This window comes from Ambystoma mexicanum, chromosome 6p, assembly GCF_040938575.1.
Source record: "Ambystoma mexicanum isolate Mex_15411 chromosome 6p, UKY_AmexF1_1, whole genome shotgun sequence".
Taxonomy (NCBI): domain Eukaryota; kingdom Metazoa; phylum Chordata; class Amphibia; order Caudata; family Ambystomatidae; genus Ambystoma; species Ambystoma mexicanum.
In genome coordinates, this window is record NC_090935.1 from 584,120,484 (window position 1) to 584,264,662 (window position 144,179).

Consider the following 144,179-nt stretch of genomic DNA (forward strand, 5'->3'; position numbering starts at 1 on the left):
ATCTTTTTGCTAAGCTTGAAAAATGCGTTTTCAACGTAACTGAAGTCGAGTTCCTGGGATTCATATTGTCACCTAACGGAGTCCATATGGATTCAAAGAAAGTCGATGCAATCATCAAGTGGCCATCACCAACCTCTGTATAAGGAGTTCAAAGCATGTTAGGCTTCACTAACTTTTACCGCAGATTTATTCCTGAATTTTCTCAGATAGTCCAGCCCATCAACGCTCTGTTAAAAAAGAACAAACGTTTTGAGTGGTCTTCTGAAGCAGAACAAGCTTTTCAGGACTTAAAAGCTAAATTCATTTCTGCACCTGTTCTAAAACATCCTCGCCCAGAACTCCCCTACATCATGGAAACGGATGCTTCTAGTCTTGCTATGGGGGCAGTTTTATCACAAAGAGATCCGGTCACACACCAGTTACACCCTGTAGCCTTTTGATCCCGCAAGTTTTCGGCTCCCGAGATCAACTATTCAATTACAGACAAGGAACTTTTAGCTATCAGATCGGCCTTTAAAGCATGGCGGCATTATCTTTTAGGAGCCAGACACACAGTCACCGTAATGACTGATCACCGCAATTTACAATATCTAAAGACGGCCAAAGCTCAGTCTTCCAGACAGCTTCGCTGGGCTCTGTTTCTGGCTGAATTTGACTTTATAATTACTTATCGACCAGGCAGTAAGAACGGAAAAGCAGATGCCCTCTCCCGGATGGGAGTAGATGAACATTTGACCACTCCAGAACCAATACCCATAATCCCAGAACAAAGGATTTTGGGTTTGGTCAGCACTCAATCTTTTGAAGACATCAAGACCACGGTTAAATCACTCCTAACTCCGGCCGATTTGCAGGACTGGCAATTAAAGGGAAAAGAATTCTCAGTGGATCAAGACCTACCATATTTCCGAGGACGATTGCACTTGCCCTGTGAGAAAATACAAAAACAAGTAATCTCCTGTTATCACGACTCTCTAATGGAGGGTCACCCTGGCATTACCAAAACCATGGAAAAGATTAAAAGACATTTCTGGTGGCCATCATGGAAAAAGGATATTAGAGACTTTGTAATCTCCTGCGGTGTGTGTGCCCAGAATAAAAGTCAGAAGCAGAAACCAGCCAGCCTATTACAGCCACTAGACATCCCTCCCTGTCCATGGCATACCTTGTCCATGGATTTTATCACGGACTTACCTCCATGCTCGGGGTATACTACCATCTTAGTAGTCGTGGATCTATTCTCCAAGTTGGCTCACTTCATTCCCCTGAAGGGTCTACCTTCAGCCTCAGTATTGGCCCGAGAATTCTTGGAAAACATCGTTCGCTTACACGGTTTTCCCTCGGTTTTAGTCTCCGATAGGGGAAGTCAATTCATCTCCCACTTCTGGCGCAGTTGCTGTCGTCTAGCCCAAATTGATGTAAGACTTTCGACCAGTCACCATCCCCAAACTGACGGACAAACCGAAAGGACAAATCAGACACTAGAACAATATCTACGTTGCATGCTCCAACAAACTGAAAACCCCTGGAAGGATATTCTTTGGATCGCTGAATACGCTTACAACAATTCGACTCATTCTGGAACCGGGAAGACTCCTTTTTTCCTATTATACGGACACCATCCTAGAACCTCCAACCTGGATCCTCCCCAAGAATTTGAAGCACCTGCTGTGGATCACTTGCACTCGCAGATCACCCGTGCTTTTAAGGAAGCCACTGCCCATCTGCAAAGAGCTAAAGCTCAATTCAAAAAAGGAGCAGATCGACACCGTAAAGAGGCCCCTCACTACGCTGTAGGAGATCAGGTCTGGTTATCCACTAAGCACCTGCCTCTAAAAGGACCCCGCACCTTCATCCCGAGATACCTTGGACCCTATCTCATATCTGCCATAATTAATCCGGTGGCTGTCAAATTGGAATTACCTACGCATATGAAAATACATCCAGTATTCCATGTCTCCTTATTAAAACCAGTACAACCAGAAACCCGATTAACTGAACTTCCAGAACCGGTTTTAGTAGATGGAGAACTTGAATTCGAAGTGAAGAACATCCTAGACTCCAAAATCTCCAAATCTAAGTTACATTATCTGGTTGATTGGAAAGGATACGGCCCCCAGGAGAGGTCTTGGGAACCCTCAGAATATGTCCACGCACCTCGTCTGATCAAGAAATTCCATCTGAATCACCCCAACAAGCCAAAACCCCCGGAGAAGACACATTTAGGAGGGGCCTTGAGGGGGGGTGCTGTCATGATCACTGTTTCCAAGGAGCCAGGACCAGCCCAACGTCCTTGGAAGCAGGCCCCTAACCCTAATCCTAGGCACCAGCCGGTCCCTACTGGGACCTTTTGGACCCTGTCCTGGCGCGGGTGGCACCAGGCTCATCAAAACCATCGGTCCACGGCTCATAATTGGTGTGAAAGTGCTTGGGTGGACTTACCTGCGGCAGACCATGCTGCTTACTTACCAGCCACTTAGAAGCCCTCTGTGAACAGGAACTACTTTCTTACCTGGGTGGGGCAGCTCCACTCCCTGGATACAGCACTGGAACTCTTCTGGAAACTGGAACTCTTTTCTTACCTAGGCGGGGCCGTGGAAGAAGACGCCTCATCACTCCAAGGCTATTTAAACCACACCCGATAGATGAAACGTGCTTCGCGTTATTCTGCATCTGCAGCAGAACGCTCACCGAGTCTGTTCCAGCCTTTCCTCTTTCGATCCTGAACCTGCAAGAATTATACTTACCATTCCTGTATCCAGTCAACATCAGCACCTGCAAAAGACAAGAAACAACAGGTTAGCAAGACAAACTTTACACACAGTGCTTTCTCACCTGATCCATCAGCAGCGGCCGTGTCTTCACGCTGCACCTTCGCCTGCAAAGACAAAAGCATTGTTATACTTACCGGCACGCCGTGAATTCCGGATTTCTTCATTCTGCATCGCCGCCTGTGAAGACAAAGTTTAGTTAAAACTTACTAGCATTCCGCTGACTCCGGCGCTGCAAACCAACATCTGAAAGACAAAAGAAAAAGACATTAAGCAGGTATTTACTCACGCCCATCGCGCTCGTCGCAATAAAACGCCTGCGAATACTGCGGCGTCTCTTTAACTCGAACTAAGCTGCAAGGAAAGAGACAGTTAGAGCCCTTGCCATACTTACAAATTTCCAGGCGCTTCACTCCATCTTCCATCCCAAGAGTCCTGCAATACATAAGGGAAAAGCATTATACAGAGTCTTCAATATTAACGTGCCACGCATTTAAAGACTATAAAGACAAAAGGTGTCCAGAAACCCACCGCTCGTGCAGATAACGACGGTAACCATCCTCTGAATTCAAGAGGCCAATGTTTCACCAGTGAAGGAACTGGCAACGGCACCCTGCACCAGACGCAGATGGAGAGCCCAGCATTCACCTATCTAAGGTGAGCACGTTGACCTGGGGGGGCTCTACAGAAAAGCTGGGAAGAGAGAGAGAGAGAGAGAGAGAGAGAGGGACATACAACAACCCAGGCCATTAACCCCCATATTCTTTCACCTGCAGAAACCTCACTCTTCGAGTTCGACACACAGTGCGAAGAGGTTCGACCCGAGAAGCCAATCGAGTCCTGCACATCACTTTTCGAGTCACAGACACCCTCCTGCCAAGACCCGCGCCTCCGTGGGAATCAGGTGAGCGTTACAGGAAGCGATCGAATTGGTTGGACAATTCTGGGATTTGTGAGGCTTTGGGATAGTGTTGGAAAGTGTTATGAAAAACATGAATGCCAGATACATCTAGAATCAAAGATGGATTTGTTCAAATGCACTAAAAAAGTGCTTTGTCAGCCTGGAGATACTACCAAACAAGGTATTTATAATTTAAACCATATGTCATGTTCTGACATGATGTGTGAATTGGTAAATAAAAGTGTACACTTAAATTACCATATGGTGATTGGCGGAACACTGGAGACTCAGAGTTGCCTGGGGGAATAAAATGGGGAGAAAAAATATGCAATTCTCAAGACATGGTTTGTATGTTCAGACGGGAGGCAGAAATTCTTCATTCAATCCATTGATATGAGTGGACAATCTATGGATCCATCTAGCCTCCTTTTGAAGTAGACTCCTTAAGACATTAGTTGAGTTCTTTACCACATCTACAATCCACCATTGGATATCGTCAGCGGTATGGTGTGCATCTAAAAAGTGGTTGACTAAAGGTGCAGATAGTGTTTTACACCTGATTCTGGAGCGGTGCTCTGAAATTCTGATATGCACTGGGCGGGCAGTTTGCCCAACATAGCGTAGGCTGCAAGGGCATTCAATACAATAAATGACCTGCTTGCTTTTGCAGTTCATAAGTGTGGAGAAGGTCCACATTTTGGTACCAATTACAAAGTCTTTAATTTTTTTGGTAAAGCAGCAAACCGAACAGGAGCCACATGGGAAGTGGCCAACTGTGGTTCTCAAATCCCAGAGGCCCATTCTGGGTGCTGTTTTTTTTAAATTAGAGTGAACGAATTTATCTTGAATGTTTTTGGCTCTTTTAAAAGCAAACCTTGGCAATTGGGTATCCGGGAGACTGAGTTTTGCGATTGTCCAATACTTAGAAATACGTTTTTTGATTTGAAATGTCTGCGGTCCATGCGTGATAACGCAGGTAATTCTGTCTTTTTCGATGGTTGCTGTGTAGCATTGGAGGATAACAAGATATTTCGGTTTGTGAAGAATGCTCTTTTCTTTGCTTGGTTGATTAGTCTTTTGGGATATCTTCTGTCTACAAGACTGGAACATAATTTTTCAGATTGATCATACAAGTCACATAAGTCAGTGCAATTCCTTCTTATGCGCAGAAATTGACCGTAGGGTAAATTATCCCGAAGGTGGGGCGGATGATTACTGGAATAGTGTAGCAGTGTGTTTCTTGCAGTGGTTTTACGATGAAGGCTACATTGAAGTTTGCCTGCTTTATGTAGTCAGATCCAAGAATGTAATGGCTTTGTCACTGAATTCCATGGTGAACTGGATGTTCCTGTCGATGTTGTTTAGCCAGAGAAGGAACATCTCTAGTTCTGACTCAAGCCCTAGCCATATGAAAATAATATTGTGGATGTACCATTTCCAGCTTGTTATGTGTGTTCTGTAGGGATTTTTTTCAGACAGAATGTTAACTGTTTCAAAATTGGACATAAAGAGAATGGCTAAACTAGGGGCAAATGATGCCCCCGTTGCCGTTCCTTTCGTCTGCAAGTAAAATTGGTGGTTAAACTCAAAGAGTTTTTTCACAAGGCTAAAGTCATGAGTTCCAAGATGAAATTATGTTGAACGCGTTCTTGTGAGTCAAATTGAGTCAGTGTCTCGCGCATGCAGTTAAGTGCCTGATCTTGAGGCATGCTCGTATATAGGGATTTAATATCCATAGTGACTAGTCTTTGAGTAGAGGGATCAAATGTGTAGTTCTCAAAAATTTGGATGCTATGAGTGGTATCTCGTAAGTATGTTTCTGTTTGTGCAGTTAGTGATTTTAAGAAGGTGTCAATGAATTTGCACAAAGGTTCAAGTATAGAACCGCAGCCTGATATTATAGGTTTCTCTGAATTTTTGTGTATTTTGGGTAGGGTGTACATGGTTGGTGTATGTCCTTGACTTGTAGTGAGGTATTTGGATTCATGGTCAGTAATCCAGTTGCTATCATGAGCAAATTGGACCGCACTTTCTATCTCTAGTTTGATTTCGTTGAAAGGGTCTTTTTTGAGCTTCTTATAACTTTCTTGATCTTGAAGTAATTCATTCATCATTGATAGATATTGGGCATTACTCATGATGACAATACCTCCACGTTTGTCGGCTGGTTTGATGACAATGGTGGTGTTTTTAGATAGTTCGGTTAGGGCTTTTTGTTCCTCACGAGATAGATTGTGTTTGAAAGGGCTCGCTTTGGTTTTTAGTATTTCAAGGTCTCTTAAAATACATTTCTCAAGAGTTAAGATTTCTTTAGGGACTTCATTGTCTTGTGGTCTGAAAGTGGACAGTATACGTAGGCCTGTGTCTAAATGAGGTTCCTGATCAGGGAAATCTTGAAAAAACGCTTTGAGGAGTACGGTTCTGAGAAACCTCTGGATCTCCATTTCCGTTTGAAACTAGTCTGTGTTTTGTGTGGGTACAAAAGATAGTCCTTTTGAGAGAACTGAAATTTGTGACAGTGTCATATCAAGATTGGCCAAATTAAAAACGGGCCTTTTATTTTGACAGCTAATTAGAGGGTCCGGCGTCTCCTGCCCCGCGTTTGTTGTCGTGGTGGGCCGTAGGGTGGAAACCATGGTTGCCCCCAATATGGGCCTTCTTGCACTCCTCTGCCTAAAAAAAGGGGTCGAAGGGGGTAGTTTCCAAAGGCTTGTTGCTGGTGATACTTTGATTGATCGTCTAAGCTATTACTGCTAGAGTTAGAAAAAGACACCCAACGGCGTCTCCCTCCGTGTTTTTGTTGTTGTGAGGTGGCCTGTTTTTTAGCAGCTTCTATATAGTCATCTGTGGTGTAAGGGAATATTTTCTCTAATTAGAAATCTTGTATATATTTGTGTCATTTTTTTGTCTTTTTGGTGACTGTTGCCGTTTTGAATTCATTAAATATTTTGTTAATTACTTTAAGATGATCACGAGCGTTGGTGATAGCTGTGTTTTCTAGGAAGTTGTTTTCTTCTAAGTCTAATTCTTTCTGAATATCAATACTTAGTCGTTGAGCAGTTGTAATGGTTAGGACTATAAGGTCCCTGCTGCACTTTATTGCTAGGTGGCTGAATGTTGTCGTGCACTCCTTGTCTGTTAAAAAAAGACAAGGTTCATTGCGCACAATCAAACCAGCCGGAATGGTGTCTGCCTTTAAATACTCGCGTTGAAAATGCCCATGGAGCTCTGTGCGAAAAATGTTCTTTTTTAATTTGAGCAAGTCTTCACAACATGATGTATGGGCTGCACCGAAATTAGATCCAGTAGGATCAAAAATCGATGGGACATGTACTCTTGTTCCGAAGGGAATTGCCATAGCGTTTCGGTGCTGGACTGCCCATGTGGGCGGGACAAAGACTGATATGCAAATGCATATTTCCCATCTGTGAAAGGTACAGTGAGCAAAAAGCGATGGCTGGGAACTCTCAAAGTAGAAAAAAAACACAGAACAGGTTATCATGCCATGTTCTTTCTGGAGAGGGGCAGCCTGCTACTTTTTTAGAAAATCTATTGCTGCATTGCATTTCTTTTGTAAGGATTTTGACATGGTTGTCTCAAAACAACTTAACAAATACGTTTCCGGGAAATACCATTCTGACACAGCGTAGTTCTGGTTTCAGATATGTCTGCGTTGCTGGAATGACTACATTGTATGTCCAGCATCATGCAGTGGCAGAGGCAGCTTGTGCGGGGGCGAGTGACTCATGAGTGTCAGCTAGAGAATTGTTTTGTTGGAGTGGTGCAAGCCTTGCCCACAAATTTGTGGCGGTGATCGAGCGAAGAGAGGAAGTCCATACCAACTTAGGAGGATTTTGGGGGGGAGGGTTTCCTGTCCAACTGATGAACCTTCTAATATTAACTAATTGGTTAAAATGGTGCCTTTTGCTGCACACGTTTTGTGAAAAGTGGGTAAAAAGCAATACAATTTACCATCGTCTTCGAGCGTAAAACTAAAAACAATCCCGTATATGCCAGGTTACCAGCAGCATGTAGGAGCATTTTCCGTCAGACATTCGTGATGCCTTTGCACACAATATATGCTAGTATTTTACTAGTGAAAAACGACATCATGCTGGTCGTGCCATATGTGCCAGTATCCCCATGTGACAACACTCACTTTTGGCTTTGACCATGATGCCAATAATAATAATGACATGCCACTTTAAGAAAATATGGTAATGCTTTCTGTGCCCATGCCAGTTGCCCCATGTTAAGCACTCACTTTAGCTTTGCCCAAAATGCCCTGCCACATCAGGCAAACATGTCCATTCTGTGATGCATATGCCAGTATCGCCACATAAGAACCTTCACTTTGGCTTCGCTCTAAATGCCCACACTCATACACATTCATTCTTACTATCGCTCCTAGACCTCGCCCGCACATGACATACACTTTTTAAAAAATGTACCTCTTCTGACCTGTGGGCATGACAATGAATTTCCTAGTGTCATTTGGGGCCACATAGGCTTCCCTACGTAGACAGCGCTGCCTACATTTTGTTGGGAGGGTAGACGCATACCTGGCTACATTTGAAAATCAAAATTCCTGAGATGTATGCCCCGCCCACCGTCACACAAAACTCTGCCCATTTTCACATGGCTCTGCCCACATGTCAAACAGGTAAACTCTGTTGTAAAGTGATGTGACATCAGAAATTTGCAGTTCAATGTGAAATATGCATATTTCATTAAATTGCCTTTTGACAACCACCCAAATTGCATTGGACAAAAGGCATTAATTCGCCTTCCATAAAATCAACACGTTAAAATGTGCACATGTAAACTCCAAGAACCAACACAAAGGTTTTCCCTGAATTTTACAGTACCGAAATTGGACATTTCACCTTAGTTGTATTTCATCAGGTTATGTAGTGCAGTGGTGAGTTGTCCAGCCTGCAAACCTGATGGCTGTGGTTCAATGGGGCTGAGTCCACCCTCACCTGGGCAAAAAGAGCGAAAGCAAAAGAAACGCGCGTTCGCATTGAAAGTCGGCAAAAAAGAATGAAAGAATAAACCTGCGTTATTTTGCTTCCCCTGCATTCTTTATGCCAATGTGCTGGAAGCGTTACAGTCATTGCTGCAGAGATAAAGCCACACTCGGGCAGGGAGTCCGTGGCGTCCAAGTCTTGCAAGCATTAAAAAAAAAAAACAATCAGTGAAAGCTTTCCCCCATAAAAATTCCTGAGATTCCAGGTTCTTTCCCACCGGAGAAATGGCTAAATTTCCTGAGTCTCCGGGAAAAATCCGGAGGTTAGGCGGGTATGGGTAGACGGGCCTTGCATAGTAACCTCTTTAAAGAGGTTGGCAAACATCACTCTTGGCTCACTCTAGCACACAGCTGGCTCCAGAGTAGTCATCACAATGCAGGCAACACCCATGAGCAGGCAGCAGGGGTGGTGCTCCAGGATGAGGGGCTCAAGGTGGACGACCTGCCCTCTTGACCCCCACAGGTCCAGCACTGCGATGATGTCTACCATATGCTGGATGATGGGAGCACCTGTCTTCTTGTCTTGCTTGATCTCTGTATGACATTTGAGATGATTGACTATGGAGTAGATCTTCAAATCCCGCAACACAGTATCATACTTGCCAACATTATGTGGGCAAAAAGATGTAGGATTGTTCAAGTTTCAAAAATAATAATTCGCATAACAATGACATCACAGGAAAATAAAAAAAACATGCATTGTTGGCGCTATTGAAGCATTCTAAAATACACAGCCCATCAAACAGCACAACATGGAAATATGTTCAAATGTTAAAAATGTATCATTCTGAATGGTAAATTAACACCAGATTCAATTACCTAACTTCACAGAAAGTGATCACACAGAGCTGGTAGGCAACGTTTGCAGCAGCCTAGGCGATACATATGTATTCCTGCAGTGCAAGTTGAACACTGAATGACAGACTGATAGGCAGATGCTTTGTGATGGTGGTGCGCTCTGCCACTTGCCTTCACTGGTGGTACCAGCAAGAGTTCAGGACAGAGTCATGTAGCTGTCAGGTCAGTGGATTGGTCTCAGCCCAATCAAAGTAATCACCTACTAGCTCACTGCATAGACAGACTTATTAATGTGTTGCATGCTTTCTCCTCCAGCCTGCCTTAGAGTCACAAATGACCTGCCACTGTAAAAAGCAGTAGGATCTGTCATCCAAATCAGTAGGCGGTAGGACTGCTTAAAAAGCAGTAGCCCACTGCCTAAATCGGTAGGTTTGGCAAGTATGCAATATGGGACTGAGAAGTCTGGTATCAAAATGGCTTTCCTCTTCTTTATCTGGCCGCTCAAACCGCATATTGGAATCAGTGACTCTGCCCCAGTCACCATAGCTTTTGGTGACTTAACAATCAAATAAATCAGACATGTTGTTCAATCTTTACATTGGGCTGCTGAGAGATTTACTTGTAAAGGTGGGTTTCCCCATGCACCCTTAGGCAAAGGACAACTGGTTGTACCTGTGTCTTTCCTCTCTAAATTTTAACCATTTGCTGAAGTGCTGCCATCAGATTACGTGTTGGATGGCTTTTCATGTTCTTATACGCAAGACTCTTATGTTATGTTACTTCGATTTATACTGTGCACCGTTGCCATTTTCCTGGTCTTCAGGCGCTCTTATTATTTTCTTATCTCCCACCCTCCACACTAGTCCTCGTTAAATAAATTATCATCTCGAGTTACTGCTTTTTCATAAAACTTCTACTGCTAAATCTGTGGGTTTTACTACGCGGTTTACTGCATCCTGTGCTTTCCTTTTTGTATTTGCATTTTATTTATTTGTATAGCGCACCAGGCCCGAGGGCAACCGGGCGCATATCTTATGGCATGTACATACATGAATGGTAAAGTACAGTTACAATCAGACAATCCGTTATTAGGAAACAGCATTCATAACAAAGGGATAGAGTACATGGCTGGACACAGTCAGGTGGTGAAGGACGGCTGTGGGTCGGATGTAGCAGATAGCCAAAGCTTGGCTTTCAGTTTGAATGAGGTGGGGGAAGGTGTGGTTCTCATGGTGAGTGACAGTTGGTTCCAGAGTTTGGCTGCAAGGACTGGGAAGCTGACACCTCTGGCTGTCTGAAGTTTGTATCTGGGGATTGTGAGGCATTGTGCTTGGGCAGATCTGAGAGACCGTGCGGGTATGTGCTGTGTAAAACGAGAGGATAGGTAAATAGGGGCCTGATTGTTTACACATTTGTGCATGAGGGTCAAGGATTTGAGTGATATCCTTTGGGCAACTAAGAGCTAATGAAGACTCGTCCTGGTTTCGGTGGATGTGCAGATCTGGGGATGTTGAGGGCTGCTCTAATAGCGTTATTTTGAGTGATCTGGAGTTTGTTGAGGTTTCATTGGTTGGTGCCTTGATAGAGTGCTTTGCAGTAATCGATTTTGACATGACCAGGGTCCTGGCGAGGGTGATGCAATTCTGAGTGGAGAGGAAGGGGCGGCAAGTGGTGATCAGCTTGCATGTGTAAGCTGAAGCCGCGACAACTGCGTTAGTTTGTCTGTTAAGGGAAGAGGGTGGAATCAAGGTAGATTCCTAAGGTTTTGGTGTCGTTGGCAACTTTGATGGAGTTGCTGTCAATGTTGAAGGTGCTGAATGAGGAATGTAGCTTGTTGAGTCTTTGTTGGGTGCCCAGGATGAGGAGCTCCGTCTTGTCGTCATTGAGACAGAGCTTTTGTTGGGCCATCCAGGCTTGGATAATTTGATAGATGTCATTCAATGTTTTGGAGTCTGCAATGTAGTCACCAGTGATAGGGATGAGTATCTGGGTGTCATCGGCATAGTTGGTATAGGTGAAACCCAGATAGTCAAGCATGTCAAACAGAGGTTTGGTAAATACATTGTAGAGTGTGGGAGATACACATGACCCCTGTGGAACTCCGCAGGGGACCGGGGATGGATCGGCCGAGGAGGTGGGTGAAAATACTCTCATGTGCCTGTTATCCAGGAAGGAGCTAATCCAGTTGGTAGCTTTTTCTGAGAAGTGAGCAGCTGATTTCAAGTGTTGGCAGAGAATTTGGTGATTAACCAAATCGAAAGCTGCAGAGAGGTCCAGGAGTAGTAGGAGGGCTGGTTTGCCCTTGTCTTTTAAATCCTCAATTTGTGTTTTGAGGTCTAAAAGGGCTGTTTCTGTCCTGTGCTTGGGTCTGAAGCCAGATTGTCTTGTGCCGAGAAGGTTGTTATTCTCCAGATACTTCTGTATCTGCAGGTAGGCTGCTCTATCTAAGATCTTTAGAAGGAACAGGACCGTGGTTATGGGTCTGAAATTTGTGGGTATGGATGGGTCCAAGGTGGGTTTTTTCAGTAGCAGTGTGACCCATGCGTCCTTCAGATTGTTAGGGACAATTCCGGATTGAAATGAGGAGTTGATGAAGGCGGTAATGAAGGGAGCAAGGTCGTGAGCCGATTCCTTGATGATGGAAGCAGGGCAGGCATCACCTTGGCAATTGGTGGGTTTAAGGTTACCTATGATTTTTTCAACCTCTGGGATGGTGAGGGGTGTAAAGCAGAAAGGAGGCTGTGTGAAGGTGGTGGTCTTTTTTGGTGCAGTGAATTTAGTAGGGGAGGGGGTGGTGAGGGAGTTTTGTTTGGCATTGATTTTAGCTTGTAGGGTAGTTGTTTTGGAGAAAAGAGCGTTTTGGATATTATTGCACCAAGAGCTGTCTTTGCTGTGGGTGTCTGGGATGGGTGATGGAGATTCTAATTCTTTAAGGATTTTGAATAGCTCCTTGTTAAGACGGATTTCTGAACTCTGTCCTGCAGGGGCAGAGGTTCAGAAGGCCAGCCTAGTTTCTTGGAACAGGGTAACCTCTGGACAAGCCAGACCAATCAGGGTAGCGATCGCAGTGGTCAAGACTAGGTCTCAAGAGGGGTGAGGGTGACTGAAAGCCCGCAATGAGCACACAAAGCAAGGACACTTACAAATTACTCCAAGCAGGTGTTATATTAAAAATATATACACATTTATGACAAGGCCTTTGTAACATTGACCGTAGCGAGAAATCACAATAAAACTCAAGTAAACCAACACATACCAAACCAATACAATATATATACAAATACAAACGAGTCTAACGAGTTAGACGCACAAAATGTGTACACCACCTAGATGGGGAGGAAAACAGGCAGTGCGAATAATAATTAGACCCAGTCCGCCTTCAGAGGCACCTAACTAAAAGGAAGTCCAAGCCCTACGAAGAGTGGAGCCCTTGTGCTCAAAGGTACCTGCACACGCTGGTGCCAACGGGCAAAAAGGGGAGTCTCTTCGAGGAAATCAGGCAGTTTAGTTCGGTGAACAAATGAAGATGAACAGAGCTCCGCGACTCAAGCGCAGCCTCCACTGTGGGCAGAAGCAGAGTGCGAGTACGGAAAGGCGTGCTGTTAGACACAGCGGGGAAAAGCTATGGGCTCCTGCAGGAGGGCGACCAGTTCCTAGCGATGCTACTCACCGGTCCCCGATGCAAGCAGACCCAGGCTTCTCCGCATCAGTTTCAGTGCTGGCAGGTTCAGATAGGAGCAGGGGACGTCTCGTCGTCGTGTAGATTCCGCAGCAGCAGAAGTTGAGTTGAGGACTTCCCAAACGTAGTGAACCCGCACAGTTTGTTACCACAGCAGCGCAACGGAGCGGCCGTGTGTATTTCAGCCAAATGTACACTACTCACTTCAGACCTGGGAATGCCAAGTGTACGAATCGTGTGAGAGTGACAAGGACTCGTAATACAACACAACCTGACGGCGGTTACAGAGCAAGACTCCTGGGTAGGCTGGTCAGTCTGCTGGATGGCCCAGAGACACTTCCGAAGGCTTACGTGCAGGAGATGGTGAAGATGCCGAGAATAGTTGTTCCCACTATTCCAAGGGTTCGAAGTACCAGTACAAGCCTTCTCGTTCGATCAGAGGTAGAAAGGGTTTCACAAAGCGACAGCAGTGCAGAGGTGCAGTCCTTCAGCGGGTCACCAGCGATTCCTCGATTCAGCCTCGTGGTTGCAGGATACTTGGCTCCTGTATTCCTTTGTTTGTGAGAACTCAGGAGATCGAGATGATAGTGGTGTTTCCAGCCCCCTCTTATCCACGGTTCCCTTCGCGCCAAAACGGAGGGGACCCAATGAGAGATCTGCTCACAAAACACTCACACCATACGTGGACCTATCACGGACCACGGAGGTCCCAGGCATTCACACCACCCTAGACTCTCTGGCACCCAGGATGTGTATTGGGACCAGACATCCCAGCCCACATCCTGGAGGCACACACAAGGCCTGTAGAAGCCCGCAAAAGCATCTGTGTTTCGCGGGAAAGTACATGCCCAAATAAGGAAGGCCCCGGGTCGGCTCGACCTGGGGAAGGTGAAGGGGGCAAGACGGTCAGCGGACAGGACAACGAGCCTCATGGTCTGGCCATTTTGGGAGCCAGGCCACCATTTTGGGCTAAGCGCGAGAAACGTGCTTAAACGCCAAAAGGAGGTCAAAAACACAAAGAAACGATCGCTGCTACCAGTCCCGTCCGTGATTCACTTGCACCGTTCGATAACAATCCCAAGAGAGTATCTAGGGCCTGTAGTAGACTAGAGACCCAAAGAGAGCAGTAACTTAGCTTACAGTGCCCTCTTGTGCCATGTTGCGTGAAAACTGCAACATGATAAAAGAACTATGGAAAACAACGTTTCCCGGTACTGACTGTCTTAAGGGCATGTCAGTTTCCCCATAAGAATGGAGCGAAAGCCCAGAGGAGTGCGGCAGAAGGCGGCACTTCTCTGGCAAAGTCTAGATCCTGGTGAAAAAAACAGCAAAAAGTTTAGGCGTTGCCACATGGAAGGAAAATTACCCACAATTAAGAAATCTTTCCTAACACTCCTTTGTATTGGATTTAGCTTGCGAGATGCGCTGGTTATAGGTCTCTTTCTTTGCTTGTATGATCGCTTCCTTGTAGTTAAGGGATGCGATGAAGAGGTTGTCTTTGTTGGATGCACAGGGGAGGCTTTTCCAAAGTGATTCTGCCTTGCGTTTTCCTTTGCGCAGGGCTCTGAGTTGCGGAGTAAACCAGGAGTTCAAATGGGCTTGTTGTTTAGCTTTCCGTAGTTTAAGTGGAGCTATGGTGTCAATAGCTTTGAGCAAAGTTTGGTTGAAGGTGTCCACTAGTTTGGTAGGGTCGTTATGCGATGTGGCACTGGTGTTTAGGATGGGTAGGATGAGTGGGAGTAGCTTGTCCCTAGTGATATCCTTCTTGTTCCTGGTGGGAATAGAGGGTGCTATAGTGGGTATGGAACAGGGATTGGTGGCTGGGAGGTGGAAGATAATGATGTGGTGGTCTGTCCAGGTGCAAGCAGCATTGGAGCTTATTGATGTGTTGCAATTTAGATTGGCGATCCAATCGAGCATTCTTCCTTTATTGTGGGTAGGTTCAAGGATGCGTTGCTGGAAGCCTAGATTGGATATGGTATTGGCAACTTCGGTGGCCATAGTGTCCTGGGGGTCAGAAAGGCCAAAATTGATGTCTCCTAGTAGCAGCACTTGTGAGTTGGGCTTGGTGTTATCGGTTAGGATGGTCGTAATGTCCTCTGAGAAGGAGGTGAGGGGTCCTGGTGGTCTATATATGAGTTGTAATGATGCTGTGTTGGTTGGTGATAAGGTGAGTTTCACTGATAGAGATTCGGCAGAACTGAATTGGGTGTTGGGGATGGGTCTCATGTTGATATTGTCCCTGTATATGAATGCGACGCCACCCCCTTTCGAGAGGTTCTATTGATTCTATTGATTATTGACACATTGATTCTATTGCTGAGTCTTGCAAGTCTAGATTATTTCCTCTAAGATAAATCGTCTTGTTGTATTCCTTTTTCTGCGTATCGACTTCTAGTTCAATCTTCAATTCTTTCTTGTCTTGATTTTGCTAAGAGGGTTGGGCACAGTCATTCTTTCCCCTCTGTCAGATATTTTTAATGATGAAGTCAGAGTGGCTTCACGTGGCAAGACATTTGAATATATTTCTCCTGTTTTTAGACAATCTCTGTGACTATTGTCGTCTCCGAATTATTTTTCAAAATCTCCTGTCCAACCCACTGGGCAAATCTGTTTGATTCTCTGGATTAATTTACATCCAACATATGGATCTTGAGTGGTTCTCCTAGTTGGAGTAGATGAGATCCACTGTTTCGGAGTTCCGAAACTCCACAGATCTTGGCCTTTGAGATTCCCATTTTCTGGGGATGTTGTCTCTCATTGGAACAAGCTCCCTAAACATCTTTCTCAGATTCTTATCCTTTTACAAGTCATGAATTATTTTAAAAAATGTGGCTTCTGGGTCAGATGTATGGTTATCCGTTTCTTTACTGCATACATGAGGGGTCGTAACACATGAGATGAATTTACATTTTTCAAACATTGGGATTTAATCAACTTGATTGATACGCCGGAGGCTCTGGACTGTGCTGCAGACACTTTTATTAAATGACTTATAAACATACTATAAAAATACAAAACACAGGAGATAATTGAACAAAAACAATCCGTTAACAAACACTGACCATAACTATTCTATAATCCATGCGCAGATGTGCTTCCTTGTCTGTGCGCCACACTCGTGGCTGAGCATACCTATAGCACTCGTGCACATTTATAAATTCTCTTAAGGCATATTTTCACATGAAATGAAAACCTATGTGGTTTACACACAAACTGATATATATTGCTATTTGGGAGAGGTGGCACATGGAATGCACACTGCGTTTCTGGAATTGCCAATCCTTGGGGTCACAAAAGCATATGGTGGAAGATGACACATAAAACCCATACTTCATTCATGGAGTGATCAACCTGATCTCTATAACAAATTGTCAATTGTGACACATCAAAAAAAGAGAAAAGTCATTCATGGACTCGCCAACCCAACTAGTATGGTACGTCGCAAGAAGCCTCAGATCTCAACTCTCCAATTCTGTACTAGTTTTGAGGATGTCCAAATGACCCATATTCCACTCTTCGTCAGGGGTAAACAAAACTGGAAAAACACATCCCAAAACAACCAATAATGTAAACCCCACAGCCTTCAGCCTCCTGGTTCACCCCCTGATCATGGTGCAGCCAATTGGTAATTATTTCTTCACACCGGGCGGTGGTTCCATGGCAGCACATGCACCGCAAGTTTCATCTAGGTGTATGTGCACATGTCAACTTCAAAACATCAGCGTGCACCGTTATTCTGTCTCCTGAGCACAGTCGTAGTTGCCCTTGCTATCTTAAAACCAATCACTGCACGTGCCATAGACTTCTGTGTTCAGGGGCGCCGAGTATGGGGGGTCTGCGGGGCCCGGGCAACCCCGGCAGAATGAAGTCGGGCTGAGCCCCCCCCCCGGCCCTCCCCCCCAGGCCGGAGAGAAGAGACGCAGTATGGATGGCCCTTTGTTCCATCCATACTGTGTCTCTCTCTGGCAGCCCGGGTAAAAGCCAGGGAAAAACGATGTTTCGAAATTGTGGGACAGATGCAAAGCACCGGGGTGCACAGATGTAGAGGTACACCCAACCCAAAACGATTTTTAGAAATGGAGGCACAGATGCAAAACAAGTCTGTCCCTCAATTTCTGAAAATCGTTTTGGGTTGGGTGCATTTGTACATCTGTGCACCCCTCTTGGCAAGAGGGGTGAACAGATGTAGAGGTACACCCAACCCAGAATGTGATGGTTTCTAATGTGCATTTCGCCTTCCGACCTATTTCCAACATGGTCGCCACTTCTGCACTAGGAAATCGTCTACTCCACAGTCTAGTTGAGACTGATTCCAAGATGGCCGCCACAGCGGTTACCATCGCTAGCGTACAATGCAGGCTAGTTGTTAATTCCCAGGAAGCCTTGCAACCTTCCACCATCACTTCCTGTTCACTCCCTTATAATCCAGCAACAACAGAAGGAAGATGCGTTGCTACTCTCTCAGGAGATGGCACACGCTTCGTAAATTCGCCTCACTAGGATTACGAAGACCTTTCCTCTCAACCATTTTTTGTCTACTTTACTCACCTTCTTGTTCTCCATTCCTCCCTTTTATTTCAGAAGGCTTTACGGAACCTTTCATTTTCATTTCCGGCATTTCCGGGATCGATTCTACTTCTAAGCACGCTTAGACCCGGAATCTCCTCCATACCTCCCTCCAGGGAGTCTCTAGGTACTAATCTACTTTTCATCTTACTTCTTCAATCACTCCCGGCTATCGGACTTCTGTTTCTAACTCCTCACCCTTCCTTTATAGCAATACCTTGTTGGGAACCTCCAGATTTTCCTCATCCACTCAGGCTGGCTCAAAAGGACTTGGAAGTAAAAGGGTAGGCTTTCTCCTAGTTCATCCTACTCGTATAGAACTAGATACATCCACCCTAAATCTTACGGGTCTTTTCTTTCCCTCATCATAGTGCCCTCTTACTTTTGCAACACGACGGAGATTCCTTATCTCTCTGCTCTCTTCATGTTTAGCACATGGTAAGCTCTCAGAACCCTCTATAGGAACTTCTCCTTTCCTTACTTTCAGGAATAACTGTGTTCATTTTTACCCACTATATTTAGCTCAGTTTCAAAGGCCTCTCGTCTAAAACAGCCAGAAAGAATACCCAGACCAGCTCTCACCGGGTCTCCACAGGAAGACAACGCCCACCAGCAGCTCTTCCAGGGTTTTATCCCCCACGAGGGTTTCCCTCAGAGTTTCACGAAGGACAAGCTTTTGCAGGTCCTTTGAGGAGTTCTCAGGGGGATTTCTCCTATTCTTCGAAGATCCACCAGGGTTTCTTCAGACATCTGTTCACCATATAAATCCCCAGGTAGGTGGTTTTTTGTTTCCTCCCAGTGTATTTCGGAACAATTTTGTTGTCTTTACAAAACAGTTAACAGTTAGCAACACCTGTGTTATCTTTTGTTCCTAGTACTCTGGGTAGAAACATAGGAATCACAAGTCATGGATCAGCAACAGCAGCAACAAATTCAACAGCTGATTGCTGCTGTTCAATCCCTAACTACTGAAGTACAGCAATTAAAGCATGAGAATGCCTCCTTAAAACAGCTCCAACAGCAAACGGCCCAACAGGCTGCAGCCCCTCGTATCCCACACTGCTCAGACGTTCCTCCAGGACCCTTACCAGGAGGACAGTTTGATGGTAACCCGCATAAGGTTAAGGAGTTCTTGGACTCCTGCTCTGTGCAATTTGCCTTTAAAGCAGCTTATTTTCATACTGATAGAGATCGTGTGGGATATATGGTCTCACAAATGACTGGACCAGCATTGGCTTGGGAAACACCTTTAGTCACAAACAATAACCCTATTTTAGACTCTCATACAGCATTTTGCAATAGCTTCCGTACCATGTATGGCCGCCAAGAGATTCGTGTAGCGTCACAAGAACACCTCCTTGACCTAAAACAAGGAAGTTTAGATATTTTGGCTTACATAACCAAATTCAAACAGATGGCAATCGAAACCACTTGGTCAGATGACGCTCAGGTCACACTCTTCTGAAGAGGTTTATCTGAAGACCTCAAAGACGAGGTGTCTCGGGTCCCTCGCCCCTCTACACTAACTGAATTCATCGCATTGGTAATGCAAATAGATTACCGTATGAAGGAAAGAGTAATGGAGAGAAAAAAGGGAAGGAATACACGAACTACGTTCTCTCCTTCTTCTTCTCGTCCTCAGTCCAATGATGAACCGATGCAATTGGGTTCAACAGCTCGAGGCCCCTTGACTCCCGAAGAGAGAAACCGGAGGAGGACCTTGGGTCTTTGTATGTACTGTGGTTCAAATAACCACACGGTACAAGATTGCCCAATTACACCACCTCGGCGTTCGGGAAACGCCAGCTCCCGGCCGTAAGGGGAACCACGGTACGGGAACCAACACCTAAACAGGGTTCCTCACAAACCTCTTACTCCTCCTTCTGTACTAGTCAGACCGATTCTCATATGGTGGTACTCTTGGTCTCTTTCTCCTTCGGTGATGGTCTGCTACAGAAGATACCGGCATTAGTGGACAGTGGAGCGGCCGGAAATTTCATTGATGATCAATGGGCCATCTCACACAGAATTCCCAGGTCCACTAAGGTAGAACCTATTCCAGTGGAAAGTGTGGATGGTAGCCCTTTGGTTTCCGGACCCATCAAGGATCAAACTAATCCAATCTTGATGAACATCTCTGGTCATCAAGAGATTCTCACGTTGGATATCATTCGGGCAGCCCATCATCCAGTAATTCTAGGATTACCGTGGTTAAGGAAACACAACCCGTTCATTAACTGGACAGCTGGATCTTTCTTTCTGGGGTCTGAATACTGCACAACCCATTGTGTCAAAAATCAGCAAAAGGTGATGGTTGACTCTGCTCCAGTTCCCTTGAATCACCAGTGGGTAACCTCCCTTAACCATGTATCTGGGCTTCCAGAACGCTATCATAAATTCCAGGAAGTTTTTTCTGTCTCAGAATACACTCAACTTCCCCCTCACCGTAGGGATGACTGCTCTATAGAGCTGGTTCCTGACCAGCCATTACCATTTGGGCGAATGTATATCTTATCTGAAAACGAAAAGGAGGTCCTACGTGAGTATCTTCGAACCCATCTTAAGAATGGACTGATCACCGAATCCACTTCACCTGCGGCTGCCTCTTTGTTTTTTGTTTCCAAAAGAAACTCTACGGAACTCCGCCCGTGCATAGATTTCCGTGGGCTGAATAAAATCACAGTTCCTGACAAATACCCTATGCCATTAATACCCGACATTCTTGAAGCAGTCAAAGGGGCCAACATTTACACCAAATTGGATCTCAAGGGAGCGTATCATCTTATTCGAATAAAACCGGGTGACGAATGGAAGACAGCATTTAGAACTCCGTTTGGACATTTTCAATACAGAGTGATGCCTTTTGGATTGTCCAACGCCCCGGCTATTTTCCAAAAGTTTATGGATCACATCTTTGCAGATCTGCTACTTCATAATATGGTCGTCTATTTAGATGATATTTTGATATTCTCTTTCAATATCCATGAACATCAGAAACATGTTGAAGAGGTGTTACGGCAGCTCCAACAAAACCATTTGTATTGTAAGATAGAGAAATGCTCCTTCAATCAAACTCAGGTTACCTACCTAGGATATGTTCTTTCGGCCAAGGAATAGCAATGGACCCTGAAAAGGTGTCTGCTGTCCAGAACTGGCCCACTCCCTCTTCCGGCAAGGACATTCAACGCTTTGTTGGATTCGCTAATTTCTATCGAAGGTTTATTCCCGAATTCTCAAGACTTACTCAACCTTTGACGAATCTACTAAAAAAGGGAAAAAAGTTTTTATGGTCTCCGATCACAGACCAAGCATTAAATAAACTTAAGGAATTGTTTACCTCTGCTCCTATCCTGTTAACACCTGATCAATCCCGCAGGTTTATTGTTGAAACCGATGCCTCACAGTACGCTCTAGGAGCAGTTCTACTTCAACTAGACGATTCTAATCAAGAACGCCCTATAGCATATCTATCCAAGACACTTGCTCCTGCCGAACTAAACTATACTGTTCTAGAAAAAGAACTCTTAGCCATCAAGCGAGCCTTTGAGGAGTGGCGTCATTTACTCTTAGGAGCCAGACATCCTGTTGAAGTCAGGACAGATCATCACATCCTCCGGATTCTGCAGTACGCACAAACCTGTAATAGCCGCCAGGCTCGCTGGGCTAATTTCTTCTCTCCATACAGGATCACTTTCTCATTTATTCCCGGAAGGGATAATTCGAAGGCGGATGCTCTTTCACGGAAGGAACACCTTCCCAACGAACCTTTCAAGACAGAACCCATCTTTCCCCTGATGGCTTCAGGTTTACAAACCACATCAGATTTTTTGTCACGACTTAAGGTCCAATCTAGGCACATTACCAAGGACCAACTGTCACTTACCGATAAAACGGCTTTGATCAAGGAAGACAATTGTTATTTTCATGGAAATAAGGCATTCATTCCCACTCAACCACTCCAGAAAGAATCTTGGACATGTGTCACTCTTCACAGATAGCTGGACACCGTGGAGTCCTGTCAACTCTGGAATTGATCTCACGTTTTTTCTGGTGGCTTACGTTCCGGAAGGATGTCAAGGAATACGTTAGGTCCTGCCCCGTCTGTCTACAAACCAATGTTCCTCGAAAAGCACCTCTTGGGGAATTCGTAAAGATGCCATTACCCTCTCGCCCTTGGCAGATAATATCAACGGATTTTATTGTTGATCTTCCACCTTCAGGGGGTTGTTCCACTATAATGGTAACCATCGATACCCTTACCAAAATGGCTCACTTCACCCCTCTGATAGGAGTACCATCGGCAGCACGAATGGCCCGCATCTTTATCAGTAACATCTTCACCTTACATGGTTTACCCGAGACTATCATCTCTGACAGGGGTTCACAGTATACCTCACGATATTGGAAGCTTGTCTGTTCACACCTCGGTATTTCTCGGGCTCTCAGTTCAGGCTATCACCCTCAATCGAATGGCCAGACTGAGAGACTCAATCAAACATTGGAAGGATATCTCCGGAGCTATGTTTCTGCAGCCCAAGATAACTGGAAGGAACTCCTGCCCATGGCCGAATTCACATACAATAACTCATACCATTCTGCCATTAACACAACTCCTTTTCATTGTACATATGGATTCAATCCCACTTCTTTCCCGATAATGAAAAGATCCGAAACCAGATTTCCAGATGTGGACTCTCTAATGCTCCAGATACGTCACGGACATAGCTCCGCCTTGACCGCATTACAAAATTCACAAGTCAAAAGGAAACATTTTGCAGATCGCCACAGAACCCCAGCACCAGTGATCAAGAAAGAGGACTGGGTTTGGCTATCCTCTAGATTTCTCCCTCGCCATTTAGTACCATCTAAGCTTTCTCCTCGATTTTTTGGACCTTTTCAGGTTATTTCAACGATTGGTACCGCAGCTTTTAAACTCCGACTCCCGACTTCCTGGTCCCGGATTCATCCTGTTTTTCACATATCACAATTGAAACCAGACAATCGAAGTATTTTTCACCCTGTGGTCTCGGTTCGTCCTCCCCCAGAGATGTGTGAAACCGGACCAGAATACGAAGTCAAAGAAATTTGCGACTCTCGGTACCATCGGGGTCGGTTACAGTATCTTGTGGACTGGAAGGGGTATTCTCCTGCCGACCGCACATGGGAACCTGAGACTGAGATTCATGCTCCCCGCCTTATTAAGAAATTTCACCTCAAACACCCGTCTAAACCGGGAGGAAGCAGGTCTAAAAAGGGGCATAATATGATGGTTTCTAATGTGCATTTCGCCTTCCGACCTATTTCCAACATGGCCGCCACTTCTGCACTGGGAAATCGTCTACTCCACACTCTAGTTGAGACTGATTCCAAGATGGCCGCCACAGCGGTTACCATCGCTAGCGTACAATGCAGGCTAGTTGTTAATTCCCAGGAAGCCTTGCAACCTTCCACCATCACTTCCTGTTCACTCCCTTATAATCCAGCAACAACAGAAGGAAGATGCGTTGCTACTCTCTCAGGAGCCGGCACACGCTTCGTAAGTTCGCCTCACTAGGATTACGAAGACCTTTCCTCTCAACCATTTTTTGTCTACTTTACTCACCTTCTTGTTCTCCATTCCTCCCTTTTATTTCAGAAGGCTTTACGGAACCTTTCATTTTCATTTCCGGCATTTCCGGGATCGATTCTACTTCTAAGCACGCTTAGACCCGGAATCTCCTCCATACCTCCCTCCAGGGAGTCTCTAGGTACTAATCTACTTTTCATCTTACTTCTTCAATCACTCCCGGCTATCGGATTTCTGTTTCTAACTCCTCACCCTTCCTTTATAGCAATACCTTGTTGGGAACCTCCAGATTTTCCTCATCCACTCAGGCTGGCTCAAAAGGACTTGGAAGTAAAAGGGTAGGCTTTCTCCTAGTTCATCCTACTCTTATAGAACTAGATACATCCACCCTAAATCTTACGGGTCTTTTCTTTCCCTCATCATAGTGCCCTCTTACTTTTGCAACACGACGGAGATTCCTTATCTCTCCGCTCTCTTCATGTTTAGCACATGGTAAGCTCTCAGAACCCTCTATAGGAACTTCTCCTTTCCTTACTTTCAGGAATAACTGTGTTCATTTTTACCCACTATATTTAGCTCAGTTTCAAAGGCCTCTCGTCTAAAACAGCCAGAAAGAATACCCAGACCAGCTCTCACCGGGTCTCCACAGGAAGACAATGCCCACCAGCAGCTCTTCCAGGGTTTTATCCCCCACGAGGGTTTCCCTCAGAGTTTCACGAAGGACAAGCTTTTGCAGGTCCTTTGAGGAGTTCTCAGGGGGATTTCTCCTATTCTTCGAAGATCCACCAGGGTTTCTTCAGACATCTGTTCACCATATAAATCCCCAGGTAGGTGGTTTTTTGTTTCTTCCCAGTGTATTTCGGAACAATTTTGTTGTCTTTACAAAACAGTTAACACAGAAGGATTTTTAGAAATGGAGGAACAGATGCAAAACAAGTCTGTCCCTCAATTTCTAAAAATCGTTTTGGGTTTGGTGTATTTGTACATCTGTGCACCCCTCTTGGCAAGATGGGTGAACAGATGTAGAGGTACACCCAACCCAGAAGGATTTTTAGAAATGGAGGTACAGATGCAAAGCGAGGGAGGGGGCAGGGAGCAGGGGCAGGGAGAGGGCAAATGAGACTGTTTGCATGTCTCTGAGTGTGTACGTGGTGAGTGTGAATGCTATGGGTGGGGAGAGGAGGCATATGAGCCAGCACTTTCTAGTAGAGCTGCCATATTTGAAATGGGGCAATGCTGGTACTCCACAGTTAGCTGGCTATACTATTGATGGGATAGTACTGCTGTGACAAGGCTTCTATAATTGTTGAATCTTCTCAGCGGTAATACTATGCTTTTGTTGAGGCAATGCTAGTTCATCTTAGTGGGGCTGCTATACTTTTTATGGGACAACATCAGCACCTCTCAGTTGAGCTGCTACACTCTTATTGACAAGGCCCCAGCACTTCTCAACAGATGTATTTCTTTTTATTTTAATTGGTTATTTATAATGCGTGTACTACCCAGAGGTTTCTAAGCGCGGACTGAGGAAGCAAACCTGTGTTGCGCGGACCGAGGGTGCGAATCTGTGTTGTGCGGACCGAGGGAGTGAACCTGTGTTGCGCGGACCGAGGGATCGTACCTGTGTTGCTCTGGGTCGTCTTGCTTCCAAGGCGCGCACGTAGCCCCTGAGCTATCCTTCCGATACTCTAAAGATCTGAAGTACATTTAATGATACAGAACCAGAACTATTGAACAAGTCTGTCATCATCAGAATAACTCATCACTGTCGTGGTTATACAAGAGCTCATATATTTAAAGGGATGGAATTACTCAGAATGTAGCAGCACTATTCAATAACCCAAAGTTCTTAAGCATAGTTAATGTGAAAATACTACACTTCTCACCGTTGGGTCAGTACTGCCACTTCTCACAGAGGCTTCTACAGCTTTTATGGAGCAGCACTGATCCAGCCTACTGCTCACATGCTCAGAATTGTCATTTCACAGCAGGACTTCAACACTATACCATTGTGTTCTATATGTTGAGTGCTTCTTCACCACCAATGTAGATTCATGGCTCTCTCCCAGTGTCTAAATAGTAGATCTGTCTACATTCAATTGGCAACAGGCATGTCCGGAGCTGCCTGCTGTCCATAAGCTGCCGCTCAGGATTTTGGGAGCCGTGATGGGGCAAGGGATAGAAGGCTCGAGCCTGTCGGATAGCAGAATCATCAGGGTCTTAAAACCTGCTCACTCCTTCTGGAGGGGCCATGGGGCAAAATGAGCCTGATCCCACATACAGGGGGTTGTTACCCCTTTATCTCTCCTGAATGAAAGAATGAGCTCTCTCAGACACAAGTTATCACTCCTGCACACACATTGAATGAATATGGTATGGATCTATAGATCGAGAAAACTGGAGTGACAATTCAGAGTGTTTTAACAGAAATATAATTGTCTTCCCAGATGGGAGACTGACTCCATTAATATACATGGGGTCACTGAGATGACCAAGAGTGAAACTGTACATTTAGTTGTGAGATTACCAGCAACGGTTGATACTATGCTCCAAGGAGTGATGTGCCCACTCAATATATCACACTGTTTATAGGTGTGAGACCCATCCTGAATGCTTGCCCAAAGAGCCTTGGCCAGAGTTTCACAATGAAGAAGTGAACATGTGATCCGGAGTCTGCAGCCCACACACACATAGGGGATTCCCATGCTCCCACTTGCGAGATTTGTACCAAATTAGTGAGATTGTGCTCCAAGGTAGGAGGCACCCGCACAGTCTTTGCTCTGACGTTTGACACACTCACAGAATGGGACTGCATTTCGTTCTCCCATCATAGTTGTGTTGCTCTGCCTTTTGAGGGCTACTACAACCTGGATGATTATAGAGGGGTGGAGTAGGGGCAATGATGGCCTACTGGAATGCAACTCGAAGGCTTAAATCTCCTTTTTACTTGACTTTAGTATATGCAGTACATGCTAGCCAATGTTTCCACTGTTTTGCGCTGCGCGCGCCTCCACCCCCCGCGCCGTTGCACCAATTTGGCGACTACATGCAAATTTGTAGTCCGATAACTGCCAGTGATGTCACTACCTGTATTTGGGCCCCACCCCCGGGAAATTCATAAGTCGGCTACCCTGTCCATGTGCATTACAGTTACATTGCTTTTGTGCACCATGGTCCGTCCAAAACTATGACCTCACAACAAGCAACAGCAGAAGCCGGACGTTAATTCATACACCAGTGTCTTTGCACCATGGTTATCATTTTGCATTTGCAATTAAACACTGTAGTGTGTTTAGGTTTAGTAGACAGGGTTATGACAGTATACCCACGCACAGTGCCCTGGTGCATTAAAACGCATTGCTTGTGCTCAAGAAAATCTAAACTAAATACATCCAATAAAGTAGCTTAAAAACGACCTGCCTAGTTCTTAATGCGGCTCCTCACTTGGCTTTGAATGCTCTTCCCCTGGCTTCTGATGGCTCGCAGTACTTCTCACTCCACCTCTCATGCCCAACCCTAATTCCCTAGCAGTGTTTTCACCAGAATCAGTGCAGGGTTCTTTGGAAGGGATCAGCACCCTTCCAGTAAAGCTCATGGGATCGATGCAAGACATCGATCCCAAACTCAATTACCTTCTGCGGCTCGCCCGGCACATTTCCCTATGTGTTGATTGGCATGAAGAAGGTCTCCATGTTGGGAAGAAAGGTGTTCGCCTTCCATAATGCATCGTTTGAAGAATGTTCATTGTTGCATGATTCATATTGCACATGTTCATTACAATCTGTAACATGCTGAGCATTAATGCTGCAGTCCAAGTTCTGTGTTACTTGGTCAACAATACAGGGGATGAAACAGGGGAAAAGTGCAGAAAACATGGACGTTGCTAGTGTTTCAAGGCTTCCATGCCCAGCAGGAAATGAGTTTAGAGTTTATATCATCCAGGAACTCCTCTATCCAGGACGAGGAGATATTGGTAACCCTCTCCTGACGTCACTGCTTCACCTTTGAAATAAACTCAGAGACATGAGAAGTGGCCAAACAGCGAGATCTCAGCTGAAATACTTCAGTGGGATCAGACTTCTGAGGCCACACTAGGAAGGATCAAGTGACCAACAGCACACATGGAATGGAGAGAGAGAAGAGGTGCGACTCAGCTTCGTCCCAAACCAAAGTCCTCTATAGTTCTGGAGCACTGCATCACAGAAAGGCGTGCTCTCTACTAAATCCTCAAAAACACGTTTTGATGTTTTGCAGCTGAAAAATGTATCCAGTAGAAACCGTTTGTAATTGGCCAAATGAAATTTGCACTGGAGTGATCAAGAATTTAGCTTGGTGCAAGGTTACTACCTATTTAAAACACATAGTGCACAAATCACCTTCAGGTTTTGTTGCATCATCTATAAGGCAGTCACCCTCAAGTAACCCAGCTACCTCACGGAGGAACTCAGCATCCCTGGTGGACAGCGCAGAACCTCCTCCCCATCAGCATCAGACTCACCTCCACGCTCCTACAATTCAGAAAAGAACTCAAGACCTACATCTTCAAGCAGTCTCTTCTGCTCAACACCTAGGCCATTACCTCGCCCCCCCCGCGCCATCTGACTTGCTAGACGCTGTCCGCCCTGTGGTGTCGTCACCAGTATATCGAAGAGAGGAACAGTCCTCTCTCTTTGTTTCGTTAATGAGTGGGCTGCGCCCCACGTGACAGGAAGAGGAGGGGGTTACCGCGCAGAGCGGCAGTTAGGATTGCGGTACAATAAAGATAAGACGTGTTGCACCCCAGCTCTCGTGTCCGCCTCATTTGTAAATGAAGGAACGCGTGTGAGTGTGAGGAGGTCCACATACAGGATATTACATCTGGCGACGAGGCGGACACGCGCCCCGCCGTGCCCGCCGCCTCAGGTCATAGCGCTCGGACGCCCGTGAGTCTTTGCCCTCTGATGCCCAGAGGATTGGGGGTCGGAGCGTGAGAGCTCCGCAGAAAGAGGCCCCGAAGCGCTCACTCCACGGGTGGAGCAGGAGCCGCAGCTCCCCGTGTTGAAGATATGCGCCGAAGCGCTCACCCCACGGGTGGAGCAGGAGCTGCAGCTCCCCGTGAAACATCCTTCCGAGCGGGAGAAAGGGAAGACCTCTCTCCCGCCAACGGCATCAACGCCGCGGGTGGAGCAGTGACTCCCCGCATCGCACCACCGGGCGGTCGAGGAGCGCTAGCCTCCCGCCGACGGCAACGGACACAGTGCGCCCACTTCTAACGCCTGCGCAAAAGGGTAAGCAAGAACCCCGACGCAAACCGCGAGTCAAGAGGCACATCTACAAGGCCTCATAGAGCCCCACCCGATTTTGGCACAAGGAGAGCAATTCCCCCAACGCAGTGCCCCCTAGTGGCGGTCAGACGCCATCGCACTCGCGAACGACAGACAAGCCCAGGTCAAGCTCATGAGTGACTCAGGAGAGGAGTCACCCACCGCCACAGCGACTCCAGCCCGTAGGGTGTCACTCACAGTCCCTGTGACACCAGCACAAGAGGAGGGATCCTCTGCCCCAGCGTCCCAGCACATAAAAATGACGGACAGCCTGCTGGCCCAATTACCAGCAAATTTTGACCTCACAGAGACAAGCACCTTAGGGTCAAGGTGGAGAAGATGGTTGAGAGACTTTGAAGTATGCATGAAGGCAGCTGGACCACTGGAGGACGAACAAAAACTAAACCTTCTAAATCATGCAGTTGGTTCCAATGTACGATATATCCTTGAGGAAATGCCGGAAGACACCATAGACACATACGTCAAGCTAAAGACATCGCTCACAGAATATTTCACGCCTCACACAAACGTAGACTACGAACGGCATGTGTTCCACACTACCAAACAAAACAAAGGAGAATCCATAGACGCGTTCGTCATGAGGCTGAGATCGAAAATGAAGCACTGTGACTTCAACAACTACTCGAACGAGGAGGCCCTCAGGTCGCAAATCATAGTGGGGTGCGAAAGCGCGGACTTTCGGAAGCGACTACTACAACAGCCAAGAAGTCTAGAAGAAATCCTGCGCCTAGCGAGATCCGACGCCGCCCTAGCAGCGCAGGTGGAAGGCCTGGACGACATAAAGATCACACACGGCAAACAAGAAAGCATCAACAAGCTGGAGAGCACGACAAGAACCGCCCAAGATCCGTTTTGTTACAGGTGCGGCCATGAATACCCACACGAAGGGACGTGTCCAGCCATGGGACAGACATGCTCCGCATGTGGTGGCGACAACCACTACAAGTCTGTATGCCTGATATTTCGCAGCAAAATAAAAGGGGCCGGCAGAAATGGAAAGCCCTCGATGGAACCAGAACAGTACCAACCCTCTCACCACAACAGGGCAGCACACCACTTCCAGGAACAAGGACGGCGCCGTCTTCACGACGACCAACCGGAAAGAAGACAAGAGAGGAGAGAATGGAGGGAGAGCAAAACCACCCAGCCAAAAGCAAGGAGGCGACCCAGAAGATATGTGAGATGCCTCATAGAACAATCACAGTCAGAGAGTGTGTCAAGCGCATCCTCAGAAGAAAGATCCCGCAGACCGGAAATACAACAAGAAGCACCGCGGAAAAAGGGATATCTATACGCCCTTGGGAACGACATGGCCAAAGAACACAGCCCGATACTAAGAATACGAATAAACCAAACAGCTGCAGAATTCCTGATAGATACGGGAGCAACTGTGAATGTAATAAGCGAAGAAGTATACCGAAGCATACCGAACGCTCCTCGCCTACAGCCAGCACGAGCCCTCATCTATCCCTACGGCTCAAAAACACCCCTAGCCTGCAAAGGGTTTTTCATGGCATCATGCCAATACAAGGAACATAAGAAAAGCATCCCCATGCACGTGCTAGAAGCCGCCACCGAGAGCGGATGCATCTTGAGCTATCGGTCAGCCATAGAGATGGGACTCATTCACATATTATACCGCCTCATGGTGCACAAGTACCTAGATCCAACGGCAAGTATAGATCAAATATTCCCGGCACTGTTCAAAGGCTTAGGAAAACTAAAAGGAAAACAGATTGAACTTCACATCGACCCCGACATCACTCCAGTAGCCCAGCATTACAGGGGCATCCCCATCAACATTCAACAACAAGTTGAAAATGAACTAACCAAGCCACTAGAAGCTGACATCATTGAGCCCGCGGAAGGCCCCACACCATGGGTCTCTCCTATAGTACCAGTACCCAAAAGAGATTCTCAGGACATTAGGATTTGCGTGGACATGAGAAGGCCAAACGAGGCCATCCTAAGAGAACGACATCAAGCCCCCCGGATAATGGACATGGTGCATCTCTTGAATGGGGCGACAATATTCTCAAAGTTAGACTTAAACAAAGGCTATCATCAGCTGGAGCTCAGCAAGAACTCGCGATACATAACCACTTTTGCCACCCATCTAGGTTTGTTCCGCTACAAGCGACTCAGTTTTGGAGTGTCCTCAGCGGCCGAAATTTTTCAAGCAGAAATCCACAATGTCATCAAGCATGTGCCCAACTGCTTGAACTACAGCGATCACATTCTAGTGTTCGGCCAAACTCAAGAACAACACGACGACACCCTGATGAGAGTCTGCATGGCTCTAGAGGAAGCCCAGCTAACACTCAACAAAGAAAAATGCGAATTCCGTAAGAAAACACTCAGATTCTTCGGACACATATTCTCAGAGAAGGGCATGACACCAGACCCTGAGAAAGTTAGTGCGCTCCGTGAAGCTGAACCACCAACAACAACATCGGACCTCAGATCATTCTTGGGGCTCGCAAGCTACTGCACGAGGTACATATGTGATTTTGCGTCCATCAGTGAACCCCTGAGAGCCCTAACCAAACTGAACACCGAGTTTGCGTGGTCAACCAAATGCCAAGAAGCTTTCCAGATCATCAAGGACCGCATCTCGGATGCCCGATACCTGGCGTACTTTGATCCCAAGAAGTCAACAGAACTCGTTGTGGACGCCAGTCCCGTTGGGTTAGGCGCTATTCTCACACAACTAGATGACAGAGATGGAGGCGCGAAGCACATAGTGTCGTACGCTAGTAGAAGCCTATCAAAAACCGAACAAGCCTATTCTCAAGCAGAAAAGGAAGGACTGGCGGTCGTCTGGGCTTGCAAGCACTTTCACCTCTTCCTATATGGGAAGCCTTTCACGGTTGTGACAGACCACCAAGCACTCACTTTCATCTACGGCAACCCACAAGCAAAAATGCCACCGAGGATAGCCAGATGGGCACTCAGGTTACAGGATTATCGATTCACCATCATACACCGCCCAGGGAAAGATCAAAATCCTGCAGACTACCTCTCCCGGCACCCCAAGGATAAGAGCGGACCCGAACAATCCATTGCTGATCAATACATCAGATATGTTATTCACAGCAGCACACCACAAGGACTTGACATGGAACAGATAACGAGAGAGTCCAACGCGGATCAGGGAATACAAACCATTTTGAGGTGCCTAGAAACAGGACGATGGAAACATGCAAAACAGATTTGAGAAACAATGAGTGAGGATATCAAACTAGACATCACGTGCCTCTTGGCCGTAAAGGAGGAACTTGCGAAATCAGAGGAAGGACTACTTCTAAAGGGGACAAAATTAGTAATACCACGAAACCTACGCCAGAAGGTGCTAGAGCTAGCTCATGAAGGACACAGGGGAATTGTATCCACCAAAAGGATGCTGAGGCAAAAGCTATGGTTTCCCCAACTTGACACCTCTGTGGAAGAATTGTTACAAAACTGTCCCACCTGTGCCATTGTAAAGCCACACACAGTCCCGGAACCCCTAAGAATGACCGAACTACCAGAAGGAACATGGGAAGAGATAGCCATCGACCACTTTGGGCCCATGGAAGGGGGTGAGTACATCCTGGTAGCCGTAGACGAGTACTCGAGATATCCAGACCTACAGATCATCCCATCCACCGCTGCACATCACACCATCCCGGCACTGGATCGGATGTTTCGCAATCTATGGCGTACCGAAGGTTGTAAAGTCCGACAACGGACCACCCTTCACGGGACAAGACTTCCGAAGATTCGCAGAATACATGGGATTCCGTCATCGCAAAGTAACGCCTTTGTGGCCTCAAGCAAATGGCACCGTGGAAAGATTCATGAGCAACATCAAGCGCACAACTCAGATCGCACGCCTTACAGGTGAACCTGTTGAAAAAATGCTGTACCAACTTATGCGTGACTACAGGAACACCCCACACAGCACCACAGGGAAGTCACCTTCGGAGGTGATGTTCGGACGAATGATCAGAACACGACTACCGCACGCACCCGACCATGAAGGACAGTACGAAGGGGACGCGGAGATGAGAACAAGAGACTCCCTCATGAAAGAACACATGAAGGAAGCAGCTGACCGCAAGAGCAGAGCCAGAGAGAGCGACCTGGCGCCAGGGGACATGGTCGTGGTCCGACAGCAGCAACAGCGCAAGAATGCAACTCCATTCAATGAGGAACCCCTCATCATCACCAGAAAAAAAGGATCGCTCATCACGGCCGAAGGGGACCACCGGTCCATAACGCGAAACTCTTCGCACTTCCGAAGGATGCCTGGTTTTCATCAATCAAGAAGGTCAAGTATGTGTGATACTTTCTCCCACTGGGACGCCCCTTATGAGGGAGACAGAGAAGACTCTGGAGATGACGTGACACCAGAAGAACCGATGGCACTCTCTACAAGCGCGGATCACCGTCCACAGAGAGCCAGGAGAAAGCCCACTCGCCTCATCGAAGAAATGGGTTGAGAACGCAACTGACTGTTTAGTGACGGGAGGGTGTGGTGTCGTCACCAGTATATCGAAGAGAGGAACAGTCCTCTCTCTTTGTTTCGTTATTGAGTGGGCTGCGCCCCACGTGACAGGAAGAGGAGGGGGTTACCGCGCAGAGCGGCAGTTAGGATTGCGGTACAATAAAGATAAGACGTGTTGCACCCCAGCTCTCGTGTCCGCCTCATTTGTAAATGAAGGAACGCGTGTGAGTGTGAGGAGGTCCACATACAGGATATTACACGCCCCTCTGCTCCCCACCGCCCTGTATAGCTGTAACCCTCCTCTGTGGCCCTCTGTAGCCTACCCTCGCTGTATATCTGTTCTGTTACCTCTGAAAAGCGCTCTGTTATGTATCTGTACTGTGGTATACCTCTGCAAAGCGCTCCGTTGCTTCTTGAAGCTAGGTCTGTGCTCACCAAATACCATAATAATAATAATAGGACCTCATTACAAGTGCGGCGGTGTGGTGAAAAACGGTGGCAACATTGTGGTAATTCTGTTACCACCACATTACCACAAAGCTGTACCAAAGTTTTGCCGGAGAGGCAGAGGATTTTCCTCCAGCAATAAAATGAAAGAAAATCTGCCTCCTTACCAACAAACAAATTGACGGAATTACAGCTTGTGGCAATTGTGCCAAAATCCCCATTGCGTCCTATGGACTCCAAAGAATGGGGACTTACACCACCTACCACCACCTATAATTCAGCAATAAATCTGCTGGACCAAGTGGCTGTTAAGGTCTGTTTGGCGGAATTTCGACGGATTTCCCATTGGAATACTGCCAACCTTGTAATGAGGCCCATGCTTTTTTGAAGCACAGAACGATACCACTCAAAGAAGCAATCCATGTATTTTATCTCATTTATTTGGTATTTATAAAGCGCCTATACAGCAACATGGTTTTCAAAAGGCGCATCCAGACAAGGGAGGGGGAGGTACATGGAAGAACAAAACAAAGGTTGGGGATGAGCAGGAAAGAAAGACAAACAATAACGTTCCTACAAGGTCTTGCGACAATTCGGATTGTGCAAGTGCAATAACAGAAAGAGGGGAGAGGGTGAGGAGGGAAAAGTGCAGGATGGGGAGGAAGGAGTAATGTCCAGGCGGGAAGGAAGAGAAGGGTACATTAAGTGCAAGTGAACAGGTTCAAACAGAGCACACGGCTGTAAATGAAGAACAACATAGGAATGTGGCACAATTTGGGAAAGCTTCACCCTGTGGTGTAGGGGACAACATCAGGTGTGCAGGTACAAGTAAGTAAGGTGCAACATTGGACTGCCTCACCTCATGGTGAGGGGGGTTACATCAACAATGCAGAAATAAATAGGTTAAAGGTAACATTGGACTGCTTCACCTCCTAGTGAGGGGGGCTACATCAATATGCAGGTACAAATGGGTAACAGGTAGGTTGAGTACAAAGTACAGCACAGGGCAGATACAAGGGTGACACAAATTGGTAAATGCAAAGTCTGGCAATGCCCCATGGTGCCAGGGCTACCTCAGTTATTCAGGTAAGTAGGAGTGGTGGCGCAAGGAGTAGAGGTAAGATTAAGACACGTAAAGTTGCAGGTAAAGCATAGTACTAGGATGCGGCTGAGAGCGGTACGAGTTGAGTTGTATGCAGGTTATGCCAATCAGCAGCAGAATGCTTCATAAATGTCAGGTTAGTAACAAATTCAAGTTGTGAGAAGTGCAGCAATTTCTGGAGGAACTGCACCCATGGGATGGGGACCAGGACGAAGGAGGTGGTCACCGGAGGTAATGTCCAAGGTAAATAGAAAGGAGGCGGTTAGGTGGAGTATGGAAGAGGCAGTGCTAGGCAGAATCAAGGCGGAGGAATGACTTCTGGGGAAATGTAGGAGCAAGGGAGAAATGTTGTTTGGTTGATACATGATCATATGGGCCACGGGTAGCGACAAAGCTTACCTAATAGTGCACTGCTGGGCATATCGGCATTGTAGGCCAGCAAGGGCAGGACAGACTGATCCACAGTGGTAAGAATGGCTTCCGTGAGGAGGATAGTGAAGACAGGAAGCAAAGGGCCATACCAAGGAAAGAGTCCGGTCAGTATCAGGCAGCATGCCCAGCACACACAGGCACAGACAGGCAGCTCAACAGTGCCTTTGTCTGTACCTTTGCCGCGGGCCGGCCCCTGTGGGGGCAGGAAAAAAACATGGAGATGGACAATCAGGTTGCGTGGTGAGCAGCACATCCAGCCAATGAAGCTGGGTGCATGCAATGTTACAGGACACAGTGGTGTGGTCCGCCATCTTGGAGGGCAGCTGTGCTCCTGCTTCTGTAAATGCTGCAAGGGTCTGCCGGCTCCTGAGGGCATCTTCCAGGCCAGGTGGAGCAGGGCCTGAAACCTCACCTCACCAGCATCATCAGGCGGAGACAGGCAGATTAAGAGAGCCTTTACCGCCTCGCAAATAGGCAAAACTACTGCCAGCCTGTTGTGGTAAATAAAGAGGGAAACAGACTGGCTGAATACAGAGGCTCAGGAGCATTCTTAGAACTCCAGAGAGCATGTATGGGGATGCAAGAGCAGACACTGAAAAACAAATGCAGTCCACTAGCCTTCCAAGATTTCGCATGAGAAACAGTTAAGCCACTGGGGATTAAGCAATACACACAGCCTGTACACAACCAAGTCTTTGATGAAGAGACATGGTTAAAAAAGAGGTGCCCCCATAAAGTCGTAAGAGATTTAGAAACCAGAAGCTGGGCGTGAAAAGACGGCAAAATAAGAGCAAATTGCCTTAAAAAAGCTTTTAGAAACTGGTCTCGAGGGCGACGAGCCCTTCGCTATCAAAAAGACAGTGAATCAATGTAACGTTTGGGCACTGTTCAACCACCTAGAAGCCCCCAGATGAACCACTTCTCGCTCCTCTATAAAAAGACACACACAAGATCCCTCTTTGAGGTCCCAAGGGTTGATTGGGCACAAGACCACTAGACCACTGGGAATGCCTTATCGCCAACCTGATCAGTAAATCTTCCTCTTCAGGGGCGGCTGGGCCAAATGGGTTGACCTATCTGGTCCTTATGGGCAATGTAGGGTTATGGTCAAAGTTACTGTCCTTGCTCTTCTGAGAAATTCTTGAAAGGGAATGTTCCCTCTATCTTGGAAAACCTCAGTAGATGCCCCCATTTTTAAGGGAGGTGATCGGACCGAACCGGGAAACTATCGTCCGATAGCCCTCCTTGATGTGGACAGACAAATCTTTTTGGGTCTAGTGCTGAGAGACCTGGAACAGTGGGAGAGAGATAGTAACATCTTATCAAGGTACCAGAAAGTCTTTCGAAGGGGGCTATCCACCACGTTGAATGGGATAGCACTGGAGATTCTAAGCAAACTATCACAGAGAAGGGGGAAGTACAGTGCTCTATGAAGCCTGGATTGACCTCTCCAGAGCGTTCGACATGGTTAACAGAGACCGGTTATGGGGGCGCTGAAACCACTGGTGGCCATATTAGTCCGTCTTCATGAAAGAAATGTGATAAGGGTTAGGCTAGAAGCTATGGGCCCGCTCTCATTCCCAGTGCGCGGTTGAAAGAGGAGCGAGGCAGGGTTGTCTGGTGGCACCCCTCGTGTTCAAATTATATCTGGCAGACTTATGGGGAGGCCTTGACAACTGCACTGGCCAGCCCTAGGATTGTCACTCGATCAGTCAGGCGGCTGGTTTACGCTGATAATATGGTCCTTTTGGATAATACAGCAATGGGCTTGCAACGACTCCTGAATGCATTGGGGCAGTATGCACGGATGAATGAGCTTTTGATAAACCCTGAGAAATCTTAGATTCTAGTCTTTAAAAGACTTGGTCAGCGACCGGTAAACCATAAATGGACTATGGGAAATCAGTTAATTCCAGTGTTAAAAGAGGTGGTCTATATGGGATTCTCAGTATACACCTATCCGAGGGTGGGACAAACTAAGCTTGACTTCAATGCAAAGGCCTCTCAATTAATTCCTCAGATGAAAAAGCTTTTGAAGAAAATTAGCAAATTCTACTTGTTACCTCTGATTAAATTTTACATCGCCAAGGTAATCATGGTCATATTATATGGCCTAGAAGCGAAAGCACAGGCTTGGGAAATGCACTGGCCAAGGTTAGAGGGACGAAAATGGAAACAGCTTCTGGGATTTCTGAAGAGCTTGCCTATGGCACCCTAAAATATGAGCTGGGCCTAAGATCTCTCAGATCCTTTGTGGAGTGGAAGTTGGTCTCTTTGTTTCGATTGATAGTCACCCTGCAGGCCAACTCACATTATGAGGATATTAAGGTGAATCTTAACCAGAATACGTCAATGTTGCTATCTAAATTGGAGCAGTTGGCCATGGATATCCTTACAGAGTGTGATAGTGATCTAGACACCTTAATTTCTAACCCAATGAAGGTAAAGGAAGCTGTGATCCGCTATGATTGGATTCGAACAATAGCAGAAATTATCCTTAGCAAAATCGTTGTACCCTTTTGACAAAAAAAGAGGTTTTCTACCTAGTTACTTGAGGTACTCACCCAGTTGGAGAATGAGGGAGTCTTTTCTGTGGTTTCGAATGAATTTAATTCATACAGGTGAAATTCTATCCAGTTGGGGTCGAAGCAACAAAGCTAAGACATGTTTCACAGACTGTGAGGATCCTAGCCTTCAGACAATAAGGCACATCCTCATGGAGTGTAGGAGTCCATGAGAGGTGAGGGTAAGGAACCTCGCGCAATTCATGGACAAGGTAGGAGATTTAGTTTCCAATATGTTCTGGGAAAGGAAAATAGCGGGGCATGAGAGCCTGCTAATCATAAAGGTAGTCAAAGTTTTGGAGGTATGTTGTTTTATACAAAAGAAATACCACATGGTGTGAATATTAGCTTACTCTTTGCCGTAAAGGGGTTGGAAGTTTCGAAGTTGGCTAAGTGAAAACCTAATGCAATGTGTCTTCCCCAATGGGGACGATGTAATGGATTTCTCTATTTCTTTTCATTCTTTTTTTCTCTTTTCTTCTTTTACTCTTTTCTTATTTTTTCTTTCCCCTTTTGTTAGTATCCTTTTAATCAATTTTAAAAGTTTTTAAATTAATTTGTAACTAATATTGATGATGATATATTTTGTAGAAGCTGTGTTTCGGCTATATACAAATGAAACATTTTTTTTAAAAGAGAGCCGGTGCCTGTTATGGAGAATTCTCATTTCATGGCTAAATTTCCCTTACCCATAGAGTCCCCCAGCAGCTTTGCTGGATTTGAAGGGTTTATTTCTTTTTACTTGCTAAGAGTGAGACTCTTTTTCCCACTCTTAGGCATTTTTGCTATGTGTGTTCTAGGCTATTTTTGTGTTCAATGCCTATGGGATCTTTTCTCTCACCCATAGGAACCATCTTTATGCACATGTGTCACACAGCACCCTCTGTGCCGTGACACAGGGGTGTCGTAGCCACCCCCAAACATAGACTCCATACCCTGGGACTGACTACTGTCTCTGAGGGCATGTAAAGTCCTCATTGACTTTACTAGTCAATTTTTATGAACTTAACCAGTGCACCCCATCTTAACATGGAAGTACTGGAAGGGGTTCATAGTTTTTCCCCTATGTTCATTTTCGAGAGGGTACCTTAAAGTCCCCCTCTACAAAGTTTCTGGCTGGTGGCAGTGGTTACTACCTTTTATATTCGACCGCGAATATTTCTCTATGGGATTTTCCCATTGTTCGAGGCTACCACTTTTACTGACAGCCTCTAACATAGCGCCGGTCTATTTTATTATTAACTTTACTCCGGTAGGTTTTATTTGCCAGAACTTTGATAAAACTTCTTTGTCAAGTCTTACTCCATTTTCCTAACCCAGCTCGGGGATCCTTTGTTCGTCCTTTTGGCGGGCTTCTGCCAAGAAGCCCTCCTTTCGGCGCCACTGAGTATGGGGTGGGTCTGTTGTTTGGGAGGGGGAGTAGAACCCCTGGACAGAGTTACCACAGCAACTCAGGTCGCACTCTAACCTGATAGGCTGGAGGGTCTCCCGCCAAGATGACCACTCCACTGTGTGAGTGACAGCTAGGCTGTATGAATGGGTCTCTTTCTGCATAAAAGCAGGGTCCTGAGGACTGGAAGGGCAAGACGTTGCCACTGGAACTACGGAACCGAAGGGGAGAGAAGCCAGAGACATCTTCGGCATCTACACCACCAGTGAAGCCCTGCCAGCTCGTCTCACCACTTTTCTTCCACACGACGAGAGGAGATCTTCAGCGAAGTGCCGCCTTCCATTCAGCTGGTGGGGTCAACCAGTTTGCCCATCGCATCCTGGGACCTGCCTTGGTCGAATCGACAGTGCCCTGCACTTGAAGACCGGATAGCCAGGCAGCTATCGACCCGGACCGCGATTAAAAGGAGCGTACCTTTTAAACTTCATTTGGCAGCACCGCGACTAGTTTCATCCCTGGGTAGTGCAGCGACTCGAACCTTCCTCCACGACGAGAGCCTCTCTTCCTTTGTTGGATCCCTCGACCTTCAGGAACTACCAGGAACAACGGCCACCACAGGAGCCACTTCTCCGCGTGTAAGTCACATTGTTCCGCCAGGCCGCCCTTTCTCCGTGGTAGCCCTAAAGGTGTTTGAAATCCTTTAACTACTTGTGGGGTCGGCCACCCTCTCTTTAACATTGTCTTTCGCCTTGCATCTACCTCTTCAAAGGTTTTCTACTAAAGACTTGACTGCAGCTACAAGAACATTTTTGCTCCTAAGCTCTTGTTCCTGTACCACGGACTCTGGCTCAGGCCTATTGACTTTGGCTGATTTGTTAGATCTGCTCTCACTAGATTAGTTTTCAATGAGAAATGTGTAGATGCGCTGAAATCTTCTAAACCCCTCTTCCTTCCTACTGTTGTAACCTGTGGACTGCCATTTTGCTCAGTTTTCATTCACTTATCTTTTGGTTAAAGTGTTACTGTGCATTGCTTGTTCACAAAACTTCAAGGAAGTGATGCTAAGGGGTGTCTGAAGATATTTCGACTTAACTTGTACTTTCCCTCCCTTTCGTTGAATTGCTAGAGTGCCATTTGTAGTAGGTTTTCACTGTGCCGTTTTGTTCAGTTTTCACTATACCGCAAACTTGTCTACAATTGAATAGGGAGTTGTATATGCTTTTCTTTTGACTAAACTTAACTTACTTTATTAACTGTGATCTATGTGTTGACTTAGAAGTGTATAAAATAAATATATATTCTCTTTTTAATACAAAACTTTGGTCAGTGTTTCCTTGCTCCATAGTACTGTAATACCTATTGTGTCAACCCTGAATACTGCTCATCTCCCTCTTGAGATAAGTCTGACTGCTCAGCCACAGCTGCCAACTAAATCTTTGTGGTACAGACTGATACCAAAGGGGATTTATTGCTTTCACCTGTAGTCCCAATCTGGAGTAGTGCTCCCTAAAGGAACTGCCCTGCATTCTGCCTAAAACTGGTGTACAGCGGTGAGGATAAAAGTATTGGATTGACATTTTAGTGTGTTACTAGTGCCTTGGTGCAACTTACCACAAGGTTAACAATCACAAAAAGTTATTTTAACAAAAGTCAAAATTATGGAAAGTTATAGCCAGGAGACCCTCCTTACTAATACTGCTGATTATTTAAGGGATCTGTGTAGACAGAAAGGTCTTCCTGTCAAAGGCAAGAAACAAGAAATGATTCATCGACTGTTAGAGAAACAAAGTCTGGATAGTGGTGCTGTAGTGCCCACCACTCCAGCAAATGTAGCAAACAGTATTGAGGATAATGTTGAAGATGTTATTGTTGAGACAGATGAGGAAGAGGAGGATAACTATGTCACCCCCTCTGGTCCTCTGCCTGCTCAAAGGCCTCAGCCTGTAGCTACTGGACCTTCAACTGGTCCCACATTAAGTCCTGAATTTATCTCCCTAGCAAAAATTAGACTTGAACTTGAATTCAAAGGAATTAGTGCCCAAGCTAAACAGAGACACCAAGAACTAAGGTTCAAAGAAATGGAGATCAACCATGAGCTTGAGATGAAGAAATTGTCTTTGGAAAATGCTTCTCTCCCCGAATCCTCTAGATCTTCCAGTCCAAAAAGACCCCGGATGCCTAAAGAGATTGTGGGTATGTATGAACCTAAATTGGATGTATTAGATTGGCTTGCTATGTTTGAATATAATCATGGGCTCCAGGAGATCACAGGTGATCAGTTGATCCCCTGGTTATTCTCTAGGCTCCCCCTGTTGCATCTAATGTGGTAATGGCGTTGGGGGAGGAGGATAGAAAGGATCATGAATGTGTAAAACTAGCTTTAATAGCTAGATTTGGGAAGACTCCTTCCCAGTACCTTAAGAGGTTTAGGACCCTCAAAAAGCATGATAGTACCCCTTGGGCTACTTGGGTGAATGATTGTTTGAAGAACTTAGAGGGATGGATTAAGGGTTATAGAGTTAACACTTATGAAGGAATGAGAAATCTTGTTATGATGGATCTATGATGCCTGCTCTCCTGAGCTCAGACAGCACTTGGCTGATTCTAAAGAGTTAGATCCCAAGAAACTGGCTAAGGCTGTTGACTTGTGGGTTGCCAACAGGGCCACTCACAAGGATTCAGGGGTAACTCAGAAAAAGGATGAGGGAAAGCAGCCAAAGAAAGACAACAAAGAGCATTCAAATAATTCCAATTCCAAAGAGGGCCACAAACAAAATCCTAAGGGTAAGCCATCAGGGAAACCTAATCAGGCTAGTGTACCTACTGGTCCCAGAACAGAAGGAGGTCAGAACAAGCCATCATTCATAAAGACATTTGGAAAATGTTATGTTTGTGGCTCAACAGACCATGTGAAAGGGGATCCCAGATGTAAGGGTAAACCTTCAGGGATCCATACTGTCTCCTTAGCCTTCGCTCCAGGGGAGGAAATCCAGATGGCCAGTGGAAACTTTCAACTCCTAGCTGATGATCCCATTGGAGTCTCAGCTAGTGTATCTTTAGTATCTCTTGGGTTGTGGGAACAACAGAATTTAGATGTGTATAATTCTATGCCTCCTAATACTAAAGAGTATTATAAAGACAGTGTCCTAGTCAATGGTCAGGAGACTCCTGCCATTAGAGACACTGGAGCCAGCATAACTGTGGCAGACAAATCTTTTTTCAAGGTGGAGGATGTTGCTAAGGCACCCAAACGCCTCACCAAGTTCGCTGGAGGGCCTGTGCAGATGCTTCCCCAATTACCAGCTCACATCCAGTGCAATGAAATGACTGTCAGGATACCTGTGAGTGTACAATCTGAAGTACCAGGAAGGGTGCTGTTGGGCAATGATCTGAAAGACCTGGGAGTAGTGTCAAGTACCCCCAGACCTCCTAGTAAGAGATTACAGGAGCTTACCAGACCTGCAAGGGAGAGGACCTTGAGATGCTCTCCTGAGGAGATGATGGAAATCACTCCTACTCCACTGGAGCTACTTACTGCTATCTCTAAGCAACCAGAAGCAAAGGGGAAACCCAAGACTTCCAAAAAGAAACCAGCAGAAAGCACTCCAGTGCTGCCAACCAGGAGATCTCCTAGGTTAGCAAAAATCACACCTGCGATTCCTCCTCCAGCTGAGGCTGACAGTGAGGTAAAACCCTGTGTGGTTGAACTAGAGCCTGAGGACTCAGATCTAGTGGGAGGCCAGGAACTTATTGGAGATCTTGACCCTGTGGACCATCCTGAGCTGCAGTCATTACTGGCAGAAGGTGGACCCCAAAGGGCAGACTTCAGTAAGGGACAAAGTGAATGTCCAACTCTGGAAGGTCTTTACCACCAGGCAGCTTCTCAGCTTGAAGGGCAAGAGCCTGGGAAGTATAGGTTACACTGGGAGGATGGCCTCTTCTATAGTGAACCAACAGAGTCAACTCCTGGGGACTACAAAAGACTTGTAGTACCCCAAGCAAACAGGCTCCAATCCTTGCAACTAGCCCATGAGATACATTTGGCTGGTCACTTGAGCTTCAAGAAGACCAAGGAAAGGCTCTCTCTCTACTTTCATTGGCCTGAAATGGGGGCTGAGGTAGGTAAGTATTGCAAGAGTTGCCACACTTGCCAAACCTTTGGTAAAAGTGGCTCCTAGAACCTGGCACCTCTAGTGCCTCTCCCTGTGGTGGGTGTACCATTTGCGAGGGTAGGAATCGACATTGTTGGTCCCCTTGAACCTCCAACTTCTTCAGGCAACAGGTTTACACTTGTTGTAGTAGACCATGCTACTAGATTTCCTGAAGCAATTCCTATAAGGACTGTTACAGCCCCAGCTGTAGATAAGGCCCTCCTTGGTATTTTTACCATGGCTGGGTTTCCTAAGGAGGTAATATCCGACAGGGGGTCAAATTTTATGTCCCACTACATGAAGGCCATTTGGAAAACCTGTGGAGTTACCTACAAGTTCTCAACAGCATACCACCCTCAGACAAATGGATTGGTAGAAAGATTTAATAAAACCATGAAGAGCATGATAGGAGCTTTAGAAGACCCCCTTAAGAAAAAGTGGGATCTTCTACTACCATGCCTTCTCTTTGCATATAGAGAAGTCCCTCAGGAGGGAGTGGGTTACAGTCCCTTTGAACTTCTCTATGGCCATCTGGTTAGAGGTCCATTGGCCCTGATCAAGGAGGGGTTGGAGAGTGCTCTTTCCCCCACACCAGTCAGAGTCACTGACTATGTGATAGGACTCCGGAGGAGAATGTCACACATGATGGCTGAGGCAAGTGATAACTTGAAAGCAGGTCAGGCTCTGGTCAAGCATTGGCATGACCAGAAGGCCAACATGGTTGAGTTCGCTCAAGACCAGCTAGTTCTTGTTATGGTACCAACAAGGCAGAGGGCCTTGCAGGAGAAATGGATGGGACCCTTTAAGGTTGTGTGAAAACCTGAAGAGGTAAACTATCTGGTGGATTTAGGCAATCCTAAGGGGGCTCCTAGAGTCTTTCACATCAACCGACTAAAAGCTTATGTCTCGAGACCAGAACTGGAAGCTTTGCTTCTAGCTTCAGCTCAAGAGAAGGAGGAGAGTGAACCTCTGCCTGACCTCCTCAAAGGCAAACCTTTAGATGAGAAAATATAAGGAGTCAATCTCTCTTCTAATCTGACACCTGAGCAACAGGAGGAGTGCAAACTTTTGTTAAATCAATTTGCCCCCCTGTTCTCACTGACACCAGGTTTGACCCCCTGGGGCCAACATGATATCCAAACTGGTGACTGTCTACCTGTCAAAAGCAGGGGTTACAGGATGTCAAAAAATGTAAGACCCCACATCAAAGGAGAAGTCAACAAGATTCTTGATCTTGGGGTAATAGAGCCCTCTATTAGTCCATAGTCTAGCCCAGTTGTGTTAGTACCAAAGGCAGGGTTTAAAGACAGGCCCATCTCACCATAAAGGCAGGCAAATGTCAAATTGGTCAGAGTAAAGTGGTCTACCTTGGGCATGAATAGGAGTTGGTGAAATAAGGCCTTTGCTCAGCAAGATTGAAGCTGTGCAAAATTGGACATCTCCTTCTACTCAAACTCAGGTGAGAGCCTTCCTAGGCCTCACTGGGTATTATAGGAATTTCATTGAGAACTATGGAACCATAGCTTCTCCACTGAATGCAATCTCTTCTGCTAAGTTTCCTAAAAAGGTCAAATGGAATGAGGAGTGCAATCAGGCCTTTGAAAGCCTAAAGAAAGCCCTTTGTCAAGCTCCAGTTCTCAGAGCTCCTGACTCCCACCAACCCTTCATTGTACAGACAGATGCTTCCAATATAGGTATAGCTGCAGTACTCAGTGAACTGGATGAGAAAGGTAGGGAACACCCCATTTGCTTCATCAGTAGGAAACTGAAGGAACCTGAAACAAGGTGGACAACTATTGAGAGAGAATGTTTTGCCATTGTGTGGGCTTTGAAGACGTTTAGACCATACTTATATGGATCTACTTTCACCATTCAAACAGACCACCAACCCTTGAGATGGTGGATGCAAATGAAAGGGGAAACCCCACAACTGCTAAGATGGTCAATCTGCCTCCAAGGGTTTGATTTTACCATTGAGCACAGGTCAGGATGTCACCCCCAAAATGCTGATGGTCTCTCTAGGATGTTTTTAACCGACTAGAGGTATGACATTCATCCAGGAGTGGATTATATCCTCCTGTCCCTTAGTCTGGGAGGGGGGAGCGAGTGTTAGGGAGAATTCTTATTTCATGGCTACGTTTCCCTTACCTATAGAGTCCCCCAGCAGCTTTGCTGGATTTGAAGGGTTTATTTCTTTTTACCTGCTAAGAGTGAGACTCTTTTTCCCACTCTTAGGTATTTTTGCTATGTGTGTTCTAGGCTATTTTTGTGTTTAATGCCTATGGGATCTTTCCTCTCACCCATAGGAACCATCTTTATGCACATGTGTCACACAGCACCCTCCGTGCCGTGACACAGGGGTGTCGTAGCGACCCCCAAACATAGACTCCATACCCTGGGACTGACTACTGTCTCCCAGGGCATGTAAAGTCCCCATTGACTTTACTAGTCAATTTTTATGAACTTAACAAGTACACCCCATCTTAATATGGAAGTACTGGAAGGGGTTAATAGTTTTTCCCCTATGTTCATTTTCGAGAGGGTACCTTAAAGTCCCCCTCTACAAAGTTTCTGGCTGGTGGCAGTGGTTACTACTTTTTATATTCGACCGCAAATATTTCTCTATGGGATTTTCCCAATGTTCGAGGCTACCACTTTTACTGACAGCCTCTAACATACTGCCTGTCTATTTTATTATTAACTTTACTCTGCTAGGTTTTATTTGCCAGAACTTTGATAAAACTTCTTTCTCGAGTCTTACTCCATTTTCGTAACCCAGGTCGGGGATCCTTTTTCGTCCTTTTGGCGGGCTTCTGCGCCACTGAGTCTGGGGTGGGTCTGTTGCTTGGGAGGGGGAGTAGAACCCCTGGACAGAGTTGTCACAGCAACTCAGGTCCCACTCTAACCTGATAGGCTGGAAGGTGTCCCGCCAAGATGACCATTCCGCTGTGTGAGTGACAGCTAGGCTGTATGAATGGGTCTCTTTCTGCATAAAAGCAGGGTCCTGAGGACTGGAAGAGCAAGACGTCGCCACTGGAACTACAGAACGAAGGGGAGAGAAGCCAGAGACATCTTCAGCATCTACACCACCGGTGAAGCCCTGCCGTATCGTCTCACCACTTTTCTTCCACATGACGAGAGGAGATCTTCAGCGAAGTGCCACCTTCCCTTGAGCTGGTGGGGTCAACCAGTTCGCCCATTGCATCATCGGACCTGCCTTGGTCGAATCGACAGTACCCCGCACTTGAAGACCGGATAGCCAGGCAGCTATCAACCCGGACCACGAATAAAAAGGAGCGTACCTTTTAAACTTTGTTTAGCAGCACCGCGGCTGGTTTCATCCCTGGGTAGTGCAGCGACTCGAACCTTCCTCCACAATGAGAGCCTCTCTTCCTTTGTTGGATCCCTCGACCTGCAGGAACTACCAGGAACAACTGCCACTGCGGGAGCCACTTCTCCACGTGTAAGGTACATTGTTCCACCAGGCCGCCCTTTCTCCGTGGTAGCCCTAAAGGTGTTTGAAATTCTTTAACTACTTGTGGGGTCGGCCGTCCTCTCTTTTAACATTGTCTTTCGCCTTGCATCTACCTCTTCAAAAGTTTTCTACTAAAGACTTGACTGCAGCTACAAGAACATTTTTGCTCCTAAGCTCTTGGTCCTGTACCACTGACTCTGGCTCAGGCCTATTGACTTTTGCTGATTTGTTAGATCTGCTCTCACTAGATTAGTTTTCAATGAGAAATGTGTTGATGCACTGAAATCTTCTAAACCCCTCTTCCTTCCTACTGTTTTAACCTGTGGAGTGCCATTGTGCTCAGTTTTCAGTCACTTATCGTTTGGTTAAAGTGTTACTGTGCATTACTTGTTCACAAAACTTCAGGGAAGTGTTGCTAGGGGGTGTCTGAATATATTTCGACTTAACTTGTACTTTCCCTCCCTTTCGTTGAATTGCTAGAGTGCCATTTGTAGTAGGTTTTCACTGTGCCGTTTTGCTCAGTTTTCACTATACGGCAAACCTGTCTACAATTGAATAGGGAGTTGTATATGCTTTTCTTTTGACTAAACTTAACTTACTTTATTAACTTTGATCTATGTGTTGACTTAGAAGTGTATAAAATAAATATATATTATCTTTTTAATACAAAACTTTGGTCAGTGTTTCCTTGCTCCATAGTACTGTATTACCTATTGTGTCAACCGTGAATACTGCTCATCTCCCTCTTGAGATAAGTCTGACTGCTCAGCCACAGCTACCAACTAAATCTTTGTGGTACAGACTGATACCAAAGGGGATTTATAGCTCTCACCTGTAGTCCTAATCTGGGGTAGTGCTCCCTAAGGGAACTGCCCTGGATTCTGCCTAACAGTCCCGTGTCTTCGTAGCGGGCCAGCTTTGCCTACCGGCTTGTGGGGGTGGGACAAAAACATGGAGGCGGCCAAACAGGTTGCATGGTGGACAACACATCTAGCCAAAACAGCTGATCCTTCTTGTCCAGCTAACTATCGCCCATTTTCCATTACTCCCTTTCTTGGCAAACTCCTGGAAAAGTTGGCCATCTCTCAGCTTAACCTTCATTCCAATTCTGTTGGCTGTCTCCATGACCACCAGTCTGGCTTCAGAGCTGCCAGAAGCATGGAAACTGCTCTCCTAAACATCCGTGAAGATCTGCTCACCAACCCTGACTCTTACATTCCCTCTGTCCCCATCCTCCTCGATCTCTCTTCTGCCTTCGACACGGTCAACCATACCATCCTGCTCAACCGTCTCCGTGAAAACTTGGATATCACTGATCAGGCTCTGGTCTGGCTGACCTCTTTCCTCTCAGATCGACCCTCCCAGGTCCAACTTGGGTCCTTCCTTTCATCTATCTTCCTCTCTACCTATGGTGCTGCCCAAGGGTCTAACCTCTCGCCCTGGCTTTTCAACCAATACCTGGCAACTCTCGCCCACTGCATTGCCATTTTCTGCTCAAATTTCCAGTGCTACGCTGATGACACTCAACTCATTTTCAGGCTGCCCTCTGCCACCTCCTCTCCCTCTCTCATCTCTGATTGCCTAACTGCCATTCAAGATTGGTGTGCCGCCAATGATCTTTGTCTGAATGCCAGCAAGACGGAGATCCTCCTCATCGGCACACCTTCACCATCCTTTCCCCTCATTCTCTTGCCGGCCTCCCTTGGCCCTCCTCCTACCCCCACCTGGGAGGCTAAGAACCTCGGGGTCATCTTTGACTCCACCCTTTCCTTCTCCGCCCACATCTCTGAGGTCTCTAAAAAGTCAAATTTCTGACTGCACCTCCTCAGAGGTACTCTGCCTTTCCTCTCCTTCTCCCAGAAGCTCATGGTATCTTAAGCTCTGGTTCTCTCTAGCTTGGACTATTGTAACAGCCTCTTTCTAAATCTACCTGCCTCTACTCTCCGCCCTCTGCAACTAATCCAGAACAGGACTGCGAGACCTGTCCTTGGCCTCAAGCCCTGGGATCGTATCTCTCCAGCTCTGAAATCTCTTCACTGGCTCCCAGTGGATGCAAGGATTACATTCAAAACCCTCTGCATTGTCCACAAGGCTTTCTGGGTCCTGGGTCCAAAATACCTTCAGCTATCCCTCCACAAATACCTCCCCTCTCGAGCTCTTCGCTCCTCTACCTCCAACTCACTCAGGGTCAGTCGTTTTTCTAAGAAACGAGCTGGGGGTACATCTCTGTCTTCGGCTGGGGCCACCCTCTGGAACAGCCTCCCTGCCACTCTAAAACTTGAGGAGAACCATCTCCGGTTCCGGAAGCACCTCAAGACCTTCCACTTTTCTTCTGCCTTCGCTCCCCCTCTTCCCTTCTGATCTGTTCTCTCTTGGCACCGTGCACCTGGCAACCCTCTGTCTTTGGGGCCCAGGTACCTGCTCATCCTGTCACCCTCCCGCAATGCCTCCGGGCCACCCCTTGCACTGTGGTCTGTATCTGTACCCATACAGCCCCCCTTTTTCTTCCTGCACTTATCGGACCTACCCTGTCTGCTGCCTTCAACCTAGCACTTGCAAATTGCTGGCTGCATTACCACTGTTTGTTGCCTTTATTATTTATTTATTGTTATTTATCTGTTTCTCCTCTGCTTCATACTTTCCACCTCTCCCACCCTTCCATGCACTTTTCCCCTCCCCCCTCTCCCATGCACTTGCGCGTTCTCAATGTCACTGGGCCTAGTAAGATTGCTGTTTTGTTCTCCTCTGTTCCCCTCCCTTGTCGCGCTCTGAAACACTGTGTACGAGCGCGATAGAAATAAAATATCAATCAATCAATGAAGCTGGGTGCCAGCAATGTTCAGAGGTGGGGTCCACCATCTTGGAGTGTAGCTGTGCTCCTGCTTCGGTAAATGCTGCAAGGGTCTGCCGGCTGCTGAGGGCGTCTCCCAGGCCAGGTGGAGCAAGGCCTGGGACCTCACCTCACCAGCATCATCAGGCGTAGACAGGCAGGCTTTGGGAGTTCATGCTTTCCAAAGAGAGCAACGTCTTTGGGCAAGAGACAGATGCAGAGTTAGAGAATCACACAGCTATGCAAGTGAGGTAAGGTGGGCTACTAGGGAAGCAAGGGATGTAAACGAATGGGAGAAACTTCACCAGTGGAACTTTTTCAAGACATTCATGCTTAACCAGGCTCATACTGACCTATAAGGCAATATTGAAATATCCAAAGTATGGGCCAGTATTTTGCTTATTGGTAATTCAGCCAATTTTATCATCCAGGGTTGCTTAGTCACTGCACCGCTCTTATCTTCTTATCATGTTGTTTTGTCATCCTTCTTATTGGTTTCGGAACCGGATGGATGTCTTTTGGAAACGGTAATTTATTATCCAATTTTTATTTTCTCTTTATCATTTATGGTTATCCAATCATACTGATTATGTAACACTGTAATGATTTAAACAATGCTGTTATGTATCACACATTTATGATTTTGTCCAATTCCCCCTTTTCAACCCCTATGTGTTTGGCCAATTGGTATGATGCGTATATAATGGTCAACATGCTAATGGTTTTAAATTGTAATTTGATGCACAGCCTTTGAAGAAGAGCTCTGCTCGAAACACGTGTCAGGCTGTGGAATGGAATTAAAAATATAACTCAACTGGTTGATGTATTATTGTAAATTGGCGCAGTTCACCGATTATATTCACCTTGTTTCTTACTGAGGGCACTTGGTCTAGGTACCCTCATAAATTCATGTTGAACGCTGCCTTTTATATTCATAAATATTGGCATTAGCGCTGGTCGTTCTTAGTGGCCTTCTGAACCACCTTGTTCTACTGTTTTGCCCAAAGTAGGTCCGTTTTTTGGCCAAAGTGTACTAATTTTTCAATTTCCTGATTTTTTCTTCACTATGTTGCTCACATTTTTGACCAGTGTTTCTGAGCAAATGTTCTTTAAAATGCATATTCCTCAAATAGTCTGTCACAAAAGGAACACATTGCCATTTGCGACTGATTGACAATTTCTCATTGGTGCCTGATTCCATTTTTGGTTCCAGTCTCATCCTGTTCTTAACTTTTTTCTTTTGCACCACTGTCATTTAAACTTGTAATAGCATGAGGATTGATGCCATGTTCCCATTGAGACATTCTTCAGAGTTTGCGGAGAGTAAAACTGCGTATTGCCGGACCAAAAGCAGACAGATAGCCCAAGCCTTTCCTGCCTCAGATCCCACCCTCTTGGGAATTAAGCACACTAGACGTTTATTTAGAATTTCAATATCAACTAATGAAAATCTCTGAAAAACGGGGGCTAACTTTTTTGTCGGAAGGGTTTAGACTTATTTCAATGCTCACGGGGATACAGAAAGCTCCACTGTTGGAGTCCAGCTGTGTCAGTTCTTGCCAGAAGTGATCAGGGGCTGAACAGTAGCCCTTTCTGCTTCACAGAAGGGCACGCACATTCAAAAGAAGCACACAGTGGCTTGGTTTTCCACAAGAAATAAGGTTGAAAAAAATGTATCTTTTGACACGGGAAGTTACCACATCACGAAGGAATGTATGCTCCTTTCAGCCGGAATTCAAACCGTCTTAAGATGTTATATCATCATTCAGGGGCTTACCTTCAGCAGTCGACTTTCTGTAAGAAATTGCCAAGTGTCATTGTTTAGGCGCACTGCCAGGATGCTGTAAATACTCTCGTCGGCCGTTCCCGTGGTACATACCAAGCTTTCGATTAATTATTTCGACCATTATCAAGAGATGTATGCAACGGGGAAGCACCGTTTCCGGTTCACGGACCCTGAGGTAGAGTAGGTTAGCGGAAACCCGGTGTGTACGACACACATAGGACGCTTTCACTAACTTTCACTGAGTAAATAGACTATAAAATTAGAGAAAAGGAGAAATATAGGCTGTTTGCTATTGCCATTTTCTTGCTCCAAAGAAAGCAGCAGCATTTGCCAAGGGCATGAATTGGAGTTGTGTCTCAACAGTGCAGGATCTGTTCTCTCCACATTTTTACTGGGTACAGTAAAGCCCCTGGGGTGAAGGTATGTATTTTAATGTATTTATATTTAATCACTGAGCACTTTTATCCAATGCACAGTACATTCCATTATCATAAATACCAAAGAGCAATAACCTTAACGTAATTTATATGAGCAAACTGATCCAAAGATCGCGTGTTAAAAGCTAGAAAAGAGATACTGAACAAACGTTAACGTAAAAGCGTTTTGAACAGTATTAACGTCGTAGACAAATGTATTAAGAGCCAAAGGCTGAAATGAACGAAAAAAGGGAGCTGTGCCAAGAGGCCGTTTACAAATGAGTAGAGTGGGAGAAGAGGAGCGTAAAGAGTTGAGCAGCAAGCGCATGAAAAACACATATGGAAATAATACACAACACATGAAACCTAAGGCTAGGAATAATAGAAAGCCATCAAAAACTAGCGAGATATGATGAAACGTGAGATGAACAGCCTAGCATACTGTAATCGATCTTAAAATACTTTCCTATGCATCTTAACTTAGTTTTCCTCACTTTTACACATGCGAAAACAACAGGTTGGGCGCATCCATCTAGTACTAATCTTCCATTGAGGCATTGCATTAAGTTCAAGGACACTCGCATCAAGAATACAAATCGCCCACTCCCGGAAGCAGACATCACTATTCCAAACGATATGCACCACCTATTTTCATGACGTTAGTGGCCACCGTAGCCAAACGTGCCAAGTCATCACCCACGCCATAACGTCAGTTAACATAGAATCAGGAAGATAAACACACACATCCTCTCACAGCGTGTAAAAAATCAGATAGGAAAACAAAATTTTTAAAGAAAACATCTTTAGTCTGCTCCGAACATTAGATTGTAGAAATTGAAACTAAATGTTCCAATGTCCACTTTCAATATAATAAATGTTATAATTTTTGCGGGTATTCGACAACTTGTGTCCTTCTAGCCTAGCGGTTCTGACCTTTGCTCAAGGTCAAATAACAATAGAAGATTGTTTTCAGTGATTGAAGCCAGAGACGGGTAGGTTTCAATTTTGTATAAGAATGCCACAATTATGAAACAGACCGGACAAGACACGTCAATGTGACTTGATTAATTTCTTCCATTCACACATGCATCAGCCCACAACCTGACCTTCACTCGATGGAGAGATGAGCCAAGCTGACCCACGTGGAATTTGAACTACCCCTGAAAAATAAACAAATTGTAGACTGGCATCCACCAATAGAGCAGGATCATGAATACTGTTTTACCGATCATTAGTGCGGGTTATGACCCTATATGTGATGTAATTACTGACGCTGTGGCCTCTCAAAAGGCAAAAACATTCATTCTGGAGTCTCAACGTTCTCGAACAGCAGATGACTTTGCTGATATTTTTTGAATTTGGTACAATTAAACATTGTTAAACCCTGCAAGCTATCTCTTGTCTTCTTTCCCAAGAGGGTTGTATTCATTCTGTTGTGAGCGTAATAGGGGAAAGCCTTCAATTGCATGCCGCCTACTATAATTCATGCATGTCCGTTCAGACTATCTATCGCATCTGAGGCAGCCATGTCTACGTTCATGCGAGACGGGTGACATTGCGTGCCCATACCAAGTAAGCTGCTCCGACTAGGCCATGTGCCAATCAGCCGTGCAAGTGCATAGTGTAAGCAAAGATGAGCATTAGACAATTTTTCAGAGTCATTCCCTAACTTTCGTGTGCGGCCTTGAGAAGTGGGTAGCTTTGTGCTAAACATTGCAGTAGAGCGTGAAAGCGCACAAACCCGCCGGTGAAGCAAAAAGCGGTTCTTCTTGGGAAGGCCATAGCAAGTCAGGAAGGGGCCTGAGACGATGAAGAATTGGTTCCCACTACTCGAGTAGGATGTGCCCTTGGCGGCAGATCAGTTTTCAAAAGGTGAGAATAGCTGGGGAAAGCAAGCTAACCCAGCCTACATCGAATTCCTTTATGGGATATCCGTGCATCAAAGGTATTGGTTGTGCCGGTCCAAAACCGTTGGGTGATGCAAGGTCTTGATCCATGTAGCCAAATGGAGCCATAGGATAGATTTTGTGTCTGCAATGACATGCTTTTTACCCCTTTAAATTAACCTTTCATCACACTTATTGTTGACGGGATGCACCGTCACCTTGTACATATATGAAACAGATACCTTATTGCAACAACTTATCGCGTCTGCTACTGGGAGGCTGTTAGGACAGTTTTCTTATCTTCTTACTCGAGCTCTTCGCTCCTCCACCCACAACTCCCTCAGGGTCAGTCGCCTCTCCAAGCAACAAGTTGGTGGTTGATCTTTCTTCGGCTGCGGCCTCCCTCTGGAACAGCCTCCCTGCCTCTATCATATCATTTCAGTAATACCATGGATAGTAGAGCCTACTCGTTGTACCGTGACGCTCAGCAAGAAATCACATTGTGTAATGAATTGGACAATACATTTTTCTGATCTAGTGATACTCATATAATAGGCACGGTATAAACCTATAACTTTTAATCTGGATAACAGTCATTCTAGGGGAGTTGGGCCATGGGGTGTAATATTCAATTACAGTTGCTTTTCAGTTCACAAGCTAGGGCAATCATATACCTCAACTTAGTTTTGGATTACACAGTTACACTGAAGGTAAGTAAAATCTATACTACAAGCTACTGAAAGGCAGGTGTAACCTAAGACTCTTTTTGTGTCTGTCTAAAACAGACCATGCAAAGCAAAACCCAGTGTAACACTGTATGAATGACCCAAAGTTATGTCGGTTAAACCTAAGGCAGGCTTTATCTGCACAGGCTAACAGCCTGTCAGTGGAAGCAAAACCAAGTTATACAATTATTCTTACAGGAATGATAAACTCAAACCAGCAATATTACTTTCGTGGAAGAGGTACAACCAATTCACAGGCGAGCAAAATAACCTTATATATACTTTCGAGAATAGCATAACATTTCAAAGGTAATTAAACTAAACTTGTATATACTTAGCAGAAAGGTGGGAGCATGATTTCATGTGATGTGAGGAGAGTTTGAATCCTCTAGTGAAGTCTTGGTGGGCCTTTCACATCATTTGAATTGTTCAACCAATTACTACCACCTGCCACTAATGGTGAGTTTGTCTGTGTAACTTAAATGTTATGTTTATTTAAAATGAGAAAGGGGATACTAACTATCACCAAAAGGGATCAAACGATACTTTCTACCGTTCGCGAACTGTAGTTCTGTCAGGTTTAGCCATTGAAAGTTAAAAGTGTTGCACCTAGGGCAACCTATCAACAACAGACACTTATTGACAAAAAGTTGCCAAAGAGGATACATTTGAAAAGACAATATGAACGTTATGGAGAGCTATGTAGAGCTATGAAGAGTCCAACAAATCACAGCCATCAAAAGACTAAAATACTCTGAGTGTGTAAAAAGGTGTCCCCTCTCCTAGGTGTAAGAAAAAATAATACACCAGTAAAGCAAAACGTTCTGGAATTTATGGGGTTGACACAGGTCAGGATTTTTATCATTACTATGAAAATCTTACCCACCATAGGCCATCAACGTCAGCGCCATGCACTGCATGTGTGCATGTGGTTTGGGTCTAGCAAAGGGTTTGACAGACACCAAGCCTCAGTGTACATTTGACTGATGGATAATAGCCATTTGCATATCAGTATTTCTGCCACCCAAATGGGCAGTGGAGCACTAATGTGCTAGGGCAATTCTCTTCTGAAATATAGTACCAATAGCAACCACAGACATGTGTCTTATCGATCGAGGACTAGTAATATAAATGAATGGAAGGTAAAAGATATACATTAATGAATCATATACCCAATTAAATCTTCATAATTAAATACTTTTTAATACTTTCTATAGCATTTAAATTGCGAGTGTAGTAGCATTCAATTGTTTATGTACAATGTCCAAACATTGGGCAACATATCGAAAATGTTATTCTGAGCAGATTATGAAGACAGCTACAAATCATTTAAATCTGGAAGTCAACCTTTAAACAAGTTCCGCTTTAGGTGGGCAGAGCTCGTTTGCAATGTTTTGTGGCATTGTATGTGTCCTAGGAACAAAATCAGGATCGATTCCATGAGTATGCATGGCCAATACATTCAATGTCCAATCTTTCACAAATTCGAATTCCATTTCCTGGTATATTGGCTTGGCCACCACTTGTTTGCCTCATTTTGTAAAGGCCATGAGGAAACGAAGCATCCCGAAGGTTCCTGCAGTTTTTGCTTGTTCCCTCTCAATGTTCTCGTTGTGCGCAAGTACAGCTACTCTTGTTCTGGCCTCCATACCGTCTATACCGAAATGCAACCTTTTGGGCCTGTTCTTTAGGCACATATTATGGAACACCTCCAAATCTCTGGTATGACAGAATTCTGTGAGTCCCTTCAGGTCTCTTGAAAGCGTTTGATCGTATACGATCTTCTAAAGTGCTTTGTGTGGAGGGGAACATGGCACCAACCACTTCCTCTTGCGTTCCTGCTCCTTCGATAAAGGTCCATGTGCACATTCGTGGAAATACTGTTTTCTGTCCATGAGTGTACGTTGGAGCAATGGTGCCTCAGCGAACGCCATTTTTCAAGTAGAATTTCTCCAGATCCATCACAAGTTTTGGAGCTTGACCAAAGATGGTTGCTGATAGAATGACACCACTTTAAACTAGTTTCCGAACCGTTTTTTTTACCAGCAGCTGTCATTTCTTTATTGACTGATTTGGCAACGTGCCATACATCAAATTGATGCCGAATGTGTGGAAACTGCTCTCGCATGGCTTTGGCTATTGAAACGTGCCTGTCAGTGGCTATCAGGTCTATTTGCACTCCCCTGGATTCAAGATTTCGACTGATTTGATGAAACCATGTTTCACCATGGCCACAGAAGATGTACATTCAGACACCTGCACAATCACCAAACTCACAATTATTTTACTTACCATGTCTTGAAAGTGGTATGAGCAGTACTTTGCAGAAAATCTGGGACTGTCATAATGTCCTTCGCCCGCTAGCCTGAAACATTTGCCAGAGAATGCACTTTACATTGACATCTGTTCAATTTTCCAGGCTTGCCTAATAGCGGGGAATAAGAATTCCCTTTGAAATTTGTAGTGCTGGGTTTTCGCAAGGAACTCAACTCCCACAAATTGACAGAAACTGCAAACCTTACCGAAAGTCGACACGCTGAAAAGTAAAGCTGTTGAACATAGTAGATTTCCGTCAGGCACTTTGCCCAGCATCGGTTGAGCGGACCATGAAAATGTATTATGGAGGTGTACACAGCTGGCATGGATTTTCAGGTTAGTGCCTTGTAATACACGAGACGCATTCACCAATGGCTTCCCGCATATGTTCCCACCTCAATGTATGCACACATCTCAGCATCTCTACAATCTGTAGCAGGCAGCTGTTGCATACAATGTATTTTTGCTCCTTTAACAGCCAATCGTCTGGCATGAGTGTGTTTTGTGACTCAACTGTGGTGGACAAATCCCGCAAACTAGGCAAACTGAAGTCGAGATCTTTAGCAAATTCATCGGTCAATTGCGTTGAAGCTTCATTCTCTGTTAGTTCAGGTTGTGATATTTGCACATGAATTGGAGAAACAGGTAACATTGAGTGTTTCTTGGGTGGAACATCTTTAGAGGGTTAGATTGTGTCAGGGGGTCTGCGAGGAATTGCAATGCATCTTCATTTTATTCAGTTTCATCTTGTCGAGTTGGCACATGGTAGCAATGGTCCATGGACACTTCGTACGATTTGCTGGTGAGATGCCATTCAGTTTCCGGCCACTGGACATAAGCATCACAAGTCGGCTTATTGACTGGACCACGCTGCGCCTCAAATAGTAGTTGCTCCATTATGAAATCTGTTTGGCAAGCAACATCTTTGGTTTCATTTGTTGTCTGAGTCTTTATAGTTCTCTTCCTCCTGTGCCTCTAAGAGATGTGTAGAAAACCATGCTCATTGTATAGCACACATACAGCAGATACCATTTTAAAACTAAAAACATAATATGAATAAAACATATACCTAAAATCTTCTCCAAAACAAACTTGTTCATTCTTTACTCTTGTTTTCTTAATTCATTTCTCTTTGCCCACCACACCTCAAGGTGAAAGAAACAGCGTTTTTATATGGTTTAAATCGAGCACATTTAATTTCCACGCAAACAAACATATGTACATATTTACAAACAGAACCAACTTGAGTGACTTGAAAACATTACAACATAAAAATGTATTCCAAATGCAATGTGATGTCCAATTGCATTCAATATTAGGTTATGTTCACCTCTGGTTCATGTGCCTTCTCTTCTAATTCCATACCTTGGGTACATTCCTTGAATAGAATATTCATTAAAAAAACAAAATGTCAATCTTACTGGAAATTAAAATCTTTCATCGTACAGAGCATTTACACACAAAGTAGCATGAAATTATTAAGAACCGTATACTATAAGGTTTGTTGTCGCAACACTAATAGAACATTTGTATGAACATACCCTCGAAAACAGTGTACGTGATTTAGTCACAATATACATTTCATATTTCACCTGCTAACCTTCCAAGATGACACATGTACTTGATCTGAGATCACTGTGCAAAACATTCTGATTGTAATGTTGCCCTCGAAAGATTTTTTATCTATTCTGCATTAGGGAGGAAGTGTAACGTTAGAACCGAAATCAGAAAAGTTTGAAACAGTGCAAGGGTACATGCATTTTAGTCTCAAATAATATCCTTTGTATGATTTACTTTCATTCTTGCAAGGAAACTGTAAGTACGCATACCTCATACTCTGGACCTGTTGCAAAGGAGGAAGTAATTGTAGTCGAAGTTCCAGCATCCCCCTATAACACAGTACTTGTTTTAGTACGGATAAAAACAGCAAAATGGAACTTAGAAAATGAGATGCAGACGATGATACATATAGAGAGACACCCATGCATGCCACTTAGTGTAAATAACCGATAATATGCATACAAAATTTCATTTTTTTTTTAAATTTCAAGCATAACACATTCTTGTAAAGGACAAGTACAATACAATACAATTACTTGATAGGCGAGTGAGCTTGATGTTGACTCCGGAAAAGTAATTGATGCAGAATCTTGCTCCTTCTTTTTCAGTACATTGTCATAAAGTAGTACAAGGGACAAGTTAAAGTAGTATTAGATATGTGGGCAGATCCAACGCTTGAAAATATCACTTTGTGCATGTCGGTAGGGCTCACCAATGGGATACTGGACATGTCGGTGGTTTTCGTCACTTGTGAGGGTCTGTGCTTCCATTAGTGTGCTCTACGAAAAAAAGGGATATGTCAAGCAACAGATTACGAAAACAGTATGCAACTTTTAAAGGGCACTATGGCATTGTTTACTAATGGTCACAATTCACTGATTTATTAGAGGCTCCAGAAAGCGGGGACAGTTGTAGTATAGTAAAGTAAAACATTTTAAAATTCAATAGAATCTGGTAACTATGGAAACTTTAGTAAGACAAATGTAACGTAAATATACACCAAAAGCTCTAATCTGTTCATGAGGTCACCCTTTCAATACACTACCTTAAATAAATCGAGAGATCATAGAGAATACTTATTTATGCAGACCATCGCCCTACATACCAACAAACATAACTAATTCATCGTCCAGGACTCACCTGAACCAGCGTGTGCCGAAATCGAGTTGGAATTGCATTTGGATGCAATTTACTAGGAATTCTGGGTTGATGCTTTTTTGTGTACTTCGATTGTTCGTACATATCGTCGTTAAAGTGCAGGCTGCAGAGGCGGAATTGATTGGCCCTCACGTCGTCCAAGACATCCTGTGCTCTCCTTTCAATCTCGTCCACTGGAAAACCACAATTTATAATCCATCTTCTTATTAAATCAATATCCTTCAGGAATGTATGTAACACTGTGCCTGGACTTTTGGCATGGCTCACAGAAGGGCAACCGTATATGATACCTGAAGGCATTCTTGAAAAGTCTGAAAGATCTGTATAATCATTTTTTTAAAAAACAATAATACTGTATGCATGTGATTGAAGGAATTATAACACAGCTTTGTCTTCAGTATTTGTTTTACTCAAAGAAAGAAAACCTGTGTAACCTAGTCGAATGACCAGAGCGATAACATTCTTACCGAATTTATTGATATACCGCAAATCATAACGTGTTACTCGTTCATTGAATGAACTTCCTAGCATCAAAAGAAAACATGCTTGCAAACACGGACCACGAAATATTCCATTCTATTACAATGCACAGTGATGCAATGTGCTATTTACTGAGATCAAAATACTTGAAACATTAGACTTTGAGATAAATGAACATTACAATACTGGGTACATTAGGTGGAAATAGATAGAAACTTTGAGATCAGCGATCGATGAATATAGAGTAGTAAATAGGTGACCTACCCATACCTGGACGAACAAATGAGCCGATTCAGCAAGCAGGGGAGCAAGTAGCCGTGGAACAGGTATCCGGGGAACAGGTAGCACAATGACGGGATTAGAAAGGTGGTTGTGTATGAGAATGTGTGACATGTTTGTTGACATCCACTTTGCCTCAATGGCAACGTTTCACTTATGCCATACCCACCCTTCCTGCCCCCTTGCAAGTGCAAGGCCACATGTGCAAACTGCCGTTAATAATGGAGGGATGGATGGGCATGAGATGAGCACAAAAAGGCAAAGAACACTGATGAAGGGAGACAATCCTATGTGGATTGCAGGGCTGGGGTCTTGAAGAGCAGAGTTTGGAGACACTGGGTATGGGGAAGCCATGAGAAAAATGGTCACCGTGCAGAGGATCCCCTTTGAAGTGTACCTGATGTTTGGCACCTTGAGCGTTCCCACCCTCCCTGCCCCCTTGTGAGCGCATGGCCACAGGTGCGAACTGCCATTGATACTGGAGGGGGGGATGGATGGGCATGAGGCGACCGCAAAAGGCCCGAAACACTACAGGAGACAAACTTATGTGGATTGCAGGGGTGGGGTCTTGAAGAGGGGAGTCTGGAGACACTGGCTCTGGGGAGGCCATGAGAGCAATGGTCACTGTGCAGAAGATCCCTTTTGAAGTGTACATGGTGTTTGGCGCCTTGTTCGTTCCCACCCACCCAGTACTGGAGTGGGGTATTATGGAGGGGGGATGGATTGTTGCGGACGAGGTGAGCGCAAAAGGGCATCAACCATTCTTTCATGTCCCTCATAAACACATGTTTACAATAAGGTCCAAACTGCTAGAGATTTGATTACAAATTGTTTTTAAACAGTAACTTCGATATTGAGTGTATCTTTTGCGATATCACTTCAGAAACACATTTGTGGCTGTATCAGATTCTGAAAGATGATAAAAAGTCAAAATATATTTCCATGAGTGTTGTGTTTCAAAGTGCAATGTTTTAAACAAGAAACATAATAATAAATCAATGAAAAAGAAACAAGAGGGAAATATTGTGAACATAAATCACGGTACTCAGGCAATCTTAATGTTCAGGCAATCTTGCAATTGTTGATCAGGTTTAGAATTGGACAGTAGAACAATAAAACATCAGGACAATAAGCCAAACACAATCATTTGCAAGTGAAAACAAGGTATAAAAACAGTGTATGCACCTAGCCAAGGTGCAATAAAGGAACAACATAAATTGCTGAGGCACCTACTCAAGGTGCTAACTTGTACTCAGCCAATACTCTGATTTTTGAATTTTGAAAAAAGGAAAAAAGGCTGATGAATTTTAAACAGGTCTGCCTACGTGTGAGTGTCACTTGTGAAATTGTTTTCAAAGAGTAATAAACAAATTTAGATGGACATCTGGGACACGTTTCGGCAATTGAGCCACCTGCCAGGCAAATAAATTCCAAAATTGCTTTCCTCAGGGCGAAAAACAACTGGACCCTGTGGGGAAGCAGACATAAAAAAATAAAATTTAATTTGAGAAGAGAAAAAAATTGAGTTTCTATGTTTAGTTCTGTCAAGATTGCTTCCAGAGCAAGTTAGGCCATGTAGCAACTGCCAAATAATTTAGACTGTAACATAATTCGAGCTCCCAAATTAGGTGCTTACCGAGATAACCGGGGCAGAACATCTGGGAAAATAGGCTGAGTTTAACCTCAATGGCGCGGCACCGGCATGGAGCGGTGGGGCAGGAAAACAACCTCTGTAGACAGAAGGTAATTAAATTCTGTGTCATAGTGCAGTTGAAAAACGGAGTCAGAGAAACAAGCTTTAGAAAAAACATATAAAGTTCTAGGTGCTGCATGTTAAGATTAGTGTCTGGCCGGAAAGTAGAAATAAAGAAATACAAACGTTTTATGAATAAATAGTGAGTCATAGCCAAAATACTGGTTGCGGTTTTCCAGAAAAACACAGTCCGTAAAGGCGATATTGATGGAGAGTGATGGATCAGTCACAGGTAAGTGGAGGCTATGCCGGATTGCATGGAAATGTTTTCACAGGTAGCAGTGCCCTGTGGTGAGTTATGAAGCAGTTGAGTTCCTATTCTGAGTCAGCGTTCCCAAACCTTAAATAAATTAATGTCATACATGTGTCAGTGGCAAATAGCGAGTCATAGTTTGTGGTGCGACTAGACAATGTTTTCTGATGTTGACAAAATAGATGATTTGTTGTTTTGTGTGCTGTCTGCCTACCTGGGTTCGTGTTGAAAGATCCAAGTAGTTATGGCGTTATGCTTTCTGATAAGTAAAAAGCCTTCCACTTTCCCCTGAATTCAGGTGCAGGAAATGGTAAGAGATGGCAGGCAGATGGCCTCATGTCTCTGAAATTTCTTTCATGGAGCCGTCTGTCAAAGACAACAAAACACGGGCAAAGTACACCTCGAGTTAAGAATTGTGAATTTTTGAAAAATTATGTGAATAATGTGCCTCAAAATTGCCATCTTACCGCGGTTTGGAAAAAGCACTTCATAGGTTGTCAATGTAACCGGAATCAGTGCGGGAACTTGGAGAGAAGGCTGCGGCGGGTTGCCTGCACACCGAAAGAAAGAAAGGGCGTGGCTCTGGGACATCCGCATTAGGACTAGATGCTATTCGCACACTGGTTGGGTTAGAAAAGACGTGCCTCTGGACGTCCTCATCCCGATTGGGTAAGGGCAGCCAGACCCCTCTGTGCATACGTGCCGCTTCCCTGCAGCAGTGATTGTTACGTAGCAATCATGTAATGAAGGAGAGAAGTCCTCCGTGAGTGCAGAATCTGTTACGAGGCAGCTGCGTAATCGCGCTTGCTTAATCACCTGTTTCATTTCCATATCACATAATCGGGAGCTATGCCATGGTGGAATGTTGCAGGGGCAGAGCGAATTTCAAAGTGGCAAATTGTCACGGAGGTGACGTGGATGATTGCTCGAATAGTGCAGCAAGGTGTTGCGTGCACTGGTCTTACGGTACAGAGAACGTTTGAGTTTGCCTGATTCATCTTTGATTACAAGGTCTAACAGGCAATCTCTTTCATACTGAATTCCATTGTAAACTGGATATTCGTGTCAATGTTGTTTAGCCAAATTAAGAATAGTTCCAGGTCTGAATCTGATCCCTCCCAAATAAAAATTATATTGTCTGTATAACGCTTCCAATTTGTTATACAGTTTCGATAGGGATTAGTGATGGATAAGATATTCTGTGATTCAAAGTTAGAGATAAAAAGGATTGCTAGGCTCGGGGTGAATGCTGCCCCCATCACAGTTCCTTTGGGCTGGAGATATAATTGACCATTAAATTCAAAGTAATTTTTCTTCAATGCCAGAGTCATAAGTTCTAAAATAAAGTTGTGTGGAACTTGTTCCTTTGTGTCAAATTCCGTAAGTAGATCTCGCATGCAATTGATCGCCTGGTCCTGGGTTATACTAGTATATAAGGACTGAATGTCCATTGTTACTAGTCTTTGGGTGGTTTTGTCAAATGTATGATTCTCGAAGATCTTAATCGTGTGGGTTGTATCCCTAAGATATGTTTCTGTGCGGGTGCTTAAGGGTTTCAAAATGATGTTGATACATTTGCACAGGGGCTTGAGTATGAACCCGCAACCCGAAACTATGGGTCTGCCGGGCGCATTTTTATGTATCTTGGGGAGAGCATACATTGTCGGTATGCGTCCTTGTCTTGTGGTGAGGAACTTGGATTCTTTGTCCGTAATCCATTCATGGTCATGGGCATACTGTACTGCGCTTTCTATTTCAAGTCTGGTGTCGCTTGTTGGGACTTTCCGCAGTTTTTTATAACTTTCTTGGTCTTGTAATAGTTCATTCATCATGTCCTCATAAACAAGTGTGCGTGTTCTTGATTCACTGAAAAATTGAAACAACTATTCGTATATTCTCATTTGTATTTTATTTAGTTTGGTGATGTGGATGGCACAAACAAACTACAAATTGTATACTTGGGGTTGCAGCACAGTGTGTGAAAATGCCCTCTACTGTGCGCTGTCACTGGAGAATTTGGCGTGAAAGGCTCCAACGACACAGGCAGCTATTACTTATCGAACGCAGAATCCAAGCCTCTCATAAATCCACCATGTAAATGAACGGCAGGCCACCAACCTGTACCACCTGTGGAAGAGAAACATACATACTGTAATTGAATGAACCTGATAAGTGTACCACCCTTACTTGAAAATGCATTCTAAATTCTATGACATAGTTGCCCTTACAAAAGTTACTTCATGGATGAATGAACTTGGGCTTTGAACAATCGACACATTACAAAAATGAACACCCATTCAATCCATAATGGTTTGAGCGCAGACAAATATTGTGTCTTAGTTGAAAGTGAAAGACACGTAAGCGATGAACACTCTGATTTCCCAAAAGCGAGAGAAATAAATTCAATTTGCAGACTACATTCATCTGTCAGTGATCGATCAAAGTTACGACAATGTAGGAGCCAAACATTAAATGTTAGTCGTCTCAGTGGTCAAAATGACGACATCACATCTAGAGTACACTTACTCGTTACTTGGATTGCGAGGTGCGAACTGTTGCGCGAGGTTTGTGCATAAGCACCATCATAATCCTCAACACGGACCTTGTGAGGCAGGCAGTCTTGAAGTCATGCAGCTTGGTAACGCATAGCGGTGGTGTGCCTTCTTCTGATATGTAGGCCAAGCATCCAGAGTTTTCTTGGCAGCAGCAGTTCTCCACCTGGGTTGGCATGACCTTGCAACAATTGCAGGTACACCACGTTGAAACGTCTTCCATGCGACTAGGCTCAGGCTCATGATCCAGTGATTCATTTTCCCAACTATCGTTCTGATTCCCCATCGTTTTCGCATCTTTCTCTTTCAATTACTTCCTCCTCGGAATACTCAGGCTCGTACTGGTAGGGCTGTATTGTTATTATATGAAAAATGTTTAAATAAAATGCAAGTAATGATTGAAATCAATACTTATGCTAGTTTAAGTATCTGTTCACAGGGGCTTCGTACTACAAAGATAGCTGAACAGAGCAGAAATGAGTCACTAGTGATGCAAACAAAAACTGTGAAATGATTGAAAAAGCAACTCCTATGTTGTCTGATGAGAAGGGGTCTGTTTATACTTGTTGAGGAAAGAGGTGTCCGCCATTTCCATGGAGACACGTCAATAACTTGTGCACAGAGAACTTCGACACGAGACGTGCATTGGCGTTGTGAAAAGGGCTGTACGCGTCTAGTGATGTCAGATTCAGGGACGGGCGATCAGTTTTCTTGCCGTGAGTGCCACTGAAGTTAATGCAATGCCTCAACGGATAAGATTAGCGCAAGATGGCTGCGGCCAACCCGTTATTTTCGCATGTGTAAAAGTGAGGAAAACTAAGGTAAAATGCATAGGAAACATTTTTTAAAATCTATTACAGTATGCTTAAAAATACATGCCCGAATGATAGGGACAATATACAGTTATTGAGCGCTCTTCCCCTTTAATAATTTAGTCGGGAAAAAGTGGGTAGATGATGAATGTTATCATATCATAGAGACTTACTGTGATGCTGCAAATGCCTTATGGAGGAATAGGCCCTCCTAGTCCTTGTACTGCCACTTCTCTATGTGTGTTTTCTCTGTGTTTTCTGCCACTGAGGTCCAGCTTGGACCTCTGGCAGTGCAGCTCTTGATTTTATTTTATGGTGAAAAACACCCATGGGATACCCTTATGGCACCCATGGAAGGGGGGGTACACCCTTGTACCCCTTATATCTATTTTTGGGCACTTGTGTGTTTCAGAGTATGGGCTTGTCACAGCTACATGCTGACTTGGCAGTGGCTCTAAGTATCCTCCATTTTGGGATACCCAGGGCCTGCCCTACACAAAGGCAAGATGGCCACAGTGGCCTTTTGGTTTCTTACATATGAGGACAGATATTGAAGGGTTGGCAGAATGGAGGATTGGTACAGAGAGAGAGATAATTGCAGATCACAGTCAATACAAGTTGGTGCACACAGTTGCTTATGTCTTACCATTGCCTCTAGTGGCAATGAGTGTATTAGTGCAATATCCCTTATTATCCTATGGCATGCTTTTCAGTGCTTGAGTGATCAAATCACAGCCATTTCGTTTTATAGTTTATGCATTGTTTTACCTTCCATGGTTATCCATTAGTGCTCCTTCATGCCTATTAAGAGTGCTCGAGTGTCCCAAAAGCCCCCATCCGGGGTAGTTTGGTCATGCATTAGCTATTAGTATGAGTAATTGCTATGGATGCAATGTAATGCCCCATGTGTACTCACCTTTCTCTTCTAATAGTTAAATAAAAATGCCTATCGGAATCTTGAGTCTCATCGACTACTGCATTTATTGGAGTGCCTGCCGCACCATTGGAGTACACCCACCATTTTTTGATCTTATCTAAGGATTGGACATACCTTAGGGTATTCAGAAGCAGTGACTGTCAATTTGAGACAATTTGAATTGGAATTTTAAATAATAACCTTTTTGTTTTGTGGCGCAGAGAGACAGGTTATACACAGGTTTTTTAAGAACTTCATCAGAAGTACCCTGGAAGCCAGTCCTGTGTGTCTGCCATCCGGAGAAGGGGTCTTCATGAGTCCCGAAGCACTGGCGTAACAGGGGCCCCCACAACCCCTGCTGTGCAGGGGGCCCCACCAGCACATGTCCTGGGAGGGGGCCCCACTTGGAGAAAAATAAAATGAAAAATATTTCTTTTTCTTTTTGATTTCACTTTGAATTCATAAAGAAATAATTTCTGTAACAGAAATAATTTCTTTATGAAGACAGAGTGACTATAAAAAGAAACTTTCTTTTTGAAGTAAGAGAGAAACCCCATCCCATGCAATGGAAGACCCTACAGTGAAGGCGTCTATGTCATGGGGTGGGGAAGCACCATGACTTCAAAAACAAACAGTGGGCCTCATTATAAGTTTGCCGGTCTGGGACGTATGGTACCGGTAAGCTTGCCAGTACCGTAGTTCCCAGACTGGCAAACCACGAGTTGTGCTTGCGGGTGCCTTTCTGCCCACCAGGTCTGACCTGTCTGGCAGAGTGGCACCCGCGAGCACAGCGTGTCGGATGCGCTGGCACTGTTTATAATGATGCCTAGTGCATCCGACCTTCCCATTCCCATTGAGTTCCAGTGCCCGCGAATGGGCAATTACCGGGTCGGGCAGGGCCGTAATGCGCCGGTAATTGCCCATTCGCGGGCGCCAGAGATTTTCAGAAGTTTGGCGGCAGCCTGCCGGTTGTACCGGCAAGACTACCGCCAAACTTCTAATGAGGCCCAGTATCTTTTTGAAGTCACTCTGCATTCATAAAGAAATTATTTCCGTTATGGTTCGGTCCTTAACGGAAATAATTTCTTTATGAAATCAAAGTGACTTCAAAAAGAAACAATTTCTTTTTGAAGTAATAGTGCTCCCCTCAGCCCCATGACAGGTGTGTGTGAGTATATACTGAAAGGGTGCACACTTAAATGTACGGGTGGCTGCATTAGTGTGCCTGTATGGTATAAGACTGCACACTTAAATGTATGGATGGCTTGAAAGGGGCACCTAGGGGTCCCTCACGATATGGAAACAAGGCAATAACCATACACGAAAAGATGCGCCAGGCACGAGGTTCAAATTCCCAATGCTAGGGTTTATTGCAAGCAAAATAGTCCCAATTGGCCAACTGTGGTCTCACGCCCCGCGACGTGAGTTTTCTAGACCTCGAGGGACGCAAGAGAGCGAATTAGGTACATCAGTTACATATATACAAAATGCATATCATACAATCAGCAATGTCATGTTTAACACCCCCCTTTTATTGAGTTTCTTTGAACTTGGGATGATGATGGACATTTCCGACGAGCATGACAATTATGACACTTTCGATGTCTATTCTAGTAACAATATGCAATTTAGAAAGTGCGGAGGCATCTTCTAGTTGTTGATCAGAACACGGTGCTTCTGTTCTTGGAAGCAAGCTGCACACGGGGGAAGAGCCACATTCCAAGCTTTGCTATCTATGAGGTGCTATTCGTGTCCTGGGAGCCGACACGCTCTAAAGGGTTTTGCGAAGGGGGGCCATAAGAAGAGCATAATTCAAGCCTTTAGCTGCTTTATTCTAACATATTCTACCACAGTACGAGAATGGCTGGCAGCTGTGAAATGATTAAATGCCCTGCAGCTCTCCCTCAAGGCTACAGAGAGGGAGCGTGGGCATCCCTTTCTGGGCTACTCATGAGGAGTTTCAACAAACTCCTCAGTCCCGCGACCTTGCCCTTTCATATTCAGACAACCATGTTAACAAATTGAGCAGAGTAAGCAGAATTCGCAAGAATTGCAAGCTGCAAAGCAGTTTAGACAGAAAGCAATGAGCAATGGTTAACAAGCAAAATGGCAATTCTTGCTACGTTTAAAATGGCCGCTTGTTGGTCAAGCATAGCAGTCTGTATTTCTATACTTCTGTGCATAAGACGGTTGGCCTTCGGCCATCAAGATACGTTCATCATTCAAATGAAGGGTATTCACTTTTCCAGATTGACAAACCCTCCTTTTGGCCGATGAGGATAAGTCTGGGGTATCTATGTCTGAACCTTTCATGCTATCAGCTTATATTATAGGAATTTTCTATTTGGGCCAAGAATGGTATAAACGATTTGGCTACATCCATTGCTATCATTCCATCCTCACTTCTCCTTTGAGTTCTACCTTTTGTTCGTCTGGCTACTTCTGCTGTTTCCAAGAGGAACACTCCTGGAAACAGTAGACCTAGCTAGCATGTACCTCCCCAGTTCCTAGGTAACCATGGATATGCTTTTTCCCCACATATAAAGTAAACAGGGTCCCCTACGTACACGGGTTCTATTTCATGCTTTAAAACCACTGTGTTCAGGCAGCTGCTAAATGTTCCTACTTCATAGGAACCTTTTTTCTTTAAACATAGGGGAGCAGTTTTGGGGCTGTGATCCACTGTATAGGCAGGGGGCACAGCATCTTTATTCCATTCATCCCTCATTCGAAATGTCATTACTGATGTTTCTTCTGCTGGCGGGGTCGGTCTATTCTGCCTATGTAATCTATCTAGTCTTGTTGTCTTTCGTGTATTCTTCCTCATGGGATCTGGTGAAAACACACGAGCTTTGTGGAATATGGAACAACCCACAGGTCTCATGATCACTTCCTCAAATTCATTCATGTTGGTCTCATCTAGCTGACCCGTATTACTCTTGTTCCATTTCCCAAAGAACATTGCACTCAACGATACTTCACATGAATAAACCAATGGTAACGGTTGTACATACCAGCCTATCCCTTTCCCACCGTGCTGTGGTAAATGGGCACAAACCCAGCAATCATTTTCTTTAAAACCGCATGGGTCATGTTCATGATAAGCAACAATGTATTGTTGCCATATCCTTCTCTATGTCTTTCTTCCATTGGGGACAAAGTACCAGTGATTACATGAACCGGGATTTCAGTAGCTGCTCTTGGCAAAAGTGTTTCTAATGGGTGCGCGGACTCCAGGAACCATAGTGTAATAGCTATTATTGTTGGTACTACCATACTTAGAGAACACAAGACCAATGTCCAAATCAGTACCTTATTCCTTTTACCATGCTTTTTCCCTAAACTTACAGTCTCTAAAACTATCATCTTTTCAGCAGGGGTGCAGGAGGAGGCTGAAACTGGTCTTGATTTGTTCTTCATCGTCCTTCTTCTTGCTGGCAAAGTTCGTCGCAAATGTCTCTCGTTCTTGATGCCAGAAAAGTTAAACGAAAATGTCACAGTTCAATTCTGCCAGCCCTTTCACAGCCTAGATCACTTATCCCCTCCAAGCATCCAAGCAAGATTAGTTGTTCTTTCTCCCACTGCTCAGACGATTTCTGAACAGTTCTTTATTGATAGAGTACTATGTGCATCCAGCTTGTCCTGCTCTGGCTTAGGACACATGCACTCTATCAGCCTTAGTACTTATGTGCGTCCAGCTTGTCCTGCTCTGGCTCCTGACACATGTACTTTATTATAAGCGCACCAAGGAGCCGTGAGTCTTCAATTGTCCAACTTGCACAACTCTCACACTTCTCTCCTCTACGCCCCTGGCTCCTACTCCGTCCGTGAGTGGAACCAAAGGCAAAAGAAAAGCACCAAAGATCTGTGGATCACTTTGCCTGTCGAGGCCGCAAATTATACCGTTTCACTCCTGGTATTGAATGATCCGTGAATAGTGCCGTTGCACTTCCAGTATCAGGCTCAGTGTCAGCCTGCGGCACAATGATGGGTAGCGATGAGCGCCGTGGCAATGATGTAGTTTCTTTCTTTGGCTTTGGTGCGTTTGCAGAAACTGGTGGGCGCCAAAGGGGTACACGCGTTGTTTCTGCTTGTGTTTGCAATGCAGAGTTTGTGTCGCTCGGCAGTGATGTTGTTTCTGCTGCGCAACGTTTGGGCACTTTTCGCCCTTTCCCCTTCCTGGCAGCCACCTCAGGCTCTGTTTCGAGTTTCACTTCTCGTTCAGGCTTTGTTTCCTGTTTCACTTCTCGCTCAGGCTGATGCTGTGGCAGTGGACTGGCAACAGTTTCTTTCGTTTCCGAGACCGTTGTCTCTTTCTGGTCGTCTGGATTAGGCAAAGTTTTCAGTGAAGCTGGGAACCTTTTGGCATGGGTAGCATGAATCCAGGCCTTGCGGCCGTCCACCCGAATGGCCGTCTGCGTCGCCAAAAGAACTTGGTAGGGGCCGCGCCACCTGGTTGCTAATGCTGTCTTCCACTCAAAGTTCTTAATCAGGACCCAGCTTCCAGGCTCCAGCGAGTGCCCCGGTCCGTTGTATCGCACTGGTAACGCCTCCTGCACCTGCTGATGAATCAAACGCAACTTCTGCATTAAAAGGCCACAGTACGTGCTTAACACAGGATGCTCGACCTCACATAATCTTTTGGGCTGCAGTGCGCACCATACATTTGCCGGTCTCCCCATTATAATTTCATAGGGGGAGAGCCCAGTTTTAGCCTGCACAGACGTGCGCATGCACAATAGTGCTAGGGGTAATGCATCCACCCAACTCAACTTGCTCCCAGCACAGATTTTAGCTATCTTTGACTTTAAGATACCGTTATGTCTCTCAACAAGCCCAGCAGAACTGGGATGACTGGAACTGTGGAATCGTTTCTCTATCTGTAGACCTGCACAGATCTGTAGTACTACTGCACCCACAAAGTGTGGGCCGTTGTCTGACCACAGGACACGGGGCAACCCGAACCGGGAGAAATATTCTTTCAACATTACTTTTGCCGTTGACATGGCAGTACAGTCTTTTAAAGGATATGCCTCCACCCACTTGCTAAATGCACAAATCACCACTAACACATATTTGTAGTTCTGGCACCTTTCCATTTCTATGAAATCAAAATTGACCACCTCGAATGGCATGGAGGGTGGGCCAAAACTACCTACTAGAGTCAAGGTTCCCTTCCCTACATTGTGTTGCAGGCACGTAATACAATTCTGCACTAGCCTTTCTGCATTCTTTTTTATGTGCTCATTTTTCCATACTGTGGTTAAATGCTGTACCATCTTCTTCGCGCAAATGTGGGTAGGGCTATGCGCCATTGTAACCATTGCGGTTATGTAACAATTTGGCAACATCCAGTTCTTGGTCACTTTGTCCACACAACATCCTTCCAAATCTAACTCAGCAGAGCCCTCAGCCCACTCCTGAATCTCTTCGGTCGTGGCCTCAGCCTGCATTTCTTTGACTGTGGAAACTCCATTCTCTATCATACAAGGTACTTCCTCAGTCTGTACTGTCATCATTTTATTTCCCAAATTAGTGGCTGTCTGTTTCGCAATCCTGTCTGCAAATGCGTTTCCCTCTCCCATTTTGCATGTTACTTTTTTATGTGCCTCGCATTTTACTATAGCTAAGCGCTTTGGAAACGTGAGTGCAGACAACAATCGTACAATCAAAAGGCCATGCTGAATCCTGGCCCCATGTGATGTCAAGAAGCCCCTCTCAGCCCAGAGTCGGCCAAAGTTATGAACCACGCCAAAGGCGTACTGGCTGTCAGTATAAATATTCACGTTCAAATTCTCAGAGAGTTCACAGGCCCGGGTTAGTGCTATTATTTCTGCGGCTTGTGCTGAATTGTAGGGTTTCTTCTGCTTTCTACAACACTTTCTAGGGTAGTAATTGCATATGCGGCCGTTGATGTGCCATCAGGTAATTTAAAACAAGAGCCGTCACAAAACAACTCCCCATCTGGCTCTTTCTGTGGGATGTCGCTCAAGTCAACTCTTCCCTTTGTTTCTTCTTCAGTGACCATTAAACAATCATGGGGTGGTGATTCGTTGTCACCAATTTCTGCTATGGGCAATGGCATTAATTCTGCAGGATTCAATGCGCTACACCTCATAATTTGGATGTGGGGTGCAAACAAGATGAGCTCATATCTTGTTAGTCTGGCAGAAGTGAGGTGTTGCGTCTTTGTTCTATTTAATAGAACGTCTATAGCATGTGGCACCATCAGAATTAAAGTGTGCCCCAATACCATTCCTTCCGTTTGTTTCACTGACGCAGCAGCCGCTGCGACGGATCGCAAACATCGTGGTAGTGCGCGCACTACAGGGTCCAGCGCGGAAGAATAATAGCCGCACAGCCTATTTCTTCCAACTTGTTCCTGTGTCAAAACCGCCAATGCACACCCTTCACTCTCGCTCACAAATAGTCTAAAGATCTTTTTATAGTTAGGAGTGCCTAAAACTGGCGCAGCACACAATGCAGCTTTCAGTTGCTCAAACGCTTTGTGACATTCCTCATCCCACTGTAAAGGCATCACTGCATCCTTTTTAGTTAATTTTATCATCGGCTTCACAATCAACGCAAAATTACTGATCCACTGCCGACAATAAGAGGCCATGCCTATTACAGCTCTCACTCCTTTTTGAGTTTTTGGAATAGGCATACTAGAAACACTTTCTATGCGTTCTGGTGTTAATCTTCTCCCTTCTTTCGAAAGTAGGTAACCCAAATAAGACACCTCCTTTTGATTATACTGGAATTTCTTCAAACTTGCCTTGTGACCATGGGTCGCTAGGTGTGTCAATAGTAATATAGTACTTTCTTTGCAGATCTCTTTTGTGTCCGCAGCTAGTAACAAGTCATCTATGTACTGCAAGAGTACGCAACCTTCGGGTAATTCTAGCTGCTCTTTTAGCGCTCTGCTGTAAATACTCAGGCTTTCTGCGTATCCTTGTGGAATGCGTGTGAATGTGAATGATCGACCTCCTAGAGTGAAGGCGAACAGGTATCTACTGCTTTTATCCACTGGAATGCTAAAGAACGCGTTCTTCAAATCAACTACACTAAAGTATTCTGCAGTGGCCGGTATCATTGTCAGTATTGTTGTGACATCTGGGACCAAAGGGAATTGTGGGTCTACCACTTTGTTCAATGCGCGCAGATCAATTATGAAACGATATGGTACTTCATTGCCCCCTTTCTTGTAAACTGGAAGAATCGGGCTGTTGCACGTGCTACCTGCAATTTCTTCAACCACCCCCAATCTCACCAGGTCAGTAATAAAACTCTTTAATCCCTTCTCACCTTATACAGAAATTTTATACTGGGGAATTCGTGGTAATGTAACACCTTCTTTAAGTTCAAGTTATTTTTGCTGGCTCTATTTTCAAGCATCCTACATCGTTATCATGCATTGCCCACAGACAGGTTGGTACTCTACTTAGATCTTCTGGTAATGCTTTTGACATAAATTCCGTCACCGGTGCATCGTGAGGCCAAATCGTGAGGAACACCCCATCTGCCGTACAATGTATAACTGCCCCCAATTTTCTCAACAAATTTAATCCTAGCAAGTTCTCCCCTCAATTATCTGTCAAAAGAAATGGACACTGTTCCGTAAATGGTCCTATTGTAATTGGGACAGCTTCGGACATGGGGTTAATTACTGGTGTACCTGCGAACCCTACAGAAACATTCTTTTTTCCCGACAGTGGGATCTCCGGAACCAAGTGGTGGTCTATCGAACACTTCTGTGCCCCTGTATCTACAAGGAAACGGTGCTCCTTATTCACGACTCTCATTTCTATATAGGGTCCTCTCTGATTCACGGAAATAGACACTGGTTCCGACCCCTGCCGTGGGCTGTCCTATTGTGAAAATAACACATCGTCCGACGTGTAGTCACCGCTGCTGCTATAATACGTGTTTGGCTGTGTATCAAAAATATTCCCATTTCCCCCTCGGTGTCCTCCACTCTGATAATTTCTCTGTTGGCCCTGCCCGCCCTGATGTTGGTTCACAACACTTTGGTTCAATCCCTGGTTCTATTGAGCTTGGTTTTGACCATAGGATTGGTTTTGAGTACCTCCATTGGTATATCCCTGCTGCTGCTGCATGCTATTTCTGCTTGGGCCATTTGACCCCTGATGTCCTCTATGAGGCCTTCTCTGGCCAAACCCACCTCTATTCTGTAGGTGCGGGCATTGCGCTCGCCAATGTCCTTCCTCTTTACAGTATGCACATTGATTTAATCCCAATGACACCCCGTGCATATTATTCAAATTTCCTCTGCCTTGCGCGTTCCCTCTACCTCTATTGTATCCAATTACCTGCTGCAGTAACACCCTTGTTTTTAAATTTACTCTATCCTTCATCTCTCTTTCTTTCACCACATTTACCCTGTTCTCGTAATATTGGGCTATGTGTAATATCTCACTCACCGGTTTTGCTGCCCAGGCACTTTCCGACGCCATTAACATATCTTGAATTGGTAATATTAGTCCCCTCACATATTTATCAACAAATAGCCTTTTTCCCGACTCTGTGCTCACATCCTGCCCACTGAAGTTTGTGAATACTCCTTCAAATCTATTGAATTAATCCGTTACTGGCTCATCCTTGCCTTGTACACATGTAGTTAATTTGTCCCACTGAATCCTTTTTTCTGGAATTATTTCTCTCAATCTCCGCATTATCCGTTCTGGTAGATCTGCCATGCGGGTTCCCGGATTTTCCCCTACTTTTTTATTCTTGTCCTCCAATAGTATCTCCGCCCATGTGGCGCCAAAAGCCCCCACGTCATCTACCGTCCTTATCTGTTTCCATATATCTGCTGGCAAAATGACTGGGAAAATAAAATCTATATCACTCATAGTAAGCACTGCTAATCTCAGGGTTGACTCTACTTCCTTGTAGAAACCTGCTGGATTCTTTCTTATATCGGGAATCGTCTGTTTTATAGTATTCACCTCTTGCCTGGAAAAGGGGACATGCACATACTGGGCGGTGAAATGGGCTGGTGTTACCTGTGCTCCTACTGTTCCCGTCGCAGGGACCTCTACTTTTTGTACAAACGTGGGCGGAACCTCTCTCATTGGAAATGCCCCACTCACGATCCATCCCCCTTCTCTTAGGTTCAATAGTATTCCTAAGTCCAGTGATAGGCCCGTTTCTCCTGTACTTCGCTCGAATGCTCTCTTGTATACCGCTAGTATCTCAGGTGGGCTAGCCTTATTGTTTTTTATATCCTTGTCTATTAAATGTTCAGCCATCGATTGCAGTGCCTTTCTTTTCATTGGCATGGAATATTCATCAAATATGTCATGTATGACCATTGTTGGGATACTAGGATTCAACATCCACTTTATCGCTTCCCGTATACATACTTTCAGCTTGTCGCCCCTCTGTGCAGATGACATTGAATGTCTCCGCTGTATGTATGGTTCTACCGTCCCTCTCCCATCTCTTCTAATATCCCAACCCCTGTATCCAGGTGCAGCAAACATTTCAGCATAATCATTATCCAACTCATTTTTAAGATCAAAAGGTCCATTCACATGTTCCTTTACTTCTTCATCTTTTATTCTACAGCATGCTAATTGGTTCAAATCTAACAATCGTTGTGGCGGTAATTTCTCAAGTAACTTTTTCCATTCTCCCACCAAAAATGTTCCCATGTATTCCAACACTACCTGTCTCTCGTTGCTTCTTCGGTACCCATACAATGAGGCCAATGCTGCCGTCCTATCATTTCCTTCTATGTACATTTCTGCCTCTTGCTGTAATTCAATCTTTCTTTCTTTGCTGATCGCGCTTCGAGTTACCCGTACGAATTCTGTTCCTTCAGCCCCGCCTCTCACCTCCCCGTTCTCAATTTCGACTTCGGGAGGGGCGGATGGTGCTGAATCTGTCTCTGGAGCGGGAGGTGCGGATGGGACAAGTGACACAGGTGGTATCTGTGAAGGGCCTTCCTTGGTGCTGGGAAATTGCGCATCTGCGGTCTGCGCTTGTGGGAGGGCTCGAGCTGTGGGTGGGGCGTAGATTAATGCTTGCGTGAGGGGAAGTGCTTGGGCTACGGGAGGGGGTATGAGAGCTACTGATTGGGCCTGCGCAGTCACTACTGGCGTGTTTGGTTTTGATCCTGGTTTTGGGCCTCGACCCGTATTAGTTAACAAATGTTCCATTAATTAGTCTGCTATGTGTAGTTCCCGCTGCAGGTATATTCCTTCTATGTTCATTTGCTCACGTCTCCCTTCCCATCTTAGACTTGCCGTCCACTCCTCCTCCTCCTTTTCTTCTGCTGTCTCAAGCTTCGATTTGTGCCTACGCGCATGCTTCTCTCTACTCCTCAATCGGAGCATTGCTTCCTTCCTCCAATCTTTGACAGTCTCAAAAGCTGCGGGTCGCGCTTTTTTCCTAATCAGCACCCTTTCTAGGTTATCTATCTTCGCAATCTCAAAGCTACCATTAATTGGCCACTGATGGTCCTGTTGCTTTCTAGTTGGCCTATGCCAAATTTCACAAAATATTATCGCACCCACACCATATTTTGCATACATGTTATAAGCCGGCGTTCCCCCAGGCGGTGCACTTTGGCCATTTTCCAAGGACTGTCTACCGCAGCGGAAAAGCCCCGCTAAAGTGGACAGTACTCCAGGCATGTTTTTAACCTTCCCCTTGGTTACTATCCTTAACCTGGATGTTTGAATTTGCAAAATCAACACTCTACCAAAAATCAGGGTTTTGTTTGAATCGGGGAATGACTCACCTGATAAAACAAGTTGCCTGTCCTGACGCAACCTCTCCCAACGTCGTGTCTGCGCTTCTCTGGCTTCTGCCTCGTTTCGGGACCCTCGCCTCCTTTGCCCTCTGGCCCGGTACGTCGATCAGGGATCAGATGTGTGCAGATCTGCGGAAGGAATCTCTCCTCACTTCTACAGAGCGCCCCGTACACCTCTTGATCCCGGCTCGATCGTCCCGTCCTCGCTGTTCTTCCGCCTTTACTCCGTTACAACGTATACGATGGGGCAAGTGGGGGAGGGTCCCTATTCGGGTGCCATCTTGATAGGGGCCCTTAGGGGTCCCTCGCGATATGGAAACAAGGCAATAACCATACACGAAAAGATGTGCCAGACACGAGGTTCAAATTCCCAATGCTAGGGTTTATTGAAAGCAAAATAGTCCCAATTGGCCAACTGTGGTCTCACGCCCCGTGACGTGAGTTTTCTAGACCAGGAGGGACGCAAGAGAGTGAATTACGTACATCAGTTACATATATACAAAATGCATATCATACAATCAGCAATGTCATGTTTAACACCCCCCTTTTATTGAGTTTCTTTGAACTCGGGATGATGATGGACATTTCCGACGAGCATGACAATTATGACACTTTCGATGTCTATTCTAGTAACAATATGCAATTTAGAAAGTGCGGAGGCATCTTCTAGTTGTTGATCAGAACACGGTGCTTCTGTTCTTGGAAGCAAGCTGCACACGGGGGAAGAGCCACATTCCAAGCTTTGCTATCTATGAGGTGCTATTCCTATCCTGGGAGCCGACACGCTCTAGAGGGTTTTGCGAAGGGGGCCGTAAGAAGAGCATAATTCAAGCCTTTAAACTGCTTTATTCTAACATATTCTACCACAGTACGAGACTGGCTGGCAGCTGTGAAATGATTAAATGCCCTGCAGCTCTCCCTCAAGGCTACAGAGAGGGAGCGTGGGCATTTCTTTCTGGGCTACTCATGAGGAGTTTCAACGAACTCCTCAGTCCCGCGACCTTGCCCTTTCATATTCAGACAACAATGTTAACAGTTGAGCAGAGCAAGCAGAATTCGCAAGAATTGCAAGCTGCAAAGCAGTTTAGACAGAAAGCAATGAGCAATGGTTAACAAGCAAAATGGTGATTCTTGCTACGTTTAAAATGGCCGCTTGTTGGTCAAGCATAGCAGTCTGTATTTCTATAATTCTGTGCATAAGACGGTTGGCCTTCGGCCATCAAAATATGTTCATCATTCAAATGAAGGGTATTCACTTTTCCAGATTGACAGGCTGGGTGTGCATGTGTTTTTATGGTGAATGTTGTGTGTGCTTGCGTTCATGGGTGCAACAAAACCTACATTTCGGGGGGCTAACCCTTCAAATGTTGGGAGAGGCGCTAACTTCACGGGCAGTGGGGGAGAGGCAAACTTATTTGTGTGGGGGCATCTAATTTCTTTACGCATTTTAATGAGACTATTCTAGTGCAGCTTCAATGTTACAAGCAGTTAACTCTCTCCTATAAGGTTGTAAGATCCCACTTATGGACTGCTGCGAGAATTGAGTGGTCTCCTGTTCCCGCTCTACACTTCCAATCACTTCCCTGGCATGCAAGTACTAAATCCACATCACAATTTCAATTGCCTAAAAAATGTTGATTTGAATGCAGGTACTAACAGTGAAATGCTTTATGTTAGTAATTGATGGGCTCTTGTTAACAGCGAAACCCAGAACCCAGGTGCTGTTTAACATTTTTGTCCTGTTCTGTCCGGCAACTGTTCTGAAGGTCAGCCAGGTCGAGTTAACATAGCCCAACATTTCCTGGGGGTAGAGGGGAGTGCTGAATCCCAGTAAACTCAATGGTGTTGCACCACTACTAAGCCCTAAGCCCTATTGTTCCTCATCCCAGTACTTTTGTATGAGGCAGTACTGGGTTGAGGTAGAGGTACATGGAGGTAATGCCTGACTTAGCTACCTGTATTCTTCATTAGTCCTAGTCCCACTGTTCCTTGTCCCGGTACTTACCTATGAGTCAAGCAGCCTCATACGTAAACTCTGGGACAAAGAAGAGGGATGTGGAGGTAATTCTGGGCCAAGGTGCTGATTTTGGAGGTTTGGGTAGGGGTGGGAGGGTGAGGGGACGTTTGTGGGGGGCTGGTTTGTGCGACAAATCATAATGGTTGTCCATGTCCAGGCTAAGCAGGTATAAAATGTGGTATTAGTGGCTAGAGAGGCATTTTGGTGCAGCCAGTCTAGTCATTCCTCAGTTTGGTATTTTTTTTTTTATAACTGGACATTTCTGATAAAGCAGTCCTGCTAAGTGTAATTACTTGGCTAGACTGGCATTTTGGTGCTGCCAGATTAGTCGCTTCTTACTGGGGCATTGTATATTTTTTCTGGGCATCTGTGATAAAATTATATGATATAAGTCATTTATAACGCACCTGTATACAAGTGTTTCTAGGCGAGACAAGACACGGGAGGGAAGATAGAGGGAGGACAAGACCAAACGATCTTACTAGGCCTTGTGTCATTCAGATCGTACAGGTGCGAGAATGAGAAGTGCACGGGGAAAGGGAGGGGGGAAGTGCAAGGGAGAGGGGAGGGAAAAACAGGGCAGCAATGGTAGCCCAGCTACCAGTTGGTACAGCAGACAGGTAGGTCAGGTAGGCCAGCAGGGGAGGGAGAGAGAGAAAGCAGAGGAGAAGAGAAAGGTGTTTAGCTGCTTCTGGATCTTCAGGTGGTCCGGCTCAAGTTTGAGAGGGCAGGGAGGCCTTTCCAGAGGGAGGCACCTGTATACGAGAGATATCTACCCCCCAACCACCACTCTCTACCTGGGGAAGCGTCTAACCCTTAGAGAGTTGGAGGTAGCTGATCGAAGGGCTTGATAAGGAAGGTATTTTGGAAGGGAGCGTTGGATGTAGTGTGGACCCGGGCCCAGAAAGCTTTGTGGACAATGCAAAGGGTCTCGAACTTGATCCTTGCAGCAACCGGGAGCCAGTAGAGAGATTTCAGGGCTGGAGAGATATGATCCCTGGGCTTGAGGCCAAGGATAAGTCTCACAGTCCTTTTCTGGATTAGTTGCAGAGGGCAGATAGTAGAGGAAGACTCGTTGAGAACGAGTCTGTTGCAGTAGTCCAGCCTAGAGAGAACCAGGACAGGGCTCTGAAGACAGTGAGCTTCTGTGGGAAAGTGAGAAAGGGAAGATTCCCTTTGCGGGGGAGCAGCTGGTAGTTGGACTTCTTGGCAATGTCCTAGATGTGAGGAGAGAAAGAGAGAGTGGAGTCAAAGATGACAACAAAGTGTTTTGCCTCGCAGGAAGGCAAAGGAAGAGGGCCCAAGGTGGGCGGCCAGAGTGCGAGAGGGAAAGCAAGGGCAGGGGTCCTAATGAGAAGTATCTATATCTTACTTGCATTAAGGGAGAGATCTGTGGATTCGCACCAATCCTGAATCACGGATAGACGGTAGGGAATGAGAGAGAGAGGAGGAGAGCCTGAGGGGAGCCTGAAGGAAAGCTGAGTGTCATCTGCATAAGAGGACAATGGAGAGATCAGGCGGGCCAAAGGGGCCAAGAAGAAGTTGAAAAACTGGGGTAAGTGGATGGTTCCCTGGGGAATGCCACAGGTATAGAGAGATGTGGCAGAGAGAAAGGGACCAAGTTGCACCTGGGAAGGGCAGTCCAAGAGGAAGGAGGTCAGCCACTCAAGGCCTGATCCGTAATGCACAGGTTCTCATGGCGTCGATTGATCAGGATGGCGTAGTTGACTGTGTCGAAAGCAGAGGAAATATTAAGGAGGATGAGGACAGAAGAAATGCTGTAATCAAGGTTAGAGAGCAGATCTTCACGGGTGTTCAGGAGAACAGTTCATGAGAACAGTTTCTGTGCCTCTGGCAGCTCTGAAGCCAGACTAACGGTCATGGAGACAACCAACAGATTCAGTGTGGAGAGTAAGCTGGAAGATGGCCAGTTTTTTCTTACAGTTTGCCCAGGAAAGGTGTGATGGAGATAGTTTGCGAGGCAGGCAGGAAAGGCAGACGGCTTCTTGAGGAGTGGGTGCACAAGGGAGCGCTTAAAGTGAAAGGGCAACATTCCAGTGGTGAAAGAGTGATTACAGAAATCGGCCAAGCGTGGAGCAAGGGTGTCAATATGGTCCTTGATGGTTCTAGAGGAGCAGGGGAGCACCTGTTTGGACAACACTTTCATAGATCAGACTTGTCTAGAAACCATCAGGTATTGTCAGAGAGAAAGAGGAGAAAGGAGGAAGAGAAGTAGAGCTGGCCAAAGAGGGGCCAAGCGAGGAAGAGGGAGAGGAAGAGGAGATGGGGGACAGGATGTCCTGAGTTTCAGGGGAGAAGTGAGAGAACAAAGCCATACAGAGGGCATGGGAGGGAACAGGAGAGGTAAAGACTGTGACAGGATTGACCAGTTACTTGCAGATTTTTGATAGTTTGACCGTATTGTTAGAGGCCACAGAGACGCGGGCTTGAATGTGTGTTCTCTTCTTTTTTTTTTGATAAAATATTTTATTTTCATTTAATCATAACATAGACATGGTAAACCATAACCGAAAGAGAGGCACAAGAAAGAAAGGAGAAAAGAAATAAAAAAAAAAAAAAAAAAAAAAAAAAAAAGGGGAGAAAGGAGAAAAGAGGCAGCTACATCAGGTGGGGCCAGCATGTCCCATACAACAGTAGTGTTATATCATCCCCGTTCACATAGAGCACATCTGCAATTCACAATTCACAACATAATGAACAAAAGGACGTTTCTCAGGATCACGTGTCTCAAGGCCCTCTCTCCTCCCATGCCTCCCATATTTTAGAGGCTTTGTTGGGACAGCCTCTTGCCCTATAGACTCGTCTCTCAAACATAGCGCACGTGTCCATGTCTAGTGCCCACTGCTCCATCGTTGGGGGTTCGGGGACCCCCCATTTTTGTGCAATGTTCCGCTTCATCAGGGCTGCAGCTGTGTGCAATAAGAGTTCTCCCCATTTATTCAGTTCATTCTCCCCCGGTGCTCCCAGGATTAGGACTTTCGGGTCAAGCTCTACTGAGGTGGACAGTGTCCGGGACAGTTCACTACAACAGGCCCCCCAGAAAGATCGGATGCGAGGACAGGACCACAGAATGTGGAAAAAGGTCCCCTCCTCGCTCCCACATCTAAGACAATTTGGATTCGTTGCCCGTCTCCACCCAAACAGTGCAGTTCTGGGATAATACACTCTATGTAATATTTTAAGTTGCACTAGCCTGAGTCTCGTGGAGATAGCAATTTCCCTGGGGTGCATCAGTACCCGTATCCAGTCCTCCGGGTCAATGTCCCCTACATCCGCCTCCCACTTGGTCTTTAAGCCAATCAATTCAGGGGTCGCAAAGGATGTGATGGCGTTATAAAGAATGGATGTGCATTTGGAGGGAATATATTCAGGTAAAATGTTACGTTCTACAGGTGAATACTCCGGTATGCTGACGTCTGACGCTATGTGGACTCTTAGGGCATGGGACATTTGCATATGGTGGTATCTTTCAGTGTCGGGGAGTCGAAACCGGTGTTGCAGGTCGGCAAACGGGGCAAGGTTGTCACCACTAAGAACATCTCCCACCTTTTGTATCCCTGCGCTCTCCCAGCACGGCCAAGGTCCGAGCCTCGCCATTTCTTTCAGGTTGGTATTCCTCCATAGGGGTTGCGCCGCTGATATCTTTGTCCCCCATCCCACAAAGTTATGCACTTGCCTCCAAATAGTAGTGATCTGCGCCCTCATCGTTAGTGGGGAGGGTCTAGGGGGGGTGTCATACAATAGCTGTAGTGGATCGGTGTCGTGCATGGTTGCCACCTCGGCCTTAATGTGGGGTAGTTCCCGATCCCCGTGCAGTAGGTCGTTGACCACCACCAATTGTGAGGCCCAATAGTAGGTCTGAAGGCGGGGCACTCCAATCCCACCCTCCCAGACCGACCTCTGAAGTGTGGCCAGAGCTATGCGCGCTTGACCACCACCCCACAGGAGCTCCCTGAGGAGAGTATCCACCCGGTCAAATTCAGCCCTCGAGATCTGCAGAGGGGCGTTCTGAAGGACGTAGAGAAATCGCGGAAGAGCCAGCATTTTGAAGAGCGCAGCTCTACCCATGAGGGTCAGGGGGAGAAGCTTCCAATGCTGTACATCGGCAGAGAAGCGATCTAGGATTGGCTTGAGGTTATGTCTGCAGTAGTCAGTTAGGTCCGATGTGATCCAGATCCCAAGGTATCGGAAACCAAGGTGTTCTATTTGATAAGGGCATTCCTGTGGGTCGGGCTGTCCCCCACCTTTCACTGGGAAGAAAACAGATTTCTTCCAGTTGATCCTTAAACCGCTAAATCTCCCATATTGGACAAGAATCTGGGTTACTATAGGGCAAGCTCGGGCGGGGTCTCCCAGGTATAGCAGGAGGTCGTCCGCATATAAGGAAATCCGGTCCTCATGTCCCTCCGGCCATCCGAATCCCATCCAGGATGTACTCTGGCGAAGCCATATGGCTAATGGTTCTATCGCCAGGGCGAAGAGAAGGGGAGAGAGGGGACACCCCTGCCGTGTGCCCCGCCCCAGCCGAAAGGAGCGAGAGGTCCACCCGTTTACCTTGACTTCCGCCAATATATTTGTATACAGTAATTTCACCCATCTCATGAACTCCACCCCAAAGCCCATACGTGTCATGATCTCCCAGAGGCCATCCCATCGGACCGAATCGAAAGCTTTCTCAAAGTCGATTGCCAAAAGGGCAAGCGAAGTGTCAATGGCGGGAGCTCTCTCTAGTGCTAAATGGAGTCGGTGCAGGTTCATTCGGGTCGATTTGTGTGGCATAAAGCCACATTGGTCCGGATGTATCAGGGTATCGGTCACAGATTGTAGCCTATTGGCCAGGATCTTGGCAAGGATCTTAGCCTCACCATTAATTAACGAGATCGGCCTATAAGAGGCACAGTGCTCCTGGGGCTTGTTCGGTTTGGGTATGACCACGATGGTGGCCTTACGTAGGTCCTGCGGGAGAGCACCTTGCTCCCGGGCTGACAATAACATTTTATGGAGAGATGACGTTATGTCGACCCTTCCCAGTTTCTGCCATGTCTCCACCGGGAACCCGTTCGGGCCCGGCGTTTTCCCGGTCTGCAGCTGAGCCAGTGCATCTGCCACCTCGGTCTCCGAGAGATCGGAGTCTAGTCTCGCCCTTTGTTGAACTGAGAGGACCGGGAGTGGTATTTCGTTTAGGAGGGATGGGTCCAGCCGCGAGGTTGGAGCCCGATAGAGTGTTTCATAAAATTGGGCGAAAGCCTCGGCTATCTCTGCGTCCGACTGAAACCTTTCACCCCGAGAATTGGCAATCTCTCGCACACATCGTTGTCCCTCATCTCTCCTTTCCAACCAGGCTAGCATTCGGCCAGCCCTATCTCCTTGCTCATAGATTCTGGCTCTGGAGTCCCAATGGGCGTGTTTAGCATTATCTAGTAGGAGGTTTCGGAGCCGTTCGGTGGCTCGTTTAAGGGAGAGCTGGGTCTGCGGGGATGGGTCCAGAGTGTGTTTATTCTCACACCGAGCCAGGTCACCCTCTGCCTCTGTCACCTCCCGGAGTCTCTCACGTCTTTTATTTGCCACCCAAGAGATCAAGGCACCTCGCAGAACGGTCTTATAGGCCTCCCAGATCACCACCGGGTCCTGTTCACCGTTGTCGTTAATTTCGAAGTACTCAGTGGAGACTTCAGTAAGGTGATCAACAAGTTCGGGGGAGCCCAAATAGTAAGTATTCAATCTCCACGTCCTAGGGGGGAAAACACCCCTCGTACGGATCTCCACCAGCAGAGGCGAGTGATCTGAGATGCCCCGGGGGAGGAACTCCGCCGCCACTACCTTATAGAGATCCGCATTCGGGATAAAGAGATAATCAATTCTGGAGAGTGAGCCATGGGCACCAGAATGGAAGGAGTACCCCCTGGTATCCGGATGCAACTCCCGCCACACATCACCCAGGCCCAAGGCAGAGGCAAAATTGAAGAGTCTTGTGGGGGCGTCCGGGTTACGATGTCTGAGGTGTGTGCGATCAGCGGAGTTGTACATGACATCATTAAAGTCCCCACCCAGAAATAGCTCATCAGGCTGGTGTTTGCCTAAGAGGGCAGTCAATTCGTCCATTAGCTCCCGTCCTAGACCGGGCGGGGAGTACACCGAGACGAAGGCAACCCTTATGTTCAAAAGCGTACCTAGGATCATCACATAGCGGCCCCGCGGGTCTTGTTCTAGGTTTTGGATGGTGAAAGGGACACGTTTATGTATGAGGATGAGGGTGCCCCTGGATCCCATTGTATATCCCGCATGGAAGGCCGTTCTATAGTTTGTACGTTGGAAATATAGGCAATTTGAACCCGCCAAGTGGGTTTCGGATAGCAGAGCCACGTCGGGGGAGTGCCTACTGAGAAGTTGTTTGATCAGGCGCCTCTTGATCGCCGAACCCATCCCATTTACATTCCAGGTGAGCACCTTGAAGGACTTGGGACGTTCAGTCGGGGTCAACCGGGGTTGCAAGGTTGCCATTCAAGGACCCACACATGAGGTTTATCAGGTGTATTCCGAGGAGGGCGTCCTCGACTACAGTGGTGTGTTGCAATATGTACCGTGAATATTGAGTGATGTGCTGCCTGAGTTATTCGTAGCCTCTCATTACCATGATCTTCAACTTCAACAAAACTCCGGAGCTGGCAGTGACGCGTTGCTCCCGGGATAACAATAAACCCAATGAAACTTTCCTTTCCCACCCCCACCCCATACTCCACCCCAACACGAAGTACCTGTCGCCTCAACATTGCTGATCCTTACCCACTGTAAGGTGACAGCCTTACAAACCCTTATACAATTAACATTTGAACAAATTAACAGATAGAGGGGGGGAAGAGATGCCCCCGCGGGCCGCATTATTGATAACATAGACAACTTATAGCAGTGCTGTGGTACTTCCCACATCTTCTCCTACACCAATTCGGGCGGGCTCCCACTTGTGGGGGGGGGGGAAGTCCTGCTGTGACAGCAATCTTGTTCAGTCTCCGGCCATCGCCGGTTGGTTTGGTGAGGGTGGCTGGCCCGGGTCCGGAGGGTGTGCTGGTGGTGGTCTAGGATTTCTGTCCCTGTTAGGCCGGGGCGTCGACCAGTTCCCTTCTATATGCTGTTCTGCCCAGCGCCATGCCTCCCTTGGGTCGTTAAAGTGAACTGTTGTGCCCTTGTGATATATTTTCAGCTGGGCCGGGAAGAGCAGGCCGTATTTGACTCCCATCGCTTGCAGCTGTCGTTTCAGCTTCTCAAAGGACTGCCTCGCTTTCTGGACCTCTCGAGTATAGTCCGGGAAGAAGGCGATCTTGGACCCATTGAATGTGGTCGTGCCCTTGGTCCGTGCGAGGTGTAGCAGCGCGTCTCGGTCCCGGTAGTTCAGTAGTTTTGCTATCACCGTTCGCGGTGGAGCACCAGGCACCGGTCTGCCCGTGGGTATCCGATGTGCCCTCTCCACGGAGAAGAATTTAGAGAAGGATCGTTGATCAAACAGGTCTGTCAGCCATTGCTCCAAGAAAAGCTCCATACAGGGGCCCTCTGCTTTCTCGGGGATGCCGAGAATGCGGATATTGTTACGCCTGGATCTGCCCTCTCCCTCCTCGACTTTGGCTTCCAGAGTCTTGAGTTTGGCAGTGATCCCTTGGAGCTGTTGTTGTACTGCTTGCAGCCCGTCCTCCGTGTTGGAGATGCGCTGCTCCGCCTCCCCAGTGCGTGCCGATAATTTCTGCAGGTCATGCCGGAGGAGGGACACATCGAGACTAATTCCGTCCATCTTCTGCTCCATCGATGAACGGGAGTCCGCTATGGCTGCCATAACATCCCTTAGGGAAAGCCCCGATGTAGAGTCCCCTTCGACCGACGGCAGCAGTGGAGTGTCAGAAGATTGCGATGGGGGAACCGTATATTGGTCGATTCTGTTTTGCGTGGCTGGCCTTCTAATTTTGTCTTTTCCCATGGTTCCTGCTTTTCGGGGCGCCTTCTCTCACACTGGTTCAGGCCAACCCCGACGGTTGCACTGGTTTATGCACGTTGCCCACACCTGGGGGCGCAGGCCGGTCGGAGGGGGGGGGAGGGGAAGGGCGTAGAGAGTCGGGTGTCGGCCCTCGGTCTATCCTTCCCTCCAGTGCTAAATCTTTAATACTTGTAGTTCCAGGGGGGGGGGGGCCAGGAGAGATCCAAGTGGCCCCTTCGCTTGCAGCCGAAACCCCCAACCGTCACTGAAGCGTCGCCTGGCCGCGCACCCCACTGCGATGTCAGCCAGTATCTCTCGGGGGAGGGGAGGCCAGCAGACCCTCCCGGAGGCGCGGGACTCACCGGGTAGTTCCGCCCGCGCGGCGGACCAGCAGGTTCCAAGATGTCTGCTCGGGGAGGAGTTGTGGCCGAAGGCCGTATTGGCTTCACAGGATGAGATCGGGTCCAGCGGGTTCGGAGTCTCCCGAGCAGTTCGGGGCATGTCCCGCGCAGGGGCCCCTCAGTAGCAGCAGCGGGCACTCACCGGCGGGCCGCCTCAGGGGTGCACGAGCCTCCCTCGCGGCATCGAGCTCTCCGTCCCCCCCGGCCCCGGGAGTGTAGAAACGACTCGCCTCTCACCCAGAGCGCGCTCCGGCGGCCATCTTGTTTCCCTCACAGGGCCGCTTCGGCGTTCCTCTTCTTCGCCGCGTTCTCCGTGGTTCTTGACCGTTTCGGGCTGGAATTCGCCCCGGGTACTGTCCAGGGTGTCGGACACTGGGGGGGGTATCTTGGGGGTCCCCCAAGCACTGCAAATAGTCGAAAGTAGCAGGATGTTGGGCCGCGGTCGCGGGAGCTCCGGGAGGACACGTCTACTGCATCGCGCAGCTGGCCACGCCCCCCCGTGTGTTCTCTTCTTGATGAGTGTTATTGCTTCGACTGGCATTTTGGTGCAACCAGTTTGGTATGTCTAAATGTGGCCTGGCATGATTTACTGTAATGTTATTACGTGTCTACACTCGTCTACATTGTGCAGCCAGTTGGACATATTTTCATTGTGGCATGGCATTTTTAATAGCAAAGCATTAATGTTCTTGTGCACTGTTGGTGAGTTGCATGTATTGGATTGGTGTTACTCTACAAAACCATTGCGAACACTCTGGCTTTTTAACCAATTTTTCTCAGAAAGTGTGCTGTATATTGCAGTAAAACACATATTTATATCTTTCTCCTAGTGCAGTGTGTGGCATACCCCTTCAACAACACATTGTTCGAATTATGCAAGCGTGATAGTATAGGCCGTGTGGAGCGATCCATGATTTGTTGCTGAGTTGGGGGAGCCACCTCAGCATTGCTCGCAGGGGTCCCCCGCAATTTGTGTTACGGCACTGTCGTGAAGAGGAGTACCTGAGCATCTCGAGTCGAAGAAGTCCATTGGTGTCACCCAGGGTCCGGAGGTGCATTTTGTGACCGCTGGAAGCTGTTGCTGTCTACCGCCCAGAAGAGGGTGCACCCTGGCATAGTGCTGCTGGACACCCCGAGCTGCAAAAGCTCCAAACTGCCATAGAACATTTCAAGGGACATCCTTACCAACATTACTGACCACTTTCTTCCGCCGGAGAGGGTTCAGAGTCGCTGAAGGCAGAGGAAGGTCTGTTCATGGGTTTCCCCCCACCAGAAGCTAACGAAAACGCCTTGAGGGTGCAGACTTGGTGAGGATCCATGGTCCACTCCAGTGGTTGAGACCAGGTCGCCAGAAGCCATCAAGATGTCCATGCTCCCAAAGAACCGAAAGGTGGAAAACTGCAATATTCCGAAACCCGACACAAAAATGGACCTATGCACCTGTCGCCGCAAGTGGTCATCAAAGGGTACCAGGGGTCTTATTCTCATCTGCCAAGCCTTTAAGGAGCTCACAGCAAGTTTCATCTTCACAGGCCTTCTACAGTCAGAGAAGTCCTCTACCACAAGAAAGCTCAGCGAAGAGTAAAACTACTGCACTTCAGAAAGACTTTGGTTCAATTTTTCCCAGTGGCTCCTTTTTCCAAGGGGGTCCATGCTTGGAGAGAATCGTCGTGTGAAACCAAAAAACTCTGCCACTTTGCTTGCCAAGGCACCAAAGGTACTGTGACGAGGAAGAGCATCTGCTAGCCTCAGGAGTACTCTAGGGGTCCCAGATTCGTCTTGGATCCTGTTCTCCTGTGGCCTCTCAGGTACTTTGGGGGTGGTAGAACCTTTTTAAAAGAGAGCAGAAGGTTATTGAACATTATTGGACTGGGCTGTAAAAGACAAGGTAAGTTATTCCCTAACTTTTCCATTACAGGTTGGGTGATTTTCACACAGAATTGTATATCCAGTCTAAAGAAATCATTCTGCCACTGTTCACAACTAACCTGCCTTTCTTCACTATTCTATGGTGATACAGCTCACTTAAGAAATCACCTGCCTATTTAAAACTGTCTGCAGTTAGTGCATCTATTACTGGTACCACACAGAGTGTATATAATTGTATATATATATTGGGCCCGATTCATAGAATCCAGCGCAGAAAAGGCGCAAGCACCATGCGCCGAGAAGGAGCGTGCGCCAGCCGTGGCACAAAGAAACAATTGCGCGGCACGGGTATTCTTGGATTTCCCAAGGCATCACTAGCCGCGCCGAAAGGAAAATCAAGCAGCTCCAGTAATGCCCCAACACACCCCCACACGCAGTAAAAAGCAAGTAAAATGCCAAACATGGCTCAAGCCCCCAGGCCATCCCTGGATCAGCATACAGTCCCCCACCCCCAGCCAAATCGTGTGAATACTCGGTGCGGAAAAGGGTACGCGCTGAGTTTTCACATGATTTGGCTGCGTTGCGAACCGGGTACGCGCTGAGTTTCAACGTGAATTGTCTGGGGTGCGGACGGGGTAGGTGCTGAGTCTCCACACAATTTGTCTGTGGTGCGGACAGGGTACACACTGAGTTTGCACACGATTTAGCTTGGGTGCGGACGGGGTTCATGCTGAGTTTCCACACAATTTGTCTGGGGAGCTAACGGGGTGCGTGCTGAGTTTGCACGCAATTTGGCTGGGGTGTGAACGGGGTAGGTGCTGAGTTTTCACACAATATGGCTGGGGTGCAGACGGGGTACGCAGTGAGTTCTCACGCGATTTGTCTGAGGTGAGGACGGGGTACGCTCTGAGTCTACATGCGATTTGTCTGTGGTGCGGACAGGGTAATCGCTTGAAAACTCAGCGCGTACCCTGTCCGCACCCCAGCCAAATCACGTGTAAACTCAGCGCATACCCCAATCGCACCCCTGCCAAATCGCGTGGAGGCTCAGCGCATACCCCATCCGTACCCTGTTCGCTGCAAAACAACACACGATACCAGCACAAATCCACAGGAAGCAGACCCCTCCTGATGGGACACCCACACTCCAGCCCCCATCACCCCAAGCCTGAAGGTAACACCCACTATATGGGACCCCCACGCCACCTTCACCCGAGCCTGCAGGCAGCCCACAACACCTGTAACACCCCAGCCCCTTTCACCCCAGCCTGCAGGCAGCCCCCACTACATGGGACCCCCAGCTGTTACGCTCACCTGGTATCCACAGGGACGCCACCCAGCCGGGTTACTCACTGCTATGCTTCTCAGCTTTGCCCTGATGTGGTCTACGGGGAAGATTCTGCCTTAAAATACAGGAGGACTGTGTTCAAGACCGACCGACTGGGGTAAGTATTCTCCCTCCACCCCCGTATGATTTCAGTCCATCTGGAGCCCTTTCCTCACCTTGTGGTAGAATTAGGTGTGCTCTCCGTCCTGCCTTCTTTGCAGGGGCGTGGTCTTTCATGGGTGAGTGCAGTCCAGTTGCTTCACTGATGCTGGCCCGTTTTATATTGTTCAGGTAGGTCTTATTGCTGTTCTTTAGTTTTGTTGCAATCCTGCATGCCTTTCTTTGTTTAAAATGTCTCTTTTTTCTTCCTTAGGTATGTGGAGCTTCAGCGCTGGGAACTCGCTTGGTTGAGCCCCACTGGTAAATGATGGAGCATTAAGAGCGCTATGATGTGGTAAGTAAGCGCTATGCGCAGCGCTGCGAAGACTTGCCTTTGCTAACCTGTGTTTTCCTTCCTTGTAGGTCGCAGTGTTCTTCAGCGTGAGTGGAATGTCAGGAGTGGTTCCAGCCAAGAGGCGACCAGCCTTGTAAGCCTTTTGAGCAGTTCGTAATTTGTAAATGTCTCTACTGCTTTCATTAATGTTGCCTCTATCTTCCTCTTTCAGGTCGTTCTGTCCGGGAGGCGTGCAGATTCGAGGAAGCTGTTCTCAGTAGCTGCAGGTGTTTAAAGATGAAGACTGCAGGTAAGATGTTGCTGCTAATGAAGTTCCTTTTGTCTCCTTGCAGGTTCGGCTTCTCCGAGGTTCAAGGGAATAGCTGGATAAGGTGAGCGTCACATTGCAAGCTGCAAAGTAACGCGAAGCGCGTTGTCTTGCTCGGGTGTGGTTTAAATAGCCCCAACAAAGTAGTCCAGGTAAAGTAGTCCCTAGGCTACCACACCCAAAACACTAGACCGCATAGCTTGGTTCTTAAGAACCAAGCTATGTGGATGCCTCCTTGTTGGCTGACAATACAATAAAGTAGTTCCCAAGCACATTGTTTTTCATGGTGTATGAGCCTGGCGCCATCGGTGCCAGGACTGGCCCCATGAGGGCTTTTGAAGAGGATGCCAGGCTCCAGAGGCCGAAGTCCTGACTCCACCTGGCCAATGGGTTGGCCAGAGGGGTTTTGGGCGAGGGTCGTGACAGCACTCCCCCTAAGGCCCCTCCCATGGTGTTCTTTCTGTCTGGCCCAGGTTTGGTTGGGAAGTTCTTATGGAATTTCCTGATTAGACGTGGTGCGTGGATATTCTCACTGGGCTCCCAGGATCTATCTTGTGGTCAAAATCCTTTCCAATCGATAAGATAATATAGCTTGGTCCTAGAATATTTAGAGTCCAAGATATATTTGACTTCGAATTCTGGTTCTCCGTCAACAAGTATGGGCTTAGGTGGTGTCCCAATCCGTGTGCCGGGTTGCATTGGTTTCAGGAGGGACACATGGAATACCGGGTGGATGTGTAGATTAGGTGGTAAATCCAGTTTCACGGTTGCTGGGTTGATAATTGCCTTAATGGTATAGGGTCCTAAGAATCTGGGATGAAAGGTCCGGGTTCCCTTGATGGGTACGAATTTAGCAGCTAACCAAACTTTGTCTCCTACTTGATAATCAGGGGCCTTTTTACGGTGTTGGTTGGCGAATCTCTTTTGTTTTTCTTTGGCATGAATAAGGTGTTCCTTTGCCCTTTTGAAAGCCTGAGTAACGGTTGTGTGTAGAGTCTTTACTGCTGGCATTTCCAAGCTGGCTGGAAGGTCGAGTTCAGAGGTACGTGGATGTCTGCCATAAAGGGTATAGAAGGGTGTTTGTCCCATGCTTGAATGCAAAGAATTGTTATATGCATATTCGGCTATCCATAGTAGGTCTTTCCAATTCCTTTGTTCGTGGTGCAGCATGCACCGTAAATATTGCTCGAGTGTCTGATTGGTTCTCTCGGGTTTGGCCATCTGTTTGGGGATGGTGACTGGTAGATAGCCGAACGTCGATCTGCGCCATTGCACAACATTTTTTCCAGAAGTTGGAAACAAACTGGCTGACTCAATCAGAGACCAGAACCGAAGGGAAGCCATGCAGCTTAACCACGCCCTCCAGGAACACTTTTGCTAAAGTGGCTGCGTCTGGGAGGCCTTTGAGAGGAATAAAATGGGCCATCTTCGAGAATAAGTCCACAACTACAAGGATGGTGTTGAACCCTTGGCTTGGAGGTAGATCAGTGATGAAGTCAAGGGAAAGAGTGTGCCATGGAACTGGAGGAATTTCCAATGGTTGTAGGAGACTGTTGCCCAGCACTCATGGGTTAAAGAGTGCTGCCCCTACCGTTGTGGGGGTGGAGTTATGTGACACGGCGGGAGGAGAAAAGGGAAAGGGGATTATGGGAGAAGGCGCACGTAGCGCCAGTTAGAGTTGGAGACACGGTGAATAAAGAACGTGTGATCCAACCTCCGTGTGTGCGCGTCCTCCTTTGGCCCGGCCTCTCCGAGGCAACACTGGCGATGAGGCTTCTCCTCACGCGCCCACGGAGTCCTCCACAGCGCTCCGCTGCTCCTCCTTTGGCTCTCCGCCACCCGACGCGCTGCGAGCGCACATAAATCAATCCGTTGGCAGGCCGCCAACGTCCTCGGCCGGAACGCCCTGGGCCTCCTCCTCCAGCAGTCCGCCAACGTTTCTCGCCTTGAACGGCGGGGCCTCCTCCTCCTCCTGCATTCCGGTGGCCCACACAAGTGGAAGCCCTTTTCAATCAATCCGTTGGCAGGCCGCCAATGTCCTCGGCCGGAACGCCCTGGGCCTCCTCCTCTGGCAGTCCGCCAACGCTTCTCGCCCTGAACAGCGGGGCCTCCTCCTCCTCCTGCATTCCGGCGGCCCACACAAGTGGAAGCCCTCTTCCTCCTCGCAGTACTCCACCAGCACGTCCTAATTTGCCTCCAGGCCTCATCCTTTCATTTTACAGACATCCTTTTCTCCTCGACTCCTCCGGAAAGTCAAGAAAGTCGTAGGTAAATCAAAGGAGCCCGCAGGACCACCACACGCCTCTGGCACAGCGCAACACAGTGCAGGGAAGTGCTCTGGACACCTGTTGTGACACCCTACCCGCCGTAGGCCGGTGAGTCCGCTATCCAACTACAGCACCAAAAATATATTGTATCCGGCACCATGAGCACGCCAGCCTCCGCGTCAGGGTCCAATCCAGGATCGCCTACGCCGGCTCACGTAGTGCAGCCGATTCAACTGCGACTACCACCCCCTTTCACCATGACCCCACAAGCCACGAAAGGACCCAGATGGACTGACTGGATGGAAGACTTCCAGCATTACGTCAGGGGATCTGGGGATGGAAATTCCCCCAACATCAGAGACATCTTCCTTAATCTGGCAGGGGGTGAGATAAAGACTGTGGTCAAGACGATTCCTGCAGCTGAACAGAACACCTTCAAGGACCTAATAAAAGCCCTAGACAAACTTCTCATCATAGAAGTCAATCGCGACTACGAACGCTACCTGTTCAACAAGTGCACCCAAATGCCACAGGAAACAGTTGATGAATTCATAACCCGCCTAAGAGTAAAGGGTGCAAATTGTCAATTCGACGCATTCTCTCTGGAAGAAGCCATAAGACTAAGGGTCATTGAAGGTTGCCTATCCCCTGCCCTCAAGAAACAGCTCTTGAAGAAACCCCTCTCCATCCAGGAAGTGAGCGAGCTCGCTCGCATACATGAGAGGGTTGATGCTCAAGCCACATCCATGGCCAGCCCGAACAACCCCAAACACGACGCTGCGGAACTGATCGCAACCATACAACCATCTCGTCCAGGTGACAGGGGGCCACAGCCATACAGACCTCAAAACGTCCAAACACCCCGCCTACAGAGACAATGTTATCGCTGTGGGATGTCTTTTCCGCACGCGGGATCGTGCCCTGCTCTGTCTCAACGATGCACAAACTGCGGAAGAGAAGGCCATTTCCACTCGGTGTGCAGGGAAGGCGTACCATTTCCTCCCGCGAGACCCCAAACGCCAGTCAGGACGTTTGTCCGCCCGCCACCTCCCAGACACTTTCAACCCCGATATTACCAACAAAGCCAAGGACAAAGGCGATACGTCAGAGCGATTGGCGAATACCACATGCTGGGATTCCCACCTCAGCCAGAGCAGACTGATCGGACCAAATACTTCACTGATGAATATGACCATCCGCCAGAAGAATATGGGCCTGAACCTCTCTACCAGGAGATGCAGGGAACTGCATATGATATGCCATATGACTCATACGACCACGATGAGTTTGTCAACCTCATACTCGACACTGAAGAGGCCAGAGAAGCCCCGAAGATCCCCATCAAAATGGGGAATAGACAATTCCAATTCATGATTGACTCAGGTGCTACCGTCAACATTATGGGCGAACAGGACTATGCTATGATACCGAACCCACCTGCACTTCAACAGTCCCGCTCAAGGATATTTCAGTGGGGTGCCACCACCCCCCTACCGACAGTAGGATGCTTCGCACAACGTTTTCTCCTGAATGGCCGGAAAGTAGACACAACAGTACACATCATCCGGTCACTTGCTAGAAGCCGATGCCTGCTCAGCTACCACACGGCATCCCGTTTGGGGTTAATAGAAATACACGTGAAGGCGGGAGACTCCATCACTGCGACCTCCGAAGACATGAACGCGAAAGATACAGTTGGCGCCATCGCATGCTACCAGATGCAGAACCTGGTCACACAGGCCGACATCACAAGAGACTTCCCCAACCTCTGCAGAGGGCTGGGCAAACTCAAGGCCCCCCCCATCCGACTACACATTGACACTTCAGTGAGGCCAGTACCGCAACACCCCGGAGAGTGGGTTTCCACCTACAAGCGGCAGTATCAGACGCACTCCAACAACTATTGTCCGATGGCATCATTGAACCAGCCACGGGCCCGACTCCATGGGTCTCCCCACTCGTGGTGGTACCAAAAGAAGGAGGAAAGATCCGTTTGTGTGTAGACATGAGGGTAGCAAACACTGCCATTCAGCGCGAGAGGCACCCGGGCCCTTGCATCGAGGACATGATCGTACAACTGAACAACACCCAGATGTTCTCCAAACTCGACCTCAACCAGGGATACCACCAGCTGGAGCTGCACCCGGAATCCAGACCCATCACGACATTCGCGACCCATGATGGCCTATACAGATATCGGCGTCTAAATTTCAGCATCTCATCAGCCGCGGAAATCTTCCAAGAGGCCATCCGGCAGGTGATCAGACCAATCAAAGGCACACTGAACTACAGTGATGACATCCTTGTTTTCGGTTCGTCGAAAGAGAATCACGACAAAGCCCTGCTTGCTACATGCGCAGCACTCCAAGAAGCAGGCCTCACCCTCAATACTGCAAAATGCCGGTTCAGCAGGACCAAGCTCAAATTCTTTGGACACATCTTTTCCAGCGAGGGGATGCTGCCGGATCCTGATAAGGTCGACACCATCACCAAACTGGAGGAACCACGACAGGTTGCTGACGTCCGCTCATTTCTTGGCATGGCTGGCTACTGCGCGCGGTATATACCGCACTACGCGTCCCTCACCGACCCCCTGCGGAAACTCCTCCAGAAGGACACCGTGTTTGAATGGACTCCCGAATGCCTCCAGGCTTTCTCCGACATCAAGCGGGCCCTGATGGAAGCACACCGCCTGGCGTACTTCAATCCCGCATGGCACACTGAAATCGTGGTGGACGCGAGCCCGGTGGGCCTTGGCGCCATCCTAGCACAAACGAGCGGGGCGGATGTCCACCCGAGACACGTGGTCGCATACGCGAGCAGAGCCCTGTCCACCCCAGAACTGGCCTACTCCCAGGCGGAAAAAGAGAGCCTAGCCGCCGTCTGGGCGTGTGAACACTTCCATGATTTCATCATTGGGAAAAAGTTTACTTTAATAACGGACCACCAAGCCCTGCTCTCGCTGTTTGACAACCCGCACACCAAGATGCCACCAAGAATAGAGCGCTGGGGAATCCGTTTACAGGAATATGACTACGATATCATTCATCGTCCCGGGGGCGACCTTAACCCCGCTGACTACCTGTCACGTCACCCAGTGGGGGCCCCACTGACCCGTGAGGGAGACGTCGCCTATATACAGTACATAGCGTCGAACTCGCTACCACCGGCGTTGTCCTTGGAGAGAGTGGCCGCCGCATCCGCTGCTGACCCCACCATGGCACTCGCCATCAGCCTCACACTGTCCGGCAAATGGAGAGATCACCATAGAGCAACGCTGGCACACCCAGGAGCGTGCAAGCAAGAAATTGAAAGACTGGCCAGGGTACACAGCGAATTGGCCAACAAGGACAACGACATCCTCCTCAGAGGGTGCAAAATCGTCATTCCCACCACGCTCAGGAATGAAGTAGTAAGCACGGCCCATCAGGGTCACAGAGGAGCAGAAAACACCAAGAGGCAGCTGAGGCGCCATGTTTGGTTCCCATTCCTGGACGCGGCAGTGGAAGAATGGGTGAAGAACTGCCACGCCTGTCAGTGCACCGCCCCCGCGGAACATCCACCCCCGCTCCAACACACACAGATACCCGAACGGCCATGGGAACGTGTAGCCATGGACTTCTATGGACCCACGGAAGAGGGTGATTACCTTTTGCTCATAATAGATGAACACTCACGTTTCCCAATCGTCAAAACGGTCACCAACACCGCATTCCCCCAAGTAGCAGCGGCGGTAGAAGAAGTGTTCAGCGAGTGGGGGATCCCCAAAACAGTCAAATCCGACAATGGGCCCCCGTTCAGTGGACATGAATTCGGAACACTAGCAGAACATCTAGGGTTTGTACACATGAAGATAACTCCTCGCCACCCGCAAGCAAATGGGATGGCCGAACGATTCATGGCATCAATCAAGAAAACGAGACAAAGAGCCAGAGTAGAAGCGGTCGACCCACACCAGGCGTTGTGCCGACTTCTACGGGACTACAGAAACACCCCTCACGAAGCCACCAACAAGACACCAGCCGAGCTCATGTTTCGCTACAAAGTACGAACCCGCATACCGTACAACCCTGCCGATGAGGAGCCGCTCGACATGGACGTGCTCCGAAAGGATGCAGAAGCCAAAGAGAGAGCAAGATGTGAGACGGATGCCCGCCGTCACGCAGTGATGCAAGACTTCCACATTGGAGATGAAGTACTTGTCCAGCAACCGACACCCAGAAAGACAGATCCGCGGTTCGCTCCAAGTCCCATGAGAGTAACCGCAGTGAAAGGCACGATGGTGACGGCCGAGGATCAAAGCAGAGCTGTCACCAGGAACTGTCAACAATTCAGACACTACTCCAGGCGAGTAGGAACAGAGCCACTATATCGTTCGGCCTCTCCAGAGCCCCGAGAGCCGCAGGACGACTTGTGGGTCCCACCAGGAGGAGACCCAGGAGGGACAAGCAGAGAAGTGAGGACCACGGAACTGCAAGAGGCAGGTGATCAAGAGGAGAGGCCACGAAGAACTGTAAGAAAACCCATGAGACTTGTTGAAGAATGTTGATCTCGATGTTTGAATATATTGTTCGGGGGTGATGTTGCCCAGCACTCATGGGTTAAAGAGTGCTGCCCCCACCATTGTGGGGGCGGAGTTATGTGACACGGCGGGAGGAGAAAAGGGAAAGGGGATTATGGGAGAAGGCGCGCGTAGCGCCAGTTAGAGTTGGAGACACGGTGAATAAAGAACGTGTGATCCAACCTCCGTGTGTGCGCGTCCTCCTTTGGCCCGGCCTCTCCGAGGCAACAGAGACCAGATGGTTTTTGTTTCTGTGATTTATTTTGTGCGCAGACACCGCAGGACTGAATATACTGAATGATGTCCTTATGCCAGGTAGGCCACCAAAAATTCTCTTTCACCTTAGATAGGGTTTTGGCAATCCCAGGATGCCCTTCAATCAGTGAATCATGATAGTTTGAAATAATATGCTGTTGTAATTCTTTCTTAGGTACATATAGGCGATCCCTAAAAATGGGGGAAGACTGGGTTTGCTCTCACACTGCGCACACAATATCAAATAGAAAGCACAATTTGCTGATTATATTGAGTGATTTGAATCAACAACGTTGCAGCCTGACACGTGTTTCGTGCTTCATGCTCTTCTACTGAGGCTGCTTGGACATAATTTTGATAAAAATAATGATTACACAAATCCAAAATCAATAATAAAAGTAGAACAAAAACCCAGACCCAAAACACATGGAGCAGGTAGGGTATACCAACCAAATTTAAATCATAACAACCACAATGCCATAGCAATTGAATAGAAAGTTAACAGAAAATACATTTGAATTAAAAAAAAAGTAAAAAGCATATTACCAATGGAGTGCGGCATTGTTTGTCAAAGGATATCAGGTTAATAAAGAGAAATAGAAAAATAAATAAAAAACATTAATTGAGGAAAGAGGGTTGCAATGGTGATCAGCCAAAAGTACAAGCTATGCTCCTGCCCTTGCAAATATTTTTATGCATAACTACGAACAACAAATTGTCTTTTCCAACCAATCTTTTAAACCACATATTCACATGTGGAAGAGATATATTGATGATGTGTTCTTGGTGCGGCAGAGTTCTATTGAATGCTTAAATGAATTTGTCACTTACCTTAACTCAAAAAATTGGAGCATCCAGTTTACACATACATACAGCTTTACGAGTATCAATTTTTTGGATCTTACAATCAGCATTTCAGACAATCAGTTTGTGACCAAAACATTCAGAAAATCTACATCTGTTAACGCAGTTCTACATGCCAGTAGCTGTCACAGGAAAACTGTGATTTCCAACATTCCGAAAGGTGAATTTATCAGGGCTAGACGTAACTGCCTGTTGAAGAGAGATTTCAATGAGGAATGCTCAATAATACGTCAGAGGTTTCTTACTAGAGGATATGACTCTCGATCAGTTGCTAAAGCTGAGCAAGAAGTACGAGTCATGAAGAGGCGCGATCTATTCACAACGAAAGTACGGAATGAGACCATTCACTCCCAGAAACTGAAATTTATCATCAGATTAAATTCGGATACTTCAGTACTCACAACATGATCAAAAGACATTGGCACATTTTACAACTCGACCGGGACATTACTCCTTGGGTTGAGGGCACACCAAGCTTTATTTATACCAAGGCAAGCAATCTTAAGAATATTTTCTCCCCCTCATTCATGCCAACATCATCACAACAACAACAACAAAAAACTTGGTTACACCAACCCTCACGCCCAGGTTTCTACAAATGTGGGGGCTGTTCTGTGTGCCCACATGCACTCGAGACCACGGCCATTGATTTTGGACATATAGGTACACACAAGATCAATTCTTTTATTAATTGCAACTCTAAATTTTGCATTTATTGTATCAAATGTGTTTGCGGTCTTTATTACATTGGGAGTACGATTCGTCCATTGAAAATCCGCATTAGGGAACATCTCTATTCTATTGCAAAATCTGACTCCAAATACCCCTTAGCCATGCACTGGCAACGTGTCCATCAAATGGACAACAAATCAATGATCCAATTTGCAGGGATCATGAAGGTTTCACTTCCGCAACGTGGAGACAACCTGGTATTAAAACTCCGGCAATTAGAAGCCCGTTTAATTTGCCAATACCGTACTGTGGATTTTGGTCTAAACACAGACCATGAACTATCCATCTTTTTGTGATCACATATGCTTTAGAACCCTATTGTATGTGTAGCTCATGAGGATCTGCTATGTGCCATTAATTAAGGGTCTGCTTAAACCACTATATACTTGTAACAATGGAGATCAGTCAATCAATACATGTGTTTGCACATGATTCTTTAACCTTTATTTCTGACCCGGTTATGTAATTATTAACCATCACAGATTCAAGGTAGGATTTGCTAATTGGCTCCTCCTCTTGCATTTTGGCTCCAATGCCTGTCACTTGTATCAAATGTCTTTAATCTAAATGTTCATAACACGGACCGGTCCCTTTTCCGTATGTCCTAGCTGTCACTTCCATGCGTGCATTCCAATAGCTTGTTTACATTCAGCCCTCAAATTATAACTTCTATACGCACACAATGCTCTTAACTATTCATCCAGTCAAATGGTTTCTTCCACTGGCTGGTCGATTATACTTCTAAATATTACCAGTGGCTATTGCCACATTCTTACATACCATCTTTTCCATTGCTTCTCTCTTGCACAATTGCAGAGTATAACACTAGTTTGACATGGCGGCCCCCCTGCCATACTCTTAATTCGTCGGCATACGGCCTTCTTCGCTGTTGCCGCCCCTCTCTGTTCCATTCAATTATGGACACAGAACCTCACGCGAGCGGCTCCACTCATTTCATTTAGCAGCGGACGCGCTGGTAAGTCATCGCTCAGTTAGTTTGCAGATGAACCCTAGCCTATACGGGGACCTAAATCAATTCCGTGTTAGTCTAGACGACCGCCGGAGGCAACATCCAATTTTCTAATTGATGTCTCTCTTTTGGTCTTCTTTTTCATTACGGGATGTTTACCACTTGGATTCCGGCCATATTTCAGCGTTGCTCTATTTGACTAAATACATTCTCTGTGCAACTGCAAGTTATTGGTATGTTTTCTTTACTTTTTAATTTTAATTATGTGCTATTTTTGCTCGTCAGATCTGCTAACAGGCGCTAACATTTTTCTTAAATGTTCTTGTTTTAAAGGGAGCCCACGTATTACTTTTTATTTCTATTTAAGGTTCAATACCTGGTAAGCCGTTTCCTCTTGGCAAAGTTTTTTCGCATTTCATGCTTTTTATGGATTTCTGCCCATTCTTTGACTTATTTTCAATTCAATTCATTGTGCAATTATTTCCATTAGCACGAGATTTGCAGATTGACCAAGATTAAGGTACCCCTATACAATTTGGGCTTTACCCATGTACTTTTTGGCTGATCACCATTGCAACCCTCTTTCCTCAATTAATGTTTTTTATTTATTTTTCTATTTCTCTTTATTAACCTGATATCCTTTGACAAACAATGCCACACTCCATTGGCAATATGCTTTTTACCTTATGTTTAATTCAAATGTATTTTCTGTTAACTTTCCATTCAATTGCTATGGCATTGTGGTTGTTATGATTTTAATTTGGTTGGTATACCCTACCTGCTCCATGTGTTTAGGGTCTGGGTTTTTGTTCTACTTTTATTATTGATTTTGGATTTGTGTAATAATTATTTTTATCAAAATTATGTCCAAGCAGCCTCAGTAGAAGAGCATGAAGCTCGAAACACGTGTCAGGCTGCAACGTTGTTGATTAGAATCACTCAATATAATCAGCAAATTGTGTTTTCTATTTGATATTGTGTGCGCAGTTTGAAAGCAAACCCAGTCTTCCCTTATCTTTTACTCTGTGGGTAATTTGACAGGTTCCCACTACTCCTCTCACACGCAGCCCATTAGCAAGCACCCAAACTTGCCATCCATGCGCTGAACCCTTTAGGGTCCTGTCTCTGCCACTTTTCTTGACCCCTAAAAATGGTCCTTGATGGTATATTGTTCTGCTTGAGTTTGCCATGCGAGGTAGGCATCAGGATTCACTGGGCCGTGGCTGTTTTGAGATATTGCAGCTTTCGTTGGTTTGTGATGACTGTAATGGTGTGTATGGCCCCCAGAAGGTCGTGCCTGCAGACTTTAAAGGTGTATTTGATAGCCAGGAGTTCCTTGTCCGTGATGGCATAATTAATCTCTGGAGGTGAGAACTTTTTCGACCAGAAGGCCACGGGATGTAGCTGGCCGGTTTCCGGGTCTCTCTGTGAAAGGACAGCCCCCATTGCGAGACTGGACGCATCAGTTTCAACGACATAAGAGAGGTCTGGATGAGGATGTTGCAGGATTGGAGCGGAAGTAAACCTTTGTTTAAGTTCCTGAAAGGCTTCTTCTGCTTCTTCGGTCCAAGCAAACTTTTTATTGTTTTTTTGTAATAGTACTGTGATTGGGTGCACAACCTGAGAGAAGCCTGGGATGAACCGGCAGTAGAAGTTCGCAAAGCCGAGCATGCTTTGTACCCCTTTCAGAGAGTTTGGTGAAGGCCATTTCAGAATGGCATCTACCTTGTGCACTCCCATTCTGATGCCTCCTGGAGTAAAACCAAGAAATTCTACTTCGGTGACGTGAAAAAAGCATTTTTCAAGCTTTGCAAACAAGCAATGTTGACGGAGCTTGGTGAGGACTGAACGAACGTGCCTGACATGATCTTGTTCCGAGGCTGAGTATACTAAGATGTCGTCTATGTACATTAAGGCGCACACATCAATTAACTCCCTCAAGATGTCATTCATGAAATACTGGAATGCCGCAGGAGCGTTGCATAACCTGAAGGGCATGACTTGATATTCAACCAAGCCGTACTTAGTATGGAAGGCGGTTTTCCATTCATCTCCTTTTCTGCCTCGGACCAGGTGGTACGCTCCTGGAAGGTCCAATTTGGTATAAATCTGGGCATCTTTGACTTGGTCTAGCATCTCAGGGATAAGTGGCAAGGGGTAGCGGTTCTTCACGGTGATCTGGTTCAATGCGCGGTAGTCAATACAGGTTCTCAAGTCTCTTTCCTTTTTCGGTATGAAGAACAAAGGACTGGCTGAGGGGGACTTCGAAGGACAGATAAATCCGTTTGCAAGGTACTGGTCTAAATAGGATTTCAAATGAAGGTTTTTTGGTTCTGTGAGAGCATAGATCCTGCCGCAAGGGATTTGTGCACCAGGAACAAGGTCAATCTGACAGTCATAGGGCCTGTGAGGCGGCAATGTATTGGCTTGGTCCTTTCGGAAAACATCCTGGAAATCATGGTATTCACTTGGCAAGGTATTAGTTGCTCCCAGGGACTCCGTGAGTCATGGGGATACAGACGTCGGGTTTCTCCTCTTGGTAATAGCAGGCAGGGGAGCAGTCACTGGGGAAGGTTAATTTTCATGCCCGCCAGTCTATCAAAGGGTTGTGAGCAACCAACCATGGCATCCCTAGTATTAGCCTGAACTGAGGTGCCTTGATGATATCGAATGAAATAGACTCCCGATGTCGGTCCTGGCACAGTAAGGTTACCCTGGCTGTGCACTGGCTTACTGGTCCGAAAGCGATTTCTGTCCCATCCACAGTGGTTACCTTGTCCATAGTTGGCTTAGAACACAAAGGAAGCCCCATCTCTGCTGCCAGTTCTTGATCAATATAATTTCCAACTGCTCCGCTATCGATGTATGCTTCAACAGCATGCATTCTTGACGACTGTTGGTGGTTAATTAAGATCACTGTTATTGCAAAGCGTGAGGTTAGCAACTCTTTCTTCTCACTCGACAAACTGACCTCTATGTTTGTCGAGCTTGGTAGTTTTCCGATTCTTTAGCTTCATCCTTCTCTGTGGCCCCAACTGTTCTTCTTGGGGGTTTTACTGGACAGTCCTTCAGGAAATGTCCTGGTTTCCCACAATACAAACAAAGCTGTTGTTGTCTTCTTTTGTCCCGCTCTTGTTTTGTTAATGGAGGCTGTATCCCTCCAATCTGCATGGGTTCTACAGCATTTTCAGGTACACGGGGTGTGTTTTCCCTTGGTCGAACATACACGGTCAGAGGGTCCGTTTTAGACCGATCTGCCTTTCGGTCCTGCAACCAGTGGTCTAGCTGCACGACCAGATTTATGAATTCTGCACAGTCTCTGGGTGGATTAACCACCTGGGCTAAGAGGCCTTCAATTTGCCTCGATGGAATAACGTGGTTCTTTTATTTTCTGGCCACCTAGCTCCGGAAACCAGTATGTTGAAGGTAGCAATGTACGTTAACAAGTCCTGATTCCCCTATCGGAGGGACAAGAGTTCATTGTCTACTGCTTGTTCCTGGGTATGGCGAGCAAAACGTGTTCCCATTTCTCTCTGGAACCCCCCAAAGTCATGTAATAGAGGATCGTAATGGGTTACCAACGGCACCAACCAATCTGCTGCACTACCACTCAGGTATGATAAAACAAAAGCTACCCGAGCTTGGTCGTTTGGAAATGCTCCAGGCCTACAAAGAAAATGAAGGCGGCACTGATTGATGAATGCTGCGCCTGAGAACCTTTCTGGTGGTGCCAGGGGCACTCTTCCAGGTAACGTGATCTGTACCGGAGTGGGTGGTCTGGCAGGCTTTTGCATCATTGGATTGCTCCCAGGTAGAGGCATCTGTCCTGCCTGTGATTGAAAGAATTGCCTGCTAATCTCTTCAGTGCGTTCTTTGGTCACTATTAGGTCTCTCCGGAGGGCATTAGTCTCTTGTCGGGCAGAATGAACCTCAGCACGAAGCTCTCCTAGTAATTGGGCCAATTGGTCCATTTCTGATGTCTCCATGGCACCCAGGTGGATTTGTTATGGTAGTCTTCGCGTTCTGTTACGCTCACCTGGTATCCACAGGGACGCCACCCAGCTGGGTTACTCGCTGGTATGCTTCTCAGCTTTGCCCTGATGTGGTCTGCGGGGAAGGTTCTGCCTGAAAATACAGGAGGACTGTGTTCAAGACTGACCAACTGGGGTAAGTATCCTCCCTCCACCCCCATATGATTTCAGTCCCTCTGGCGCCCTCTCCTCACCTTGTGGTAGAATTAGGCGTGCTCTCCATCCTGCCTTCTTAGCAGGTGCGCGTTGTCTTTCATGGGCGAGCGCGGTTCAGTTACTTCACTGACGCCGGCCCGTTTGATATTGTTCAGGTAGGTCTTATTGCTGTTCTTTAGTTTTGTTGCTATACTGCATGCCTTTCTTTGTTTAGAATGTCTCTTTTTTCTCCCTTAGGTATGCAGAGCTTCAGCGCAGCGAACTGGCTTGGTTGAGCCCCGCTGGTAAATGATGGAGCATTAAAAGCGCTATGATTCGGTAAGTAAGCGCTATGCGCAGCGCTGCAAAGTCTTGCCTGTGTTTTCCTTCCTTGTAGGTCGCGGTGTTCTTCAGCGCGAGTGGAATGTCCGGAGTGGTGCCAGCCGAGAGGCGACCAACCAGGTAAGCCTTTTGAGCAGTTCGTAATTTGTAAATGTCTCTACTGCTTTCATTAATGTTGCCTCTATCTTCCTCTTTCAGGTCGTTCTGTCCGGGAGGCGTGCAGATTCGAGGAAGCTGTTCTCAGTAGCTGCAAGTGTTTAAAGATGAAGACTGCAGGTAAGATGCTGCTGATAATGATGTTCCTTTTGTTTCCTTGGAGGTTCTGCTTCTCCGCGTTTCTCCGAGGGAATAGCTGGACACGGTGAGCATCACGTTGCAAGCTGCAAAATAACACGAAGTGTGTTGTCTTGCTCGGGTGTGGTTTAAATAGCCCCAACAAAATAGTCCAGGTAAAGTAGTCCCTAGGCTACCACACCCAAAACACTAGACCGCATAGCTTGGTTCTTAAGAACCAAGCTATGTGGATGCCTCCATGTTGGGTGACAATACAATAAAGTAATTCCCAAGCACATTGTTTTTCATGGTGTATGAGCCTGGCGCCATAGGTGCCAGGACTAGCCCCATGAGGGGTTTTGAAGAGGATGCCAGGCTCTAGAGGCCCAAGTCCTGACTCCACCTGGCCAATGTGTTGGCAAGAGGGGGTTTTGGGCGAGGGTCGTGAGACCAGCCCCCATCACCCCAGCCCGCAGGCAGCCCCCACTACATGGGACCACCCAGACCCCATCACCCCAGCCTGCAAGCAGCCCCCTCTACATGGGACCCCCCATGCCACCATCATCCGAGCCTGCAGGCAGCCCCCACTACATGGGATCCCCCAGACCCCATCACCCCAGCCTGCGACCCCCCAGACCACATCACACCAGCCTGCAGGCAGCCCCCACTACATGGGGCCCTCCAGACCCCATCACCCTAGGCCCGCAGGCAGCCCACAACACCTGTGACACCGCAGCCCCCATCACCCCAGCCTGCTGGCATCTGTAACGCTCACCTGATTCCCACGGAGGCGCAGATCTGGCTTCGAGTGCTGATGCTTCTTCAATGGTGAAGCGCAGGACTCTGAAGATGGACAGGAAGGGCCCTCTACTCTGGCTTCTCCGGCTCGCAGGAATATTCCCCTGTGCGTGAAAAGGGAGTATTACCTACTGACTGAGTTATGCTCAAGCCTCCCACTCTCTTCGGATGATCGCTGCTGAAGATGGAGGAACTCAGGAAAGGTGAGTGAAATGCAGCGCTGCAGCGATCGTAACAAAATGCTTTTAAAAATGATGTCTTCCCTTTCAGGATCGTCGGTGATGTCTCTGTGGTGCAGATTAGCTGGTAGGTCTCTTGTCTCCCTTTGCAGGTGACCCAGGATGCTGACAGGCGTGGCTGAAGTCCAGATGCAGGAGCTGACACAGTGAGTGTCCAGCTGCGAGGAGCAGAACAACGCGAAGCGTGAGTTGCTGATCGGGTGTGGTTTAAATAGCTTTGGAAGAAGTTCCAAGTGTGTATCCTTCCTCCGATCAGGTATGTATCCTTCCCCGACCACACCCGGGGGGAAAGTAGTCCCACATGTAAAGTAGTTCCTATTCAGGCCTCAAGAGGGCCTGGATGTGGCAGCATGGTCTGCATCAGGTAAGTGCACATTAAAACACTTGAACACATGTCTAGCTTTATGAGCCTGGTACCTAAGGCGCCAGGACAGAGGTCCAACATGAGCCTGGCGCCTAAGGCGCCAGGACTGAGTCCAAAGGGCCCCAGCTTGGGCTCGCTGGCACTCCCCTGGGGGAAATGATGCCTGCCTCTGGGGTTGCTGGGTCAGACCTTGCTCCTTGGAGGTAGGCATCATGACAGCAGCCCACAACACCTGTGACACCCCAGCCCCCATCACCCCAGCTGTGACGTCCCAGTTTATGGTAGCGCGCATGCGCGGGCCTCGTTGTGAATAAACTGCGTCCGTGCGGCAGTTGCCGCCGGGACGCGCAGCGAGCAACATCGCGTCCCGTTTCCTCATTGCATGAATGCGTGTGCGCGTGCCTGCAAGGGCCGTGGGGCCACACACAACAACTGGCGACGAGGCGGGATTGCCGCCATAGCGTTCGCCCAACACACGTGGGCGTACAATCCGCATCATTATGCAATGGCACGACGCGGACCTAGCGTGAACGCTCTTTTCTCCTCAGAGCAGTAGCGGCCTGAAAAGGTGCTCGTGCGCTGCTACCCAGAGAAGAGAAAATCAATTTTTGGAACATTTGACTGTCCCCAACAACCTGGGGACAATCTGGAAAAACAGACACAAGGGGAAGAGGCGACAGACAACAGCCGGAGGTACGTTTAGCCCTACACCAGACAGGTTTGCGGCCTCTAACACACCCAGAGGTGCCTGTGCGACCTGTGAAGATGGCCAGTCGCGACGAAGAAACAGAAGTAGCGACAAGAGCGGTAAGGACACAACAGGGGTCGCTGTTACCAATGCAGGAGTTCGATACGTCGGGACCCCCGTCCAAACTAGGCCCCAGGTGGCTACTATGGGTAAAGAAGCTCAAGATGTACTTCACAGCGACCGGAACCACCAACGATGATGCAAAAAGGGCCACCCTTTTGTATTCGGCCGGGTTGGATGTAATGCGCATCTACGAATCACTCACCCTGCCAGTGGTCACTTACACCACTGTCAAGACTGCGCTAGAAAACCACTTCATTCCACAGTCGAATGTCGACTATGAAAGATTTTTGTTCTGCAGAGAGAAGCAAAGGGAGGAAGAATCCCTCGATCAATTCTGTGCCAGACTGAGGCTCATGGCCAACACATGTCGCTGGGACAACGAGGAGTTGATGATAAGAAACCAGGTCCTCCAGGGCTGCAGCTCAGGTAAATTGCGGCGACAAGTGCTGAGAGAGCCGGGGTGGACACTACAGCAGATACTAGATAGTGGCCAGACGCACGAGCTGGCAGAATCCTGTAACGCTCACCTGATTCCCGTAGAGGCGCCGGTCTTGACTGGGCGTACACCGTATCTTCAAAGGTGATGTGTAACACACGGCTGGCTCTTTGGGCTGGACCTCTGTGCACTGTATGTTTGACTCGAAGGGTAAGATGTCTGCAGATAGAAAATATGGGATTAATGAACTGGGTTATTGAATGTCTCTCTCTTCTTCCCTTTCTCTCCTCCTGTAGAACCCCGAAGGTTAACGCTCTCACCTTAGGTAAGTGAACGCCGTCTCCTTTGGAGACTTCTTGCAACAAAGCGCTGATGTTGATGTCTTTTCCCTATAGGGGCCGGGGTTCGGAATGCCGGAGATATGGCGCCGATCCGAAGTGAAACGTGCAGTTCCAGTAAAGATCTGGTAAGTCCTAGATGAGCGCTTAGGTAATGTTTTTGCATTCGCTCATCTAATGTCTTTGTCTTTTTTCCCCATAGGGGCCGGGGTCCTGCTTGGAAGCAGCAAGACCCGAAATGAAATGGGAATGACCCAACAGGTAAGTCTTAGAAGGAAACTGAGCTTTTCCTATTCCCTTCCTTCTCTCACCTCTTATTCTTGTCTTTTTCTCTAGGCTCTGGGAAGTGGCTGTGTATCCGGATGATCGCTGCTGAAGATGGAGGAACTCAGGAAAGGTGAGTGAAATGCAGCGCTGCAGCGATCGTAACGAAATGCTTTTAAAAATGATGTCTTCCCTTTCAGGATCGTCGGTGATGTCTCTGTGGTGCAGATTAGCTGGTAGGTCTCTTGTCTCCCTTTGCAGGTGACCCAGGATGCTGACAGGCGTGGCTGAAGTCCAGATGCAGGAGTTGACACAGTGAGTGTCCAGCTGCGAGGAGCAGAACAACGCGAAGCGTGAGTTGCTGATCGGGTGTGGTTTAAATAGCTTTGGAAGAAGTTCCAAGTGTGTATCCTTCCTCCGATCAGGTATGTATCCTTCCCCGACCACACCCGGGTGGAAAGTAGTCCCACAGGTAAAGTAGTTCCTATTCAGGCCTCAAGAGGGCCTGGATGTGGCAGCATGGTCTGCATCAGGTAAGTGCACATTAAAACACTTGAACACATGTCTAGCTTTATGAGCCTGGTACCTAAGGCGCCAGGACAGAGGTCCAACATGAGCCTGGCGCCTAAGGCGCCAGGACTGAGTCCAAAGGGCCCCAGCTTGGGCTCGCTGGCACTCCCCTGGGGGAAATGATGCCTGCCTCTGGGGTTGCTGGGTCGGACCTTGCTCCTTGGAGGTAGGCATCATGACAGCAGCCCACAACACCTGTGACACCCCAGCCCCCATCACCCCAGCTGTGACGTCCCAGTTTATGGTAGCGCGCATGCGCGGGCCTCGTTGTGAATAAACTGCGTCCGTGCGGCAGTTGCCGCCGGGACGCCCAGCGAGCAACATCGCGTCCCGTTTCCTCATTGCATGAATGCGTGTGCGCGTGCCTGCAAGGGCCGTGGGGCCACACACAACAACTGGCGAAGAGGCGGGATTGCCGCCATAGCGTTCGCCCAACACACGTGGGCGTACAATCCGCATCATTATGCAATGGCACGACGCGGACCTAGCGTGAACGTTCTTTTCTCCTCAGAGCAGTAGCGGCCTGAAAAGGTGCTCGTGCGCTGCTACCCAGAGAAGAGAAAATCAATTTTTGGAACATTTGACTGTCCCCAACAACCTGGGGACAATCTGGAAAAACAGACACAAGGGGAAGAGGCGACAGACAACAGCCGGAGGTACGTTTAGCCCTACACCAGACAGGTTTGCGGCCTCTAACACACCCAGAGGTGCCTGTGCGACCTGTGAAGATGGCCAGTCGCGACGAAGAAACAGAAGTAGCGACAAGAGCGGTAAGGACACAACAGGGGTCGCTGTTACCAATGCAGGAGTTCGATACGTCGGGACCCCCGTCCAAACTAGGCCCCAGGTGGCTACTATGGGTAAAGAAGCTCAAGATGTACTTCACAGCGACCGGAACCACCAACGATGATGCAAAAAGGGCCACCCTTTTGTATTCGGCCGGGTTGGATGTAATGCGCATCTACGAATCACTCACCCTGCCAGTGGTCACTTACACCACTGTCAAGACTGCGCTAGAAAACCACTTCATTCCACAGTCGAATGTCGACTATGAAAGATTTTTGTTCTGCAGAGAGAAGCAAAGGGAGGAAGAATCCCTCGATCAATTCTGTGCCAGACTGAGGCTCATGGCCAACACATGTCGCTGGGACAACGAGGAGTTGATGATAAGAAACCAGGTCCTCCAGGGCTGCAGCTCAGGTAAATTGCGGCGACAAGTGCTGAGGATGCCGGGGTGGACACTACAGCAGATACTAGATAGTGGCCAGACGCACGAGCTGGCAAAATCCTGTAACGCTCACCTGATTCCCGTAGAGGCGCCGGTCTTGACTGGGCGTATACCGTATCTTCAAAGGTGATGTGTAACACACGGCTGGCTCTTTGGGCTGGACCTCTGTGCACTGTATGTTTGACTCGAAGGGTAAGATGTCTGCAGATAGAAAATATGGGATTAATGAACTGGGTTATTGAATGTCTCTCTCTTCTTCCCTTTCTCTCCTCCTGTAGAACCCCAAAGGTTAACGCTCTCACCTTAGGTAAGTGAACGCCGTGCTCTCCATCTGCCTCGGGGCAGGGTGCTGTAACCAGTTTCTTCACTGGATAAGGGGAGCAGGCCTCTTGACTTCAGAGGACTGCTGTCCGTCGTTTACTGCACGAACGGTAAGTTTCGAGTAATTCTAATGTCTTTAAAGTCTTTAGTAATGATGTCTCTTGTTTTGCAGGGTTCCGGCGATGGTGGATGACGGGCTGAAGTGAGTTGAAGATGGAGCCCGTGTGATGAATAGAAGCGCCTGGAAGCACGTAAGTAAGCGCTTGTTGCCTGCTTCACGATGCGCTCTAACTGTCTTTTTATTTTGCAGGTACAAGTTCGGAGCGGCTGCAGGGTGCCGGAATACCCACTGGGTTAGATGTGGAAAGGAGTAATGGCACGTGAGTATTGAAGTTCCCCAATGTCTTTAAACGCACCTTGTTTTGTCTTTCAGATGCGGGATGCAGCGCCGAAGGCCTCCGGAGCGTGCGAAGAGTTGGTAAGCTTTTGTCTTTCAGATGCCGGAATGCAGTGTGAAGACCTCCGGAGCGCACGAAGAGTAGGTAAGCCTTTGTCTTTCAGAATGCAGCGCGAGGCGTTGGTGACAGCCGATGGCCCAGGTAAGTGAAGAGCTGTCACTGAAGACCGTAATGCTAACCTGTTCTTTCTTGTCTTTATAGGTGTTGCTGAAGACTGGATTCAGGATGGTAAGCCTTTTTCCTTAGGCCCAGGATCAGATGCAGAAGACACGATGAGCGTTCTGCTGCAGAGGATGCAGAATAACGCAAAGCAAGATTCATCCATCGGGTGTGGTTTAAATAGCCTCCTGTAGTGCTTAGGTGTCTCCTTCCACAGCCACGCCTAGGTAAGAAAAGAGTTCCTGCTTTCCAGAAGAGTTCCAGTGTTCTGAACCTAGGGAGTGGCTCCTGCCCCACCCAACAGGAAAAGTAGTTCCAAACAGAAGAGGATCAGAGGCTCAACTGGCAGGCAAGTAAGCAGCATGGTCTGCTGCAGGTAAGTCCACCCAAGCATTATGAGCCCGGCGCTTCCAGCGCTGGGACTGGGCATATTTATGAGCCTGGTGCCACTGGCGCCAGGACTGGGTCCAAAAGGTCCCAATTGGGACTGGTTGGCACTCGGAACCTGGGTTATGGATCTGCTTCCAAGGGAGTTGGGAAAACCCTGACCTTTTGGAAGCAGAGATCATGACAGTACCCCCCCTCAAGGCCCCTCCCAAACCGGGCTTCTCCGGGGGTTTTGGCTTGTCAGGAAATGTTCGGTGAAATCTTTTGATTAGGCGAGGAGCGTGGACATATTCAGCAGGTTCCCAGGATCTCTCTTGGGGGCCGTAGCCTTTCCAGTCAATTAGGTAAAATAGTTTAGATTTGGAGATCTTGGAGTCCAGAATGCTTTTGACTTCAAACTCGAGTTCCCCATCAACTAGGATAGGTTTTGGAGATTTAGTTAGTCGGGTTTGAGGTTGCACGGGTTTTAATAGAGAGACGTGGAATACCGGATGTATCTTCATGTGCGGGGGCAAGTCCAACTTGACCGCTACTGGGTTTACTATGGTAGTGATGGAATAGGGACCAAGGTATCTTGGGTTGAATGTGCGTGGCCCTTTTAGAGGTAGATATTTGGTGGATAACCAGACTTGATCCCCTACTCGATATTGAAGGGCTTCCTTCCGATGTTGATCTGCTCCTTTCTTGTACTGTTCTTTAGCCCTTTGAAGGTGAGAAACAGCTTCCTTAAAGGCTTGGGTGATTGTAGAATGCAGGTAGTCTACTGCTGGTGTTTCAAGATCTTGGAGGGGATCCAACTCCGAGGTTCGAGGGTGACTGCCGTACAAAAGAAAAAACAGGGTTTTCCCAGTTCCCGAATGGACAGAGTTATTGTAGGCATATTTGGCTATCCAAAGGATGTCTTTCCAAGTTTTTTCAGTTTGTTGCAGCATGCAGCGTAAATACTGTTCCAGAGTTTGATTGGTCCTCTCGGTTTGTCCGTCGGTCTGAGGGTGGTGACTGGTCGATAGTCTCACATCAATTTGAGCCGACCGACAGCAACTTCGCCAAAAATGAGAAATAAATTGACTACCTCGATCCGAAATTAGAACCGAAGGAAAACCGTGCAGTCGGACGATGTTTTCGAGAAATTCTCGGGCCAGAGTTGCTGCTGTTGGCAAGCCTTTGAGCGGAATGAAATGCGCCATCTTGGAGAATAAGTCCACGATTACTAGAATCGTATTGTATCCGGAGCATGGAGGTAGATCGGTGATGAAGTCCATAGAAAGCGTATGCCAAGGGCGAGGTGGGATGTCAATAGGGCGTAAGAGGCCTTCTGGTCTTTCCTTTTGACTATTGTTTTGGGCGCATACTCCACAGGACATTATAAAGTCTCTGATATCTTTTTTCCAAGACGGCCACCAGAAGTAGCGCTTGATCTTTTCTGAGGTCTTGGCTATACCGGGATGTCCTTCCATTAAAGAATCGTGATAACAAGAGATTACTTCTTTCTGTAAATCTGTGCTGGGTAGGTATAATCGTTCTTGGAAATACAATAAGTTGTCCTTTACTGCAAAGTCCTTTCCTTGCAGATGCCAATTCTGTATGTCTGCTGGAGTTACAAGTTGCCTGGCTTTATCCTTAACTTCCTCTATGGATTGTGTGGCGATTACACCCAGAATTCTTTGTTCGGGAATGATTGGTACAGGTTTAGGGTTGATCAAGTGTTCTTCCACTCCCATCCGAGAAAGGGCATCAGCTTTACCGTTTTTTGTACCAGGTCGATAGGTAATTATGAAGTCAAACTCGGCAAAGAATAATGCCCAACGGAGTTGTCTAGAGGATTGGGCTTTTGCGGTTTTCAAATATTGCAGGTTTCGGTGATCCGTAATCACAGTAACGGTGTGTCGGGCCCCCAGCAGATAATACCGCCAAGCCTTAAAGGCAGACTTGATAGCCAGAAGTTCCTTGTCAGTAATCGTGTAATTGATTTCAGGAGGCGAGAATTTGCGGGACCAAAATGCTACGGGATGCAACTGATTGGTTGCCGGGTCCTTTTGTGATAGAACTGCCCCCATGGCAAGGCTTGAAGCATCAGTTTCCACGATGTAGGGGAGTTCGGGGCGAGGGTGTTTTAAGATTGGTGCAGAGATAAATTTAGTCTTCAAATCCTGGAAAGCTTGTTCCGCCTCGGTAGACCATTCAAAACGTTTGTTTTTCTTTAACAAGGCAGTGATGGGCTGGACTATTCGAGAGAATTCGGGGATAAACCTGCGGTAAAAGTTAGCGAAGCCTAACATGCTTTGCACACCTTTTACGGAGGATGGTGATGGCCATTTGAGAACTGCATCGACCTTCTTTGAATCCATACGCACTCCGCCAGGTGATAATATGAATCCCAAGAATTCAACTTCAGTCACGTTGAAAACACATTTTTCCAATTTAGCGAAAAGTTTGTGTTGACGCAATCTTTCGAGGACCATTTTCACGTGTTTCCGATGTTCAGATTCCGATGAAGAATAAACGAGGATGTCGTCAATGTAAACAACAACACACACATCTATGAGCTCTCTGAGGACATCGTTCATAAAATATTGAAAGGTGGCCGGGGCATTGCAAAGTCCGAAAGGCATGACCTGATATTCAAATAGCCCATACTTGGTGCGGAAGGCAGTCTTCCATTCATCGCCCTCTTTTACTCGTACCAAGTGGTAAGCTCCTCTAAGATCCAGCTTTGTATATATGCATGCTTTTCTGACTTGGTCCAGGAGTTCAGGGATCAAAGGTAACGGATATCTATTCTTAACGGTGATCTGGTTCAGGGAGCGATAATCTATACAAGTTCTAAGGTCTCCTTCCTTTTTTGGAACGAAGAACAAAGCTGAAGAAGCAGGGGACTTGGAAGGACGAATAAACCCATTTGCCAGGTATTGATCCAGGTATTGTCGAAGGTGAAGGTTCTCAGGCTCGGTGAGGGCATAAATTCTACTACAAGGCGGAGTAGATCCAGGTATCAGGTCTATCTGGCAGTCATAAGACCTATGAGGAGGTAGAGAGTTAGCCTGATCCTTCCGGAAAACATCTTGATATTTTAGGTATTCGGGAGGTAACTGGGGAGTCTCTGAAGAAATTGCTGCCAGTGCAACACCAGGTGGAGGGTGACAAGTAGAGACACATTCTGGAAACTGGACCGTTCTTGCTCGCCAATCGATCAGAGGATTGTGTTTCTCTAACCAAGGTATTCCTAGAATAATCTGAAACTGAGGGGCCTTGATCACATCGAACACGATCTTCTCATGGTATCCATCTTGACTTACTAGCGTCACTTCTTAAGTGGTATGCGTTACTGGCCCGGAGGCTATTTCCGTACCATCCACCGTAGTAATGACGTCCTTTACAGCCTTGGGACAAAGAGTTAGATTCATCCTCAAAACCATTTCATGATCCACATAATTGCCGATGGCACCGCTGTCGACGTAAGCTTCAATTGCATGTAATCGATCCGGATTATCAGGGCTAATGAGGACCATAGGTATCACGAAATGCGAGGTCACGGAACTGGTTTTCACGCTCGGCAAGAGGACCTCTATTCTTGTCGGGCGAGGTCGTTTCCCTGCTCAGAGTTTGTAACTTTGGTAACTGCAGCTCCTACTGCCTTCTTAGCAGGTTTCACCGGACAGTCTCGAAGAAAGTGCCCTGAGTTTCCACAATAGAGGCATAATTGCAACTGTTTTCTCCTTTCCCGCTCCTTTTGTGTTAGAGGACCTTTCAGACCCCCTATTTGCATGGGTTCCCCGGAGTCTACTCCTTTGGAAGGAGTTGGTGGTTTGGAAAATACTCGAGCATCAAACTTGGAACGATCGGCCATCCTGTTCTGCAGTCTGTGATCTATTTGAACGACTAAGTCTATATAGTCCGAACAATCTTGTGGGGGATTCACTACTTGGGCTAACACATCTTTGAGCTCTCCACATAGACCTCTATAAAACAGCGTAATCCTTTTGTCCTCAGGCCATTGAGTTTCCACTATCAGTCTGTTGAAAGACGCAATATAAGCCAAAAGGTCTTGATTACCTTGTCGCAACGAAAGAAGCTCATTGTCCAAGGCCTGCCCCTGTGAATGTCTTGCGAACAGTTTTTCCATACTGAGTTGAAAAGCTTGAAAATCATGGAGGACCGGATCATTTTGATTTACTAGAGGGATCGACCAGTCTGCCGCATTGCCACTAAGGTACGAAAGCACGAAAGCTACTTTAGCTTGATCAGTTGGAAAGGCTGCTGGCCGGCATAAGAAATGCAACCGGCACTGATTGATAAATACTGCAAACCTCTTTGGGTCACCAGAAAATCGTTCGGGCGGAGCCAGAGGTACATTCCCAGGTAGGTTGATCTGCACTGGATTCATAGAGGATGTAGAAGGAAGATTTCCCCCAGATGCGGGTAACGGGGTCTGTCCGGCTTGTGACTGTAGCAATTGTCTAGCGAGATCATCTGTTCGCTCCTTGCACTTGCATGCACTTCTGCCCTTAGTTCCCCAAGTAACTGGGCTAGTTGGTCGGTATCCGAGGTTTCCATAGCGCCTGGACGGGAGTTTTGTGGTAGGCTTTGCGTTCTGTAACGCTCACCTGATTCCCGTAGAGGCGCCGGTCTTGACTGGGCGTATACCGTATCTTCAAAGGTGATGTGTAACACACGGCTGGCTCTTTGGGCTGGACCTCTGTGCACTGTATGTTTGACTCGAAGGGTAAGATGTCTGCAGATAGAAAATATGGGATTAATGAACTGGGTTATTGAATGTCTCTCTCTTCTTCCCTTTCTCTCCTCCTGTAGAACCCCGAAGGTTAACGCTCTCACCTTAGGTAAGTGAACACCGTGCTCTCCATCTGCCTCGGTGAGAAACAGCTTCCTTAAAGGCTTGGGTGATTGTAGAATGCAGGTAGTCTACTGCTGGTGTTTCAAGATCTTGGAGGGGATCCAACTCCGAGGTTCGAGGGTGACTGCCGTACAAAAGAAAAAACAGGGTTTTCCCAGTTCCCGAATGGACAGAGTTATTGTAGGCATATTTGGCTATCCAAAGGATGTCTTTCCAAGTTTTTTCAGTTTGTTGCAGCATGCAGCGTAAATACTGTTCCAGAGTTTGATTGGTCCTCTCGGTTTGTCCGTCGGTCTGAGGGTGGTGACTGGTCGATAGTCTCACATCAATTTGAGCCGACCGACAGCAACTTCGCCAAAAATGAGAAATAAATTGACTACCTCGATCCGAAATTAGAACCGAAGGAAAACCGTGCAGTCGGACGATGTTTTCGAGAAATTCTCGGGCCAGAGTTGCTGCTGTTGGCAAGCCTTTGAGCGGAATGAAATGCGCCATCTTGGAGAATAAGTCCACGATTACTAGAATCGTATTGTATCCGGAGCATGGAGGTAGATCGGTGATGAAGTCCATAGAAAGCGTATGCCAAGGGCGAGGTGGGATGTCAATAGGGCGTAAGAGGCCTTCTGGTCTTTCCTTTTGACTATTGTTTTGGGCGCATACTCCACAGGACATTATAAAGTCTCTGATATCTTTTTTCCAAGACGGCCACCAGAAGTAGCGCTTGATCTTTTCTGAGGTCTTGGCTATACCGGGATGTCCTTCCATTAAAGAATCGTGATAACAAGAGATTACTTCTTTCTGTAAATCTGTGCTGGGTAGGTATAATCGTTCTTGGAAATACAATAAGTTGTCCTTTACTGCAAAGTCCTTTCCTTGCAGATGCCAATTCTGTATGTCTGCTGGAGTTACAAGTTGCCTGGCTTTATCCTTAACTTCCTCTATGGATTGTGTGGCGATTACACCCAGAATTCTTTGTTCGGGAATGATTGGTACAGGTTTAGGGTTGATCAAGTGTTCTTCCACTCCCATCCGAGAAAGGGCATCAGCTTTACCGTTTTTTGTACCAGGTCGATAGGTAATTATGAAGTCAAACTCGGCAAAGAATAATGCCCAACGGAGTTGTCTAGAGGATTGGGCTTTTGCGGTTTTCAAATATTGCAGGTTTCGGTGATCCGTAATCACAGTAACGGTGTGTCGGGCCCCCAGCAGATAATGCCGCCAAGCCTTAAAGGCAGACTTGATAGCCAGAAGTTCCTTGTCAGTAATCGTGTAATTGATTTCAGGAGGCGAGAATTTGCGGGACCAAAATGCCACGGGATGCAACTGATTGGTTGCCGGGTCCTTTTGTGATAGAACTGCCCCCATGGCAAGGCTTGAAGCATCAGTTTCCACGATGTAGGGGAGTTCGGGGCGAGGGTGTTTTAAGATTGGTGCAGAGATAGATTTAGTCTTCAAATCCTGGAAAGCTTGTTCCGCCTCGGTAGACCATTCAAAACGTTTGTTTTTCTTTAACAAGGCAGTGATGGGCTGGACTATTCGAGAGAATTCGGGGATAAACCTGCGGTAAAAGTTAGCGAAGCCTAACATGCTTTGCACACCTTTTACGGAGGATGGTGATGGCCATTTGAGAACTGCATCGACCTTCTTTGAATCCATACGCACTCCGCCAGGTGATAATATGAATCCCAAGAATTCAACTTCAGTCACGTTGAAAACACATTTTTCCAATTTAGCGAAAAGTTTGTGTTGATGCAATCTTTCGAGGACCATTTTCACGTGTTTCCGATGTTCAGATTCCGATGAAGAATAAACGAGGATGTCGTCAATGTAAACAACAACACACACATCTATGAGCTCTCTGAGGACATCGTTCATAAAATATTGAAAGGTGGCCGGGGCATTGCAAAGTCCGAAGGGCATGACCTGATATTCAAATAGCCCATATTTGGTGCGGAAGGCAGTCTTCCATTCATCGCCCTCTTTTACTCGTACCAAGTGGTAAGCTCCTCTAAGATCCAGCTTTGTATATATGCATGCTTTTCTGACTTGGTCCAGGAGTTCAGGGATCAAAGGTAACGGATATCTATTCTTAACGGTGATCTGGTTCAGGGAGCGATAATCTATACAAGTTCTAAGGTCTCCTTCCTTTTTTGGAACGAAGAACAAAGCTGAAGAAGCAGGGGACTTGGAAGGACGAATAAACCCATTTGCCAGGTATTGATCCAGGTATTGTCGAAGGTGAAGGTTCTCAGGCTCAGTGAGGGCATAAATTCTACTACAAGGCGGAGTAGATCCAGGTATCAGGTCTATCTGGCAGTCATAAGACCTATGAGGAGGTAGAGAGTTAGCCTGATCCTTCCGGAAAACATCTTGATATTCTAGGTATTCAGGAGGTAACTGGGGAGTCTCTGAAGAAATTGCTGCCAGTGCAACACCAGGTGGAGGGTGACAAGTAGAGACACATTCTGGAAACTGGACCGTTCTTGCTCGCCAATCGATCAGAGGATTGTGTTTCTCTAACCAAGGTATTCCTAGAATAATCTGAAACTGAGGGGCCTTGATCACATCGAACACGATCTTCTCATGGTATCCATCTTGACTTACTAGCGTCACTTCTTAAGTGGTATGCGTTACTGGCCCGGAGGCTATTTCCGTACCATCCACCGTAGTAATGACGTCCTTTACAGCCTTGGGACAAAGAGTTAGATTCATCCTCAAAACCATTTCATGATCCACATAATTGCCGATGGCACCGCTGTCGACGTAAGCTTCAATTGCATGTAATCGATCCGGATTATCAGGGCTAATGAGGACCATAGGTATCACGAAATGCGAGGTCACGGAACTGGTTTTCACGCTCGGCAAGAGGACCTCTATTCTTGTCGGGCGAGGTCGTTTCCCTGCTCAGAGTTTGTAACTTTGGTAACTGCAGCTCCTACTGCCTTCTTAGCAGGTTTCACCGGACAGTCTCGAAGAAAGTGCCCTGAGTTTCCACAATAGAGGTATAATTGCAACTGTTTTCTCCTTTCCCGCTCCTTTTGTGTTAGAGGACCTTTCAGACCCCCTATTTGCATGGGTTCCCCGGAGTCTACTCCTTTGGAAGGAGTTGGTGGTTTGGAAAATACTCGAGCATCAAACTTGGAACGATCGGCCATCCTGTTCTGCAGTCTGTGATCTATTTGAACGACTAAGTCTATATAGTCCGAACAATCTTGTGGGGGATTCACTACTTGGGCTAACACATCTTTGAGCTCTCCACATAGACCTCTATAAAACAGCGTAATCCTTTTGTCCTCAGGCCATTGAGTTTCCACTATCAGTCTGTTGAAAGACGCAATATAAGCCAAAAGGTCTTGATTACCTTGTCGCAACGAAAGAAGCTCATTGTCCAAGGCCTGCCCCTGTGAATGTCTTGCGAACAGTTTTTCCATACTGAGTTGAAAAGCTTGAAAATCATGGAGGACCGGATCATTTTGATTTACTAGAGGGATCGACCAGTCTGCCGCATTGCCACTAAGGTACGAAAGCACGAAAGCTACTTTAGCTTGATCAGTTGGAAAGGCTGCTGGCCGGCATAAGAAATGCAACCGGCACTGATTGATAAATACTGCAAACCTCTTTGGGTCACCAGAAAATCGTTCGGGCGGAGCCAGAGGTACATTCCCAGGTAGGTTGATCTGCACTGGATTCATAGAGGATGTAGAAGGAAGATTTCCCCCAGATGCGGGTAACGGGGTCTGTCCGGCTTGTGACTGTAGCAATTGTCTAGCGAGATCATCTGTTCGCTCCTTGCACTTGCATGCACTTCTGCCCTTAGTTCCCCAAGTAACTGGGCTAGTTGGTCGGTATCCGAGGTTTCCATAGCGCCTGGACGGGAGTTTTGTGGTAGGCTTTGCGTTCTGTAACGCTCACCTGATTCCCGTAGAGGCGCCGGTCTTGACTGGGCGTATACCGTATCTTCAAAGGTGATGTGTAACACACGGCTGGCTCTTTGGGCTGGACCTCTGTGCACTGTATGTTTGACTCGAAGGGTAAGATGTCTGCAGATAGAAAATATGGGATTAATGAACTGGGTTATTGAATGTCTCTCTCTTCTTCCCTTTCACTCCTCCTGTAGAACCCCGAAGGTTAACGCTCTCACCTTAGGTAAGTGAACGCCGTCTCCTTTGGAGACTTCTTGCAACAAAGCGCTGATGTTGATGTCTTTTCCCTATAGGGGCCGGGGTTCGGAATGCCGGAGATATGGCGCCGATCCGAAGTGAAACGTGCAGTTCCAGTAAAGATCTGGTAAGTCCTAGATGAGCGCTTAGGTAATGTTTTTGCATTCGCTCATCTAATGTCTTTGTCTTTTTTCCCCATAGGGGCCGGGGTCCTGCTTGGAAGCAGCAAGACCCGAAATGAAATGGGAATGACCCAACAGGTAAGTCTTAGAAGGAAACTGAGCTTTTCCTATTCCCTTCCTTCTCTCACCTCTTATTCTTGTCTTTTTCTCTAGGCTCTGGGAAGTGGCTGTGTATCCGGATGATCGCTGCTGAAGATGGAGGAACTCAGGAAAGGTGAGTGAAATGCAGCGCTGCAGCGATCGTAACGAAATGCTTTTAAAAATGATGTCTTCCCTTTCAGGATCGTCGGTGATGTCTCTGTGGTGCAGATTAGCTAGTAGGTCTCTTGTCTCCCTTTGCAGGTGACCCAGGATGCTGACAGGCGTGGCTGAAGTCCAGATGCAGGAGCTGACACAGTGAGTGTCCAGCTGCGAGGAGCAGAACAACGCGAAGCGTGAGTTGCTGATCGGGTGTGGTTTAAATAGCTTTGGAAGAAGTTCCAAGTGTGTATCCTTCCTCCGATCAGGTATGTATCCTTCCCCGACCACACCCGGGTGGAAAGTAGTCCCACAGGTAAAGTAGTTCCTATTCAGGCCTCAAGAGGGCCTGGATGTGGCAGCATGGTCTGCATCAGGTAAGTGCACATTAAAACACTTGAACACATGTCTAGCTTTATGAGCCTGGTACCTAAGGCGCCAGGACAGAGGTCCAACATGAGCCTGGCGCCTAAGGCGCCAGGACTGAGTCCAAAGGGCCCCAGCTTGGGCTCGCTGGCACTCCCCTGGGGGAAATGATGCCTGCCTCTGGGGTTGCTGGGTCGGACCTGGCTCCTTGCAGGTAGGCATCATGACAGCAGCCCACAACACCTGTGACACCCCAGCCCCCATCACCCCAGCTGTGACGTCCCAGTTTATGGTAGCGCGCATGCGCGGGCCTCGTTGTGAATAAACTGCGTCCGTGCGGCAGTTGCCGCCGGGACGCGCAGCGAGCAACATCGCGTCCCGTTTCCTCATTGCATGAATGCGTGTGCGCGTGCCTGCAAGGGCCGTGGGGCCACACACAACAACAACAACTGGCGACGAGGCGGGATTGCCGCCATAGCGTTCGCCCAACACACGTGGGCGTACAATCCGCATCATTATGCAATGGCACGACGCGGACCTAGCGTGAACATTCTTTTCTCCTCAGAGCAGTAGCGGCCTGAAAAGGTGCTTGTGCGCTGCTACCCAGAGAAGAGAAAATCAATTTTTGGAACATTTGACTGTCCCCAACAACCTGGGGACAATCTGGAAAAACAGACACAAGGGGAAGAGGCGACAGACAACAGCCGGAGGTACGTTTAGCCCTACACCAGACAGGTTTGCGGCCTCTAACACACCCAGAGGTGCCTGTGCGACCTGTGAAGATGGCCAGTCGCGACGAAGAAACAGAAGTAGTGACAAGAGCGGTAAGGACACAACAGGGGTCGCTGTTACCAATGCAGGAGTTCGATACGTCGGGACCCCCGTCCAAACTAGGCCCCAGGTGGCTACTATGGGTAAAGAAGCTCAAGATGTACTTCACAGCGACCGGAACCACCAACGATGATGCAAAAAGGGCCACCCTTTTGTATTCGGCCGGGTTGGATGTAATGCGCATCTACGAATCACTCACCCTGCCAGTGGTCACTTACACCACTGTCAAGACTGCGCTAGAAAACCACTTCATTCCACAGTCGAATGTCGACTATGAAAGATTTTTGTTCTGCAGAGAGAAGCAAAGGGAGGAAGAATCCCTCGATCAATTCTGTGCCAGACTGAGGCTCATGGCCAACACATGTCGCTGGGACAACGAGGAGTTGATGATAAGAAACCAGGTCCTCCAGGGCTGCAGCTCAGGTAAATTGCGGCGACAAGTGCTGAGAGAGCCGGGGTGGACACTACAGCAGATACTAGATAGTGGCCAGACGCACGAGCTGGCAGAATCCTTTAACGCTCACCTGATTCCCGTAGAGGCGCCGGTCTTGACTGGGCGTATACCGTATCTTCAAAGGTGATGTGTAACACACGGCTGGCTCTTTGGGCTGGACCTCTGTGCACTGTATGTTTGACTCGAAGGGTAAGATGTCTGCAGATAGAAAATATGGGATTAATGAACTGGGTTATTGAATGTCTCTCTCTTCTTCCCTTTCTCTCCTCCTGTAGAACCCCAAAGGTTAACGCTCTCACCTTAGGTAAGTGAACACCGTGCTCTCCATCTGCCTCGGGGCAGGGTGCTGTAACCAGTTTCTTCACTGGATAAGGGGAGCAGGCCTCTTGACTTCAGAGGACTGCTGTCCGTCGTTTACTGCACGAACGGTAAGTTTCGAGTAATTCTAATGTCTTTAAAGTCTTTAGTAATGATGTCTCTTGTTTTGCAGGGTTCCGGCGATGGTGGATGACGGGCTGAAGTGAGTTGAAGATGGAGCCCGTGCGATGAATAGAAGCGCCTGGAAGCACGTAAGTAAGCGCTTGTTGCCTGCTTCACGATGCGCTCTAACTGTCTTTTTATTTTGCAGGTACAAGTTCGGAGCGGCTGCAGGGTGCCGGAATACCCACTGGGTTAGATGTGGAAAGGAGTAATGGCACGTGAGTATTAAAGTTCCCCAATGTCTTTACACGCACCTTGTTTTGTCTTTCAGATGCGGGATGCAGCGCCGAAGGCCTCCGGAGCGTGCGAAGAGTTGGTAAGCTTTTGTCTTTCAGATGCCGGAATGCAGTGTGAAGACCTCCTGAGCGCACGAAGAGTAGGTAAGCCTTTGTCTTTCAGAATGCAGCGCGAGGCGTTGGTGACAGCCGATGGCCCAGGTAAGTGAAGAGCTGTCACTGAAGACCGTAATGCTAACCTGTTCTTTCTTGTCTTTATAGGTGTTGCTGAAGACTGGATTCAGGATGGTAAGCCTTTTTCCTTAGGCCCAGGATCAGATGCAGAAGACACGATGAGCGTTCTGCTGCAGAGGATGCAGAATAACGCAAAGCAAGATTCATCCATCGGGTGTGGTTTAAATAGCCTCCTGTAGTGCTTAGGTGTCTCCTTCCACAGCCACGCCTAGGTAAGAAAAGAGTTCCTGCTTTCCAGAAGAGTTCCAGTGTTCTGAACCTAGGGAGTGGCTCCTGCCCCACCCAACAGGAAAAGTAGTTCCAAACAGAAGAGGATCAGAGGCTCAACTGGCAGGCAAGTAAGCAGCATGGTCTGCTGCAGGTAAGTCCACCCAAGCATTATGAGCCCGGCGCTTCCAGCGCTGGGACTGGGCATATTTATGAGCCTGGTGCCACTGGCGCCAGGACTGGGTCCAAAAGGTCCCTATTGGGACTGGTTGGCACTCGGAACCTGGGTTATGGATCTGCTTCCAAGGGAGTTGGGAAAACCCTGACCTTTTGGAAGCAGAGATCATGACAGTACCCCCCCTCAAGGCCCCTCCCAAACCGGGCTTCTCCGGGGGTTTTGGCTTGTCAGGAAATGTTCGGTGAAATCTTTTGATTAGGCGAGGAGCGTGGACATATTCAGCAGGTTCCCAGGATCTCTCTTGGGGGCCGTAGCCTTTCCAGTCAATTAGGTAAAATAGTTTAGATTTGGAGATCTTGGAGTCCAGAATGCTTTTGACTTCAAACTCGAGTTCCCCATCAACTAGGATAGGTTTTGGAGATTTAGTTAGTCGGGTTTGAGGTTGCACGGGTTTTAATAGAGAGACGTGGAATACCGGATGTATCTTCATGTGCGGGGGCAAGTCCAACTTGACCGCTACTGGGTTTACTATGGTAGTGATGGAATAGGGACCAAGGTATCTTGGGTTGAATGTGCGTGGCCCTTTTAGAGGTAGATATTTGGTGGATAATCAGACTTGATCCCCTACTCGATATTGAGGGGCTTCCTTCCGATGTTGATCTGCTCCTTTCTTGTATTGTTCTTTAGCCCTTTGAAGGTGAGAAACAGCTTCCTTAAAGGCTTGGGTGATTGTAGAATGCAGGTAGTCTACTGCTGGTGTTTCAAGATCTTGGAGGGGATCCAACTCCGAGGTTCGAGGGTGACTGCCGTACAAAAGAAAAAACAGGGTTTTCCCAGTTCCCGAATGGACAGAGTTATTGTAGGCATATTCGGCTATCCAAAGGATGTCTTTCCAAGTTTTTTCAGTTTGTTGCAGCATGCAGCGTAAATACTGTTCCAGGGTTTGATTGGTCCTCTCGGTTTGTCCGTCGGTCTGAGGGTGGTGACTGGTCGATAGTCTCACATCAATTTGAGCCGACCGACAGCAACTTCGCCAAAAATGAGAAATAAATTGACTACCTCGATCCGAAATTAGAACCGAAGGAAAACCGTGCAGTCGGACGATGTTTTCGAGAAATTCTCGGGCCAGAGTTGCTGCTGTTGGCAAGCCTTTGAGCGGAATGAAATGCGCCATCTTGGAGAATAAGTCCACGATTACTAGAATCGTATTGTATCCGGAGCATGGAGGTAGATCGGTGATGAAGTCCATAGAAAGCGTATGCCAAGGGCGAGGTGGGATGTCAATAGGGCGTAAGAGGCCTGCTGGTCTTTCCTTTTGACTCTTGTTTTGGGCGCATACTCCACAGGACATTATAAAGTCTCTGATATCTTTTTTCCAAGACGGCCACCAGAAGTAGCGCTTGATCTTTTCTGAGGTCTTGGCTATACCGGGATGTCCTTCCATTAAAGAATCGTGATAACAAGAGATTACTTCTTTCTGTAAATCTGTGCTGGGTAGGTATAATCGTTCTTGGAAATACAATAAGTTGTCCTTTACTGCAAAGTCCTTTCCTTGCAGATGCCAATTCTGTATGTCTGCTGGAGTTACAAGTTGCCTGGCTTTATCCTTAACTTCCTCTATGGATTGTGTGGCGATTACACCCAGAATTCTTTGTTCAGGAATGATTGGTACAGGTTTAGGGTTGATCAAGTGTTCTTCCACTCCCATCCGAGAAAGGGCATCAGCTTTACCGTTTTTTGTACCAGGTCGATAGGTAATTATGAAGTCAAACTCGGCAAAGAATAATGCCCAACGGAGTTGTCTAGAGGATTGGGCTTTTGCGGTTTTCAAATATTGCAGGTTTCGGTGATCCGTAATCACAGTAACGGTGTGTCGGGCCCCCAGCAGATAATGCCGCCAAGCCTTAAAGGCAGACTTGATAGCCAGAAGTTCCTTGTCAGTAATCGTGTAATTGATTTCAGGAGGCGAGAATTTGCGGGACCAAAATGCCACGGGATGCAACTGATTGGTTGCCGGGTCCTTTTGTGATAGAACTGCCCCCATGGCAAGGCTTGAAGCATCAGTTTCCACGATGTAGGGGAGTTCGGGGCGAGGGTGTTTTAAGATTGGTGCAGAGATAAATTTAGTCTTCAAATCCTGGAAAGCTTGTTCCGCCTCGGTAGACCATTCAAAACGTTTGTTTTTCTTTAACAAGGCAGTGATGGGCTGGACTATTCGAGAGAATTCGGGGATAAACCTGCGGTAAAAGTTAGCGAAGCCTAACATGCTTTGCACACCTTTTACGGAGGATGGTGATGGCCATTTGAGAACTGCATCGACCTTCTTTGAATCCATACGCACTCCGCCAGGTGATAATATGAATCCCAAGAATTCAACTTCAGTCACGTTGAAAACACATTTTTCCAATTTAGCGAAAAGTTTGTGTTGACGCAATCTTTCGAGGACCATTTTCACGTGTTTCCGATGTTCAGATTCCGATGAAGAATAAACGAGGATGTCGTCAATGTAAACAACAACACACACATCTATGAGCTCTCTGAGGACATCGTTCATAAAATATTGAAAGGTGGCCGGGGCATTGCAAAGTCCGAAGGGCATGACCTGATATTCAAATAGCCCATACTTGGTGCGGAAGGCAGTCTTCCATTCATCGCCCTCTTTTACTCGTACCAAGTGGTAAGCTCCTCTAAGATCCAGCTTTGTATATATGCATGCTTTTGTGACTTGGTCCAGGAGTTCAGGGATCAAAGGTAACGGATATCTATTCTTAACGGTGATCTGGTTCAGGGAGCGATAATCTATACAAGTTCTAAGGTCTCCTTCCTTTTTTGGAACGAAGAACAAAGCTGAAGAAGCAGGGGACTTGGAAGGACGAATAAACCCATTTGCCAGGTATTGATCCAGGTATTGTCGAAGGTGAAGGTTCTCAGGCTCGGTGAGGGCATAAATTCTACTACAAGGCGGAGTAGATCCAGGTATCAGGTCTATCTGGCAGTCATAAGACCTATGAGGAGGTAGAGAGTTAGCCTGATCCTTCCGGAAAACATCTTGATATTCTAGGTATTCGGGAGGTAACTGGGGAGTCTCTGAAGAAATTGCTGCCAGTGCAACACCAGGTGGAGGGTGACAAGTAGAGACACATTCTGGAAACTGGACCGTTCTTGCTCGCCAATCGATCAGAGGATTGTGTTTCTCTAACCAAGGTATTCCTAGAATAATCTGAAACTGAGGGGCCTTGATCACATCGAACACGATCTTCTCATGGTATCCATCTTGACTTACTAGCGTCACTTCTTAAGTGGTATGCGTTACTGGCCCGGAGGCTATTTCCGTACCATCCACCGTAGTAATGACGTCCTTTACAGCCTTGGGACAAAGAGTTAGATTCATCCTCAAAACCATTTCATGATCCACATAATTGCCGATGGCACCGCTGTCGACGTAAGCTTCAATTGCATGTAATCGATCCGGATTATCAGGGCTAATGAGGACCATAGGTATCACGAAATGCGAGGTCACGGAACTGGTTTTCACGCTCGGCAAGAGGACCTCTATTCTTGTCGGGCGAGGTCGTTTCCCTGCTCAGAGTTTGTAACTTTGGTAACTGCAGCTCCTACTGCCTTCTTAGCAGGTTTCACCGGACAGTCTCGAAGAAAGTGCCCTGAGTTTCCACAATAGAGGCATAATTGCAACTGTTTTCGCCTTTCCCGCTCCTTTTGTGTTAGAGGACCTTTCAGACCCCCTATTTGCATGGGTTCCCCGGAGTCTACTCCTTTGGAAGGAGTTGGTGGTTTGGAAAATACTCGAGCATCAAACTTGGAACGATCGGCCATCCTGTTCTGCAGTCTGTGATCTATTTGAACGACTAAGTCTATATAGTCCGAACAATCTTGTGGGGGATTCACTACTTGGGCTAACACATCTTTGAGCTCTCCACATAGACCTCTATAAAACAGCGTAATCCTTTTGTCCTCAGGCCATTGAGTTTCCACTATCAGTCTGTTGAAAGACGCAATATAAGCCAAAAGGTCTTGATTACCTTGTCGCAACGAAAGAAGCTCATTGTCCAAGGCCTGCCCCTGTGAATGTCTTGCGAACAGTTTTTCCATACTGAGTTGAAAAGCTTGAAAATCATGGAGGACCGGATCATTTTGATTTACTAGAGGGATCGACCAGTCTGCCGCATTGCCACTAAGGTACGAAAGCACGAAAGCTACTTTAGCTTGATCAGTTGGAAAGGCTGCTGGCCGGCATAAGAAATGCAACCGGCACTGATTGATAAATACTGCAAACCTCTTTGGGTCACCAGAAAATCGTTCGGGCGGAGCCAGAGGTACATTCCCAGGTAGGTTGATCTGCACTGGATTCATAGAGGATGTAGAAGGAAGATTTCCCCCAGATGCGGGTAACGGGGTCTGTCCGGCTTGTGACTGTAGCAATTGTCTAGCGAGATCATCTGTTCGCTCCTTGCACTTGCATGCACTTCTGCCCTTAGTTCCCCAAGTAACTGGGCTAGTTGGTCGGTATCCGAGGTTTCCATAGCGCCTGGACGGGAGTTTTGTGGTAGGCTTTGCGTTCTGTAACGCTCACCTGATTCCCGTAGAGGCGCCGGTCTTGACTGGGCGTATACCCTATCTTCAAAGGTGATGTGTAACACACGGCTGGCTCTTTGGGCTGGACCTCTGTGCACTGTATGTTTGACTCGAAGGGTAAGATGTCTGCAGATAGAAAATATGGGATTAATGAACTGGGTTATTGAATGTCTCTCTCTTCTTCCCTTTCTCTCCTCCTGTAGAACCCCGAAGGTTAACGCTCTCACCTTAGGTAAGTGAACACCGTGCTCTCCATCTGCCTCGGTGAGAAACAGCTTCCTTAAAGGCTTGGGTGATTGTAGAATGCAGGTAGTCTACTGCTGGTGTTTCAAGATCTTGGAGGGGATCCAACTCCGAGGTTCGAGGGTGACTGCCGTACAAAAGAAAAAACAGGGTTTTCCCAGTTCCCGAATGGACAGAGTTATTGTAGGCATATTTGGCTATCCAAAGGATGTCTTTCCAAGTTTTTTCAGTTTGTTGCAGCATGCAGCGTAAATACTGTTCCAGAGTTTGATTGGTCCTCTCGGTTTGTCCGTCGGTCTGAGGGTGGTGACTGGTCGATAGTCTCACATCAATTTGAGCCGACCGACAGCAACTTCGCCAAAAATGAGAAATAAATTGACTACCTCGATCCGAAATTAGAACCGAAGGAAAACCGTGCAGTCGGACGATGTTTTCGAGAAATTCTCGGGCCAGAGTTGCTGCTGTTGGCAAGCCTTTGAGCGGAATGAAATGCGCCATCTTGGAGAATAAGTCCACGATTACTAGAATCGTATTGTATCCGGAGCATGGAGGTAGATCGGTGATGAAGTCCATAGAAAGCGTATGCCAAGGGCGAGGTGGGATGTCAATAGGGCGTAAGAGGCCTTCTGGTCTTTCCTTTTGACTATTGTTTTGGGCGCATACTCCACAGGACATTATAAAGTCTCTGATATCTTTTTTCCAAGACGGCCACCAGAAGTAGCGCTTGATCTTTTCTGAGGTCTTGGCTATACCGGGATGTCCTTCCATTAAAGAATCGTGATAACAAGAGATTACTTCTTTCTGTAAATCTGTGCTGGGTAGGTATAATCGTTCTTGGAAATACAATAAGTTGTCCTTTACTGCAAAGTCCTTTCCTTGCAGATGCCAATTCTGTATGTCTGCTGGAGTTACAAGTTGCCTGGCTTTATCCTTAACTTCCTCTATGGATTGTGTGGCGATTACACCCAGAATTCTTTGTTCAGGAATGATTGGTACAGGTTTAGGGTTGATCAAGTGTTCTTCCACTCCCATCCGAGAAAGGGCATCAGCTTTACCGTTTTTTGTACCAGGTCGATAGGTAATTATGAAGTCAAACTCGGCAAAGAATAATGCCCAACGGAGTTGTCTAGAGGATTGGGCTTTTGCGGTTTTCAAATATTGCAGGTTTCGGTGATCCGTAATCACAGTAACGGTGTGTCGGGCCCCCAGCAGATAATGCCGCCAAGCCTTAAAGGCAGACTTGATAGCCAGAAGTTCCTTGTCAGTAATCGTGTAATTGATTTCAGGAGGCGAGAATTTGCGGGACCAAAATGCCACGGGATGCAACTGATTGGTTGCCGGGTCCTTTTGTGATAGAACTGCCCCCATGGCAAGGCTTGAAGCATCAGTTTCCACGATGTAGGGGAGTTCGGGGCGAGGGTGTTTTAAGATTGGTGCAGAGATAAATTTAGTCTTCAAATCCTGGAAAGCTTGTTCCGCCTCGGTAGACCATTCAAAACGTTTGTTTTTCTTTAACAAGGCAGTGATGGGCTGGACTATTCGAGAGAATTCGGGGATAAACCTGCGGTAAAAGTTAGCGAAGCCTAACATGCTTTGCACACCTTTTACGGAGGATGGTGATGGCCATTTGAGAACTGCATCGACCTTCTTTGAATCCATACGCACTCCGCCAGGTGATAATATGAATCCCAAGAATTCAACTTCAGTCACGTTGAAAACACATTTTTCCAATTTAGCGAAAAGTTTGTGTTGACGCAATCTTTCGAGGACCATTTTCACGTGTTTCCGATGTTCAGATTCCGATGAAGAATAAACGAGGATGTCGTCAATGTAAACAACAACACACACATCTATGAGCTCTCTGAGGACATCGTTCATAAAATATTGAAAGGTGGCCGGGGCATTGCAAAGTCCGAAGGGCATGACCTGATATTCAAATAGCCCATACTTGGTGCGGAAGGCAGTCTTCCATTCATCGCCCTCTTTTACTCGTACCAAGTGGTAAGCTACTCTAAGATCCAGCTTTGTATATATGCATGCTTTTCTGACTTGGTCCAGGAGTTCAGGGATCAAAGGTAACGGATATCTATTCTTAACGGTGATCTGGTTCAGGGAGCGATAATCTATACAAGTTCTAAGGTCTCCTTCCTTTTTTGGAACGAAGAACAAAGCTGAAGAAGCAGGGGACTTGGAAGGACGAATAAACCCATTTGCCAGGTATTGATCCAGGTATTGTCGAAGGTGAAGGTTCTCAGGCTCGGTGAGGGCATAAATTCTACTACAAGGCGGAGTAGATCCAGGTATCAGGTCTATCTGGCAGTCATAAGACCTATGAGGAGGTAGAGAGTTAGCCTGATCCTTCCGGAAAACATCTTGATATTCTAGGTATTCGGGAGGTAACTGGGGAGTCTCTGAAGAAATTGCTGCCAGTGCAACACCAGGTGGAGGGTGACAAGTAGAGACACATTCTGGAAACTGGACCGTTCTTGCTCGCCAATCGATCAGAGGATTGTGTTTCTCTAACCAAGGTATTCCTAGAATAATCTGAAACTGAGGGGCCTTGATCACATCGAACACGATCTTCTCATGGTATCCATCTTGACTTACTAGCGTCACTTCTTAAGTGGTATGCGTTACTGGCCCGGAGGCTATTTCCGTACCATCCACCGTAGTAATGACGTCCTTTACAGCCTTGGGACAAAGAGTTAGATTCATCCTCAAAACCATTTCATGATCCACATAATTGCCGATGGCACCGCTGTCGACGTAAGCTTCAATTGCATGTAATCGATCCGGATTATCAGGGCTAATGAGGACCATAGGTATCACGAAATGCGAGGTCACGGAACTGGTTTTCACGCTCGGCAAGAGGACCTCTATTCTTGTCGGGCGAGGTCGTTTCCCTGCTCAGAGTTTGTAACTTTGGTAACTGCAGCTCCTACTGCCTTCTTAGCAGGTTTCACCGGACAGTCTCGAAGAAAGTGCCCTGAGTTTCCACAATAGAGGCATAATTGCAACTGTTTTCTCCTTTCCCGCTCCTTTTGTGTTAGAGGACCTTTCAGACCCCCTATTTGCATGGGTTCCCCGGAGTCTACTCCTTTGGAAGGAGTTGGTGGTTTGGAAAATACTCGAGCATCAAACTTGGAACGATCGGCCATCCTGTTCTGCAGTCTGTGATCTATTTGAACGACTAAGTCTATATAGTCCGAACAATCTTGTGGGGGATTCACTACTTGGGCTAACACATCTTTGAGCTCTCCACATAGACCTCTATAAAACAGCGTAATCCTTTTGTCCTCAGGCCATTGAGTTTCCACTATCAGTCTGTTGAAAGACGCAATATAAGCCAAAAGGTCTTGATTACCTTGTCGCAACGAAAGAAGCTCATTGTCCAAGGCCTGCCCCTGTGAATGTCTTGCGAACAGTTTTTCCATACTGAGTTGAAAAGCTTGAAAATCATGGAGGACCGGATCATTTTGATTTACTAGAGGGATCGACCAGTCTGCCGCATTGCCACCAAGGTACGAAAGCACGAAAGCTACTTTAGCTTGATCAGTTGGAAAGGCTGCTGGCCGGCATAAGAAATGCAACCGGCACTGATTGATAAATACTGCAAACCTCTTTGGGTCACCAGAAAATCGTTCGGGCGGAGCCAGAGGTACATTCCCAGGTAGGTTGATCTGCACTGGATTCATAGAGGATGTAGAAGGAAGATTTCCCCCAGATGCGGGTAACGGGGTCTGTCCGGCTTGTGACTGTAGCAATTGTCTAGCGAGATCATCTGTTCGCTCCTTGCACTTGCATGCACTTCTGCCCTTAGTTCCCCAAGTAACTGGGCTAGTTGGTCGGTATCCGAGGTTTCCATAGCACCTGGACGGGAGTTTTGTGGTAGGCTTTGCGTTCTGTAACGCTCACCTGATTCCCGTAGAGGCGCCGGTCTTGACTGGGCGTATACCGTATCTTCAAAGGTGATGTGTAACACACGGCTGGCTCTTTGGGCTGGACCTCTGTGCACTGTATGTTTGACTCGAAGGGTAAGATGTCTGCAGATAGAAAATATGGGATTAATGAACTGGGTTATTGAATGTCTCTCTCTTCTTCCCTTTCACTCCTCCTGTAGAACCCCGAAGGTTAACGCTCTCACCTTAGGTAAGTGAACGCCGTCTCCTTTGGAGACTTCTTGCAACAAAGCGCTGATGTTGATGTCTTTTCCCTATAGGGGCCGGGGTTCGGAATGCCGGAGATATGGCGCCGATCCGAAGTGAAACGTGCAGTTCCAGTAAAGATCTGGTAAGTCCTAGATGAGCGCTTAGGTAATGTTTTTGCATTCGCTCATCTAATGTCTTTGTCTTTTTTCCCCATAGGGGCCGGGGTCCTGCTTGGAAGCAGCAAGACCCGAAATGAAATGGGAATGACCCAACAGGTAAGTCTTAGAAGGAAACTGAGCTTTTCCTATTCCCTTCCTTCTCTCACCTCTTATTCTTGTCTTTTTCTCTAGGCTCTGGGAAGTGGCTGTGTATCCGGATGATCGCTGCTGAAGATGGAGGAACTCAGGAAAGGTGAGTGAAATGCAGCGCTGCAGCAATCGTAACGAAATGCTTTTAAAAATGATGTCTTCCCTTTCAGGATCGTCGGTGATGTCTCTGTGGTGCAGATTAGCTGGTAGGTCTCTTGTCTCCCTTTGCAGGTGACCCAGGATGCTGACAGGCGTGGCTGAAGTCCAGATGCAGGAGCTGACACAGTGAGTGTCCAGCTGCGAGGAGCAGAACAACGCGAAGCGTGAGTTGCTGATCGGGTGTGGTTTAAATAGCTTTGGAAGAAGTTCCAAGTGTGTATCCTTCCTCCGATCAGGTATGTATCCTTCCCCGACCACACCCGGGTGGAAAGTAGTCCCACAGGTAAAGTAGTTCCTATTCAGGCCTCAAGAGGGCCTGGATGTGGCAGCATGGTCTGCATCAGGTAAGTGCACATTAAAACACTTGAACACATGTCTAGCTTTATGAGCCTGGTACCTAAGGCGCCAGGACAGAGGTCCAACATGAGCCTGGCGCCTAAGGCGCCAGGACTGAGTCCAAAGGGCCCCAGCTTGGGCTCGCTGGCACTCCCCTGGGGGAAATGATGCCTGCCTCTGGGGTTGCTGGATCGGACCTGGCTCCTTGGAGGTAGGCATCATGACAGCAGCCCACAACACCTGTGACACCCCAGCCCCCATCACCCCAGCTGTGACGTCCCAGTTTATGGTAGCGCGCATGCGCGGGCCTCGTTGTGAATAAACTGCGTCCGTGCGGCAGTTGCCGCCGGGACGCGCAGCGAGCAACATCGCGTCCCGTTTCCTCATTGCATGAATGCGTGTGCCTGCAAGGGCCGTGGGGCCACACACAACAACAACAACTGGCGACGAGGCGGGATTGCCGCCATAGCGTTCGCCCAACACACGTGGGCGTACAATCCGCATCATTATGCAATGGCACGACGCGGACCTAGCGTGAACGTTCTTTTCTCCTCAGAGCAGTAGCGGCCTGAAAAGGTGCTTGTGCGCTGCTACCCAGAGAAGAGAAAATCAATTTTTGGAACATTTGACTGTCCCCAACAACCTGGGGACAATCTGGAAAAACAGACACAAGGGGAAGAGGCGACAGACAACAGCCGGAGGTACGTTTAGCCGTACACCAGACAGGTTTGCGGCCTCTAACACACCCAGAGGTGCCTGTGCGACCTGTGAAGATGGCCAGTCGCGACGAAGAAACAGAAGTAGTGACAAGAGCGGTAAGGACACAACAGGGGTCGCTGTTACCAATGCAGGAGTTCGATACGTCGGGACCCCCGTCCAAACTAGGCCCCAGGTGGCTACTATGGGTAAAGAAGCTCAAGATGTACTTCACAGCGACCGGAACCACCAACGATGATGCAAAAAGGGCCACCCTTTTGTATTCGGCCGGGTTGGATGTAATGCGCATCTACGAATCACTCACCCTGCCAGTGGTCACTTACACCACTGTCAAGACTGCGCTAGAAAACCACTTCATTCCACAGTCGAATGTCGACTATGAAAGATTTTTGTTCGGCAGAGAGAAGCAAAGGGAGGAAGAATCCCTCGATCAATTCTGTGCCAGACTGAGGCTCATGGCCAACACATGTCGCTGGGACAACGAGGAGTTGATGATAAGAAACCAGGTCCTCCAGGGCTGCAGCTCAGGTAAATTGCGGCGACAAGTGCTGAGAGAGCCGGGGTGGACACTACAGCAGATACTAGATAGTGGCCAGACGCACGAGCTGGCAGAATCCTGTAACGCTCACCTGATTCCCGTAGAGGCGCCGGTCTTGACTGGGCGTATACCGTATCTTCAAAGGTGATGTGTAACACACGGCTGGCTCTTTGGGCTGGACCTCTGTGCACTGTATGTTTGACTCGAAGGGTAAGATGTCTGCAGATAGAAAATATGGGATTAATGAACTGGGTTATTGAATGTCTCTCTCTTCTTCCCTTTCTCTCCTCCTGTAGAACCCCAAAGGTTAACGCTCTCACCTTAGGTAAGTGAACACCGTGCTCTCCATCTGCCTCGGGGCAGGGTGCTGTAACCAGTTTCTTCACTGGATAAGGGGAGCAGGCCTCTTGACTTCAGAGGACTGCTGTCCGTCGTTTACTGCACGAACGGTAAGTTTCGAGTAATTCTAATGTCTTTAAAGTCTTTAGTAATGATGTCTCTTGTTTTGCAGGGTTCCGGCGATGGTGGATGACGGGCTGAAGTGAGTTGAAGATGGAGCCCGTGTGATGAATAGAAGCGCCTGGAAGCACGTAAGTAAGCGCTTGTTGCCTGCTTCACGATGCGCTCTAACTGTCTTTTTATTTTGCAGGTACAAGTTCGGAGCGGCTGCAGGGTGCCGGAATACCCACTGGGTTAGATGTGGAAAGGAGTAATGGCACGTGAGTATTAAAGTTCCCCAATGTCTTTACACGCACCTTGTTTTGTCTTTCAGATGCGGGATGCAGCGCCGAAGGCCTCCGGAGCGTGCGAAGAGTTGGTAAGCTTTTGTCTTTCAGATGCCGGAATGCAGTGTGAAGACCTCCGGAGCGCACGAAGAGTAGGTAAGCCTTTGTCTTTCAGAATGCAGCGCGAGGCGTTGGTGACAGCCGATGGCCCAGGTAAGTGAAGAGCTGTCACTGAAGACCGTAATGCTAACCTGTTCTTTCTTGTCTTTATAGGTGTTGCTGAAGACTGGATTCAGGATGGTAAGCCTTTTTCCTTAGGCCCAGGATCAGATGCAGAAGACACGATGAGCGTTCTGCTGCAGAGGATGCAGAATAACGCAAAGCAAGATTCATCCATCGGGTGTGGTTTAAATAGCCTCCTGTAGTGCTTAGGTGTCTCCTTCCACAGCCACGCCTAGGTAAGAAAAGAGTTCCTGCTTTCCAGAAGAGTTCCAGTGTTCTGAACCTAGGGAGTGGCTCCTGCCCCACCCAACAGGAAAAGTAGTTCCAAACAGAAGAGGATCAGAGGCTCAACTGGCAGGCAAGTAAGCAGCATGGTCTGCTGCAGGTAAGTCCACCCAAGCATTATGAGCCCGGCGCTTCCAGCGCTGGGACTGGGCATATTTATGAGCCTGGTGCCACTGGCGCCAGGACTGGGTCCAAAAGGTCCCTATTGGGACTGGTTGGCACTCGGAACCTGGGTTATGGATCTGCTTCCAAGGGAGTTGGGAAAACCCTGACCTTTTGGAAGCAGAGATCATGACAGTACCCCCCCTCAAGGCCCCTCCCAAACCGGGCTTCTCCGGGGGTTTTGGCTTGTCAGGAAATGTTCGGTGAAATCTTTTGATTAGGCGAGGAGCGTGGACATATTCAGCAGGTTCCCAGGATCTCTCTTGGGGGCTGTAGCCTTTCCAGTCAATTAGGTAAAATAGTTTAGATTTGGAGATCTTGGAGTCCAGAATGCTTTTGACTTCAAACTCGAGTTCCCCATCAACTAGGATAGGTTTTGGAGATTTAGTTAGTCGGGTTTGAGGTTGCACGGGTTTTAATAGAGAGACGTGGAATACCGGATGTATCTTCATGTGCGGGGGCAAGTCCAACTTGACCGCTACTGGGTTTACTATGGTAGTGATGGAATAGGGACCAAGGTATCTTGGGTTGAATGTGCGTGGCCCTTTTAGAGGTAGATATTTGGTGGATAATCAGACTTGATCCCCTACTCGATATTGAGGGGCTTCCTTCCGATGTTGATCTGCTCCTTTCTTGTATTGTTCTTTAGCCCTTTGAAGGTGAGAAACAGCTTCCTTAAAGGCTTGGGTGATTGTAGAATGCAGGTAGTCTACTGCTGGTGTTTCAAGATCTTGGAGGGGATCCAACTCCGAGGTTCGAGGGTGACTGCCGTACAAAAGAAAAAACAGGGTTTTCCCAGTTCCCGAATGGACAGAGTTATTGTAGGCATATTCGGCTATCCAAAGGATGTCTTTCCAAGTTTTTTCAGTTTGTTGCAGCATGCAGCGTAAATACTGTTCCAGAGCTTGATTGGTCCTCTCGGTTTGTCCGTCGGTCTGAGGGTGGTGACTGGTCGATAGTCTCACATCAATTTGAGCCGACCGACAGCAACTTCGCCAAAAATGAGAAATAAATTGACTACCTCGATCCGAAATTAGAACCGAAGGAAAACCGTGCAGTCGGACGATGTTTTCGAGAAATTCTCGGGCCAGAGTTGCTGCTGTTGGCAAGCCTTTGAGCGGAATGAAATGCGCCATCTTGGAGAATAAGTCCACGATTACTAGAATCGTATTGTATCCGGAGCATGGAGGTAGATCGGTGATGAAGTCCATAGAAAGCGTATGCCAAGGGCGAGGTGGGATGTCAATAGGGCGTAAGAGGCCTGCTGGTCTTTCCTTTTGACTCTTGTTTTGGGCGCATACTCCACAGGACATTATAAAGTCTCTGATATCTTTTTTCCAAGACGGCCACCAGAAGTAGCGCTTGATCTTTTCTGTGGTCTTGGCTATACCGGGATGTCCTTCCATTAAAGAATCGTGATAACAAGAGATTACTTCTTTCTGTAAATCTGTGCTGGGTAGGTATAATCGTTCTTGGAAATACAATAAGTTGTCCTTTACTGCAAAGTCCTTTCCTTGCAGATGCCAATTCTGTATGTCTGCTGGAGTTACAAGTTGCCTGGCTTTATCCTTAACTTCCTCTATGGATTGTGTGGCGATTACACCCAGAATTCTTTGTTCGGGAATGATTGGTACAGGTTTAGGGTTGATCAAGTGTTCTTCCACTCCCATCTGAGAAAGGGCATCAGCTTTACCGTTTTTTGTACCAGGTCGATAGGTAATTATGAAGTCAAACTCGGCAAAGAATAATGCCCAACGGAGTTGTCTAGAGGATTGGGCTTTTGCGGTTTTCAAATATTGCAGGTTTCGGTGATCCGTAATCACAGTAATGGTGTGTCGGGCCCCCAGCAGATAATGCCGCCAAGCCTTAAAGGCAGACTTGATAGCCAGAAGTTCCTTGTCAGTAATCGTGTAATTGATTTCAGGAGGCGAGAATTTGCGGGACCAAAATGCCACGGGATGCAACTGATTGGTTGCCGGGTCCTTTTGTGATAGAACTGCCCCCATGGCAAGGCTTGAAGCATCAGTTTCCTCGATGTAGGGGAGTTCGGGGCGAGGGTGTTTTAAGATTGGTGCAGAGATAAATTTAGTCTTCAAATCCTGGAAAGCTTGTTCCGCCTCGGTAGACCATTCAAAACGTTTGTTTTTCTTTAACAAGGCAGTGATGGGCTGGACTATTCGAGAGAATTCGGGGATAAACCTGCGGTAAAAGTTAGCGAAGCCTAACATGCTTTGCACACCTTTTACGGAGGATGGTGATGGCCATTTGAGAACTGCATCGACCTTCTTTGAATCCATACGCACTCTGCCAGTCACGTTGAAAACACATTTTTCCAACTTAGCGAAAAGTTTGTGTTGACGCAATCTTTCGAGGACCATTTTCACGTGTTTCCGATGTTCAGATTCCGATGAAGAATAAACGAGGATGTTGTCAATGTAAACAACACACACACATCTATGAGCTCTCTGAGGACATCGTTCATAAAATATTGAAAGGTGGCCGGGGCATTGCAAAGTCCGAAGGGCATGACCTGATATTCAAATAGCCCATACTTGGTGCGGAAGGCCGTCTTCCATTCATCGCCCTCTTTTACTCGTACCAAGTGGTAAGATCCTCTAAGATCCAGCTTTGTATATATGCATGCTTTTCTGACTTGGTCCAGGAGTTCAGGGATCAAAGGTAACGGATATCTATTCTTAACGGTGATCTGGTTCAGGGAGCGATAATCTATACAAGTTCTAAGGTCTCCTTCCTTTTTTGGAATGAAGAACAAAGCTGAAGAAGCAGGGGACTTGGAAGGACGAATAAACCCATTTGCCAGGTATTGATCCAGGTATTGTCGAAGGTGAAGGTTCTCAGGCTCGGTGAGGGCATAAATTCTACTACAAGGCGGAGTAGATCCAGGTATCAGGTCTATCTGGCAGTCATAAGACCTATGAGGAGGTAGAGAGTTAGCCTGATCCTTCCGGAAAACATCTTGGTATTCTAGGTATTCGGGAGGTAACTGGGGAGTCTCTGAAGAAATTGCTGCCAGTGCAACACCAGGTGGAGGGTGACAAGTAGAGACACATTCTGGAAACTGGACCGTTCTTGCTCGCCAATCGATCAGAGGATTGTGTTTCTCTAACCAAGGTATTCCTAGAATAATCTGAAACTGAGGGGCCTTGATCACATCGAACACGATCTTCTCATGGTATCCATCTTGACTTACTAGCGTCACTTCTTAAGTGGTATGCGTTACTGGCCCGGAGGCTATTTCCGTACCATCCACCGTAGTAATGACGTCCTTTACAGCCTTGGGACAAAGAGTTAGATTCATCCTCAAAACCATTTCATGATCCACATAATTGCCGATGGCACCGCTGTCGACGTAAGCTTCAATTGCATGTAATCGATCCGGATTATCAGGGCTAATGAGGACCATAGGTATCACGAAATGCGAGGTCACGGAACTGGTTTTCACGCTCGGCAAGAGGACCTCTATTCTTGTCGGGCGAGGTCGTTTCCCTGCTCAGAGTTTGTAACTTTGGTAACTGCAGCTCCTACTGCCTTCTTAGCAGGTTTCACCGGACAGTCTCGAAGAAAGTGCCCTGAGTTTCCGCAATAGAGGCATAATTGCAACTGTTTTCTCCTTTCCCGCTCCTTTTGTGTTAGAGGACCTTTCAGACCCCTATTTGCATGGGTTCCCCGGAGTCTACTCCTTTGGAAGGAGTTGGTGGTTTGGAAAATACTCGAGCATCAAACTTGGAACGATCGGCCATCCTGTTCTGCAGTCTGTGATCTATTTGATCGACTAAGTCTATATAGTCCGAACAATCTTGTGGGGGATTCACTACTTGGGCTAACACATCTTTGAGCTCTCCACATAGACCTCTATAAAACAGCGTAATCCTTTTGTCCTCAGGCCATTGAGTTTCCACTATCAGTCTGTTGAAAGACGCAATATAAGCCAAAAGGTCTTAATTACCTTGTCGCAACGAAAGAAGCTTATTGTCCAAGGCCTGCCCCTGTGAATGTCTTGCGAACAGTTTTTCCATACTGAGTTGAAAAGCTTGAAAATCATGGAGGACCGGATCATTTTGATTTACTAGAGGGATCGACCAGTCTGCCGCATTGCCACTAAGGTACGAAAGCACGAAAGCTACTTTAGCTTGATCAGTTGGAAAGGCTGCTGGCCGGCATAAGAAATGCAACCGGCACTGATTGATAAATACTGCAAACCTCTTTGGGTCACCAGAAAATCGTTCGGGCGGAGCCAGAGGTACATTCCCAGGTAGGTTGATCTGCACTGGATTCATAGAGGATGTAGAAGGAAGATTTCCCCCAGATGCGGGTAACGGGGTCTGTCCGGCTTGTGACTGTAGCAATTGTCTAGCGAGATCATCTGTTCGCTCCTTGGAAATAATCAGTTCCCTTCTTAGAGCGTTTGTTTCCTGACGGGCTGCATGCACTTCTGCCCTTAGTTCCCCAAGTAACTGGGCTAGTTGGTCGGTATCCGAGGTTTCAATAGCGCCTGGACGGGAGTTTTGTGGTAGGCTTTGCGTTCTGTAACGCTCACCTGATTCCCGTAGAGGCGCCGGTCTTTACTGGGCGTATACCGTATCTTCAAAGGTGATGTGTAACACACGGCTGGCTCTTTGGGCTGGACCTCTGTGCACTGTATGTTTGACTCGAAGGGTAAGATGTCTGCAGATAGAAAATATGGGATTAATGAACTGGGTTATTGAATGTCTCTCTCTTCTTCCCTTTCTCTCCTCCTGTAGAACCCCGAAGGTTAACGCTCTCACCTTAGGTAAGTGAACGCCGTCTCCTTTGGAGACTTCTTGCAACAAAGCGCTGATGTTGATGTCTTTTCCCTATAGGGGCCGGGGTTCGGAATGCCGGAGATATGGCGCCGATCCGAAGTGAAACGTGCAGTTCCAGTAAAGATCTGGTAAGTCCTAGATGAGCGCTTAGGTAATGTTTTTGCATTCGCTCATCTAATGTCTTTGTCTTTTTTCCCCATAGGGGCCGGGGTCCTGCTTGGAAGCAGCAAGACCCGAAATGAAATGGGAATGACCCAACAGGTAAGTCTTAGAAGGAAACTGAGCTTTTCCTATTCCCTTCCTTCTCTCACCTCTTATTCTTGTCTTTTTCTCTAGGCTCTGGGAAGTGGCTGTGTATCCGGATGATCGCTGCTGAAGATGGAGGAACTCAGGAAAGGTGAGTGAAATGCAGCGCTGCAGCGATCGTAACGAAATGCTTTTAAAAATGATGTCTTCCCTTTCAGGATCGTCGGTGATGTCTCTGTGGTGCAGATTGGCTGGTAGGTCTCTTGTCTCCCTTTGCAGGTGACCCAGGATGCTGACAGGCGTGGCTGAAGTCCAGATGCAGGAGCTGACACAGTGAGTGTCCAGCTGCGAGGAGCAGAACAACGCGAAGCGTGAGTTGCTGATCGGGTGTGGTTTAAATAGCTTTGGAAGAAGTTCCAAGTGTGTATCCTTCCTCCGATCAGGTATGTATCCTTCCCCGACCACACCCGGGTGGAAAGTAGTCCCACAGGTAAAGTAGTTCCTATTCAGGCCTCAAGAGGGCCTGGATGTGGCAGCATGGTCTGCATCAGGTAAGTGCACATTAAAACACTTGAACACATGTCTAGCTTTATGAGCCTGGTACCTAAGGCGCCAGGACAGAGGTCCAACATGAGCCTGGCGCCTAAGGCGCCAGGACTGAGTCTAAAGGGCCCCAGCTTGGGCTCGCTGGCACTCCCCTGGGGGAAATGATGCCTGCCTCTGGGGTTGCTGGGTCGGACCTGGCTCCTTGGAGGTAGGCATCATGACAGCAGCCCACAACACCTGTGACACCCCAGCCCCCATCACCCCAGCTGTGACGTCCCAGTTTATGGTAGCGCGCATGCGCGGGCCTCGTTGTGAATAAACTGCGTCCGTGCGGCAGTTGCCGCCGGGACGCGCAGCGAGCAACATCGCGTCCCGTTTCCTCATTGCATGAATGCGTGTGCGCGTGCCTGCAAGGGCCGTGGGGCCACACACAACAACTGGCGACGAGGCGGGATTGCCGCCATAGCGTTCGCCCAACACACGTGGGCGTACAATCCGCATCATTATGCAATGTCACGACGCGGACCTAGCGTGAACGTTCTTTTCTCCTCAGAGCAGTAGCGGCCTGAAAAGGTGCTCGTGCGCTGCTACCCAGAGAAGAGAAAATCAATTTTTGGAACATTTGACTGTCCCCAACAACCTGGGGACAATCTGGAAAAACAGACACAAGGGGAAGAGGCGACAGACAACAGCCGGAGGTACGTTTAGCCCTACACCAGACAGGTTTGCGGCCTCTAACACACCCAGAGGTGCCTGTGCGACCTGTGAAGATGGCCAGTCGCGACGAAGAAACAGAAGTAGCGACAAGAGCGGTAAGGACACAACAGGGGTCGCTGTTACCAATGCAGGAGTTCGATACGTCGGGACCCCCGTCCAAACTAGGCCCCAGGTGGCTACTATGGGTAAAGAAGCTCAAGATGTACTTCACAGCGACCGGAACCACCAACGATGATGCAAAAAGGGCCACCCTTTTGTATTCGGCCGGGTTGGATGTAATGCGCATCTACGAATCACTCACCCTGCCAGTGGTCACTTACACCACTGTCAAGACTGCGCTAGAAAACCACTTCATTCCACAGTCGAATGTCGACTATGAAAGATTTTTGTTCTGCAGAGAGAAGCAAAGGGAGGAAGAATCCCTCGATCAATTCTGTGCCAGAATGAGGCTCATGGCCAACACATGTCGCTGGGACAACGAGGAGTTGATGATAAGAAACCAGGTCCTCCAGGGCTGCAGCTCAGGTAAATTGCGGCGACAAGTGCTGAGAGAGCCGGGGTGGACACTACAGCAGATACTAGATAGTGGCCAGACGCACGAGCTGGCAGAATCCTGTAACGCTCACCTGATTCCCGTAGAGGCGCCGGTCTTGACTGGGCG